Source organism: Aythya marila, assembly GCF_965140915.1.
Source record: "Aythya marila genome assembly, chromosome: 3".
Classification (NCBI taxonomy): Eukaryota; Metazoa; Chordata; class Aves; order Anseriformes; family Anatidae; genus Aythya; species Aythya marila.
In genome coordinates this window covers 66,103,692-66,247,870 of record NC_139044.1, presented here as the reverse complement: position 1 = coordinate 66,247,870, position 144,179 = coordinate 66,103,692, and the positions used below count along the sequence as shown (strand labels likewise).

The 144,179-nt window shown below is 42.4% G+C and overlaps 2 protein-coding genes across 6 annotated transcripts; one reads left to right on the top strand and one right to left on the bottom strand.

Annotated features, from left to right (window-relative positions):
- The first annotated feature begins 47,395 nt into the window (after window positions 1-47,395).
- Window positions 47,396-109,500, top strand: FBXL4 (F-box and leucine rich repeat protein 4). Of its 5 annotated transcripts, none has more exons than XR_014317075.1 (10): window positions 47,396-47,454; window positions 52,249-52,420; window positions 53,224-53,813; window positions 64,691-65,036; window positions 72,101-72,345; window positions 78,727-78,940; window positions 95,413-95,484; window positions 96,622-96,934; window positions 104,532-104,820; window positions 105,316-109,497. XR_014317075.1 is itself a non-coding variant. In XM_082755597.1 (9 exons), exons 3-9 carry the CDS (start codon window positions 53,305-53,307, stop codon window positions 104,623-104,625), a joined length of 1,704 nt encoding a protein of 567 aa, XP_082611723.1. In that variant the 5' UTR covers window positions 47,396-47,454; window positions 52,249-52,420; window positions 53,224-53,304; the 3' UTR covers window positions 104,626-109,500. The 5 variants fall into 5 exon arrangements, 3 of the variants coding, with proteins under 3 accessions (XP_082611723.1, XP_082611721.1, XP_082611722.1); XR_014317076.1 differs by having other exon boundaries at window positions 104,532-105,449; window positions 105,772-105,785; XM_082755597.1 differs by having other exon boundaries at window positions 104,621-109,500.
- Window positions 109,501-127,994: 18,494 nt separating this feature from the next.
- POU3F2 (POU class 3 homeobox 2) lies at window positions 127,995-129,830 on the bottom strand. The gene has a single exon (XM_082755964.1). It carries the CDS (start codon window positions 129,813-129,815, stop codon window positions 128,436-128,438), a length of 1,380 nt encoding a protein of 459 aa, XP_082612090.1. The 5' UTR covers window positions 129,816-129,830; the 3' UTR covers window positions 127,995-128,435.
- Between the last annotated feature and the right edge of the window lie 14,349 nt (window positions 129,831-144,179).

The window sequence follows — 144,179 nt, the reverse complement described above, 5'->3', positions numbered from 1 at the left end:
TGTGGGGGTGCAATAGACCCAGTGAAATAAGGATGATTTTCAACAAATAAATAATCAGAGGTACCACAGGACTGCTCTTGCCTTTCATGCAGGCAATGAGTCTTGAATGAAGTCCCCTGCAGAAGCCAAAGCAAGAGCTGATGGATATAATTGACCCTATCACAATTCAAATTTCCTGGCTGATTTGATGTAGAAGGTTTGGATCAAAAGTATTGAAGCAGGATAACAGGTTTGGATCAATGCTTCTTAATATTACTGTAACAGGAGAGCATCAAAATTCCTGTAAATATTTCTCATGCAGTTGCCAGTAATTATCCATATAAACCACAAACAAATAGCTTTAAAACTCACTATAATTTAAAACATGAAATCAAGTACCTTGCCTATGTTTCTCACTTGTCCCGAGCTTTTATCTTTCTCTCTTTTCCCTACTGCAGTCTATTTTAGTATTTCCTGCATCTCTTTTCCTTTGGTCTTTATCTGATTGCACATTTGTTTTTGAATGCCAGTCATTCCTCAGGTCTGTGGTCTCCTTAGGGCCTTCCATTTAAGTGACAAATGGGGTGCAATGCATGGAAATGGGACTGTAGCTAGTGGATCTATAAAGTAATTGCAAAACATGTCTTGTTGCTTCTTTGAAGAAGGCTGGGATATACAGCAATGACTAGTAAAGTGAGGCCCTTGTTTTTGGAAAGGCAATATTTTGCCTGTGTGGGAGAGCCACCCAACCTGGTTGTGTGATAAAGGGCAGCCCAGCTTTCCTTCAAAAGTGTCACAGATTGCTTGTTCAGCACCCAGGTGCATGGGCTGTGCAGGAGAACACATGCACATGAAGGTCTGCAACTGTCCTAGCCCAAGGATCGTCACAGTGAAAACCTTCAGAGGATGTTAAACATGTCCAAAAAGTTGTGTCTGTTCCCCACAGGTATTACGTCCCATGCCTTTGTGCATTGGCTTTGTAGGTCAGCAGAACTAACTGCAGCTCACTGATTTCTCACTTCTATAAAGAAACAAGGGATTTTTCCTTGTTACCTAAGTGCTTAAATAATCAGAGTACTCCTTAGTGTTATGCAGTATGACCAGAAATGCCTTGTTGGACGTAGATGAAGTACTTTTGAGTTTTGGTTATTAATAAGTCTCCACAGCCAGTTGTTTCTTATATTCTAGTATATATACTCACCTAAAGGCTGCCAGAAAGGGCAGAAAGCAGCAACCAGCTTTCTGAAAAGTCCTAAGCTACAAAGTCTGTTCTGCCATGGGAATATCATATTTCTGGTGAGTTGTATTTGTTGTACATCCAGTGAGTCAAATGTCATGTTTCCAGGGAGTGTGCTCTGTTACTGGAGACCTGGGGATTGTTTGTGTCATCCAGCCCTTCCCAAAACCAGCCATGGGAGGAGCCTGAAGGTGAACCAGGTACAAGGGGCTTTTTGTCACCTGTGCAAATTTTAACTCATCAAGATGCAAAAGAGGAGGTGAACAAATTCCACCTTCTAGATGGAGGGTTTTCTCCATCTGACACAGATGCCTAAAGAATCCCAACACAAATCTGCAAACTGCACAGATAAGTATTTCTCTAATTGGGGAAATATTATAACATATTTAACTTGGAAAATGAATTGCTGGTAATGAAAAATACAAATATTTTGAAGAGCAGAAAAAAAAAAAAACAACAAAAAACAAGAAGTAACTAAACAGAACTATCAGTAATAGTAAAAAGCTAATTAGCTATGAAATTGAGAAAAAATATCTACAGAATTTGAAAAGGAAAAATTCCATTTCAAGAATTTGAAAGAGCAGCACCTTATTAAACAAAAAGGCCCTCTCAGAAGGATTTTGGTACAGACATAATTCAGGAAAAAATGAATTCATTTAAGGCACTTCCTTAATCATAAGATTCTGTCTTACAGGAGAAACGAGACCTACAAAAATAATTAGGGGCATGGAGTGAATTCATTTACAAGGCGAAAGATAACTAGTTATCTTTGGTAGGTGATGATTAAGAGTGGGAGAGGGATGCATAATAAGAATTTACAAATATTAGAAGCATAAATATACAAAAAGCATATTATGAATATGCAGTGAAGTATTTTTAAATCCAAGGACCAGTGTTTGGGCTGTAGGTGACATACTTTCTAAGGGAAAAAATACACAATATAAAGCCTTTCTCTAGGTAGGTTAACAGTTCAAATCTGTCCCTGGCATGACATGACTTTATTATCTAAAGGCTACTTACGACCGTGCTTGAAATAAATTTACTTCCGTTTCATCAGAAAGTGTCTTCATTACAAAGCCTGAAGGCTGGACCAGTGCTGCTGCTCACTGCCTCAGCAGTTCCCACTGCTTCGGCAAGGCACCAATGAAGCACACTTCCCCTGACCACTGGGGACATGGGGTTGTTGGTGTGAGAGGGGCTGGGAGCCTTGCACCACCCCCTGTGCTTGCACATTTACTGTGCACAAAGCAGTTTGTCCCCAGCCAGCATCAGGATACTATGTGTGATGCACTGGGCAGGTAAATAGTGACCCACACAGTGATTATATGGACCCAGATTTCTGCAAATATTAAATATTCATGAAAGGCAATGGGTAAGTCTTTTCAGAAACAGATTTTCATTAATTGCATTGACATGTAGAGTGATGGATATGAAATTTCAGACAGATGAAAAAATGTACTATGATCCTCTCTCATATAATCCTAAAATTTCAGCATAACAGGAGTTCTGTGCACCTCACTGACTCCCAGACCAGCATGAGGATTTATTGAAAGCATCTCTGCTCAAGGACTGATCCGTCTGCTGTACTGGGCAATGCCAGCATGACAAAGAAGTACCACAAGCTGGTGCTCTCCTTGCTCGCTTGGCTCACCACCAAACCAGAGGTTTCCAGCTGTAGCAACTGTTGAGGTGTGTAATCACAGCTGAACTCCTTGTGCAGCCGGGATGTTTCACAATGGCTACAGGCTGCATCATTGGTATGGCCATCCAGAAGAAGGGCTAAGAAAACAATAAAACAATAATGAACAGCACTGTGAGGTAGTTTGGATGCTGCTAGCAACATCTGTAAGTGAATTCATGTGTTCTGTTACAGCAGACTGGTAAGCATTCCCTGCAGCAGAAATAAAAGCTGTTTTTTGAGCTGCCTCATCTCTGATAAAGAAAATCTGCTGTGTATACCCATACTAAACCCAGTGACATGAAACATTCTTCTCAGAAGTGTTGCACATCAATTTTATTTAGAATGGGGAGAGCAACTAACTCGTCTGCTGAATGTGGGAGAGCTTTGTGGCTTTTCCTTCTGCTGCACAATAACACAAATTCAATGTCTTCGAACTCTTCAGGTAGATATTGTTTCACTGTGAAAGGTTACTGAAACTTGGAGTTTCTGAGAAAATGTGTTTGATGATAATTAAATACATCCGAGTAGGAATAAGCTTATCTCCTCCAAGAAATAAGCAGTACATTTAATTTCCCAGTCCTCAGGTTCCTTTCCAGACCATAACATGTATGCTCCTTTTAAGCATAAGTCTCCACTGATTTGGGCTTTACTGTCTTTAATCAAGCAAATCCACCCCTGCCTCAATTAAGACCTGAAGAATTAGCACTTAATGTCAGAAAAGTGTATATTTTAATTTCATCTACAGTGCATAAATTGATTACATAAGGCAGCCTGTTCCCCCAGTCTCCAGCCCTTCTCCTGCTTCCTCCATCCTCCCATTTGAGGAATATGGCTTGGAGCAGGAAAGGTTAGGATTTTGATACCTGTGTCAATGAACTCTTTTGAAATATGACACAAGACACAAGGTCTCTTTTTTTCTTATAGTTTTAAAAATCAGAATACATATATATATATATATTTAATTTCTCTTCCTTCTTTTAAAAGGAAGGTGTAAGAATACAGGGATCTTTGACTGCTACTGGTGTGTCAAACACAGATTTTCTGGAATTTCCCCTAAAATGTCAGAGTTTGTTTGTTTGTTTTGTTTTATTTTGTTTTGTTTTACTCTTTCCAGAATGCTGTGGTTCAGGAAATGGGGAGAGATTGTTCTCTGTCCCACCTGTGAATGAATGCCAATATCTACTGGCTGTGTGTGTTAAAGCAAAGATAAGTTGTTATGGTTTGCAGACTCTCTTTTGTTGCCAGATGCAGTCCTAATACTTACTGTACTAGCTGTTTTTCCTCTGCAAAGGTGGTGGTAAGCATGTGGAGATGATTTAAAACGGCATACCTGTCTTGACTTGAAAATACTTCATCTAGTTCCTTTACACCATATGAAGATTTTCTGAAGAACTGCTTCTCTGGTTTTGGGCAAGCTGGATGTTTGATAACAATGGGAAAAAGAAAAGGTTCTTACCCATTTCACTCAGTTTTATCACATATAGCATATTAATGCTTGTACTGCTGAAGCCTTCTCTTTCAGTTCTTTGCTGTCAATACATTTAAAACCCAGCATCTAGTGGTAAAAGCCAATTAAATACCAAATTCACTTGTCAGAGCATTCCCTCTATGTGTCTGCTATGTTCTGGAGCCAAGTTCTTCAGTTTCTTGGTTTCAGTCCAAGAGGAAACATTAACAATAAATAACTATGTAGATCTGTATGCTGGGAATTAAAACAGTATCTATTAAGGGCACTCCATGAAAATGATCTTGAAATACATTATGTGAAAATTAAATAAAACCTGTAAGAACATTAAAGCTCCCAAGAAATAAAAGGAATGACTCCTGAGAAGAACTGTAAATGAGGTGCCCGGTGTTTTTAAACTGTTCAGATTTTTTGGCAGCTTACACAGTAAGTCAGTGCTATAAATCAGAGATTTCCAAACAACTTTCAATTGCCTTTAAGCACATTTTGGACTTGGTTCTCACTGTGGACAAATGTCATGGAGGAGGAGAAATCTGGCTCAAAACTAGTGAAGTATGAGCATTGAAAACGCTTAAATATGCACAATATGTGACTTTCTATTATATTTCTAACAACATTTCAAGGTTGGATACATAATTCATGGCATTTCTGATGTCTTGAGAGAAAGTAGATTGGTGTAAAATTTCTGGATCAGCATATTTTGGCTTGGGAATATACCCATACCTCTGAAACTTTTTCAGTTCCCTTAAAACTATTATGAATATAACACTCCAGTGCTACGATCCAAAGCCCACTGAAAAACCATTCCACTTATTCCAAAATGTCATCCGAATCTGCCTGCACTGTTCAACAGAAGGGATCCATTCCTCATGTTGAGTGGGCCGTGTAGAAATGTAAGGCAGTGCAGCAGCATCCATTTCAGTGATCTGCTTCTCCAGAAAGAAACAACATCTCCTTTGAATGAGGACCTCACTCTTTGGGGGTTTTATTGTTGCATTATTCACTGCTGTTGTAGCTCAAGACACTGTGGCAGGCCCCATACTGGGCACGCACTCTTGGTTGGCCACCACACAAGCCCTGTTTTTAAGGTGACATGTGGACAACATTGCTCGTGCCTTCAGCCCACAGGCTGCTGGCATGTGGCTGGCAGAGCATCCTCTGTTCTTGTCCTGCAGCCAGACTACTGGACTCGCAGAAAAGTTTCTTGAAGAAAGAAAATCTCAGTGTCAGCAAACCTCTCTGATTATTTTTTTTCTCTTGGGTGCTTTGAATCTGTTCATTTTTTTGTTGTAGGAGAAGAAGAGCGAGCGTGTAGCTGTATACATCTCCGACTTGCTCAGTGCAGAGGTCAGCCTGAGCTGAAGCATGACCCCAGCACACAATCAATTCCCTAGCACCCAGCCGAAAGCGAAGACCCATGCAAACACTAGAGCTGCAGCCCCTTTTATCAGGCTCTCAGCGCCGTGTCAGCCAGGTCTGCTGCTGCACCGGGCTGACTGACTGCTGGGGGCATGTCCCCATCCCCTGTCTCCTGTCCCCATTGCTCTCCATCATGCTGTGCTCGGCTGGAGATACTCGGGGAGGCCCTCCAAGGCAGGCCTGGCTGCGGTGGGGAGACCACGTGGCAAGGAGCTGCTGTTGTTCTTGGCTCTCCACACACAGGGTTTGAGGCAGAAAAGAAAAGAAGAAAGGAAGAGGGAGTGCTGTGACAGTCAGTAGTGTGCTGCGTGCTCGAGGCTTGGAAAAAAAAAGGAAAATAAGGAATAGGTAATGTCCTTAGCCTCGGGAATGAAATATTCCTTTAATAACTGTTTTCCTCTGCTACTCTTACAGCAGTTTCAGAGTCTTGTGATTTTCTACTCATCGCTGGTGGACTAGGGCAAAACAGGGCCAGTCAAGTGCCCGTTCCCTCTCCCACATAACCTTGGAAGAGTCGGGTTCTCAGAGGACTTCCGGGCCCCCACGTCCCTCTGCTGGTACTCCCTCTTCTTCCTCTCCTCAACAGACTGACTTACAACCATGTAACTTTATAAATATACACCCTAGGGATTCATTAATCCAAATCCTCAACATCGTGCCTTATTTCTTGCCTGTATGGTGATGGTAAATAACAGCAGGGCCCAGTCCTGCAAGTTCTCCCCTTGCAAGGGAGGTGTCTGGGAGAACAAGGCTATCTGTATCAGCACAGGGAGTGCTCATATGAGCATGGCATGCATGAGTCTGTTCTAAATAACCCTCCTCTATAAGTACTATTAGCACTCAGGAGTGCCAAATTAAGAGCAATGTGAAATCTTTGCAAATAGTGACTAAATGATGGAGACAATAACGATATAAATAACTTGGTAATTTAAATAGCGGGTTTATAAATAAACCAGAGTCAATATATATTCCTGCTGGTCTCTAAAGAAATTAGACCAGTAAATTCCTGTGAATCACGATAAGGAACATATTTTGTGCATTTAAAATAAATCTCAAAGCTGCATGATGAAGTACTTTTAATTATTGTAGAGTGGTACAAGCAGCAGCTTTATATATTATATCTCTCAAATCAATAACAAAAGAAGTGCTTTGCAGGAACTGATGCTGTACTTTTGCAAAAAAAAAAAAAAAGAAGTTGTACTTCAAAAGAAAGAGTTGAATGCTAACCTTAATTTGTCCTTGCCAGCCATTTTATCTGCCACATATCTTAAAACATAGTTATCTTGTGAAGATATCACTATACTTAGAAGAATCTAGCACATTTTAAACTGGGTAAAAGTGTGGTGGGGTTTGCATTTTAGTTTTAAATTAAAGGGAAAAAAAAAAAAAAAACAGAAATACTGTAACTTTATAAGCAACATACATGGACGCAGAGATAATTTCTCTAAACACATTTTATTTAAAATATATGAAAGGGACTCTGCAAGGTGGGCACATGAGAACAGTATTTTATTTTAAAAGAAGCTAAAAACTGCTCACAGTAGGCAAAATCCCCAAATGGAGCCTTTAGCCCGTTGCATTCAGCAGGTAGCCTGGATTGTTAGCATAATAGTACAGCTCCGACAGTGACACTTGAAGCAAAACTTTATGCAATTTTAAAGACAGCTAAAAAAAAATAAATTTGATTCTTGCATTCCTGTTTTCAGACATGCCACTGGAAAAAACATGCCAATGTGTAGTCTTAGCAAACTGAGATCAGCAATCCAGAGTAATCTCTGAATGACTTTTATTCATGCAGCATGAACACTTGGATGATATTGGTCGTCTCCAAGGTCACCATAGATCCATTTTTCAGAAAATCTGTCTTGCCCTTGGCTTCATGTTCAGATGACCCTATCTGTCCCTCCATGGTGCCCCTTGCCCAGCCTGAGCTGCAGGAAGGGCAGGACGATCTATACATTTTTGAGTAGATCTTGTGGCTAACATTATCGTGTGAGTAAGTTCTTGATAATTTTAATGACTGTAACAATTTAGGAAAAAGCCTCTGTTAGATCTCATTCCAATTTAGCATATTCTCAAGACTGCACCAAATAGCAAATGCCTGTGAAAAGGTGCCCTCTGACCAGCCTGTCCCACCCAGCCCAGGAGCCTTGTGCCCCTCTCCTCCTATAGGAGGTACAGCATTAAGGCAGCACCTTCCCTGAGAGGGGCTTGTGCTTTGGCCATGGGAGGGAAGGGCATTGATTTCAGCAGGCACACGGGGACAGCCACAGGAACACCATCACAGCCTGGTGCATCGATCCTCACCTTCTGATAGAGACGGATGCACTGCTTCAGAGTGGAAGAGTTACCTGCTGAACAGCAGCTCTCTCTGCAGCTGCATCCCTTGCTCTGTTCAGCTGACAAGAGTTAGTGTGATCGCAGCAGCACGAGGTGACGTGCTTGCTGTTTGCAGAAAGCCGTGGGTTAAAGTATAGCTGACCTTCAAACCCCGGCAGCATTCACAGTGCTCTGCTGAAGCTAAATGCAAGGCTAATTTATGAATGGGGCAACTCATCAGCAGAATTTTAATGAATAAGCGATGTGCCCATTCATTATCTTTCCATTTCCAAGTGTTAATAAACAGCCCAGTGATAATTAACTGAAATCCTACCTTTATAGAAAAGTGGCGCTTCATAAATACCAAATTGTGCTATTATAGTACATGTGTGCTGGGTTTCCATGAATATATAAATTCCACAATTACCTCCGGAAAAGCAGTTTAATAAAGAAGGGGCAAGTCATACAATAATTAAAATCTGAGAAACAAACAAAACGTCCTCCTGATTCAAAAATTCAATGACAGTAAACAGGGCAATGTAATCAGGAAAGAAAGCCCTGCCCTAATCAGCAGTGGTGATTTTTCACATAGCTCGAGAAGTGGCTGAGTGAGGGATGGTTAAACCCGTCTGCAATCAGCCGAGGGAGGGTTTAAGACACTAAGTGTCAGAAATTTATGCCTGAGGAAGCAGAGCCTCAAGTCACACGATTATATCAGAAGGTCAGCTCTCTTTTGCAGAACAAACAGAAACCCCCAAATTTTCTAGCCTTCCTAGAAAATTACCCTGCAAAAGATGAACTGACCTTTACTGGTGCGGGGCTTTGCATACAGCTGAGAGAGAGGTGTGAGCTGCTTCTTTCATCTCAATAAGATGTTAATTCTAGTTTCCCATTTCCCAGAGGAAATGCCGGGTCCCAACAGAGCAGCCGGCTGTGGAAATGGGGTGGGCAGGGAGCAGGATGCTCCTGCAGCATGCAGGGTACCCCTGTGGTGGGAGAAGGGAGGAGGAGGATGCTGCCACAAAGGCCAGTTGTCCTCCAAATTGTGAGCTCCTTCCCTGGCCCCGGTGCTCCCTGGGCTATTCCAGCTGGAAGCACGCCTGCTAGCAGGGCACAAAGCCATGCCCAGGTGCTTGATGCGGCCGTCCCAGTATCTCCATCACCACATGGGGTGGTGGGGGACACCTACAAAGCTGGCCTGTGACAGTGGGGCGAAGGGGTGGCAATGTGTTTTGGGCTCCTTCCCATCACAAGGAGGTGCCGTGCTCTCCTGGGGACAGCACTCCTTTACCAAAGGGAAATCCAGACTTCCCACTCCCAGGTGAGCAGAGGTGCCCGACAGACAAGGAACAGCACTGGGACAGGAAAAGGGTGGAAAAGATTTTTTTTTTTTTTCTCTTTATCCTGCCCACAGCAGGTGCCAGTGTTGATTCACAGCTCAGCCAGCCACGGTTGCTTAGCTATGCAGCTGCCGTCCCCCTGCTCCCCACACCTCCGTGCGGTTCCTGAAGCGAGGACTTCTCCAGCGAGGGAGCGCACTGGGCCTAGGAAGGCAACTTCCTTTGATGAGGACCTTTCAAACCTCTTTGACCTGACCTCACTGACAAAAGGGCCCTTCAAAGAAGATGAACTGTTTCATGTGGCAGCAATTTCTCATGTCAATCAAAAAGATTTTTTTTTTTTTTCCATACAGCAACAACTCTCTATCCTTTCCCCACAAAATTATTCATTTTAATACAGCTATCCTCCTCTCTACAGTGAACACCCTTGGGTAGCATCTTCCAGTGTCTCACAGACATACTCTTCAGTTCCTATTTCCATATTTTATTTTCCTTAAAAGTGGGGAGGGGAGGAAGGAAATGAATTGAGTTTACTTTGATTAATATTCTTCTTTTGCATTTTTAAAACACACATTTTCTGAAGAGCAAGCTCCTTCATGAGCTCTGGTGGTCTTCTGGATATCTTTTGAGGAATAGATGCTCAACTTTCTCTCTCTCTCTCTCTTAATGGTAGAATATTTGACCTGTTGGCCTCAAAATTTTAACTCGGTTTTCTGCCTTAAAATATTGCTGCAGCAGTATTTGAACTTTCATGACATTGGGAGATAGAAGTCAGATAAATATTTCTGATGTTGAAGGAACTATTAAACTGCAACTTGGATCCATAAGCTTGAACGATATTTTAGCCAAGAAGGAAATACTATGGCTGCACAATTCAGAAGAAACCATAAAAGCCACTTAAAATGGCCTACAACAGATTTTCAGCACATGAAATTCTGAAATTGAAAGTCCATCCTCTTACATTCCTTCTGGGCTCAGAGGGACCCCTAGCCTACTCTCCAAGTCTGGAAACCTGTGCATCTTTGGGATGGAGAGATTTCCTTCCCAGTGATATAAAGCATCTGTCCTGATTCTTGAGCAGGAAATACAAAAGAAAGAAGGAGAAAAGAAATGCTCTAGTAGGTTAGTTTGGAAGAAAATAGTGTGTGCTCTTTAATCTGTTTAGGGATTTGGAACACCTCAAGAGCTTCAGCAGAGGTGGATGGATGGTCAGGAAGTCAATGAGGTGGTCAACTACACATCCACAGTTCAGTCACGTTGTCATTGTTCCAGGAATTTCCTTGCATTTCCACCTTCCACCATATGGCTGCCATTACCCCAAATGTGCAATACACATATGTCTTGGAGATGTTCATAAATAAAACTCCATGTGATGTCAGTAGTTAAAGCTATACAGCCATGTCCACCTTTTCAGATGCTTCTAATTTCATTATGCTTTGCCTCCTCCTTTTTTTCAGTGTTTTGACAAGTTGCTAAGTAATAATTTTATCTATTTATTCAGAAAATGAGTTGGGTTAGGTATTCTTTAAGATTAAGAAAATAAAACTTCCACTTTGTAAAATGAGAGCAAACTTGTAAATCCTAGTAGCTGGACATTTTTGAGAAAGGGAATGTGCAGGAGAACAAAATGTGCTACCTGTGAGCTGGTGTAAATGAGTTATGATTTGAAAAAAAAAGGATAAGGCTTTTTTAAAAAATGTCCTTTTTTTTTGCATGCTCACTGTGTTTAATAGTAACAGGATGTGATCACATCTTGTGGTCCTGAGGGAATGTCTAGTGTAGAAGCGTGTAAATCATACTATGCCTTTCTCAGTGATCACTGGAGTTGTATGGAAAGCTTTCCACTACGCTGCCAGAAAGAAGCTTGTCACTGCCAGTGTCAAAGCCTGATCCACATAACTCAGGAAATTTTACACAAAATGAAGCAGAAATTTCAATTGCAGGTTGTACCTCTTGAACACCCCAAGATGTCCTTTAACTCACGTGGCAGAATAGGTCTATTTCTGCCATTTTAAACGAATAAAAAAAAATCCATAGGAATTCTCTTAGATTATTAATGTTGCAAAATCAAAGGTTCAAAGGTTGAACAAAAGGGGTAAGGAAGGCAGCTCAAATTTAATTTTGGTCCCCAAACTAGGCTTTTCATTCCAGCGTGAAGCAGTTCAGCCTGAATCCCGGGTTGCTCTGAACTGTGCTGATGGGTTATTGCAAGGTGTCTGCTGTCCTCAAACCCTGCAGGGCTCCACAGGTCACAGCTGAAGCAGGGAGTCCTGCTTCTACCCAGGGCTTGGGCAGAGCGATGCACAGCACTGAAGTTTTCACAGAGGGCAGCATTACTTCTTCCACTGCATTATCAATGCCTGAAGGAAACTGAGGATGGGCTTCAGTTGTTGAAGCTGATTTATGCACAGGCAAAAGCAACCTATTTGTGCCATAATGGGCTAACCTAAAAACTTCTTTAAAGGGAAAACAGGCATTTGAAAGAGGCTGTAGCTCAGACCTTTTGTCAGAGCTTTTTGTTGCAGCTCTTCTTTGGAAAAGGAGGTATAGGACAGGAGTCAGATCTATAGTTTCCCCAGAAAAAAAGACTCAAACCTGCACTATCTTAGCTTTCACCCATCCCATCCCTAATATATATATTTTTAATCCAATGAAGATTGCCCGGCAGCAGCTATCGCACGTGGTATCTGGTCACCAGCTGGCCCAGCTGGGGCTGCTTGCTGACCACGCTGGGGACACAGCTACCCCCGAAAGGCGGGGAGATGACAGCACCGGGGCGGAGGGCGAGGGGATTAAGGGGCCAGAGGTTGCTGTGGGAGGGTACTGAGGCTGTAGGGAACACAGTGAGGATCTGGAGTTGTCGCAGGCAGGCAGAGGAGGAGGGGAATGGGAATATAGGACACAGTTTCATAGTAAACTAGGCTTCGCTAATGATGTGGCTCTCAGAACTGCTTGTTTTCCAACTTGCAAGGAGTCTGTCAAGTGCTGCCTCTTTTTCTCTCTTAGGCTTTTCTCCTCATTACTGTGTTCTTTTCTTTATTGCCGTCCCATGCTGTGACTTTGATTCTCTGCTCTGAGTCACAACGCATCCACTGCTTTTTCATATTTTGAAACACATTTACATCAGTGTTAATACAAAAGTGTATTTTGGCATAATAATTGTATCCACTTATTGACCACATAATCAATAGTGCAGAGTTGGTAGAGCCTTTGTTGCTAGCTCAACCAAGTCATCAAAGAAAGCAACAAAAGCCTAAATGTACAGCCCTGTAAATGGCCCTAATAGTTGCTTTATTCTAAAGGGCAAAAAGGGACATGAGCTTTTTTTTTTTTTTTTTTTTTCCAGATCAGCCTGAACGTTGGTGTCTTGAATACTATTTTCAGACAGTGTTAATGCTCAGCTTTATGAAAACTGAGAGCCTTTTTAGAACCTTATGCCAGGCATCCAGAACCTAAGGAGCCTTGACTCCTTGGTCACTTTGGAAACTCCCAGCCTGAATTCCTGTCTGGCTTGCTGTCTCCTGTTCCTGTAGGACACATCCTTATCATATGTAAGAATTTCTCACTGCTGGACTTTATCCAACAGCCTGACTCAGCTTGCTCCAGTTTAGAGGAGAATTACATGAATTAAGAGTAAATAAGTTTGATCAATATAAAGCTTCAGTGCCAGTGCACATGAGATGAGAAGCGGACAGTCAGAGTTTCAGAGGTCAAGCAGAAATCACATGGGTGCCAGTAGTAACCTCCCTGCACCAGCTGTCAGGCTGATGACATGGCAGCGCCGTGCTGTTTTGCACTCCTTGCGGGGTGTACTGGCTATGATGGACGTGTGTGCATCCTTAAAACACCTCAGTGCTTCTGAGGCTACTTGTTTGTGTGGAGTGCTGCAGGAAGGCTCTGTTTTTAAAAGGCTGGTTAGAGATATTTGCAAAAAGAGAACACGATGCATTGCTTTTGTTCCTTTAAGTCTTTTTATACAATGGGGACAATGTTGTTTCTGCATGCCAAGGCCAGTTTTGCACTGTGAGCGTGGCACCCATGGCTCAGGCTTTGTGGTCTCATGCCTTCCACTGAGATCTCTTCCTCTTGATGGGGTCTCCCTTCTCCTCTCCTCCATTCCCAGATCTAGGGTGATCTGAGCAAGAGTTACACCACAGCCGAGAAAGAAGGAAGGGAAGGGGAAGAAGTCCGCAGAGACAGGCTCCACTGGTAGCTTGCCCCCGGGTAGGGGAGCTCCCACCTCCCACACTCAGGCGTCTCTCTCACCTCTTATTTTGTGGCCTCCACCCTGGGGCCACACCAGTGTCTGATGGTGCACCTGGGACTTCTACAGCCTGAACATCAGGGTCAAACCTATAATGCAGATGTGAATTTAATGTACAAAGAGAGGCTCAAAAGTTTGGACTTGGATCTGAAACATTTTTTATACGTACTTTTAAAACTGTGAGCAGACCGTAAGCAGTCCTCCGCTACCAGCTTACAGATCTTTCTTAAATCTGACTGCAGCATCTGCTGGCAATGTTGTGAACATATATGTAAGTTCTGCTTTTCATGAATATTCACGTGGTAGGTCATTTATACACAGCATAAACAATAACAGACCAAGGACTATGTCTGACGGACCCCAACAGAACTAGTCTGAAAAGAAGATTTAGTGCTCCTAGTAACAATATTTTGTTGGCAATTTGACAGCTTTGACCTAAGCCAAGTGACAGCGTTAGGTGATACACAGTATGCTGACAACTTATTACATAAAGTATCATGGTTGGCTGTCAAAAGCTTTCTTGGAATCCAGAAATATAGCTCTGGCCAATTTTTATGGCAGCGAAAATGTGTTCAGTAATTTCTACCAAGGCAGTTGTTGAGTGGGGAGGCTGAAAGACAGGGCTGATGGAGAGTTATTCGATAGCAGCAACAACAAGTTGGCCACCTGCAATCGGACAGGTTTATCCACAAGGCATTGCAGCCCTCTTGGCAGTGACTCAGACGTTATGATAGAGTCTGGGCAATTCTCTTTTCCCTCAGGGGGGAAAAACATAATCCCAGAAAAAATAGCGTGCCACCTATTGCCTTCTTAATCTAAAAGTGCACTGGGCAGGAGTAGCAATGGATGTGAATGATGAAGCAATGCCAGCTGGAGTCTGAGGTTTGGAAACACGGGGCCCAGGGGTCAGGCCATGGAGCTGCAGAGCGCTGCAAGGGCCGGTGGGCTCTGCTCACATTGTGGGGGCTTAAGGGTAAGAGCATTGACAAGCCCAGAATTTGTCCCCATAAGTCTGCCATTTCAGTAATGAAAGAAAATTCCTGCTACAGGAAGGGATCAGCACATGTGCAAGCAGCTGGAAGGACATGAAGAGCACAGGGAGGGGTAGATAACCATGCTGCAGGAGCACAAGGCAGCAGGCACACGGCTTGCATGCTCATCAGCTGAGGTATCCTACAAAATTTGTCCAGGTCAGGCCTTTTTGATGCAGTGCCTTCCAACCACAAGCATTCAGAGATCCTATGAAGACCCACTGTCCATTGATGCACCTCCCTTGGCTCCTTGGCCACGGTTTGGTAGCTCTGCTGGCGCCTGGCTGATGGGATGTGATGGGGGAGCAAAGCTGGAGACAAGGCACAAGGTGATGGCCTCTCCTTCCTGGGTAGCATGATAGAGGCAGTCACAGGGAAACGTTTCTGACTCCCTGCACGTGATCAGACACACAGACCCATTCTCCTGGCACGTCTAGCACAGCCTTAATTAAGGAAGTTGGGAGCTGGAGATGGAACTGCAGTATCACATTGCACGTAATGTGCGAATTGATGGTTTCCTACAGTCAGCGCTGACAGAAATCTTTCCGTCCTCCGAGTTCAAGGCAACTGTTGAACATGCAGATGGGCTGTATCTACACCTTTCCCCTCGCAGCGAAAAGTGCTTTAGATGATTAAGAACTTAAACTGCTTTGTGAGTAAGGATCCCTGCAGTTTTGAGGAATAAGGGTTTCCTTAGAAACCGGGGAATGTAGTTTAGGAGCAGACGTTTATGAGGGCGAATATGTACACCATCAATTAACACCTTGTTTCGTTCACAAGTTCAGTTATATTTACAACACTGCTATGAATCAGTGAAAGCAGACAGTTTTGTGTGTGCATCAGGGCTGCGAAAGATGTACTCCGTGCTACCAGACAAACAGGGATTTGCACCATATGGCTGGTTCGGGAGTTTTGACCGATTTAGAGCAAACGCATAGTAATTTCCCCCTGGGCTGGGTTAGAATGAATATTAATAAAGATCAGAAATGACAAACAGAGGAATGGACAAAGATTGTCCCCAAGTTGCATCCCCCCCAAACCTCATGCTAGCTTTTAAAGCTGTTTTCTTGGCAAAGCCAATGTTTTGCACCTGATTTCTGTGGTACTTATGGCAGGTATCAGTAAAATCCCACCGACTGTTCCCAGGTCCAAGTGGCAGATGATTGGCTGCAGTCCGATGTCCAAACGAGTTCCAAACGCATCCAAACAAGCCAAGGGGAGACTGTGGACTGATGGACACTGCCGTCACTCCTGCCCCTGATGCTGGTTTCACCAAAGCCAGTTCTGTATCAATCACGGTGCTAGAGCACCCGTACCTCACATCCACGTCCTGAGGTACAGGCATTACAAATAGCACGGCTGTTCAGCTGACAAGAGGAAGAGTAAACGATTGTGGACCCAGCTGGCATAAAATTAACCCTGGTTTTATCTCACTTTCACTGAAGGAGATTTATTCCCCTCCTTTGCAAGCAGATAATTTAGAAGATAGTTTATAATTGCCTATGAGAGTCTCCTCAATTCAATTTCCGATCAGCGTCTGTAGTGGAAATAATGAATAATGAGTTCTGAGCCAAAACTTGAATTCCATATTTGGGGCTAAAATTGTCATTTTGAGGGTTTCCCCCGGCACTGACCTGGGGTGTGTGAGCTGCTGCTGCCGAGGCCAGCCCCAAGCAGAGCACCCCTGGCTGCAGGAGCACCTCCGGCTGTACGTGGGGAAGGCTGATCCCCAGGGGGTTCAGCTGACAGAGGGTGTGAGCTGAAATTTTTCATTCGGCAGCTTATTTCAGGATGGGTGACTTGAAGGAATCCAGTTAGAAATGGCTCGGCTAATTCTGAGAGAAGGTTAATAGAATGGATGTTTTCCTATGTTAAAAAATTCATCTATCTGAGGAGCTCTCTCACAGAGATGCTCTGGAGTAGTGCCTTCATACTTGGCAGGATGCATGACTTCCCTGTGAGATTTTTATTTTTATTTTTTTCAGCTATTCTGAATATTCTGTATCAGTCTGTTAAAGCTGCAATTAATACGTGGCCTCTGATGTAAGAGTTGGTTTTCTTAAACTGAATGATTAAGTATGTTGATAGTACACTGGGAATTTCTTTTTGTGACTTCTTCATTATCTTTTTTATTCATTCCCTAGTTGGATCTTAGGTGCCACTGAGCTAGTGTGTTCATGTTGTACGTATTTTACTTCCATAGAGAATATATGAGGGAACATTAAGTTACAAATTTAAATCTTAGATAATACCCAGACAAACTTGATTTTCCCTTGCCCACTCAGTGTACATACCAAACTGTGAGAAGAACAACTATTTCATCAACTATGTGCAGTTTTATTTTCCTTGTTTTGTATGCTCTTTTTTTTTATTTTATTTTTTTTTCTTTCTATATGTTGTCCAAATTCTGGTCCAAAAGCAGATTTTCTGATTTTCTCATGGCTTGCAAGGTGCTCCCTATGGGAATATCTTAATGTTCTAAACACAGTCTTATGTTCTGAAACACTATTGACACCAGAGAGCACTGACTACCACAGCCTGAAAAACATCTCCTTTCTTCTGGAGATCCATTGACTCATCATTACCTGCTACCCCTATGGCAGAAGAGGCCTCCAGAGACTGGAGGTTGCTGTCCACAGGTTGCTGAACACTTTTTTTTTTTTTTTTCCAAAATCTTCTCAGTGGTTGTAGGCCTCATTCTTGTAGTAAAAAATACAGGTATGTAAGTAATGCCAAATGCAGATAATTACAAGGAGTTCAATGTTAAGGTTTTTCATACCAGCTCAGCTGTTCCACAACCTATTTTTTAAGGTCTGATTTCCCCACTTTTGCAATATTCTTATTCAATGGCTATGTAACAAATAGTTTGTCTATCCATCAAAAAAAGAAGAAAATATAACAGACATCATAATCCACATCTTCAGGAAAAAATGTCTGCACCAGCTTTGGACAAGGAGCTGCCAAAATGGAAGGCAATTTTGAGAGACTTATAATTGCCATAGCATATGGGAAAGAAAAATAAAACACACATGGCTAGGCTATGGTGTCTTTGGAGCTGCTGCAAAATTGTTCTCTGGGAACAAACACAAGTAAAGGGCCCCGTCCCAAATGGGATCTATCCGACTTCTGACCTCTTGCAAACGTGACACCTCGGTCTGTGAAAATACATCAGGCTTAAAAGTTTGAGCAGCCCATGGCAATTGGGCTGAAACTGAATTTTTAAGCCAAAGGAGTGGCTTTTCATTGGGGAGGCTGATGCTCACCTTGTGAACGTTTCAATCAGGCTGCTGGCAGATGTGCTCGCGTGCGTGCTGCCTGCTCAGTCCTGCCGCGGCTCCCAGTGCCGTTTGGCAGCATCATGACAAAGATAAATGGAGGTGTGAAAGCCATATTTACACAGCTTTTAAACATACTGTATACTGAAGATTTAAGGGCTTGCTGAGAGGTGATACTAGAGGCTTCGACAGGGAGCACGTTCAGCAGAGCCCTGTTGCCTCATTCAGGTCATGCCGCTCCTATGACTTCTCCTAAGAGTTTTTGGTTTGCATTTCAATTCGCTCAGATCACAAAGAGATACAGGGTAGTGTTTGGATGTATGAAAAACAGATTTTTATTTTTTTTTTGTGGGTAAAATCCAGACAATAATAAATTTTGATCCCTGATCTCAATAAAGCAGGAACATTGCTTTCCCAGAAAAGTTCTTAAACTATTCAAAGATCCTTCAAATCTCCTAGATAGCAAATAGACCATATATGAAAAGGAACATGCAGGTAACAGAAATCCAATGAAGAGTTACTTTAAAAATATGTTGATTCTGCTTCATAGCTCCCCCCCTCAAAAAAAAAAAAAAAAAATTAACAAGGACAGAAGTGTTACTTTAATTTTGCATTGTTTGCCATTCAAGTACCATAATTTGGCATACCTTTACACATTAGTCTTAAACTTCATAGACTCAATATTAAATCTGGAAAACATAAAGCTGCAAAAAATATTTGTAACGTTGTATATTTTCACTGAGATAAGCCTGTTTTCAAATTCACATAATACCGACAAAGCTGTAGTAAATTGAAGATACATTTCAAAGACTGTCAATCTATTTTTACCGTAGGATGACTTTGGAATTTTATGCTGAAGAGTGGCATAAAGGAGATATCAAGAGATATTACACAAACATGCCTTTAATGAACAATACTTTACTACATAGATATAAAGAAATCAACACTCTTACCACGTACCCTTTCAAGAAATCCTTTTTGATTATGTTCTGCGTCACTGATGGAGAATACAGGGTATGAATGGCAATAAACACAGTGACGTAAAATAATAAATACATTTTTCATTGTAAAAACATATTTAGCCAGGTCTTGGCTGGTGAATAGAATATTTATGCACCAAGGCAGTCAAAATCTTGATGTTACTACTCTGCAAGTGCAAGGGATGAAGGGCTGTTGATGTTACTAGCATTTCTGTCAGATATTAAATACAGAAAGGGATGTGGGTCATGCATGCAATAGTACAGGTGGTGTGTAAGCACCCTGAAGATGTGTACCAATTGTTACACCACAGCAAGTGAGGTGGGATTTAACTATCTGGATGTTCTCTTCAGACAGATCTGCAGAAGTTCATGAGAGCTCTAGCCACAGTTGTGGGAGGTTATTTTTCTCTAAAGCTGATCCTGATCCTCAGAGGGTGCAGTCCTGGTGAGGCTGCATTCCTGGAGAGAGGGGAGAAATGACTAGGGAGAGAGAGGTCTGGCTGTTCCCTCCATCGTATGCTGGAGTTACAGCCCTTTCAGCTACTGCTCTTCCTCCCTGCCCATGAAGTTGTAAATAGTATAGTTAGAGTATAAAATTGTGATTTGTGAAGCAAAACTGCTGAATGAGTAAAAGAAAAAAAAGCATGAAAGATTTCATATCAGTTTTTCCATTCAAACAGACTCACCTGTAGAGTGACCCACCCAGCATTCTTCAGGCTTTAATTAATTAAAAGCAGGGAGAAAGTTAGGATTTTGGCGCAGGATAAATATTCCAGACTTCAACAGAAGATGTTGCTTTAATGACCTGGACAGTATCCAGGAAGTATGCAAAGGCTAGCAGGCACTTCTGACAGCTAATATATCTGATAAAAAAGCATTTTGGCCAATTAAAGAACTGGGGTAGAAATAATGGTTTGTCACCAAGTGTGTAGCTGAGGCCAATTGGTCCAGATTAACCAATGGGTTATCCTTTGTAAGGGAATTTAAAGGTCACAATGAGCTGTCTTGGTGGGTAAAAGATAAAAATGTTAAATTAATATGGTGGCAAAAGATTTTCAAATGTGAGACATGGAGATAAAAATTAGATTTGCAAATCATGCAAAATCACCTGGAGTGGACTAAGCAAATTGCTCTTATGGCAGAAGGTCACTAAGAAAAAAGCATGAATAAAAGTATGAATTCCATCCACTGAAGAAAGCAAAAGCTTTCTTTATGTATTCATAGGCAAATCTTCTCCTGAAGGACTTTATTATAAACTAGCAACTAACAGAATATCCTTGGGGGAGCAAGGTGAGCTGTTTTAGAGCTATCTAGTTTTCTCCTACAATAAAACACATTGTTATGTTATTGTCCTATGCAACACTACTTGACCATGAAGGGATCATCTCTAACCTTTCTGTATGCATTGCCCTTTCAGTGTGGACTGGCCTGGGGACAAATCCAGCTGAGGAGAACTTTTCCAGCATGTTTTTCTATACAATCTGCCACTGCACAGGGAGGTAAAATTTGACACTCACTCTGGACAAAGAAGACTCCAGGGTGTTCACAACACCTATTGGGAGCTCTAGGATGTCCATGGGAACACAGCTTTTGTGTCCCTTTTTTGGCTGTGGCGGCATGTAGCCTAGCGCTAGGTCAACATGGTCAGTAAAGCTGCATTGCCTAAGTATCTTGAGCTAAAACAAGACACCTTGGAAAAGAAAACCAAACCCAAATGTTTGCTCTCCATGATGGGGGTGTGCTACTTGGTCCTCCTCTCTCCCCACAGACTGATATAGGTGGAGATGTGAGTGGCCACTAATGGAATGAAGGGATGCTTTATGTTGTAAATAATGCCTGCCCAGCCCACAAAATCCAAGAGACATCAAGAAAATTCTAGATATCAAGAGAATGATGTCTAGATAAGAAGCAAAGTCTCTCCAAATATGATTCTCCCTTCAGGGTCATGGTAGGAGAGCCTGTTCTCATAACCACCTTGTGCATGAGGGATGCGAAGACAACCTCATGGCTCAGTCCCTGGTGGCACCAGGGGCTCTCATTGGAGTGACCAGTTAGATAGCTGCTACTCACCAAAGGCCAGCCAGCCACTCCTCATGAGCACCTGTGCCCCTTCCCTCTCCAGAAAGTCCTGTTGTGCTATTAACATTAGGAAAAGCCTGTCCATGAATCACTTCTGATTTCAAGTGCATCACCATCAGCAAATGTATTCAAATGGCTCTGTTTGCTACTAATTGAGAGAGAAGATTGCCAAAATAAGGCAAGTATACACAGTAGATGTTCATAGAATCATAGAATGGATTGGGTTAGAAAAGACCATCTAATTCCAGCTCCCCTACCATGGGCAGGGACACCTCCCACCAGACCAGGTTTCCCAAAGCCCCATCCATCCTGGCCTTGAACACCTCCAGGGATGGGGTATCCACAGCTCCTCTGGGCAGCCTATGCCAGGGCCTCACCACCCTCTGGGGGTTATATCTAGTCTAAACCTCCACTCTTTTAGTTTAAAGCCATTCCCCCTTGTCCTATCCCTACACTCCCTGACAGAGTCCCTCCCCAGCTTTCCTGTAGGCCCCCTTTGGGCACTGGACAGCCACTGTAAGGTCTCCCTGGAGCCTTCTCTTCTTCAGGCTGAACATCCCCAACTCCCTCAGCCTGTCTTCATAGGAGAGGTGCTCCAGCCTTCTGATCATCCTCATGGCCCTCCCCTGGACTTGCTTTAATATGTCCATGTCCTTTTAGTGCTGGGGGACCCAGAGCTGAACGCAGTGCTCCAGGTGGAGTCTCACAAGAGCAGAGCACAGGGGGAGAATCACCTGACTCACCCCGCCAGCCATACTTCTTTTGGTACAGCCCAGGACACGGTTTGCTTTCTGAGCTGCAGGCACACATTGTCAGCTCATGTTGAGCTTTTCATCAATCAGCACCCCAAAGTCCTTCTCCTCAGAGATGTTCTCAATCCATTCTCCACCCAGCCTGTATTTGTGCTTGGGATTCCTCTGGTCCAGATACAGAACCTTGCACTTGGCCTCGTTGAACGTCATGAGGTTCACACAGCCCCACCTCTCAAGCATGTCCTTCTGGATGGCATCCAGAAGTGTCGACTATACCATGCAGCTTGGTGTCATCAGCAAACGTGCTAAGAATGCACTTGATCCCACAGTCCATGTCACCGACAAAGATGTTGAACAGCACCAGTCCCAATACCAATCCCTGAGGAACACCAGTCATTACTCATCTCCACTTGGACTTTGATCCATTGACCACAACTCTTTGAGTGCAAACATCCAGACATTTCCTTACCCAATGAGTGGTCCACCCATCAAATCCATGTCTTGCCAATTTAAAGACAAGGCTATCATGCGGTGTCAAGGATATCAAGGATATCATGTTGCATATTTTTACAAGCATATACAACGTGGAGGCCTCACATCTTCACTGCAGTGCATAAAAATGTAGATGAAGCTCCATTCAAGAGTCTTCTGCCCACTGCCTGGTGTCTGCTGCCTCTAAGGGTCCCATGTTAAGCATATGAATAGCCTGGGGAAGGGCTTAGATGCTGGGAACAGGCAGGTGGGCACTTCCCTTGTCTTCCTGGGCTACTGGTGAGAAGACCAGCAGCGACAGCCTGAGTGCACAACCCAAGGTCTGGACCAAGGAGAGGTTGCAGCTGGCCGATCTTTCCCTCCTGGTGCTGTTTTGTGTGAATATTTGTATTTTAGCACCCTTCTTTGATCCCCAGCTCTGACTGTGTGTGTAAACTGCTGTTGTGGCAGGATTTGGGTGGTTTTGAAACCCCAGAAAGCAGATGGTTTGAGCTGAGAAGGCTCAAACGGTGTAAAAGCATTGAGTTCCACTCCTGCATTGAAATACTGATGCTGGGCTTAGAGATTTCAGAAATTTAGCAATGGGTTATTACAAGCATATAATCCAGTGATCATAAAATTTATTTATTTTACTTTATGTGAGTGCCTAAAATACCCAAAACACACATAAAACAGCTATTTATTTCTCTGAGGAACATTTAAAATGCTTGTTCTTCCATGGATTACCCATGTGAGTGAATGAACTTAAATGACTAAACAGCTGATTCTGAGCCAAATTTTCAATGGATATTAAAAAAAAAAAGGCATACTTACAAAACTGTGCATTGCCACATGAGGTAAATGCATGCAAATGAAGATATCCAAGCACAATGGCCGTAAAGCGTTGATGAAAGGTACATTATTGACACTGAAGTCACCTTGTTGAATTGCAAATTTTGGCTTCATTTCCTTTTCTGTAACCAGTGCAAAAGCAAAGAAAGGATCTGATTTCCTGGAAGCAGGTTTGTCTTATCTGTTAATATATAGTCCCACCTTTTACATTGGATTAATATATTTATATGTCCTTGCTTGGCATAACTCAGGACAAAAAGGAGGAGATATCTTGATTTTCCAGTCAGAAGCAGCTATTACAAGAATGAATTCTAGGGAAATATTCTAACATTTCTTTAAAGAAAATGTGTAAACAAATCATGTCTAGCCAGGGCATTAGGAAATTGCCCTTCCAGTAGATGGAATTACTGTACCAAAGCTTTTAGTACATGGCTTCCTACAAGGGAATATATACCGTCGTATAAGGTTTTGTAGGAAGTGAGGCAGCTATGTTAAAGTTAGTTAAAATTGTGTATTGGATTCCTTAGGTTGGGAATTTCAGACATAGTGAGTGATACATGAACTTAATTTCTGTTTTTGAAAGTGACTGAGGAACTTGGGCCAAGGCTGAGCTTAGAGAGTGCACAAGAGCACAGGCTGGTGATGGTGCTGAGGATCCTGACAGCTGAACCAGTTCTGATGTGGCTGCCCCCTCCTAGAGCACTGCGTTCAGCTCTGGGTCTCCTGATATAAGGACATGGACCTATTAGATTGAGTCCAGAGGAAAACCACAAGGATGATCAGAGGATTGGAGCACCTGTGGGGTGGGCATAGGCTGAGGGACTTGGGATTGTTCAGCCTGAAGAAGAGAAGGCTCCGGGGAGACCTTATAGCAGCCTTCCAGTACCTAAAGAGGGCTACAGGAAAGCTGGGGAGGGTCTCTTTGTTAGGGTGTGGTGATAGGACAAGGGGTAACAATTTTAAACTAAAAGAGGGGAGATTTAGAATAGATATTCAGAAGAAATTCTTCACTCAGAGGGTGGTGAGGCACTGGCACAGAGAAGTTGCCCAGAGAAGCTGTGGATACTCCATCCCTGGAGGTGTTCAAGGCCAGGCTAGATGAGGCTGTGAGCAACCTGGGCTGGTGGGAGGTGTCCCTGCCCATGGCAGGGGGTTGGGACCGGATGGTCTGTAACGTCCCTTCCGACCCGAACCATTCCATGATTCTATGATTCTACAGATCTATGATTCCATGATCCACATCAGGCTGCCTGTTCCTTGTTCTGGCTGCAGGGCTGTAGAGGAGTTAAAAATCACATGCGATACCTGATTCCTGGTATAGCTTTCAAGACAGTGCACAGGATGTGTCATTTCAGGGATTTCTGCACTAGCTTATTTGTACCAAGGTCCCACTGATTCTCAATTCAGTCCAGCCTCTTAAATCCCTTACTTACTTTTGAAGGATCACTTGGGATGCTTCTGAAACTTTTACCCTAAGTCTTCTTGCTGGCACCCTCAGAAAGTGAGGGAGTGGATGTGATATGAAATAAATAAATATCCCTATTTAATATTTGAAATTTCAATGGAACCACTGTTCTGCTTAAAGATAGCACAGTCCATTCAAGTGCTAGAGTGAGAAGAATCTCACCTTAAACCCACAAAGATGACAAAAACTCCTTTTGAAATCATTATATTTCTTTCATGAGATGCAAAACATAGGGAAATAAAGCCCAGTTGAACTTTTCTTCCACTCTTGGTAAGTAAAATGTAAAATAGAAAACAAACAAACAAGCAATAAGCACAGCCAAACAACAAGAAGCACAGCCCTCTTGACCCAGCTGACTTCGCTAGTTGGTGCAGTGTTTTCTCCCCTTTCCTTAGCTGTCACTGCATCTCGCCTCCTGTAAGCAGCTCAGTCTCATTAAAAGCAATGTGGTGAAACTAGCCACATCATTATACTCACTTAGACTGAGCTCTCGTAGGCAGCACTTACTGCTCGTAATAACTGCCACTTAGGATTTGTGAACCCCTATTGGCACTTTCATGGTGTTTTTTGTTGTTGTTGTTGTTGTGTGTGTGCTTTTTTTTTGTCTTAGAAATTTACATGTCTTCAGAACAACTAAAATTCACAAGAACAAACTAATTAATGGATTCCAGTTTTGACAGCTACAAGAAGACAGATGAGAAAGTAACATGCTTCTGGCAGCGTGTTATCAATTGGGAGGCACCAGTGCATCGCCTCTATGTGGTACACTGAGCTGGAACCGACACTGACAGATGACACAGCCCTTGACAGTGAAGCCTGTACAAGCTGACAGCTCCACTTGCACTCAGGCAGGTCCACATTCGGCACTGGAACTGAACCAGCCTGATTTGCAGAATGTGCTTGCTTTTATCTTCCCCCTGGATGTGCGGTGGGCAGGCGGAATAACACCGTCAGGCTCTTTGCAACCAGCACTGGATCCTAGGACCTACATTAGAGAATTACAGCTGTAACCAGTGCTAAGACTCTACTGTCTGAGCATGAAAATAAACAATTAACAAGTATAATTACCTCCTGACTGGTGCTTTGCTCTTTTTTTGGAAGCACGATGCTCTCTGATGGGTGTCACAAGGCATCCTGGCTTCCCACGGACAGGTTGGTGTCTCCTGGCTGGACTCTACACCATCTGCTAAGGGGCCTGCTCCAAGTGAGCCTCGGCTGCAGCTGGGCACCCTGCATCTCCCTTTGTTATGTGGATTCTCCCATGTCGAGGAAGGGGTGAACACACATGCTTGCCTTTATTTCAGGTGGATATTAACTGGGTTTCTTCTCTCTGGGCCTGTTTTCACAGAACTTGTAGGAACTTTGGGCCTATAACCCCTCTGTCAAATTTGGTTGAAATTGGCCAAAGGTTTAAGAACTTAAGATGATGCTGCAGGTTGGGGAGAGGATGTGGATGCACACATAACGACAGAGCATAACAGCATAGACCTAATTTCCTTGAAAACAAGGCTAATACGGCAAAACTAGAGTTTCTTTACTCCCTACTTTCAAGAGATATATATATTAGCTTAAAGTAAATTTAGTCAGAGTGCAAAGGCCCTGGCAGCCCTATCTAACTCTTCTGTAAGGGGACAGGGATGCTAGAGGTACCTGCATAAGCGCTCCATGCTGTGGTGAATTACAACCCTACAGCAAGAATCTCCTCACAGATTAACATGATAGATCTTTGTTCCAGTCCTCCTCTCCTGGTGTACACATGTGAGCTCAAGCAGAGAGCATAGATGTTTAAAAGGAACAGAATACTAGAGTCAGTATTCTCTCGTGGGTTTAAGAGAGCTTTGTCTTAATGAAGAAACAGTCTAGTCAAATTAGTTTTAATCAGCTTAGATTTTCAAGAAGCTGTTTATCCTTCATCTCTAATGCTATATATATATATATATATTTTTTTTTTTTTTTCAGATCACATTACAGAGGAACTGAGAGCCCTATTAAAGGGAAAATCCAAGTTTTATGGCTCCAGTGAGGGGATTTATTGCAGCCAACACATCTCCCTCCCTTGCTCCTTACAGCTCCACATGGCCCCTCTGCCCGCTTCCATCCTGTTCATTATCGTCTCCTTTGGCCCCTCAGAGCAGCTGCCAGTGCTCCCCTGGCCTCGTGCGGGGGTGACAGGGGCAATAACACCAGCAGAAGCCAGAACGGCATCGGGTGTGCTTGGCCACATTCAGCATCTGTCAGCTGGAGCTATTTGGAAGATTGATGGGGGGTTATATAGCTTTGTTTGTGCACATGTGCCTCGGAATAAGGCGCGTAACTGGAGAGAACATAATTCCGCTGGCTTCAGTGGGACCATTCACGTCCCTAATATTATGCTCATGTTTTAGGGACTTTGCCGATTCGAGACCTAAATGTGAAATTTGTGTTGTAGGTACATTTGCCTGGCTTTCTCTGTGCTGAGGCTACCCATGCGTGCTGCTGTTCCATCTACTCAGGGTTTGGTAGTACTGTGTAACAGGAGGTATATTTCACACAGTCTGTTTTTGACTCTTTTGAAGTGTAAGGGGTGGGAAAAAAAGAAAGTTCATTAAAAATTGTTCTATAAAAAAGACAGCTGCTTAATTTTTTGGAGTACTTTTCTGAGTGAAGCTCTAAGAGGACAAAATTAAGTGTTTTTTTCAGATATGGATATTTTTCCTTACTGTTATGCTTCCAGGTGATACATAAATAAAACATCTGTTGAAGTCTTCAGGAAAAGCTGTTCAATGAGGATCAAAATTATCAGGATTTCCCTTAAAGTTAACAAAAAGGAATCTATATTCCTTCATCCAGGTAGCCTTTGTGCATCACATTCCCTCTCCTTAGAAACTAAGCAAATTCCACAGCCTCAGTGGCTTTCACAGTGTATCAGTTTGCTTTCACATTGCATCAGTGCGCTGTAATTAAGTTGGAGGAGACAGTCATCACCAAATTCTTACTTTTAGAATCTTACACCAATCTGAGAAGTTACCTTCTAGAAAGAAATTTCAAATCTCTCTCTCTTCTTAGCCTAAAACAGTCAATCAATAAGACATGGAAAAACAGCAGTTTTCACCATAGAATTATTTTCATGTGCAAAAACATTGCATTTCCTGGATCCTGGTCCTTGAACACACATGTTGAACCAGGTAATCTTCTAAAGAGAAAACAGAAAAGATGAGCTAAGGATATGTGATCAGAGTTCTTTCTCTCTTATTTCACACAGATGAAAACTTGTTTTAGATAAGCAAATATAAAAACATCAGTGTTGTCCTTAATTTGTAGGTATTTAAAGTAGCACACCTATTTGGGGTAAAAATACCTTGTGAATACTGCTCCTGATTTAGGAAAAGTCTTCCCAAGCACAGAACAAACATGCTATGGGAGGTGCTTGGCAGCATTATAACCGAGTGCCCTAAATAGTCTTCTGCAAATGTCAATAGAAATAGCTATTTAGAAACCAGGCCCTCACTTCAGTCCTTCTAATATAAAATTGAGAAGTGAATTGACTACCTTTTGTAATGTACCTTGCAGCAAGAAGCTTGGGTGTTTGACTATTCACAACTGAAATTATTGTCATTCAGTTTTTGGTTTTTGTTTTTCTTTTTCTTTGAGATTTTTTTGCTCCTGTATTGGTTGTGATAGTCATATCCTTACATACTTACAAAACAAAGCAAGATCACTGAACAGGCAATTTGTGAACCCTGCCTATCTAGGTTAGGAGCTGAATCCAAATTCAAACTAGATACAGATGAAATATTTATGAGTATGCACAGATAGATATTTGCACAGAGGGACACGGATATAGACAAATTCAGATTATCTGTTTTTCTCCCCCATGATCAGACTGTTCCTGGATGGCTCACTTAGATATATTTTAAATGGCTTTTATTTATATTCATGGTGCTGTACATATCTGTGCTTTTGCTGGTTTAGATAGATTTTAAAATACCATACTGAAATTTCATGTAGACTGATAAAGCTGGATAGCAAACTTTTAAACAGGATGAAATTGTACTAACATCATCCAAGGCTATCCAAGATACTCTTTAACTTTAAATGCAACACTGAGCATGTAGTTCTTTTCCTTTGACATTTTTTTGATCAAGTTCTCTTCAGAAACCTCCATCATTTATATCTGCAACCCAAGAATACATGCAATATTTCTTTACAGCCTTGTTTATCAAGAGACTCTCAAGCAGAGGAAGCTGGGTGAGCCAAATCTTCTGGTGGTGTAAGTGGGGAAGCTCGTTGACCTCATGAAGGCTCTGGCAATTCAGACCAGTAGAGTCTGACTTCTCTGGGGTGTCCAGATTATGAAGATCAACAAAACATGCACTTAACATTTCAGGTGAGTACGAACTGTGATACTGTCAGCATGAAAAAAAAGTGCATTATACATACACAAGAAAAAAAACAGCTTTGCTTTTTTTCTTGACATTTTCACACTGTTGCTTCCAACCAGCATTCAGACAGGTACATGTGGTGTCTGTGACTGTGTCTTGCTTCTACTTTGGAGTCACCCATGGAGGAGAAATCCACCAAGGGCTGTTAAAAACAAAGCACCATCTCTGGTTCAGAAAGACCCCGAGATGCAAATCTGTGGTTGCTAGGAGAGTGTTTGGGGGAAATATCACTATGTGCTTTCCCTATTCTCTTACTTTTCTGTAGACATCTGCCCTTGGACGCTGCTGAAAACAGGGTATTGGTCTAGATGGCCCTTACATTCTTTAGAATCAAAAAAGCTAGGAGCAGATGTAAGCCCACACCAGTTTCCATTCACAAAGTTATTCTGTAAGTAGAAATGTTAACTGATACTCAGAGTGCATTAGATTCTGATAATAGCATTTTGCTCTTTTCTAGAGCACATACTCCTCAGGAGCATATGTTTGCATTTCTCAGAATTTATGATGAATAATCAGTCATCTACTTGGAATATCCTCACAAGGCCCCTTGTTCCTGTCTCTTTTGTCTGGGAAAGGCCTAGTGTGTTGCTTTTTTTTGTGGTTAAATCACACCTGGCATATGGCAAATGGGATTTGATGTTCCATGCATGGACTCTCTGCTGAAACTCTGGAAGACAGAAATGGGCAGTTGAAAGTGGTGAGAGCAGCAAGGAGGGAAAAGTTTACTCCTCTGTGAGCATTAAACACTAAACAAGAAATTGAAACAGTCAATACAGCCAGTATATTTATATGATATATAAATATAATGCATTTATATATTAAATATATGAATATATTTATAATTAATATAAAAATTAATATTTATATATTATATATAATGGATTCAAGTTTCTGCCTTACCCCAGCAACTCATGCACATTTATACTACTAAAGGAACAAAAACCAAAGAAGAAGCTTCCACTCTGGACCCCAGTTATCATCCTTGCAGTTGCTTTTCCACTGCTGGCTTGGGTTTGGATCCCAGCAGACAGCTCATTCAAAGACAAGGCACAGGTACCTTCCATGTTGATCTCATTCCCTGAAGGGCAGCATGGAAGAGACGACATTAGGTTGGCTTCCTCTGCCCTGCACCACTTCCCAGCACTATCTCACCCACTTCTCACCTCCCACAACATGCAACGTGTGGCCACGAGTTTCATAAAAACACTGCTCTGGGACGTCGCAGCACATGGTTCCCATTATACCAGCAGATCAGACTGAAGGAGGGATTCATAACTACATTTAAAGTCTCCAAAGGCACCACTTGGCCTAGAAGAGACCCAGGACTGAGACTTGTGTAGTGCGGATGAACTGGAGAGCGCTGGCCCTGGCCACTGCAGACCCTGAGCTGAGCATTGCTACTTGGACCAGTTCCTGGCACAGATGTGTCTTCTTAATGTCTGCAAAATGGAAGAAATAGCTCCTTCTGCTGTCCTTTCTGAGGTCTGAGTCAGGAGCTGTCTTTAACAACAGCTTTTAAGCATCTAGATTAACAATGCCATGATCCCAGCTAGAAACTCTAAGCACTGATCCAAGCTTACTAAATAATAAAAACGTAGCCAGTTTTAGTAGGAAATAACAAGATTTTCCTGTACCCATCCTGAATGTGATGCTTTTGAAAGATGCAATGGAGGACTGGTTGGAAATGTGTATAGGAATCCTGTTTCAAGGCATTCTCAATGATTTCCTTAATTAGCCATCCATGTTTACTGTACTTGTCCCTTATAATATGTGCTGTGTTACATTTGCTATCTGTAATCTCTTTGTTGATTTTGATTCTCCTGAAAAGCATTTTTCCCTCCAGTGAGAAGTAACCAAAAGGCCTTTCATTCGAGAAAATATGCCCGGCATCTGAAAGTTTGGGATATGTAGGAGTTGTATCCTTTCTGTGCAGTTTCATCTAGCACAGTTTAACTCCTTGCTGTCTCCTGTAAAATGAGGCCAGGCTTATGGACGTTGCAGTGTAGGTGCTCAGAGGGAGGAGAAGAAAAGGCTTCAAGAGAAAGCTTGTTTTTGTTAAGGATTAAGCATAATATCTCTTGATTTCCAGTGCAGTTCTGACTTCAGAGTCAGGTTAAAAGTTGTGGAAGTTGATCAGAAACTATCAAGTGGAAACTGGAAAGAAAATAAACAGTATTTTGATTTTGCCACCTTCTTAATTCTGGATGATCTGTGGCTCACCAGGGCTCCTCCACTCCCTGCTGTTCTGCTTTGACAACCTCGCACACCATTTCTGGTCTATACCACTGTGCACACTTTGCACATCAAATACCTTTTCTCCCACCCATGATCCACCATCTCCCTCCCTTGGCTACATTGGTGTAAGTGAGGCTGTACGGAATAGGCATAGGAAATGTCGAGACTGCAGCACTGGAGGGTGCTCGCCAGCTCCTGACCTGGCTTAGCATCGGTCCCAGGAGTGGGCTGCGAGGAGGCAGGGAGATACAGCATGCTGTACGGGGCCCCTGAGGGCACCTGCCCCGTGGCATGGGGCTGATCGACCCTCTGTACCTGGGGAATTGCCAGAGATCGTTACAGGCTTTTTCACTCTGTGAGAGGAATATAAAAGAAGAGGAGGCAGGAACCAGTATCTGGCTCACCGACAAAAAGGTTTCAAGCCAAATGACTCACTTCTGGAAGAGTCAGACAGAGCTCTTCAGAGGACATGACTTACAAGAGAATTCAATAGCTGAGATTTATTTATTTTTCAGGGCTTGTTGAGCTTTTTTTTTCTGCCTTTTTTTTTTTTTGTTTTGTTTTGTTTTTTTGTTTAGATCTTAAACAGTAAATCAGCATACAGAAAGAACATAGACTTCAGACTCATGTCATTTTAAGAAAGACTTCATAAATGGTCACTTGTGATGTACTCATGGTAGAAGAAAAGGCAAGTTTTTAAAATCATATTGTTTCCCAGACCTTAAAATCCTGATGTTTGCTTATCTAAAGATGGCAAACAGCATTTGCCTGTGGTTGTGAACACATCATTTGTGAAGTCATTTGTGTTTCTTTTCCCTCTGTTCTTCAGCTGAAGCTTTTCCAAAGAGGTCATGGAGACAGTGGCCTCACAAAACTGAGAGTCACCTCATGTACTCATAACTCTGACTGTTACTAAATATATTGCTAGAGTAAAACCAGAGTGGTCAGGAAGAGGCTAAACGAATTTGAACATTCATTAGAAATAGCTAGACACAAAGTACGGTCATAGAATTACAGAATCATTTAGGTTGGAAAAGACCTGTAAGATCATCAAGTCCAACCATCACGTAACAAGATGTAATACAACGGATTACTTTAAGCATAATTCGAGTTGCATTACCTTAAAATTCTTCACATTCTCTGCAACAGCTTATACCTTAAGTCCTTCAAGTGTTTGCTGCAGTGCAAACTACATATGTCAGAATAAATCCACAACTTACTCTGGATATCACTGAAAATTAACTGGGGTGTTGGCCAGAAATCAAGGATATTAACCTATGTGGTAATCCTCAAGTGTTTACTTTTGTCATAATAACCAGAAGTAATTATATTATATGGTCTTCAGGAAAAACCACCCCACTGAATTAAGAGGATAGAAAATTGCTTAACATATATTGATATTTCTTCCCTTCAAGTAGTCATACAAAGGAATTTTGGGGTAGTTTGTTCTATAAGACATCACAGCTTCCCCAAAACCCCTTCCACATGGGACAGGGACTGATTTGATATCTGCTTGTGATAAAATTACAGGCTGCACATCATTGTTGCTTCACTGCAATGTGACTTGAAAGAGTCTGAATTAAACTCTGAAAACAGCAGTTCCAGCATGGCAGTTTTGGGGTACTTTGCAAGTCTATTTTTAATTAACTGTTTTGTTATAGATACTATAACTGAAAACAAAACATTTGAGTTTAGAATTTTAAATCTACTGTAAAAACCTTGCTGGAGCACTGGCTAAGGAAAAAAAAAAAAAAAAAAGTTGCAGTTTTCTGTTCTGTGAGTGTTAATTGGGCTTTTCTTGTCACTATGAAGAGTAAGGAGCAGAAGGTGATCTAAAGTAACTTCTTATCCAACGTACTAGTACTTGCAGATGGCACTTTTACTACTACCACTGGCCCGATTTACTCATTTCATGAGGTTTACACAGTATTTCCAAGTTTATCTGTTGTAGCAGTGAAGAACAGTCACAAATAATGCTTGAAGTCTCCTAATTATAAAGAAAAACATACCTAAGGAATTTAAAAAATATTAATAAATGGACTACTGCTGCATTTTACAATCACAAGAAAACATAATGGTTTGATGAACTAAATAATGTAGTTTGACTAAGCACAACAAAATGAGATGGATGAATAAAACAAAACTTCTTTCTGTAAACAGCTCTTGTTCTGGGAGCACAACTCACATTCTGTTGCAAGGTAGAGGTAGTATCACAAATACCTGCCTTTTTGCACCTACCCAGTCAGAACAAAAGAAAGCAAAATTGCTATATGAATAAGAAGTTTTATCTCCCTACTTCTGGAAATCACATCCAGGAAAATAAAAATATTTTTAAGGTTTCATCCTGGTGTTCAGGAGCTGATCACAAACAAAATGTGATCTGAAACTGTTGGCTGTGTTTGCTGCTAGGAAAGGAGCAAGCGGAAGGACTGCAGTGGTGTGGTGCCCTGCTGGGTGGATCCCAACATGAGGCTCTGCAAATTCCTCCCTCCAAAACACCATGGGTTTCCTCCTTCCTGAATGATGGGTCCTCCAGGGATCCTGTCTCTTTGGTTGGAGCCCTCATCTTCACAGCCACTACAGCTGGGTAGGAAAGGGAGTGTCAGCAATGTCATCCTGATCAGCACACAAAAATGCTACTGTTTTCTTGCTCCTTGCCCCAGCAGGAGAAAAGGATGAGTGGGGAGATGCAAGGAAGGTGCTAGATGCCCAAGAGGCTGAGCTATATGTGCAAGGTCATTATCACGCTCTGTTCTAGCCAACAAGCAGTGAGCTGCATTAGGCAGACACCTACTCTGCCTACATCTAAAGCCAGCTCTGCCCAGGGTCCTCATGTTTTGGTGGAGCTGGGATTTTCAACATGTTTGGGTTTGGACACCTGAGGAAGGATCTAGATCCATAGCAAAATACCTTCATTTAGGTTTGGCACTCAGCTCACAAAGCTAAGTGGCATCTTGCTTGCACTAAGCCTCCAGCTGCTGGACCAGAGGAATGTAAGTTGCTCATAGGTGCCAGGACACATCTGCCACAAGTGATAACATCTTATGTACCACAGAACATCCCAAATAACACCAAGTGTCTATAATTAGATAACAAAACTGAGTCTCTGGAGATGTCTTCAGGTGATCAATTTATATAAGCTTCCTTTGTAACCTGTGGAGATCTACTCTCTAGTGGGGACTCGAGTTCCTTCTCCATGGTCCACCAACAGCATTGACAGGGTGTCTATTTACTGAGACAAGAGCTTACGTGCCTGCTGTGGAGACATCTAAACACCTGCATCTGTATCTGGAGCCAAATACCATTCCAAATCCTGGTTTATACGCTGATTTGTTTTGTTTCCATTGTAACAGGCCATTTTTAAACTTTGTCGAAATTGAGGTGATGTATAAGTTGTATACGGTTCGCAATTCAATAATTTGTTAAGGAAGTCAGCTCTAAAATCTGTCTTGCTGGTGGCAGAAACAGCACATTCATCTGTAGCATGCTGGCTACATGGCAACAGTATGATCTACTTAGTGCAGAAGACTACAGAGAGCAAACTGTGAATTTAGTGTTGGTGTACAGGTTCTCCTGCTGACACATAAAATGGTCTGCTCTGGAAAGCAGTATTTCTTTTAACTGAGCTTTTATTGCTCTTCTTTGCAAGATAACTAGCTTCTTTCAGTCTGCCAGAACACGGGGCTACCATGTAGAAAAAGTTTTTTGCACCTGGTCAGCTGTACATGGATCCAAATAATTCTGTTTGTTCCTTAGCTCTGTCAACACCAAATCAGATTAGAAAATTTCAAAATGCATCTTCCAAAAATGAATTACAATGGATTTCTTAATTTCCTTCCTTGAGAAGGCAAAAATAAAAATGAGAAATAGTCTATTTCATCTAGGTACTGATTACACTTTAAAGAAACAGCAGGAGGAAATAAAAACAACATTGGACTGGGCCAGACTTGAAAAGTGTTAGCTGGGTGAGGAAGAAATGCCAGTGGACAAACTTGGAAAGCTGAAAGAAAGTGTGGAATTTATCTAAGGAACTTTGTTCACTTGGACTCAGTTCACAAAGCTTGGCACTTAAATAGGATATATAGTCCCAAATTTGTGTGTTGTAATGGGCAATTATCTCTGGTTGAATAAAAATGAAGCAGAATTTGTGCCTCCTATTGCAAATACCTAGGTATGAAAAGCTGAGTTCTAAATATTTGCTTTCCTGGCTCAGAACAATTATCAGGCATTATATTTTAAGGAGTATACTTTATAGCTTGTAAACAACAGTCATGTGTTTTAATGTATTTAATTTTACTGGCTTGCTTTTCATATATTTTAAGAGCTCTCTACCTCACATTGGCAGCATAAGGAATTCATCTTGCCAGAGGGGTATAAAGGGTCTATAAATGAAAATCAGGGCTCAGTTATTCTATTTCCAAACATCAAGGTTTTCGGTATTAGGTTGTTTAGGTATTAGGCTGTTCAAGATTATTGTTACCTACCCTACCTCAATATGAAAGTGAAATAATGCAGCGAAGGATGTGCTAGGATGAGTGAAATATTTCCCCTTTCTGTGGTTGTGTTTTGTCTCCTTGCAGTTAAAAGCAGCATAAAATGTGCAACTGAATCCTGTTCGGTTGATATTAAGATAATAATTTCACACACATACCCATACAAACAAGGTTGCAATGAAAACTGAATACATTCCTGCAGCCTATGAACACTCAGAGTAAATAGCCCTGCTCTAAATTAAATAATAAAACTTTTCTAATTAGGCATGGTAGAAAGGCTAAAGGAGAGTGATGGCAGGAAATACCTTTTGCCTCGTGCTATGGGTTTGGAAACACAGTGACATCATTCCTACTGCCAGGCACTAGAGGAGATCATAATAGGATATAATTGTTGCTTGCTCATTTGATTGAACTCCAAAACTATATCAAATAACACTTAATTATACACATAGAATATCATTACAGAAGAGAACTCAGAACTGAGAGTTCAGTGTAAGCAGAAGCATTTAATAATTATACAACTCCTGTAGATGCAAATAGATATCTTGCTGCTAATTAGTCTGGAGTTTTATGCTTGCAATATCGTAAGTAAATGTAGTGAAAATTAGTTGGAAGTCTGAACATACAGTTTTACTATAGCTCCATCTGGTACGTGCCCTCCGATTACCCAGCACGTTGGCTAGCTGCTTGAGGGACACATTTGATATCTGGCCAAGTTTAAAGGTCTACTGGAGGTAAAACAATGCCCACCCTTTTACAAGGGGATCATTGTTGCCTAACAATAAAGCTCTCTGGCTTATTTGAATGTCAACAATTCAGAAAAGTTGATGTTTGGAGCCATCAAATAAAATGTTTTTGTGAAACAGTTTATTATTTCAGTGGTAATTATTTGAATCATTCATGGTAAAGGATGTTTGCTAATGAGAGCTTGGCTGCTGTAAATTCCAGGGAGACTGAATGCTCTTTGTGCTGACAAAAAGGCCCAAATCACTGGAGAGCGACTGACTGGACAAATCATTCATCTATGCAAATGCCAGCTGAAATGGTCAGATGCATTTATTACCCTCCTCATTATAGTAAACAAGGCAGAAATCGTGACTGGCAGTTATCAACTTGCCCTGAAGTGTGATTTGTTCTCCTACCACTATTTAAATGAGAGGAAGAAAGGCATGCCGCCAGGGACTTTGTCGGTTTATAAAAGAGTAAATGTCACATAGCCCAGTGCTTAAAGACTTTTGATTGACAAATGTTTTATTTGACATATCAAACAATAATGGTTTTCATATCAAATAGTCCATATTTGTTAGCAGAAATTTAACCCTTGAAAGAGTGAGAACTGATTTTTCAGAAGGCTCCACTTCCAGATGGGAAGTTACAAGTGAAAAGAAACTCTCTGACTGGGTGGACTGGGAAGACTCACACAGTGCTGTAGAAAGATGCTTTTAATGGAGGCTTCAAATGAACTGCTGTCATAAGAAAGTAGCTCACATCAGGAAGGCTAAGTGGCATACAACAGAAGGAAATAAAAGAGTGGCTTTTTTTTTTTTTTCCTAAAGGAAATAGAGTTTAGAGTTTGAAGAGCTCTAAAGAGGATCTGTCTCGTCCTCAAACTACATTGCCAGGACATTTATGCTTGTACCAGGACAGGCTATAGCCCACCTTGTTTGAGGAACGTGTGAGCTTTGATGAATAGAAATCCTAGTGACAAAAGTAAAAACAACAAGAAGAAGCAGATAAGTACACAAAACAGAATGTTTATTTGCATTAGTAGTGTACATTTGTTGCTACATTCCATTTTAACATGAACTCGCTTTTGTGTTGGTGATCTGCCATTATTGAATATGATTCTATTTTTATATAGGTGGCTCTAAGACCCCATAGAAATATTTACAAAATCATACGTCCTCTGGTATTAAACAGAAAAGAAATTATGTGTGACTAAATGATGTGTTTCACATCATTTGCTGATGACGGCTTTTCACCCCTGTTAGCTGGTACAAGGACCAGATGGAAAAAGCATGCGTGCTCTATTGAAATCTGAGTGTATGGTTTTATTATTTGGGAATTATCTCTTTCAGCTTTATAGCAGTGGGAGGACAAACTTTGAGTCAGGTCCTTTAAGACTTTTTCATCCAGAACAGTAAACATTCTCAACAATGAAATCCTGAAGCTGAGGAAAAAATTAGAGATCATTAGATATTGTAAGAGGAGAATAAACCTCTTTGATCGTGACTTTCTGGAGGAAACAGACAAACAAACAAACAAAACCAGATCCTACCTGCCCATATCTTCTAACACAAGCATACTGCAGAACTGATATTCTGCACATCAGGTAGCCTGGCAGAGAAATACTAAATGGAAAAGAAGCATGAAAAAACATACCAGAAAGATGCTTTGGGTTAGCTCAGAAATATAATGTGATTTTAATAATGGTATGAATATGAATAATACAGCTTATTAGCTAGCATGATAGAGCAACAAATTAAAAGCAAACACTGTCTATATAATGCTTTATGGCTCTTGTGAATCAAACATTAACTGATCCATTTTCTCATTAGCTCTGTGAAGCAGCACTATTAATCCTCCTTTGTGATGGGAGAACATCTGCATACATATATAAGTGATAGATACTTAAGGTCACTTAGCTGGCTGCAGCAGAGCCAGGTGTTACTACCTAGAGCATCTGATTGCCACTTGTGTGTATGGCCACTACAGCATGCTAGGACTCCGTACAGAGACATTTCCTATGTGCTGAAAATAGATCACCACAGCACTTGCACTGCACACCTCTGCTAGCAGCACTTACAGGTCCCTACCTGTTAATGTAATAAGAAAAGCACTTCTCGTCATTGTAACTATTGCTATTGTCATTAGAAGTACAGGATTTTCCATTTCAACCTGAATTAATGATTCCTAATTCCAGTATTCAGTATGTGGAGGCAGGCCGGCATAGCACTTCAGAGCAATATCCTCAGCCAGCTGTGCTGTTCTGCCTTGTATATGGAAGGAAAAATCTCTACAGATATCCCAGAACCACAAAGACATCTGGTGAAATATACATTAAGACAGAGGACTACAGACATCCTTGATGATCACAAAATAATGCAACACTAGTATTTGATTTTGTTACTTCACCCAAAGGTGACTGTCAAAAGGTAATTATTGCAAATACAGGGCAGAAAATATCCCATTTTTTTTTTCTAGCTTATCTTCTATTATTGCATTTAATCACCCCCTTGCATTCTGTTCCTAATGTAGTCTGAATACACCTATAAAAAGTCATTTGTTACCAGCATCCTCTTTATAGGCATTTTGAGATTACCCTTCTGGCCTGGGATCCAGCCAGCTCTTTATTTATGGGAGTTCTGGCTTCTCCTCCCTCTGTCACCCCTGTATTCCCCTTTTATCACCCTCACGCTCCTAACTCCTTCCTCTGTCTCCCAGAAGCTGGCGTGTTTAAGCTCTTCCACTGGCCACCACTCTGGTGGCCACCAACCTCCTTCAGACCTGCTGCCTCATTCCAGAGCTGTCGCCTCTGCATGTCTTGAGGGTGCTGTCACCAGGGGCTGATTCACCATGGTGAGCAGACAAATGGTTAGCTGCAGAGATGGGACAGGCCACTGCAGCCCTGTAAAAGCTATAAATAGTGTTCTTGGTTCTGTGATTTTGCTACCGAAGAAGAAAGGCAAGGTGCTAATGAGGCAGGGAGGAGCACCTGCTCTTTGATGACATTGCTGGCCTCCACCTTCTCTAGTGCAGGACAAGTTAAAGGAGTTGACTAATATAGTTCAGGAAGGTTTCAGGATTAATTTTCAAGAATGTGAAGTAATCAACATTTTCTCAAGCAGTTAGTACATTCAGTCAATAACAATGCCACCTTCAGGACTAAGTATGTGCTCAGAATAAGTGATTGTCAGAAAGCCAGGTACGGGACAGCAGTCCAAAGGATTATATGAGGAGAGGGAAAAATCTCACTAGCAATGCTGAATATCTTTCATGAATGCACGCTGGAAGCTATCAGCAGGCAGCAAAACACTGGTTCATTTCAGCAGTTATTCTAAGTAACTCGGTGTCCCCTGTGTGGAGGTGAGAGGGCTGCACAGACAGAAGCATCTTTCTGTGCATCCCAAGCCTCCCTAACTCACACAGGAACTGCAGATGTCACTGCAGCTTCAGGCTTGGACTGATGATCCCTAGCTATGTCCTCCAAACATCAAGAAAAGTGTTTGGTGCCAGGAAGCAGAGAAATCAATAGACAAAAAAACAGAACTGAACCAAAGCCTGCACTTTTGGTGAATTTGCTGCATTTAAAAGCTAAGAATGAAACAGCTCTGCCATGAAAAGACATTCCAGTGCTCTTAGCAACTGCACCTTGTTACCTTGTTTTTGGATGAACTAATTAATTACAGCACCAGTTACTCACTGGTAAATCTCAGGCATGACATGTTGGAGGAAAAAGCTCCAGGAAGAACTGACCTACCTACGATCTTCCTTAAGTGACTTCATAATGGGGTAATTCCAGTCACTTCAAAGGACTTACCCTCAGTCAGAAGTGTATAAATCAGTACGGAAGTAGGCCAAACATTTATATATTTTTGTAGTCAAAAAATATTTAACTGTCATAATTATGGGAAATCATTGCAGATGTGCTGAGTAGCCTGAACCCAAAGGGAGAAAGGAACAAATAAAACAAACTGTGAAGACAGTTTTACATGAAAAAAAATGGTTTCTTGCTCAGCCTGATCTGTATCCAATACAAAGATATTAATGCATCTTTTCATTATTCAGAACTCTTTCTGCAACTGCATCCAAATTAACATAACCATCTATTTCCATGTGAGCAGGAATTCATGCTAATTGTACATTAATTCCCAGGATGAATAATTGAGGTATCGGATGCAACAGCTCAAAAGCCTAAATCTTGTTTAGTACTGAAGTAACAAGTTCTAAGCCTTAAATTAATCAAGAAAACTATACATAGGTCTTCATTAACATACCAGGAATCAATCCACAGCTGATAAAATCACAGACCATGCTGGCTTAGCAGTGTGCGACTCTGTCATACTTAACTCTGAACACATCTGCGTGTTTAAAGTTTCACAGCACCGATAACATTATAGCTTGGAACTGCTGCCACCCATTATGCTATGAGCCCTCTTTCCAAAGTGACACTGATGTGTGGAGCTGGAAAATGAATTAATTTAAAATGATGCCTATTTTTTCTTGTTTGGGATCAGCTAACATTTCCTTCCACTTCCCTGAATTTCTCCCTAGCAATGCTGCACAAAGAACTTACATGTAGATGTCCTGTCCTATGTGATTTCCCTATGTACAAATAGGACATTATGTTGCTTGATATTGCTGCTTATTCACCCTCTCTCTATAAATATTACCTGGATGACAAACCTACTTCATCAGCTATGGAAACCAGCCAAATTCCTTCAAGAAAATGTGATGATTTAAAAAGCTCTAAATATACATAATAGAAGGCAGCTAGCTAAATAAACTAAGACACAAGGGCTGGAGAACTACTTTTAACCATCAGCTACCTTGTTTACGACTAGCCGTAAGATGGAAATAGAGAATTTAGTTCATTAAGGTAGAAAATACCCATGTAATCAGTAGATAAGAATGAAAAAATCAGATTCTTGCCTTCTGTGTTCTGCCTGTTCGAATACCGAAGTGGTATCCATGCTTAATGCACAAACGACAGCCCAGTTGTTTCTATTGCTGTAGTAAATTCATTCCTAAACAGAGAGTGTTTGGGTCAGACAACTAGCTGTATTATTTTGTATTTGCACCACATCAGTAACTTGTGTGGCATTCACAAATTAAACAAATCAAAAGTATTTCCTGCAACCATATGTGTGTGTGTGCATATACACATTACAAGCATGCTTGCACAGTGGGACTTGCAGCTGTTGCCATTGAAGGAAAGGGGATGTGGCTACAAGCTTCTCATTAGAAGCAGAAGCTCATTAAGTCTTTCCTGAAATTGTCTGCTACAAGCTTATATATTTAGGGAAGTGTCAGCCTCTTTTCTTACACGTTATCTGCTGGAAACAAAGAGCAGAAAGAACAAAACTAGAGACTTCTTACCAGTTATACGCACACACCCTAGCAATACGAGTCCTCTTTCTCAATTCATTCTTCTAGTTTGCTCTATATTCTGGAAAAATACTTCAATGACAAACTGGGCCAGATGACCTGAAGCCATTTATCCTCAATTCTGGGAGGACTGAACTTCTGCTGATGAATAGACCTTATCTCTTTGAGAAGATATGTTCCTTTTTTTTTTTTTTTTTTTTTTTTTTTTTTTTGTGCCCTTGCTTGCTGAAGAGGACTCATTAGATTAACCACGAGGTCATTAGGTCATTAACTGCCCACATTGTGGTAGATTTCCCATAACTTCTCAAGGCTGGTAAACCATGTTTAGACTAGAGCTCCCAGACTTTCCTTTGCTGAAGTTTAGGAATCATTTTGCTTTAGAACAAGGCAATATAATAAGACGCTGAATTCTATTACATATTCTGAGCAGTTCCATCACAAAATAAGCTTTGCAATATGTTTTGTATATTTCCCCTCCTTTTTTTTTTTTTTTTTTTTTATTGCTATTATTAAAACTGAGCAAGCAATAAAGCTTCCTTAAATTTTTGTGGATAAATTTTCTTATACTGTCTTTTAATATATTACTTTTGGTTTTATACTTGTGTGACATCTTTAACAGTGGAGAATGGTCCTGGATAAGCATATGGCTTTACTATTAGTGTATTTATATGGCTGAAAGCAGCTTTTCTGCATGTAGTGGATGCACACATTATTTCTGAAAGAAAACTTTAGCACATCTGATCCTTCGTCTTGGAAGTCTAAGACATTGGTTGCAAAGCACCAACAATTCTCCATTCATTGACATTGGTAACAATGCTCCCATTGATCGGACTGGAGCAGTGATATGAACTTCACAGTACTTTTCATAGTTTTCCAGGTTTCTAACCCTTGGGTGGAATCAGCTCACTGTTTAGTTCTGTAAGTCTTCAGCTCTGCTGAGTTCTGCTTTGACTGATCATGCCATTGTGAAATGTGGCAGCAGTTGGATGAGCCACAGACAGCTCTGTAGCTATGGAACACAACTGACCTATAAAAATGTCTCTGGTCACATGAACATATTTAAAAGGGTTTAAAATAGTTATGTGATGCTTGATGAGAGGCTAACAATGTCTTTTTGTGAGGCTAAATGACATATCTCTACTGAAATCAATATGGCTCAGATCTGCAAGCACTGAAGTACTGCACTGCAGCTGTATATATATTCCCTTGGCTTTTGTTCTAAAAACACGCACAGTGTGGCCATTACATACTTCTATTTCAAAACTACCAGTCATCTGCTCCTTGATGCCAGTCAGGCTCATGCAGCCATTATGCAAGAAAATATGAAATGGCTGATATACATGTATTTACAAAGAAAAAGTACTGGAGTGACAAAGGAGACTTGAGCTGATTAACAGTCACTACCGATCAATATCATAAGCTCGATAAAATACAGAGTCCCACTAATTATAAGAACATTCCTTTCATCATGAAATTACAGCAAGACCTTGTTCATATGTACCTTGCAGCTCTCCAGTTGTAATGAAGAGAGAATCAATTGTCCCTGTTCCTTGAGCATACATTCCTGTGATACTCTCCTGCACTCCTAGCAGGCTGTAAGGAAAGCCTGGAGACTAGAAGCAGCCGGCGGTGCAGCAGAAGCACTTTGCTTTAGAAATGTGACATTCAGAAGGTTAAAGCAACGGGTCCGGTTTGAAGAATGTAGGTGCTTTGCCAGAATTGCCTCTGGGAAAGTTTTTATGGCATAGACACCTAGAGCATTTACTTGTCTGCTGGAACAGAAAAACGGCGGTAGCCCAAGGGCTAAGAGAATTCCCTACTTATTCTTCCAATTGTTATGCAGGTTTCAGTGTTACTGTATATCTTACTAAAATGTTATACAGGTTTTCCATTCCCACTCTTAAATTTCAGTTGAATGCAGTAACAAGCTGTGCAGTGTCAACACAAAAGCTTAATAAGATTGTATCTATCTCTGTCTCTTTAGATCCCTATATGAAGCCTATTGCTAGTTAAAAATTAGCATATTATCCTTACTGGATCCCACTGCTGCTGACAAAGGATTCTGATTTAAAACTTGTCTGAAGATTCTCACACAACAACCTCCTTGTACACAGTAGTTTTAATCATCTCAGATTCCCTAATCCTCATTAAAAACCTCATGAAGATTTTAGTTAACACATCGCTTCCAAGCTTTAGGATTACTGCTCATGAGTGTATTTCTGCAAAAAGATAAAAAGGAAAGATTTTTAACCATAATAAGTCCAAGTAATACTGTATTTTGATAAATTATTTTCTTCTCATTCTTTTTGCTTTTCCCTTAAAGTTTAATTACATAGCATGCAGAGTGCTTCCATAAGAACTGCAGTCTTTAGTTATTCAAAAGCTAAAACTGTTTTTATTAAATAATTTGACAATATGTATTCACATACTTCACAGAAGACATAGCAAGGCATTGCCCTTGCCCCAGTGAGTACATAGTCTACAGTCTGTGATCTACCAGGAACCAGTGCCAAGCAGCAGACAGACAGTCAGATGAAATACTGCAGCAGTTTAATTGTGCATAACAATTAAGCACATACTTGTACTGTGGCATTTTCTTCTCTTTATCATTTAATAAAAATACATGAAAAAAAGGAAGATAAAATGCAGCCAATATGATTAACTATACAATTTGCTGTTGTCAGAGAGCATAGCAGAGGATGCTATGCAAAATATTGTGACATGGGAAAAAGCAAAACACACGGAATAAAAAATTTCCAGAGGAATTGAAGAGAATATTTTCTTTCTTCAGTTTAAACTGACACTGAAAGCAAGGCCTTGTTAGTCCTGGTTCATGAGAACACCTACAAACATTTAAATTTACTGAGTGAAAAGTCTCATTGACTTAGCGTACTTTCTCTTCCACTTCAAAGAATATATGTAATTTCACAAATCAAAAAGCAGTAATGCTGGCCCAAGAGACAGCAAGTTGTTTCCCATGGTGGGTTAATATCCTGGGATGCAGACGAAGCCAGAGAGAACAACTCACACCAATGGTAACAGTGCTGTGCGTATGCGCTCAGTGCAGCTTAGCAGTTAACGCTTGGCTAAGTCTGTTCTATTAAAAATAACCCACTGATTAAAATGATTTCATTATGTTCAGGGTTCAGTTTAACACTTAAAATACAAGCTTTACAATGGGATAATAAAATTCAGATCAGTTTCCAACTGAAAGCAGAAACTGGTGATTTACAAGTCAAGTATTTTTTTCACAATTTGTTTACAAATGTTTTCTCAACTGGTGTGTTAGAAATCGCAACACAGGCCTCCTTTTTGTCAAATCTCAGTGTTACCTGTGTTAGCCTGCTTTCAGGAAGACTTGTATTGTGACTCTTTAGGCCACACTTAGGTAAGCTTCATTGCTTGATAACCTAGAAGAGTGGATCTGCACATCTTCTGTGGGTGTAGAGCATAACCTTGTAGCTTCAACTGCTGCACACTGCTGACCGCATGGGATCTCCACCTCCTGTCCTACGGAGATTTTTACCCTGGATATTCAGCACAATGGCAGCTTGCAACTTAGTTGAAGTATCTGACTGTGATTCAAGACCTACTCGCTTGCCTTGGATGATAGCTAGAATTTGAGACAGCAACATAGACAAAAAGGACCCTGTCACCTGTGCCCCAGTACATCACTCAATGTTGTTTATTCCCACTGAAAAACACCAGCCTCTCTTTAGTTTCAAAATGTCACCTGCCCTTGGGCAACCTTTGTGAATCAGTGAAGTTGGTTCTGTAATCGGTCTTTCCTGGTAATTGTGTGTTCACAAACAGCACATCGTATTTGCTGTTGGAAAGCCTGGGGATGGTCTGTGCTAAGTGCATGCAGCTCCCGGCAGTGGTGGTATCTTCCCTATCTCCTAGGCATCTATTGTAGGAGTGAATGAACAGGCTGAAACACTTGGAGGTTTTGCTGTCTCCCCATGGATCACAGAGAATGTGCCTAGCAGACCAGATCAAACACGTAACTTTTAGAAAGCTAAATTTAAATAAGATGTATCTGCCTGGGATGAACAAGATGAATCTTTCAGTCGTGAGGATGTGAGCTGGAGGACGGTGAGTGGAATGAGAGAAAAAACTTTTCATATTCTTCTATCCTCTTCAGTAACAGAGAGCTCAGTATCAATGCAGCCTTAAAATAATCACTGGATATGAACAATTTGGTCAAACATAGACCTTTGACCAGGTATTCAAACTAGTTGTGTGCTTTTTCATTATAGCCAGGAATTGAGACTTTTAGGTTCCTGTTCCTTAGTGATACATTTTGTGCCAAAGTAGAAGTCTTGAATGGATCAGATAAATTGTGCCCTTGAACCTGAACAGCGTGCCCTTCTCTTTCATAGAAGAAATGCCCTAAAAGTTGGGGTTAAGATGTTATTTTAAAATGACCATATACGGTACAGCAGCATCTTATGCATACAACATATTTATGCAGAATCCAGAATCATTTAGGTTGGAAGAGACCTCTAAGATCATCTAGTACAACCTCTGACCTAACACTAACAAGTCCTGCATTAAACCATATCACTAAGCTCTAAATCTAAACATCTTTTATATATCTGCATGTGCACACGTATATGAGGGTATATGAGAGGCCTATACACAAGTCACCCTGGCAGGTCTGTCTGTGGAAAGCAGGGTTATGTGGTGGCCTGTTTGCCACTTAGCAGTAGGGAAGCTTCCTATTATAAATTTCTAGGTGTGGAAATTTTTGTAAGGTTATAGAATTTGTGTTAAAGCATTATATATAAAGTACCTTAGATAGCAAACTTTTTTTTTTTTTTTTTTTTTTTTTTTTTTTTTTTTTGTATTTTTAGAGGTTTCTGAACACCTGGTCAAAGTCAGCATCAATATTTTCTGCTGTAAGTGAAAGGTATCAGGGCAGTGCATACACTGACACGACTTTAGGTTATATTTGTGTAAGTTTGATGTCACACTGTTAATGCTTCTATACAGTAGTACTGCTGAAGGAGTAGTAGTAAATGAAGAAAACGTGCTTCTGAGGTTTTGCAGGTTTCTGTTAGTCACTGTTTGTCAAAGATTAAACAAGGGCTGCCAAGGAGGTTCCTTGTGGCGAGGCACACCCTTACCACAGCTCGCCAGGCGTTTTGCCTGGTACCACGTTTAGTGGAGTGGCGCTGGGGTCTGAGGAGCCTGGAGGGACTGACAGCGGCTTGGGCGATCGCCACAGGACCTGGAGAGGAAACAGCTTTTGGGGCAGGAGGCACGAGCGCCCGGGCATGCGTGCCGAACGAGGCAGCGCGGAAGCCGCCCGTGACGCTCATTTCGCAACACACCCGAGCTGGAGGGTGCACTCATTAACAATTATCAATTAAAGCCAGGCCCGTGCTCTCAGGCCGCCTACGGCAACCCCTTGTGTATGTCTGTGTGTGTTGCGGGGTGCTCCCGCCGCTCCCCTCAGCGCCCCGCCCGTTAACGGCCATAACGGCGCGGGCACGCGCAGCCGGCGGCCCCGCCCCTCCCGCCGGCCCGCCCTCCGCGGCCGTGCGGGGCTTCCGGCGGCGGCGGCGGCTTCGCCCTGCGGAGCGGTACGGGGCAGGGGCCGGGGCCGGGCTGGGCCGGGCTGGGGGCGGCTGCCGGGGCTCGGGGGCTCCGTGGGCTCCGGGCGGGCGCCTCGCGTCTGCGGCCGGCAGGGCCGGGAGGGGCGGGCTGGGGTCCCGCTGGGGTCCCGCGGGGCTCCGGGGGGCGGCTGGAGGGAGGCAGGGGCAGGAGGGGGGTCCATGGGGTGCTCCCTGAGCGCCTGTCCGCGGGGCGCTGCCCGGGCGGGGTGCCGGGCTCGTGCCCGCTTACACCTGAGGGAGGCCACGGGGCTGGCCCAGGGTTGATTTTATTTCTTACCTCTGCGGCGTGGCTGGGAGGGCAGTTGGTAAGGAAGTGGCTCTGCGCCGGGTGCGGGGGCTGTGCCTGGTGGTCGGCACCCCGCGGGGCGCGGTGCCCTGGGCAGGCTGCGGGAGGCGGTGGTCGCCCCGAGCTGCCCGCACAGCTGGGGTTTGTCTGACGGGTACCGGGGTGCCAAGCCGCCACCTGAGGTCTGGTCCTCGCCAGAAGGCGGAGGCGGTCACTGGAGTCATTTGGAAAGCGTGGATTTGGGATGGTCTGATGCTCATGACAACAAGACAAACAAGGCTTTAAATAGTTCAAATTGCTTAACATCCAGTTGCGTCCCAAGGTGTGAGTTTAGAAGTTTCCCCTGTGTAAAATGGCTCAGTGTCACAGCCAGGACATCTTCCACGAAGCAGCACAGCAAGTGGGGCCTAAGTGTTGTAAGAGCTTACTCACTTTTAACTGATGTTAGCTCCTCACTTCAACAAGCTGAATGTAGGCATTGGCATAATGTACAAAATTAACAGCGAGAGATGCTAACACGTGGTAAAAATACTGTTTTAGCCTCTAATGTAAGGTTCCAGTATTTCCTCTGTGCATTAACATGCAAAGATAATTAACATTCCCCTTGACCATCTTTTACATGAGATGTAGTTATTAATTGCATTAATCTTTCTTCAGAGATAATATGATCTATTAGTTTTGCTTTTTGCAACTTATCAATGTTGCTGTTTCTTCTATAGTCAAACGAAAGGAAACTCTACGTGGTATTCCCAAGCATGGGATCAGCAAAACTGGTGTAAAGAGGAACTGCTACTCCTCTGGCTTTAAAACTCAACCTGTTGCATGAGTGACTTTTAGATACAGCATTTGCTTCTCTTGAAATAGTACGAACTCTTCTCTAACATGTGTATTGTCAGGGATGGCTCAGGGATGAAATATGCCATCTTTCATTTTTTTATTCCTATGTATAATATGTTACCTTATTATGTCTCTTACACACATCCTTCGCTCAGCAGCCCCTCGACCCCCCACTATTTTTCTGTGTATTTCCCACATCTTTGTAGCATTCTGATTGGCGAGTAACTACGTATTGCTCATGTTTCTGCACTTATGGGAGAAAACTGAATGCTGGGGAGTTGAATTTGCAAAAATAAACAAACTGAATGGTACAATAATTATGAACAGGATGGGTTACTTGGAAGCTGGGCAATGGATTTGCGTACGTATACACCCTGTAAAAAAGAGCAAAGTGGTACAAAGAGATCTAGTACCCTTGAATACTTTTGTTTAGTTACTTCCTGTTCCAATTAAATATGTAGAGAAGCCATAAGATATATTCCTTTATCAAGGAGTGTTTGAAGAAAGGAAGTAATGAATTACAGTCTCAGAAGGCTTTCTGCATGTGTAGCAAGAAGGGAGGAAGAGTTCATCATGTAGAAGAAGGGAATTTCCTCACATCGTTGAAATGGTTGTCAATTAAGTGACGATTGGGTAAGAGAGGCTGTAAGTGCCAATAAAACATGTGGATTGTGATGTGTTTTGAAAGAAGGTAGCTCTGAGCCAGCGCTGGCTTCACCCAAAGTGGCAGTGAGCCGAGCCAAGCTGAGCTGGTTCAGGGTGCTGAGCTGCTCATCCGGCTGCAGTGGCTTCTGCAGTGGCTGCTGGTGGTCCTGGTACGCAGTAGCACCGTGCCAGCCTGTTTAATGGTGTCTTGAAAAAGAATATGATGTGAAAAAGAGCAAATAAAAGTATAGAGTGCTGCTGCCTGGGAGGAGGATAAAAAAGGTACATTTAAATGAAACCTTTATTAAGCTTCAGTTTGGCATAATTATGCCTGTAGAAAAGAACAATATGGAACAGGAGTGCTACAGATAGGAAGGTATAGCTGCATAGGCCCAAATGGGTTTCTTAAAAATAATCAGTTTGAAGGAAGAAAGAAAAAGTTTTCTATGTAAGCTTTGCACTGCTCTGGAGGTGTTTATTGTGATGCATTGCATAGGCCTGAGCCTGCATCTTTACATTTGCAAAGGTGGGTCCCTTTAACTGGAAGTCACGTTGACCTGTGGTAGTTCTGAACAAACCTCTCCACCACCTGGCCCTACTGATCTATATTTAGCGTAATTCTTTCACCAGCTTGTTGTCTTTCAACCTCTTCAGTGGTTTTTCATTGGTCTTTTAACTCCATACAAGTGTTAATGCTTCTTTTAAAATGCCAGAAAAAAGGGTTTCTATTTGTATTGCAGTCCTAATGTTTATCCTTCTTTCCTGCTTTTATAAGCTACTAAATCCTATGTTACTTTTAACTCTTTAGAAATAATTTTCTTCCACTTGTATTGTTCAGACTAACATGGTTTTATGACAGCTGTATGCTCTTCCCTGTTAGTTCCCACTTCTCAACTTGAGCCTGTTGGCTGATGACAGCCAAGGCTGACAAAGCCGTGTCTGTCTCGAGGTTGTAAGTCTGATAAGAATTTGATGGAAATCATTCAGGTTGGTGGGGAAGAATAACCCAAAGAAAGTGGTGCTCCTGATCATGGAGAACTTTGCGCATGGTTGCCATTTACCCATTGTGTCACACCTGGCATCTGGCTCCTCAGTTGCCTCGAGGCAGCGGGTGGTCACCCTGCTCTGAGCTGGGGCGATGGGAATGTGGCTTAGTTGTAAGCTGGGCTCTGAGGGCGCTGGGCAGGGGTTGGAGCAAGTTCTGAGTCTTCACTGCAGGTGTGAAGTTACGTAGGGCACATGTGGTATGAGGTTGGCGATTCATGCCCACTCATGCAGCCCAGCCAAGTGGCTCTGCAAGCGGAGCTCTGTGAAGCCCTGAGTCGTGTGGAGTGGGCTCCAAGCTGTCTGAATCGGTGCAGGTTTGAGTTTGGGGCTTGTGGCTGCACTGGGCTCCGCGTGATGCCAGGGCTTGATGACAAGAAGCTTGATGTCTGCTGGCACACTCTATAAAGAGATTTCACTTAAGAGGGGGAAAAAGCCAGAAGAAGAAGATACTTGTAATCTTCACATACATCTTATGGCAGTTCCGTGCTGAAAAGCTATCTGTTTTTTGTCATTATAGAATTATCTGAGTTGGGACCCCTCTGCCATGGCCAGGGGACCTGTTATTTTCATTTAAAGGAAAAAGGTTGGAGAGTTTGCTGCTATTTTTCCAGTGCTTTTTCTAAAAGATGGTTCAACAGGATGTTTGGGGGAAATGTGACATTATTTGGTTTTGGCATTCCAGCAGAGCTTAAAATGAATCCCGAATACCATCTCTGCGCATTTCCTCCTGCACTGAATGTCAGGAGCAATTCATGTTGCTGACAGCTATGTCAACATGTGAAACTGAATGAAGGGCAGGAACTAAACAAAAAGCTAATAATAGAGGAGGCAAGAAAGTGAGAAGTGAACACTTCATTAGGAAACTTTCTTGCTGTCATGCGTAAGAGGATGGCATAGTGCAGCCTGCCTTATCTGTTACTGCATGCGCCGTGTTGACAGCGTTCAAACGGAGAGAGCGGTTTGTATGCCCATTTTGTGAGTATGGGAGACGAGCAAGTTACCCAAGAAATATGCACAGTGGACTTGCATTGAAGCATACAAATGCCACTTTGATTCCTCTCCATCTTGCTTATTTATTTACCATAGTTTCAATTTATGCTTTCAAAAGATCTGCAAGGTACAGCCCCACGTGTACCCATTTTGAATGGTAAATAAGGTGATTTGTCTCCCAGGCAATGAGAGGCATCGTGTTAATTGCTGTGTGATGCATCTTCTGCTATTAGAGAGTCATTGCTGATGGCTCAGCTGTTACCACAGGATACGCACTGTGGTATGTAAGTGTATGCTGGTTAGTGTAAACTAACCGGCAGCTCCATAAGGGCTGTTGGAGACGTGTTTATTCTATTCTGAGATATGCTTCGTCATCCCTGTTCTGGCCTGTAGCAGGTTACAGGCGCTGCTCCTTGTTTTTCCTGGTAGAGCTGGCAAACAAGCTAATCTGGAGGCCAGCAGAGAAACAGTCTGCGTACTGGAGAGGATGATCCAGGAGTGCTGTGTTACTGCCCGGGTGCCTTGTGTACCGCTAGCAGGAATCAGGGAACGCGGTCTCAGTTCTGCTGTGTGTGGGTAAATCCGACTGTTTGCATCATGCAGGTATGGAGTGGCTGCTAAATATGGGGCAAGCATATGTAAGAGGATCTCTATTAGTAGGGAATATGATACAGCACTTCTCTGTCCTGAAAAAAAAATGTTCAGCTATAAATATTTCTTTACCACTGTAAACAGAAAACTTTACTGAAGAGGCTCATACATAATTAGCCTTTTTCTAGTAGTTAAACCTACTTGTTTGTCTTTTACTTGTGATTCAGTCTAGGCCACGTAAAACAGGTTGATGTCTTTAATTATTAGTACATTTTGTGCTGATTTTTTTCAGGGTGCATGTCTGTGCAGATCTAGTACATCTTGTGTATAACTGAATTGTTACATAAATCATTTTCTCTTACCAGAATTAAAATGCTTTCTATGGGGACTTCTGCTTCTGATGCCAGGACTCTTCAGAAGACTTACTTTGTTGTGTGGCTTAAAGGAAGATGATAGTGTTAATGAACTGTGAGCATCCTTCAGGAGGCTGGTGACCCTTCAGTCATTGGTTAATGCTGTCATGGACAACTTCAAAGGGTAATGAAAATATTTTTGTGAAACCATTCATGCTAGTGCACTGGTATGGGAAAGACTGTGGGATTTTTTTTAGGTTTAGGTTAATGCCCAAAGCTCTTTTTGTTTCACTCTAAAAGCCATTCAAAGTATGGGAACAAATTAGAGGAAACAGTTCACAGGAGTAGCTGTCCAACTTCCTATGTAAGTTGTCTTTGAAGAGTGTATTTACTCTCCAGATGATAGTCTAGATATAGTTGAGCTAACTTTAAATGAAATGATTTGGTTGCTGGGAGCAGTCTTGCTGCAGAATACAAGCAGTGAAGTAACTTAGGTTTTGTTGAGCTGTGTATGGTTGCAGCCTGCCCATGTACCCGAGTACTTTCTTTAGAACTTTTCTTTTAATTGTTTTAAAACTATGCTGCAGATTATCATCATTAAAATTAGCTATAGTTAATCACGAACCCTACAAGAGTTGTTTACTGCAAGGGCCAGATGTCATTTTATACTTGACTTCATTTTCATGAGTCAGTGCAAGATGTTTTTTGTTCTCAGTAAGTCCCGGAAAACAATACTTATTTTAACTATTAGTCTTACTGTTACTTGAGGGTTAGTTTTAGTTAATGTTTCTTCATAGTGTTCTCTTTTAAATGCAATAAATGGGAAGCCATGCTTAGTAGCCTACAAAGAAATAATTGTCATAAAATATGATAGTTTATTAATGTTTTAGTAGCAGTACATTGTTTAAGAGGATATTCAAAAGAGTAAAATCATGTTTTAAGATATATTTAATCTGCTCACTCTGTTTATTCATTCTGTTTTGTCAGCTGTTTTGCAAAACACCACAAGCAGTTAATGCACCTTATAAAGGACTCCTGACCTTTTGCAGCTTCGTAAGTCGTATCTAGATGTCACCAGTGTTTCCCATGTTAACAGTGCTGAGCATGTTTTACTATATGTGCCTTCGGCGCCGAGCTAGGACAGCTACGAGAGGAGAGATGAATAGCCGGAGGGCTATTGAATCGAACACCCGGGCCTTACCTATCAATGTTGAAATAGTTCAGTATGCCAAAGAAGTGTTGGATTTCAGCTCCCATTATGGTAGTGAAAACAGCATGTCATATACCATGTGGAATTTAGCAGGTATACCAAATGTGTACCCTAGCTCTGGTGACTTTACTCAGACGGCTGTGTTTCGAACTTATGGGACCTGGTGGGATCACTGTCCTAGTGCTCGACTGCCCTTCAAGAGGACGCCCACCTCCTTCTGCAGCCAGGACTATGTGGAACTCGCTTTTGAGGAGCAAGTTTATCCTACCGCAGTGCACATTCTGGAAACATATCATCCCGGAGCTGTAGTTCGGATTTTGGCATGCTCTGCAAATCCTTACTCACAAAACCCACCAGCTGAAGTAAGGTAAATTTTCCTTTTCTCTGTACTTCAGAGCACTCCTCTATTCTCTAAAATGTTAAATACTACAAATAATGCTGTTTAGCAAACTTTGCTTCTTAGTATTTCTCTATTTCATTTCTGACCCACTGAGATTTTCTTTATTTCTGTGTAAGTTTAAGACTGGTGACATGTTTTGGTAGCAACTTGAAGAGATCTGGATTTTTCTTTTGTAGCATGAGTTAATGCAGATCCTTATATCAGATTTAATTTGAGTAAGGAGAGTTTTTTTTTTTGTTGTTGTTGTTGGAATTCATACGAGCAGTAATTATGTATATCCAAAATCACTTGTGAAATGGCAGTTCTGAGTCCTTTCTGTAGTAAGAAAGGAAAATTGTCTGGAAGACTGAGGATTTGTGGCTGCAATATTGTCCTGCTTCAAGTAGCCATGAACTTCTCTCTGCATGCTCTAGGTTGCATGTGTGTGTATATATATATATTAGAACTGGGCACTATACCTATTCATTTGGAAATGAGGCCAAAAGCAGGAGTATAGAATGGTCAGACAAAAGGTGATGCCATTTATCTGATCTTTATTTTTGGTTGAATCAAAGGGCGTGAGTAGCACTTGATTTTTTTTTATTTGCTCCACGGGTGAAAAGCAGCCCCCTTGGTCCTGTTGTTTTTTTTTGATAGTGAGAACTCCTGATCACATTTTGGGTAGGGGGTGAGGGATCAGGAAGAGGGGGACCTGGAGAGTAGTAAAAGGATGAAGAAAAATGCTGTAAGCAAGGTGGGAAGCTCAAGGTGAGGAGGTGTGGAAATAAAAACAGAAAGAACACGTGAAAACACAGAGTTGGGGAAAAAAACACTAGGAAAATTATTGGTATATGCAATAAAAGTATACCTAAAACATGTTTCAGCATACTAGGCAACTGATGTTTTTTTTTTGTAAACCTTAGAAAATCAGGTGTTGTATATGTAATAAGAACTCTCAATGAATCTGTTCAGTGTGTTTGTGTCATCTACTGTTTAGTAAGTTTGTTTTCCAGCTCTCTAATGAATAGATACTGTGTAGCTCTAAAGTAAACATCTGAATTCGAGGAGCAGTGATAGGTCAAGCTAGTAAGGACAGGCGTATGTTAAGAAGTAGGAATGCGTTTGGCACTAATACAGAAGTTATTTATAGGGTTGTGTGGGTGCAGATAGCTTTTAAGACTCTTGAACTTAGAACCTAATGTGAAATGACTTCTGGTCAGTTGTTCTGTGAACTTTAATTTTACTTGTTTAATAATGTAGCGATTATTCATGTAACTTCATAATATAAGAAGATAGTATGCTGCAGTGCAATGCAAGGATATAATTCTGAAAAATGCTGTCTTAAAAATGCTTAACTAGTTGTTGGTTCATAAAATACAACTCTTCCCAATTCTGTGTAAAGACCAATAAATTAAAAAAAAAAAAAAAGCTTAAATGTTAAATGAAGGAGCTGTTTAGTAAGGTGCACTAAAAAATGTTCAGAGAGCTAAAAGAAAATAGAAGAGAAAATACTCATTAAAAACTTTGGGATGTTCTTTATCCTCTTGAAATGTGGTTAGACTACGAGTCCGGACTTCCCCTTTTTTCATAATAACATAATCACAGAATTTCTAGGTTGGAAGAGACCTCAAGATCATTGAGTCCAACCTCTAACCTAACGCTAGCAGTCCCCACTAAACCATATCCCTAAGCTCTACATCTAAACGTCTTTTAAAGACTTCCAGGGATGGTGACTCCACCACTTCCCTGGGCAGCCTGTTCCAATGCCTCACAACCCTTTCAGTGAAGAAGTTCTTCCTAACATCTAACCTAAAACTCCCCTGGCTCAACTTAAGCCCATTCCCCCTCGTCCTGTCACCAGGCACGTGGGAGAACAGACCAACCCCCACCTCGCTACAGCCTCCCTTAAGGTACCTATAGAGAGCGATAAGGTCGCCCCTGAGCCTCCTCTTCTCCAGGCTGAACAAGCCCAGCTCCCTCAGCCGCTCCTCGTAGGACTTGTTCTCCAGGCCCCTCACCAGTTTTGTTGCTCTTCTCTGGACCCGCTCAAGCACCTCGATGTCCTTCTTGTAGCGAGGGGCCCAAAACTGAACACAGTACTCGAGGTGCGGCCTCACCAGAGCTGAGTACAGGGGGACGATCACCTCCCTGGCCCTGCTGATCACACTGTTCCTGATACAAGCCAGGATGCCGTTGGCCTTCTTGGCCACCTGAGCACACTGCTGGCTCATATTCAGCCGACTATCCACCATCACTCCCAGGTCCTTCTCTGCCTGGCAGCTTTCCAACCATTCCTCTCCCAGCCTGTAGCTCTGCTTGGGGTTATTGCGCCCCAGGTGCAGGACCCGGCACTTGGCCTTGTTAAACTTCATACAGTTGACCTCAGCCCATCAGTGCAGCCTATCCAGATCCTCCTGCAGAGCTTTCCTACCCTCAAGCAGATCGACACACGCACCTACCTTGGTGTCATCTGCGAACTTACTGGGGGTGCACTCGATGCCCTCGTCCAGATCATTGATAAAGATATTAAAGAGGACCGGCCCCAGCACCGAGCCCTGGGGGACGCCACTAGTGACTGGCCTCCAACTGGACTTGACTCCATGCACCACGACTCTTTGGGCCCAGCTATCCAGCCAGTTTCTAACCCAACGAAGCGTGCGCCAGTCCAAGCCAAGAGCAGCCAGTTTCTTGAGGAGAATGTTGTGGGAAACGGTGTCAAAAGCCTTGCTGAAGTCAAGGTAGACCACATCCACAGCCTTTCCCTCGTCCATGCAGTGCGTCACTTTGTCATAGAAGGAGATCAGGTTCGTCAGGCATGACCTGCCTTTCATAAAGCCATGCTGACTGGGCCTGATCGCCTGCTTCCCCTTCAAGTGCTGCATGATGACTCTCAGGAGGATCTGCTCCATGAGCTTCCCTGGCACTGAGGTCAAACTGACAGGCCTGTAGTTTCCCGGGTCTGCCCTCCGGCCCTTCTTGTAGATGGGCGTCATGTTTGCTAGCCGCCAGTCAACTGGGACCTCCCCCGATCGCCAGGACTGCTGATAAATGATGGACAGTGGCTTGGCCAGCTCCTCTGCCAGTTCTCTCAGTACCCTTGGGTGGATCCCATCTGGCCCCATCAACTTGTGCACATCTAAGTGCCGTAGCAGGTCACCAACCAGTTCTTTGTGGATAGTGAAGGCCACATCCTGCTCCCCATCCCCTTCCACCAGCTCAGGGTACTGGGTATCCAGAGAACAACCGGTACTGCCGCTAAAGACTGAGGCAAAGAAGGCATTGAGCACCTCCACCTTTTCCTCATCTTTTGTAACTAAGTTTCCCCCCACATCCAGTAAAGGATGGAGATTCTCCTTAGTCCTCCTTTTTGTGTTGATGTATTTATAGAAACGTTTTTTGTTATCTTTAAGGGCAGTAGCCAGATTGAGCTCCAGATGAGCTTTGGCCTTCCTAATTTTGTCCCTGCACAGCCTCGCTACATCCTTAAAGTCCTCCGTAGTGGCCTGCCCACTTTTCCAAAGATTATAAACCCTCTTTTTTCTCCTAAGCTCAAGCCACAATTCTCTGTTGAGCCAGGCTGGTCTTCTTCCCCGCCAGCTCGTCTTTGGGCACGTGGGGACAGACCGTTCCTGCGCCATTAAGATTTCCCTCTTGAAGAGCGCCCAGCCTTCCTGGACCCCTCTGCCCTTCAGAACCGCCTCCCAAGGGGACACCAACCAGTGTCCTGAGCAGGTCAAAGTCAGCCCTCCAGAAGTCCAATACAGCAGTTTTACTGGTCCCCTTCCTGGCCTCGCCAAGAATAGTGAACTCCACCATTTCGTGGTAACTCTGCCCAAGACAGCTCCCGACAATCACATCTCCCACCAGTCCTTCTCTGTTTGTGAAGAGAAGGTCTAGTGGGGCACCACCCGTGGTAGGTTCACTAACCAGCTGCGTCAGGAAGCTATCTTCCACGCTCTCCAGAAACCTCCTAGACTGCTTTCTCTGGGCTGTGTTGTGCTTCCAGGATATGTCAGGGAAGTTGAAGTCCCCCACGAGAACAAGCGCTGAACGGATGGAATTTCTGTAGGACCCTGTTTTTCTTTGTAGGCAGAAGTATTTCCTGTTCTGCTTACGTAGGTTAGTGTTATTTTTGTTTAGAAGGCTAGCAGTCTCAGCGAGCCTTGGGACCAGTTGTCCGTTCTATATTTTCAGTAACTTCTGGTCTTGATGCTAGAGCAGCGCTAGAGGGATTTGTACTTTTCCTCAGTAGGAGTTGGCTGTTCAGAGATGTACCTTTTGGTTTGTCTCCTACTTATGAAAGATACAAATGTCTTATGCATAATGTGAAGGAACCCTTTTTTCACATGATGTATGCAGGATTTTTTCTCCTTCCTTTCCCTCACCTGTGGGAGGGGAATATAAAGAGTTACAAGAATGTCTTCTGCTTAATTTCCCTTATTTTCCCTTTCAAAAATTGAGATGCCAACTAAGAATAACATTCTGGAAGTAGGAATGCTGTTGATAATCTCAGGTGATTCAGTGCTTGACAGACGTGTTGAACTTGAACTACCACAGCATTTTTTTTCCTTAGGAGGCTGTGTCTCAGTTACTCAGAGAGCTTTCAGAGCTTTGTGTTCTTCTTTCTGACTGTTGTAATGCTTTTAAATCACCTGATTTAAAAACAAACCAGCACTTACAGGTTTTTATTTGCTGGCTATTGGTTTGTTTCTTTCTGAACACCACTGCAGAAAGGGCAGGTTATTAGAAAAAGTCCTTTTCAGCAGCTTCTGCTTTGAAATAGAAAGGAGGCCAAATTCTGGAATCAAACCTGTTGTGAGAGTAAGAAGTCTGAGACTTGTTTAAATGTTATGCTTAGTGGAAATGTTCTGCTTAGTGGATTATCCTAAGCCAGCTGGATAATATTTTTTTATTTGCTCAGTATTTAAAACATCAGCACATGCAAGACTTTGCTGTGTTCAAAAGCTCCTAAACCACAAGAGGCTCTGTGAAGGCTTGGTGTACCACAGTTCTTGCTTAAGAGGTATTTTACATATCCTTGTAGGAAAATGCCTATAGCCCACATAGTTGGCTCACAGGTTGCTCTGTTGCTTGTTCTGTGCTTCAGTCACACCAAAGAATGACTTATGCATGTGTTCAGAAAAGGGTCTTTAGTGGTGTTCCTCTGGTGGTGGTAAATTGGATATTACTGTCAATCACAGCTTTTTTATTTTTTAAGTCTTTTTATGGGTGGGATCAACTCTTCATTGAGTAGGAGAAAGCATTAAATTATTTTTCAGGTTTGAATGTAATTCTGCCTAACTAATGCTTAAACTCATTTTAACCACAGTTTCCAGTGAATTGAGTATTGTCATCTCATCTTGTGCTGCTTTAAAAAAAGAAAACATTATATCACTCACCTCTGCATAAAACAACTTTTGAAAATCATAAATGTCAGAGAAGCATGCGTCTTTACACATGGAGACGTTTTTGTGCTTTTCATTAGTGCTACTCATACTTCTGCTGGTGAGAAGTATTCTTAATTTTGGTAACTTGTTAAACTGTACAACCATATGTTAGTATCCATGTGCAAATTTCTTAAATGAATTAGCTGAGTGCAGAAAGTCCAAGCAAAAATTACCGAAGTGAGATTAAGAGACTATTATAGTGAAGAAGTGTCGTCCCCCCCCCTTTTTTTTTTTTTGACACTGCAATGGTTATACTGATGTGAGCATGTAGGTTTTGTCCTGTGATACATGCAAGTGCTTGGTCTGGGGTTGGTGACAAAGGTGGGTCCCTCTTCAGCCTGCAGAAGAGGCAGCTCCACACAGCTGTACTGGGAGCACTGCAGCTGATAGAGGTGTGAGCTGAGCCCAAGCAAGGAGGAGACCCTCATGTTTTGTTTCTCATCGTGTGTTAGATTGATGGATAGGATATAACTAGCTTCTGTGATGAGGGCAGTGTCTGCTTTTTTGTTCCTTTTTCTTCATCTACCCAGAAGGTTTATTCGTGACAATTCCCTAACGGCTTCTTCAGTATCAACCCTTTTGAAACACTCTGATGCTCCTAATACTTTGTTAGCTGCTGTCAAGCAGTAAGAGCTTTTGTGTGTTTAAACGGGAGCTTTCAAGTCAGAAGTAATTTTTTCTGAAGTTTTTCAACTTTTTCCTTTTACAAAAATAACTTTGATTTTTAAATTTGGAATATAAAAGAAAAAATGGTCCCCATTCTTTTGTCATGGTCTTTTTCTAACTTAATTTGACAGTTTCTCTTATCTAGTATACCTTTATAATGATACCACATTCATGTGTTTTCATAGAAGCTCCAAAAACAGTTTCTTAACTCATCTGGGATGTGTGGCAGTACTTGGGGTGATGTTTCACAGTATGTCTTTACTGTTATGCAATGATTGCTTCTTTAGTAGATTGGGATTTTTTTTTGTTGTTGTTTGCTTGTTTTGAACCACCTCCCCTCCCCCAACTTGTTTTCCACAGATACTAAATAGGTTGTTTCTCAAAGGTGAGATGGTAATTATTTTACTGGCTGGGAGCAGTTCCAGAACGACCAGTGGCACCATTTTGTCTTCTGTAGTCTTGCCATTTACGTCTTTTTAACTTATTTTTTCATGTTGTTTAGAATATTGCTAGATGTTCTTTTGAACAAAATTTCAAGTTTGATTTTGTAGATGAACAGCCTGGCTCAGTATTTTCAGGCTTAGCTGTGTTAGCTGCGTGTGAGGTCTCTTCTTTCTGAAGGTGTTGAAGCCTGTAAAGCTGCTGCAACCAGAAGAGCAGACTAAGGAAGAGAGATGAGCTTCCTCTCCATCCTTTAGGAATTTCCTTGTATATAGTCAATGGGCTCTGTCTCTGGAAGCCAAATCCAGATATGAATGTTGCAGATTTCTTTGCTGGCAGATGTCTTTGATTTAACAAATAAATAAGTCTCACATTCTGATAAAGGGAGTAAAACTGGAAATGTAGTGTGGTCTTATGGGTGTTTTGCTTGTAGACAGCAGCATTCAGATGCTTCTTCCTGCTCTGCCTTTTGTTCCCTGTGAATCCTGGAGGAATGCACCCAAAGCACTGCTAATACTATCAACACATTACAGTGTGGTAAGGGACCTTCAGGGCTGTATCTCATCTATGTCTAACACACAACTTAAATTTTAGCCATTTGCATCCTTATTCTTGTTCTGACATCTTCAGGGAAAACAGACCTTTCTCTTGTCCAGATGACCATCACAGGTAAGTGATAGTCGGTAGCCTTCTGAGTTGTGAATTTCTTGGGAAAGGGCACTTCTTGTGCTTGAGGGTCATGTACTGCTTCCTTCACTTTCTACCCCAATCTAAATTTTACTATGCAAGAAATCTTCTCAGTAGATTGCAGACAAAGTTTAATCTTGTCTCATGATTTACTTGTCCTAGAAGCCACTTTTCCAAAAGATCTTTCTTATGTATTTCCTAAGGAAGTAACCAGGTCTACTCAGACATAATCATAGCTATTTCCTTTCTGCATAAAAGCTTTCAAACAGGAGAAAAAAAAAGGCAGTAAATGCATGCTGTTGCTTGACACAAACCTTGCCAGTCTGTTTCTCAACTTGACAATCATTAGGCTGTATTTTTCCTTCATGCAGGGAAGGAGGGAGATTTTTTTTTTTTTGTTATGTCTCTCATCCCCCATGGAAGTGTATGGAGTCTTTGGCTTCAGAAATTTGAGCAGGACAAGTTCCTACCTATTTTCATGAAGTAGAGAAAAACCTATAATGGACTTCATTAAAGCTGAATGGAAAAACTTGGCTAAAGTCCTCATTTTCTCTACTCACTAGAGAAAACAGTACAGATATGACTGCCTCTCAGACTTTGCATGGCAGTGTAAAGGACTTCAGCACATTGGTGGTTAAAAGCTTATTATCAAAGCACTCTCATTGCAACTTCTTTTGATCAGCCATTACTGTACATCTGCAAGACTTGAGGACAAACAGTGTCCTATCTTCAGTCATTTGATTCAGCTTGAGTTTTGAGAGCTCAGAGAACCTAATTAACTCAAAGAGGGAGAAATGGGAAATTTCCTTTGACTACTATTCAGGTGTTTGTTGAGATTCAATTTCTTTTTGTCTAGGGTTAAATAGATTCTGGAGGATCTTAAGTTTAGAACAAATGCAGGCAGCCTGATTAGTGAAGCTAGTAAGATATACATCCTCAGACCAGAACTTGACTGTCAAAATGCCTTTCTTCCAAAGGGTTTTGAAGCAGATGGTTTTAATGAAAAATGCTCTGGAACAGCAGAAATGCGGTTCTTACTGAAGCCTCTTGCACATAGCCTGTTGAAGTGTCAAGGTTCATTGATCCTAGAGGAAGAGGCCACTTCCAGTTACAGCAATGGATATATTAAGAGATTGCTTACACTAGGAAAGAATATACCAACCCTGACTCGGAGCAATTACTATGGCCTGTTTTTCTGTGTGATGCCACCAAGGGAGAGAATAATGTCAAAAGCAACCTTGCGGACTTGAGGTTTTCTAGTTAAACCAGCGGCTGACTCCTTTAAAGATGGGTTAGTAGGCTGCTGATGAAAAAGAAAGCAGTGTGACGAGGACAGTGGAAAAATAGTCATTGGCCTTGTTCACCAGGTTTGTAATGTGGAGTTTCACAAGACTGTAAAAAGTTCTGCTATGTGTTTCATTTACTGTTCTCTAGTTTATTATAAAGGCTGGGAGCTGAAGGCAGTACTTGCTGAAGGAGGTTGTTGCTTTGCAATTTGAATGTAGGCCTGCAGATGCATTTTTTTTTTCCAGTGCTACTGCTAGTTAATCCTTTCTTAAGGGCACCAAAGGAGAAGTCAGTAACTAAGATGTGTTCAGTTAAAAGTTGGTAGTACAGTGTGTGTTAATTAATGAAAATACAGTCTTGAGTTTCCCTCAGGATAGTTTGGGTATAAGAAAGTGTCTAAGAAAAATATCAGGTGGTCATCTGGGTATGTTCAAGAAAGGTCATGTGCAATGCCAACATTAGGTATTTGCTTAGGGCATCGACCTATGGAAGAGGGTGTGACAGTGGGACTATGTCTGTTGTATTTTTCCATGAGTTGACATTCATCTACTAAACTAATGAAATTTTCATTCATAGTGTAAGTTTCAGAAAAAAAACAAACAAAAAAACCACCAAACCTCTTAATTTTATGGCAGAGGTGTCCACTCTAGTGTGTTGGTACTTGCTGATGTTCCATATGTTCTCCAATCCTGCATGTTTGGTTTTAGTTCATTATATTTTTTTTCCTTTGACAGAAGACTTCTTCAGGCCTCCTATTCTTCTGTAAGGTATTCATGGAGAGTGGCATGATGTAGGATAGGAAAATTTATCTGTGCATACCTGAAAATGTCCATTGTGAAATGGAAGTTTCAGCCATTATGGAATAATTTTCCTATCCTTGAAATGTGAGCAAATATCAAGCTTCTAAGGCTTATTTATACTGTGTTATGTTTAATGGAAGTCCTTTTACATGTTTTACTTTATGATGGCCAGAGTTTAGGCATTTGGATCTGGAAAGCAAAGCATGTTTGATTTTTTTTCCTGTGTGTTCTGCAGTACATGTCAGTGTTGAACAGCACTTGTGAGCTCAGAGTAGTGGCGTCTGTTAGGGGGAGCAGAGGTGCTGAGGTACTAGGAAGCAGACCCAGTGTCTCTGAGACCTGTGGGATAAGACAGTCTGAGACACGTCTTTGAAGCTGGGACCAGGATGATACGAAAGGTGGAAGAGATGAGGAAGTGTCTGGGTTTTGCATGGGGAGTGTATGGAGATTGCTGTAAGTGTAATGTCAAAGGGCCAGTGGCTGCTGGAGGTTTTCTTTTTTACTAGTCAGCTAGACTTAAGGATGAGGAACAGGGGAGGAAAAGATGGGCATTAGTGACCGAAGGACCTCCAAAATCCTCTCACTGGATGAGGACCCATGCATAAAGAGCGTGTTTCTGTTTTCAGGCCTTTTGACAAGCTTGGGAGCACTCAAGACCTAATGAATATAAGACTTGATTCTCCAGATTACTCAGTTGGCAGCAGGGTTCGCTGTCATTTACTGGAGGAGATTTGAGGTCTGTGTGTACAAGTGAGGATGTATGTTTGGAAGCTCTGTGCATGCCCTGAACCTTCTTCTGTCACCGGAACAGAGAGCATTAAAATATTTTAGTTGATCAGTTTTGAAATTTTAATATTCTTTGCAAAAGGCCCTTTTAAAGATGACCTGAAGATCCTATTTTCTCTGATATTTAACTGTAACATTGTACTAGTGAGATAATTTGACAATGAAATGCTTCTAAAAATGGTATTTTGCTTACCTGGTTAGATAAAGGGCAGGTGATTTTTTTTTTTTTAAATGATTTGTTAATGCTGCAATTTGGACCACTGTGATGTGAATGAGTGAGAGCTGTGTGTTTTTTTTTTTTTTTTTTCCCTTTTGTGTTTTTGTGAAAACTGTGAGGTTGGCTGACTGTAGTTGAGTTGCTTGACAAGACTGTTCCCTGCATACTAACATACGATCATTGTCGAGACATCTTCAGTCCATTTGTTGCAATAACCTCACCTGTGAGATGGTGGAACGTGTATAGCAGTAGTCTAACACAAGTGCATGGCAATGAATGTACCATTCATTTTGTTAATTAGCAATACAGAGAAAATAGGCTACAGTTATGAACTAGTGTGACCTGATAAATTCATTCTTTGGATGTTTACCAAGGCTAGGGAAAAATGTAACAATTTTCATTTGCCTTTCACCCATGTTTCTTGCTTTCTGAATGCTTCTGACAAAAGCACTCTTCTGTGTTCAGAAATTGGTTTAGTTACACTTATCTCAATTCCTTACTTGTGCCCATTATTATTATTTTTTTTTTCCACAGATGGGAAATCCTTTGGTCTGAGGCACCTACAAAAGTGAATGGTCCCCAGGCTCGGCAATTCACACCTTGTATCAAACAAATAAACTTCCCCACGAACTTAATTCGACTGGAAGTGAACAGTTCTCTTCTAGACTATTACACTGAATTAGATGCAGTAGTACTACATGGTGTGAAAGAGAAACCCGTGCTTTCACTGAAGACTTCAATGATTGATATGACTGATATTGATGAAGATGAGGATGAAGAGAAGTATGGCTGTGGAATGGATGCTCTTAACAAACAGTTCAGCGTTGTTACCCTCAGGGAATGGCCGACTAATGGGTATTTTGACAAACTGCCTTATGAGGTAAGAAAAGCATGTTTATGCTCCAATACAGTTGTTTTAATAATTGAGTGCGAAAGTGCTCTATATAAGGTACTAACCAAGACTGTTTTTTCCAGTTATAGTTCCTTGCATTCTTTTGTGAGTCTCCTGCAGTTATAGAATAGTTATGCCTGAGTTATGATAGTCTACTTCAGTGGGTGGATATTGACAAGTCAGTTTGCTGGTGTTTACATTGTTACAACACTTATTTCTCAGGAATCCCTCCACTGATGTACTTTTTTTTTTTTTTTTGCCAGTTATTCTAGCCTTAAACTTCTAGCTCTTGAATTTAGAATCTTCCACTAGTTTTTCCAGTAGTACAGACACATAATTTTTAGTCCTTATATTTGACAAAGATGATACAGGAAAAAAATGGAAAAAGAATGTATTAATTTTTTCTGTTTCCAAATCTTTTATTGGCTTAAAGTTTCTTTTCCTGATCTCTTACAAAAACCTAGAACTGCTGGAAATATGATTGCTGAATATTGTGTGCTGACCTGGAAGCTCTTACTGGAGTGTAGCCATTCACAGAGACTGGTATCATAGAGCAGGAAGAGAGAGATGGTCACCTTCACCTCCTCAGAAACAAACTGGGTTTGCATGTAGGGGAGAGGAGTCTTTACTTGCTGGTCAGACCTCGGGTCCTGTTCCTACCCTTTAGGCTGCTGCAGTCTGGCAAAAGACGCCAGGTTTTGTTTTCTGAGGTAACTTATCAAATGCTCAGGGTGCTTCTGTCTTGAATCAGTTTCAGTTGTGAAAGTGAAGGAGGGTGGTGAGAGATACTGTCACTGATTGCAGGGCATTTTCAGAAATGTGTGATCTAACAAAACAGTATTTTGTTTTTATTATATCTTTTGTTTCTAAGCTCCCTAGTTCAGCATCTGAAGGCCATGTTGGATGCCTGTGTGCTCTAGTAATCTGCAGGACTTCTGTTCTGCTTGTAAAGAGGAAAGAGGACGAGAATATGATGATTCTCTCCACCTTTCTCCTGTGTATTTGTCTTCTTTTAAAAGCTTATTTCAGTTCTTGAGGGCTTATTTGTTGTTGCTACAGTGGAATAACAGATGAGGATACTATCCTCATCGTGAGTTAGCACTACTGTTTTCTTCCTCCACAGAATCCATATAGCAGTCAATATATTTCACTGTTGCTGCTTGTATATCTGTACTGGAGTAAAGAAAGTAGTTTTCTGCATGTGCAAGGGCGTAGTTGAGTCTAGAACATCTTAAAATGTTTAAATGTGTTTGAAATCTTTGTCATTCCAACAATATTAATTGTAGGGAAAACTTGATTTAAATCTGGGCAGTCTTGTTTGAAAAGACTGGATAAACTGCTTTATAATAGTTGCCTATCTGAGATTAATCTCATTTTTGTTCTGCATAATTATACAGATTGTCAAGATTATAGTGTAAGTAATTATAATGTGTAGTCCTGTTACTCCTTCGAACTCCTGCCTCCATGTGCCTTATTGTGCTTTTCTGCTTTCCTTTTTGTGTACCAGCTACCTTTTTAATCAATTTTTTTAACATGTTTGGTTTCATGAATGCATTTATATGGTATATCAATACTGAGCACATTTTTTTTATTTTGCTTTGATTTAAAGAACCTGAATGGCTAGAATAGTTACCAGAAAACTACAAAGGGGTATTTCTGGACTGGTTTTGTACAGCAGCAGTACCAGTTTTCTGCTTTCTTGATCCAGCTGGAATGCTTGGGTATTGAAGCAACAAAAATGTTGTGCTTTGTAGTATGACAGTGTTTTATCCCATCTGATATGGGAGCAGTACTCTACATGCTGTCTTCAAGAATGACAAGTGTCAGATTTTTCTGGAAGTGTTTGAATTCTGTAATGAAGTAAGGAAACCACCGACTCCTTCCAATTTTGATTATGACACATTACATGAAAAATTTTTCTTCTTGTAGGCTCGTGCTGATTATGAATGTGCAACTGTCTTTAGTCTTCATGCATGGCTGTTTCTTATTTGAGCTGTTTCAGGCGTCTTCATTCTACCCAACATAATTCACAAAATATGTAAGCCGAATGGTCTTCTATGCTAATCTTGAAGTAGACGACAGTTCTTCCAGTCTTTGTTTTGCCTTCAGTGTCTTTCTGAAACTTCTGTAGTCTATGAAAGCATAATCTATGTTGCTCTTCAGGATTGATTGCTGCAGTGTGTGCTCTAAAAACGTTGTTATAGTACAGTTAGCTTCTGCCAACAAGAGAATAATGCTCAGCTCCTGGGGTGTAGAATTCCTTAGAAGAAAGTGATGAACTGGATGAGAGAATATTTCTTCCCTGCTCATGGGCAGTGTTGACAGATCCTTAGTAGCTGTAGCGTACTTGTGCTCTCATCATCTGTTCTCCAAAATTATCTTAAATTTGAGTAAGGATTTTCCAGGAGCCTCTTCATGTCTCTTTCTCCCCATTATCTTTGATCAACTTGCATTGCTTGTAAAGTGGAATGAGTAAGGCCTTAGTCTTAGTCATCTTTGTAGACATGCTTGAGACCTGAAGTCCTGAAGCAGGGCTTCAAGAAATTGGAGAAATACCTGCCGCAGCATACCTGTTGTGCAGTGTGAGACTCACTTAGATGCTCCAGGTACCAAGAACTTCCTTCCTCTGGAGGAAGGGCAGGAGAAATCTTGCATGCTGCAGTCCAAAATACATTTTTGATGTAAATTTTCAATACAAAATGGTATAAACGATGTTTTCATCATTCCTTGAAGCCAGTTTTTCCTGAATCTGCCTAAAAGATTTATGAGCTGTTTTTGTCTACTGGGAAGTGAATTTTGTCACTAGATATGGATTTGGCACTTACATTCCGGGAAAATTGGTCTTAAATGTAAGACATACATCCCTGAAGTGATACTTAAAAGAACTGAAGCAATAAGAAGGAGCATTTTATCACAAAATTCTTGCATCTTTCCAGAACAAATATTTGTAGGCTTTCAGAAAATTGGTAAGATTTCATGCCTCTCTTTGAATTGAGAATCGCACAAGGGTCTTAAAAGCTGCTTTAACAGCTGATAACCATATGGCACAAGATTCCCTTCAGTCAATGGCTAATGCACTGCCAGTTGCCATAGCAGACTAGGCTCTGAGCAACGGCACATGGAGAAGACAGCTCTACAGCCCTGGTCTTCTGGAGACTTGATAATTTGTGCAGGCTGTCAGTGTGATGCTTTTCTGTTCTTGGAATCAAGAAGGGGGTTAAAACCTTCACAGCCTTTCATTGCTGAGAAGATCAGAGCCTGTGCTTTTGTGTTGCATTTTATGCAACACCAAAGCATTTTATGTGGGTAGAATGAAGAAAAGGGAGACTTAAAAGGAATGTTGCAAAATAGTTGCAAGGCCCACTTTTCATGTATTCATATAAGCTATTAAGTGTGTATGTGTTTGCTGGTGCAAGCTATGGGATCATGGAACTAGGGACTACATTTTTTTTAAACCATGCTGAGGAATATCAAAAGCCACAGAATGTTTATTATCTACTCCTGCCTTCTTTCTTTTCCTTTTTGTGTATGTACCCTTCATCCTTTATCTAAGCATGTCATAAGAGCAGTTCTAATTATTTAGAGCCTAAGCTGTGGCAGATCTAGTTGCAGAACAAAAAATTACAAATAATTTAAGTCTTTCTGAATTATAGTTTGTTTAGGCCAGTGTGTTTTCATATTGGAAGAGCTCAAATAGAAGAATTGATGGAGGAAATTGTCAGGAAGTGTGGAAATGTTAGTTTTGACTAGTATTTGAGGGCTGTCTTCTGACCATGTCAAGTTCTGCATTATCATACTATAGCCAAAGAAAGAATATTATTGGATATAAGTGATTGCTTGCTACAATTCTTAATAAAAACAAACAAACCTGAAGAACTTCTTGGTTGGTAAGTACTACTAGAAGCTGCACCCCTGGTTAATTTTTACCCTGTGTGTTGAAGTGTGTGATTGGGATTTTGCCTGAGCTTACAAGCAAACTTGGATGCAATAGGTGAGATTTATTTGGTTTTTCAAAGATGTTGTGTTTTTGAATTTATAATTCAAAATATATGTAAATGTTTAAGGTGCTACAGTGAAGGACTATGATGATTTAAAAAAAAAAAAGGCAGATAAGACTCAGGATCCTTTTGGTGTGCAGATAGTGCAGTGAATTTGTACATTGTAATTCCCTACAACTCAGCAAATGGCGATTTGGAAACCTCCAGTTTTTAGATATCTCCAACATCTATTGATCTCCTGAGATCTCTAAAACTGGGTATGTGCAGTGTTTTACCTGGAAATGGAAGAAAGTACTTTTTATTTGATTTTTGCTGTTGATAGATCAATCAGTGTTGAATTAGCTATATTTTGTTTTCCTCTGTTTTGCAGTATCATTGTTTTGACTGATTTATAAGAAAGTGAAACAATAGTTGCAGTAATTTTTCATAAATGCAGAGTAAAAGCAGTTGTTTGCAAGAAGCAGTGTTATACGATCAACTTTCAAAGCACATAATTTTGTGATGTTCATAGAATCACTGTGACCACAGCATAGCGCAATGCAGCACATCATGTCGCATACTTAATGTTATCAAATTGTACGTTATGCTAGGATACACCTACGTAAATTTCTGACAGTCCAGACTAACAGTGATTACTGGTTATTAGCCTGTAGATTTGGGACCTGTTATATTTGTTTAATCAAAATCAAGAAAACTTTATTTTCAGTGATACTTCTTTCTTTTTTTTTTTTTTCATTCTAGATATTTCATCTTGGGTCGAGTAGGGTTGCAATGTCCTCTATGTTACAAAAGACCCATTGCAGTCATCAGTTAGCATAAAGGAACATTGGTGAGGCATTTATAGTTCCATTCACCATTATCTTTACTGCTCAGAAATCACAAAGTAACTTTTTTCCACTGAACAGAATTTGTGTTGCTTTGTATGAGACATTTATTACACCGCATTAATTGTAGACATAAATCTAGCTAACTGTGCAGCCTTCATTGCTGAGCTGTTTGTTTTAGAAAACCTAATAAATATTGGACAAATCTGAGGGAGAAAATGCAAGATATTTAGTTGGTTTACAGAATGCAGGATATCTGAAGGTTGCAAAACAGTTGGAAAGTGTCTTTCAGAATACTGAAAAATTGTTTAAAGCTGGTCTATTGTTTAAAGGTGGTCTAAGAAAAATGTGTATGTGTTTAGGTATATCCTACTGCAAAGCCAAAATGGTGTTAGTGTTTTAAGATGAGGCAAAACAGAAGTCTGAGCAAAGGAAAAATCAAAATATTAACTTAGGATCATATCTACATTAGCTCCTAGTTTGATGTGTCTCCTACTGAAATGCTAACAACCTAAATGTCAGCTGGGAGCAGACTTTGATTATAATTTATTAACTGTGCTGTGTATATGCAGTTCATTGCTATTACATTGAAATGTCTGCTCTGATCCACAGTATCAAGCTGAGGCAGAGGTAAAAAAAAAAAAAAAAAAAAAAAAAAAAAAAAAAAACAGGAGTATTTTTAGGGGCAAGGAAAATGGAGGAGAAGGGAAGAAGAAAGTCTTGAAATCAAGCTTGAGAGAAACTTGAGTATATGCAAGCACAATGTTTTGGCATTGGATTTTATGTTAAATTTCTGAAAAGTATGTAGATATGTGGAGTGTTTTATATCCAAATACTAAATCTGGAGCTGAGTAGGAAGTAACACTTTTCACTTTTCAGGAAATTGAATTGTTTACTTATTTTTTTCCTCTCCCAAAAGTAGAGGGGAAGAGGGAAGGTGGAAGCTAGCTGCATAAATTGTTACTGTAGATGTACAGTCTGCTTGGAAAAAGGCTTCACTTTGGTTTTATGTCAGGCATTTTATTACAATTTTTGATGGTTTTGTCTTACGAGTCTTTAAATTAAAATGAAACATGGTATTTTGAAAGGGCCACAGGACTCTCCTTGGTTTAAACTATTTTTTTGTTTGAATGAAATCAGTGAATCAATGTAGATGTTTTTTTTCCCCACTCTGCTTGAAAGTGCTTGTTCACTTCTAATTACATAACCTGAGTGCAGGGGCTTACAGCTGTTAAAGGCAGCCACAGTAAAGTAAACATTACTTCTCATATTTCATTTTTCAGGTGTGTTTTCTCTCAGCTATCTAAGCTAGGGCAGGGTGGTTTTTTTGTTGAAGGTTTTTGCTATTTTCAAAAGTGAGTATTTGTATGTATTTCTGTATTTGTTAATCTTGCTCTAGAAGGAAAACCAGAGCATGATAGGAGACGGGATATTTCTTCTTAGTGTGAGATAACTCATTAAAAAATGCATATAGTGGTGCTAGTGAGAAGGGCTGGTGGTTATTCTGAAGCTGAGGTGATTCAATTTGATAAAGGTAAAAAGGGGTTTTGCATTTCAAATTCGAGTCTGGCATAGAACAAAAATGCTCTCAAAATATTACAGCAAGAGATTACTTCATAAAGGAAGATCTGAATGTGTTGAAATTTTTATCTAGTTGCATAGCCCAGCATGGATGGGGAGGAAATATAAGGTAGAAATCAAAACACTTTTTTTTTTTTTTTTTTTTTTTTTTTTAGAGCAGAGGAATAAATCCTAAATTAGCTCAAGTTGTGGGGAAACTGGGACGTGGTATGATTTTCATGTACTCTGCAGATATGCTACCATCTTAACTGAATCCAGAGAAGAAAGAGGATGCCAATTCAGTGTTCTGATCAATGGAAGTGCAGACATTGTGAAGGGAAATATGTAAACATAGTGTTTACATATATATCGCTGTTTAAATTAGCATGGGTAAAAAAAAAAAAAACTTCTAATTTGAAAGCTTCCTGTCACTTTTATATGCTGATCTGCTTTTTCCTTTCTTGTTTAGTATGTTGTCAAATTGAGAAGGCAGTGCAATCCTATTTAATAGCTAATCAGTGATTTATTTGAGAAGTTACTTTTAAGTTTAAAAAAAAAAACAAAAACAACTTTGAAGGTAGAACACTTCTTATTCTGTTGCAGTTTTGCCTTAGCATTTCAAGTGCTGTATGACCATCTGCCTCTTTTTTTCTTTCTGTTTTTAATATAGCTCATCCAGTTGATTTTGAGTCACCTTACAGTACCAGACCTGTGTAGACTAGCACAAACTTGTAAGCTACTGTATCAACATTGCTGCGATCCTCTGCAGTACATTCATCTCAGTTTACAACCTTACTGGGCGAGAATTAATGACATGTCTCTGGAATACCTACAGTCTCGCTGCACTCTCATCCAGTGGCTGAATTTATCTTGGACTGGAAACAGGGGAGCCATTTCTGTTTCTGGATTTAGCAGGTCAGTGGGAAATGTACAAAGTATTTTGACAAGCTCTCTTTGTGGAGTTGCTGCACAGGTTTGTCACTAAGTGATTGAAAAGTGATTGAAACCTTATTAAAAGACAAAAAATGTCTTTGATTTGCTGTGAAGTTTGTAACTGTTCTTATGTAGAGTAAAACAAAACCAAAAAAAAAACCACACCAAACAGCTAAAACAGCAAGAAGTTTTACCTAGATATGGAAGCAGAAGTTGTTTCAGCATATAGTTTGCATGCCTCAAACTGCCAGTGACTGAGAGGCATCTTCCAGTGGTGAGCGGTGTTTTGCTTTCTTCTGGAATTCTGAAAGACTCCATGAGAGCTAAGCTGCAGAAAGTCCATCTTACAAAGAAAATCTTTGCAGTTGTTCCATGCACAGATTGAGTCATCAGTAGGACTGCAGTAATAAACAGATTACAGTGCATGCTTACAAGGTATGGGTCCTAAGTAATCACTGGAGTGCAATGTAAATGCAAATATTTTCATAAAAATGATTTAAAACATTAGTCCCATTGGGAAATGGGGGCTTTGTGTGTGCATCTTCACACTGAGTTGAAAATATGACTATGCTGTAGGTTATTAAAGCGGCAAATATGCAGAGATTCTTCTCTGTATAATAGCCATGTTCTCTGCTTCCTTAACATATAATTTCTTGCTTTTTTGGTTGTTTGCATCAGTTAAACAGCATCCATCAGTGCACTTCATTTATACAAAAATTGCTGCTCCAACTAAGATAATCAGCACTGGCAGGTGAACTTGACTGATAAAAACCAGAAATGTTTAATATATCTAAAACATAAATTGTCTTAGTTTTCATTTGTTTTTGAATGAAAAGGCTGAAAAGTATTCAAATGTTGTCTTTCTTTTGGTGCCTGGGTGCCTTCCCTGGGGTAGTAAAATGATGTGAAGAAATACTTTTACTTCCTTTTTCCAGAGTTTACAGTATAATCCAAGAGCGCTATGCTGTGGTCTTCTGTGCTTGTTGGTAGAAAAAGGAGATAAACATCAATTAATTGAACGGGATACAAATGTTTCTCCTAATTTCCCTAAATCTGGATTTCTTATTAGATACATTATGTGGAAAACAAATATGTAACCTTAACTGAGAATTTGATGTCATAAAGTTTGTTTTCTGATGTGTAGCTATTAAATGTGTTTTTGAAAACTTAGTGTGACCTTTTTCCATTTTCATGACTCTTTTTTTTAAATGTGCAGTGATGTTAAAAATTTTGTGCAGTATTAAAAGAAATGAATGTCTAAGCTCAGAACTACAAATTTTGCAATTCTGGCATATCTGGCTTCCTGTTAGTTTAAACAGTTATCTCTTAACTAAATTGTGTGTGTGTTTTAACTTCACTACTGACGTAATAGCAGCACTGACTTGAAGTCAGCTGTTCTAAAATAATTATATCACCATTATGTGGGTATTGAAGAATCCAGGAAATGTGAGTCATGACTTCCCACAGTTTCTCCTTTTGAACTTTTAGACGTTTCTCATCTGGCCTGAGTTTGGAGAGTTATTAGCTAAACAAGAGTTTCGAAAGACTGGGGGTACTTTGAATTTCCTAGGAATTCTGTCTTACAATTAAATTTTCTTTTTAATGTACTCCTCAGAATATGAGCATTGTAGAAGTTACCAGTTGTTTGGGGAGATTGTATTGCTTGTTTTATCAGTTAATTGCTTACATCTTCCAAAAAACTTGCTCACACTTTCAGATTGTAGTTGTCCTTTGAAGATATGAAATATTTATATATTTCTCTCTCTATGTGTAATAGTAGAGGACATGTATGACTACATTTATTAGTATAAAATCTTCTCTTGCTGCCTACTGCATGAATGTTTCTGAATCAGTTGGATGGTTTCTCTTCATCCTTCTTTTTGGCTCTTACCTGATATTGAACCTGGCATTGATGTTCATCTCTCTTTCTGCAAAGCAAGTTTTCAGTAAGGCAGCGAGGTGTCCTGTGGAGTAACAAGCTGTGTCTTTTATTTTGGATTTACTTGATAAAAAGTTGTTTTGTGACTAGGTTGAGTTCAAACTGGCCTAAATTGCTTGTTCGGATACTTCAGATTGATCCATTTTGTGGTAAGCTGCTGTATAAACAACCATGAATGGCTGTCAAGTCACTTAAATAGAAATGTAGAAGTTGTTTTGAAGAGCTCCATTATGTTATTTTTAAGGCTAGCCTGTGTTCATCCATTTGAGGAGAAGTGGGGAGAAAAAGTTATTTTCTAAATTAAATTTATAAATACTTCATAAACACTGTAAATTGCTGCAGTATAAAATCAGGAAAATGCTAAAACCAGAGTAACTTATCTTCAATAGATAACAGGCATTTGACTTTTGCAGAACCTCTTTTTATTTTGTTTTATATATTTTTGCACTTTTTTCTCAGCACTTAGTGTTAAAATTGTCACTGTTGAATTGAAAACCAGTGGAGTTAGATTAATTCTCACAACTATACTGTTTAGCTTATAATTCCTGCTAGTAGATGTTTGTTTAAATGATACTCTTGCTTGAGATTTATTTTGGAAAATATCTTCCAAAATGTTTATATTTGTTTTCTTCTGACACCTAAAAGAGGTAACTTGTACTTACATCTTTTAAAGTGACACACAAATAACTGTAAAAAGAAAAAATCATTTTTTCTTGCAGAAATATATTAAAGTAGAAACTTTTTAAAGAGTAATTTAAGAAGTGACTGAAACAAATACTGTGTTATCATGAGAAGATAGAATGCTTCAGGCATATGAACATCCTGAGGCAAAGCTGAAGGTATTTTTACTTATTGATAATATCTACTCCTTAGGGCTAAAAATGACTATCATAAATTTTTCAGATCAACGTATAATATAAATTAACTGAACTTTATGATTTAGAGTGAACTAAAAGTACGCAGAGAAGTAAAAGACAAATGAAATGAAATATTTGAGCAGTATCAAGTGTCAGGAGTGCGAAGTGACAGGGAATAAACAAAGATTTCACAGAAAGCATTACATATTACATAATCAACACTGTTTCTCATGGCAGTAGAGGTGTGGTGAATTTGTCAATGCAATGGGAATATCAGCATGAGAGGATAAGACCTGTATAGGAGAAGTGGAGCAAGTTGATTAGAGGCAGTAAATACCAAGATGCTGAATAGATGCTCAGGCGTTTAAACACCTAAATGGTGATGGCAGCTTTAAAAACAGAATTCTGCATGCAGGTTTCTTTATATCTTTTGTAATGTGGCTTATTTAAGCTGTTTTGCTTGAAAAACCTAAGGTGATAGGATTTTTACTTGCTTCTAACATTTTATACTGAGAGAATGAATTCGCAGAATTTCCCTATTGTGATGCAATGTTTACATTTCAAGCACATCTAGAAACATTTCTTTAACAATTGTTGTCATTACAATTTGAAATCTTTAGTTGATGTTTATTACAGGTATGCTTTGACAGCATTTAACTTGGTGATGGCTTGCTATGAATCAAACTAGCAGGAAGGTTAGGTAGCTACTGCAACATGCATTTAATAGTCACGAAAAATATGAGTATTGTACAACTTGACAAGGATTCTCATTTTAAAACTCCTACCTGTTTTTTAATTTTGACAGTTTTAGTAAACCCTAGGGTTGCTGTAACTGAAGCAAAGATTAAATAATGTTTATTTTGCATGCTTTTATTGAAGTTGCTTAATTTGTGTTCAGAAAAGCACAAGATCAGATACTTAAGCTCCACACTTGAATGCAGTGTTTTAAGATCTGATGACAAAGTTCAATACATGTTGGATTTGAAGACAACATTTTAACGATTAGAATAGTTTAGAGGGAGGCAATGTGACTTCATTTAAAAGAAAAACAAAAAAGTCTTGGCCTTGGGAGACAACGAACAACAGTTCTTGAGAGTAAGCAGAATGATGGAAAGAGATTTCTTATTTAAAACAAACAAAAGACTGAAATACTGTAGTCTAGAATGAGGATGAACTAAAAGGTAGAGGTCTGTTTCAGTGCCTAGCAAAATTAAAGTAAGTGTTCAGATTCCAGTAGGTTGTTTAACTGATCATATTTCATAACAATCACAAAGGGAGCGAAGGGAAATCACTTTGGAAATTGCATGTATAAAGCACTGTTAGTAAAAGAAAGACTAAAGGGATGGATGACTATGCAGAAAGGAGGAGATACTATAAATAGTATCCAGTCAATCTTCAGTGAGTAAAGGGAGAGGTGTGTGAAGAAGAGAAATACTGCTTTGGATAGAAGGGGTTGACTGTTTTCAAATGAGCCCAGTCACAGCCAGACATCCAGTATCTGTTAAGTCTGAGAAGTATGAAGGCAATGCCACTTTTGTTGGGAAGCCTGAGACCCCATGTTCTACCTTGCCTTATGGCTTTGGAGATCTGCATGGAACGAAGTTTGCAAAAACCTCTGCCCTGAGCAGCCTATGAAGTGCAAACAACAATGGGAGAACTCTGCAGTTCGTACTAATGTGCTCTGCCCTGTTCTGGTTGGTGACTTCTTCAAATTTCTTCTCCCGTTTCTGTTCATTTCTTCGCTTCGTGCCTGTCAGCTTGTTCGTGTACCCTGCTGTGTGTCCCTTATTGCCCTTGCCTTTCTTTCTATTTAATATCTCCTGAAGAACCTTTTCCAGGAAGACAGCAAAGCTGTGAAGAACAAGTGGTGTGCTCATTGCTATTGCTCTGTTTGCACTGTCTGTGTGTTTTAAATGTAATGAAATTAAATAAAATGTTACAAGGATAATAACTCTCCAAGTTGGTGAGCTTCGAGTTCTTTTCCAAGTGTAGGAGGTTAATATTGTGTTTCTCTGACCTGGTAATGTTAACTTCTTATAGTGACAGGAGGAGAAGTGTTGATCTGTACCAATATTTATAATGGCCAAGCCCTGTCAAATAATGTGGCACTTAACCTTACATCTATTATTGCAATGGAATAGTTCATAAAATATTTATCTGTTAGCAAATTAGAAGCTAGAGGTATAATAAATGGCAATTGACAAGGTTTTATGGAAAATATCACCATTCAAACAAACCTGATAATTTGTTGATGAAAGAAGCTGTGTGAATGTGTTGTTAAAGCACTCATTAAAGAGAGGAATCGGCTAATTGGCAATCAGCAATGAATCCATATGTCTGCACTCTGATTTCCAGGGAATTTCCATCCTGTGTTTTTCCACAACAGTGTTGAACTCTGTTGCTGGTCTAAAATAGCAGTCTGATGTTTAGATTTTTGGTGTTAATTGTCACGAAATGTCGTGTCATTTTAGCTGTGACATTCCTGTAAGAGCTCACCAGTCTAGCTTACAGGTGAATTCACTGTATCTGGTATGAAAACAACAGACAGGTGCTTGGTGTTTGATAAGCTCTGATTCTTACAAGCTAAAATAGATTCTGAAGACAGCGGAGTTGCACTAAAAATACTGAAGAATTGATTTGAAGGGCATACTTAAGAAAACCCCCATGGGTATGGGGCTTCTGTCTTTCCTCAGTGTCTTTGTTTCTCCTTGTGAAAGCTCATAAGTTTTAGGGGCTTCTGAAGGTTGTCTTCTTCAAGCTCCCACTTGAAGTGCTGCTGTTCCCTGTGCTAGGTCAGGTCAGTCAAGGTCTCGGGAGACTCTCGGAAACCTTTGGGGTGGAGGTTTCCCCCTGGAACCTACTTTCCTTTCCCCGTTGCAGAGGATTTGCATAATGAAAGTAAGGCCTAGGAGCTGGGTAATGTGCAAGATGAAAGGAATCAGGAAGGGTGATGACAAATGGCAAGTAAGATTTGAGTGAGTAATGAAAAATAAGGAAAAGGGAAGGTTTGAAAGCTTGGATCTTCAAAGAGATATCAAGTCCTCCATTATTCTTTAGTGTCACTGACAAATACCTCCCTAAACAAACCTTTATTTTTTCCCCTTGAGATGATGCTTTTGCAACTTGTTTTCAAGGTACAATTGCTCCTTTAAGGCTGCTTTAGTGACATCAGTGTCGTTCTGTCATGCATAGCATTATGTAGCTTTTTGTTTCTTAAGATTTATGTGGTCAAAAAGAATAATATCTAGGATGCATAAGTAAACGTTGATGAAACAGCCTTAACTGTCAGACCACCATTTTTGAATATTGATCTCAGTTCATTAATTTGGTCTTCTGAGTTTGTACAAATTTGATTCACAAGTAATTTCTTCAGAGTGGTTACGAATAATTTACTTTAACCTAATCACGTTTTCTGTTAATTAATTGATGTGGCATAATTACTGTGGTCTGTAGGATTCTTATTGCTGAAAAAAGTATTTCCCGTTTTTCATGGTTAAAGTTGTGACAGGATTCAAAGATTTTCATTAGAAAGCACATTTATTTTTTACTTAATGTGATTTATTGCAGGTTCTTAAAAGTTTGTGGCTCTGAACTCGTTCGTCTTGAGTTGTCTTGTGGCCATTTCCTGAATGAAACATGTTTGGAGGTCATTACTGAAACATGTCCAAATCTTCAGGAATTAAATCTTGCATCATGTGATAAAATACCACCTCAGGCTTTCAACCACATAGCCAAAGTGGGCAGCCTAAAGCGTCTCATTCTTTACCGAACAAAAGTGGAGGTAGGAACAAGTATTTTTTAACTTTTCGATAAGTCTGTTTAGTCCTGATAAAATTACTACTTTTTTATTGCTGAAGAAGTGAATTAGAATTTTGTATGTGAATTCAAAGGTAAATTAAAAAAAAAAAAAGAAAAGAAAAGAAAAAAGGTAGACTCAAAGACCTAAGTATTTAAAAAAAAAAAACAAAACAAAACAAAACTTCTGAATTTAACAAACCAAAAAATCAGCTTGTTTTAGCTTGCATGCAGCATGAGTGACCTCTCACAGGCTGTCTGAAGAAAATCATAAAATAATAAATGTGAGTTGTTTTTTTTCTGGTTCTTTGAAGTGTACTCCACACAGACTGTATTTGGCCATGTAATCAGAGAAATTGTCGTGTAACTTACATTACGTTGTAATGTAACTTCCGGTAATTATCAACATCCTGTGCTTTAGAACAGGTAGTGGATTGCTAGATTCCTACTGTCTTTGAGTATTAGCAGTATTTGTGACATGGAACACACTTTTTTGTACTTGGAAAATACTTTCCAAGTACAGTTTAAAGATTACTTCCTTACATAATTACTTAACTTCCCAAATCAGCATTATAATCATTTGCAGCATGTTTCCTGTCTAGGATGGAATGTTGTACATGTTAGTTGTAAACACTGCTGTAGTTTACTCAATTCAATGAACGTTGTAACCTACTAAATTCAGCAATTGCGATCCAAAGCAATTCCGTTGCTTCTCACTAACAGCATTACTCATGTCCCATAACCTTACTACTACACGGAAGCTCTCATACTCATTGTGCGCTTTTTTTCTGCAAAAGCTACTGCTTAGCTCCAACATGAAGGGAAAAAAAAAAAAACACAAAATACATCTCTGCAGGTTCTAGGTTAAAGATTTTCAGAAGGGTTAACTTGTGTTTACTACTGTTTGTTTTCATTACACAAAAGTGAGATTTTGACAGTGGATTGTGTTGGGGTGTTCAAATCAGAGCAGCTGAACTAAAGGTCATGCCTCATTTTCAGGATCTCTAAGGGGGTGTCTGAAGTTACAGTTTATCTTGCTTCACTTAAAAGTGGTTAACAGTTAACACAAGTTACAAGGTCACAAGTTACAAGGTTAGTTGTTTTATGCTGTCCTTTTTTCGGGGGAAACTGGATGTACTTTTACATCCAAAGTCTAGATAACTGTCTGTAGTGGTGATATGGTTAAAGCAAGGTAGTTAAAGGGTCAGCTACCTTGAACTGTTGGCATTTGCTGTGGGGTATGTAGGCAATTACCATGAAGCCAATGTCCCTCAATAACACATTACTTTAATATTTGTTCCATGTATTGAAATCTTACATACTTAATAATTATTGTTTAATTCAACCTAAAAAATTGGTAAGCCCTACTTCGAAGTGCCTTGAATAAAACTCTGAATTGCTGTACTCTGGGTGTATCTATTCTGTTTCTAGCTCTCTAGTCTCTCTGTCAATCTTTAGTAAATCTCCTAATGCCACTTTGTGTGGGAGCTCTGTAATAGAGATAATTCACACAGCCTTTTCAGATCTGCGAGTTTGAGAAGTACTTTATCAGAGAAAAGAGAGCATCTTCAGTGATCTGAGATTATTGTATTAAAAGTAAAGATTATTCAATCAACAGTAGAAACAAAATTATACCATCTTCTTGATTTTACTCAGGTAACTTTAAAAAAAAAATCACATTTGTAATAGTGCAACAGCTGCACTCTATTCTGAAAATGCTTGGTAACTCTCATTTCTCAGGTACTGCTTTGCTGAGCAGAACTTGAAATTGGATTGGATGTAGATGGCAATGATTTCCTGACTTTGAAAACTTTAAATTGTGAAGATTCATTTGTCTTTCACGTGTGTATGGACACAAATCTGCTTGTAGTTGACAAGAAAACTCATTCATAATGAAACTTATTCAGGGTAGTGCTTTGATTTTTTTTTTTTTAACATAAATATAAACAAAAGCCAACCATGTAAAATAAATTTTAGAGAGAGAGGTAGAGAACTTGGGTAGGATGCTTTTGTGATACTTGTTAATCTGAAGGAATTGTAATCTTGTAATTAATCTCCTTGATACAAAATTGGGGTGATGTGTTTCCGGAGATTCTGAGGTATGTTTGAAAATGTGAAGAGGGAATTAATATGGAGAGAGAGAAAAGTAGGTAAAAGGTTGACTGAAATGAGATGTCTGAGGGATCATAATTTTCTTTAATTGTGCATTAAGATACACAAAAAGTCAGTCACTGAAATTGAAACATAGTGAAATGAGGTGAAATGGGAAGAGGAATACCTTTTATGGTTGTTATCAGTCTGATGAATTTATTGTCATAGCTGATCAACACATAAGTTGAATTATTTAATGGAAATGATTGTATTTTTGTGTGCCAAAATAGCAATAATAAAGAGAAAAAGAAAAGGAAAAATAGGAATTAAAGCTCTAATTGATTTTTAATGAAGAACCCCTCTCTGCATGTTATTTGTGATGCCAGTGAAAAAGGGGCATTCTCCGTAGTCATCAGTCTCGGTGTAAAATGCAGTACTGTGCTAAAGCACATCTGCATAAATAGGACAACTTGTTCTTCTAGTTGTGAATTTGGGTGTGTGATTAAGTAACATAAGATATGGAATGGATATTCCATCCTTGTCAGTATAGTCATAAAGCTGTTTGTATTCCTGTGTGATGCTTTATACAAAGTACAACATGAACATTAACATAAAAGAAATGGTATTTTTTTCAAATATAGACAAACTTCCATGTTCCTGTCCAGGTGTAGGATCTCCTTAATCAAACTACATCTTGCTTTCTCTTTCCTTTTATTTTTTAAATGAAGGGGAAAAAAAGTAATTTATTTGAACATTGATACTTAAGGTATTTGTCGTACTTTTCTGTTTATGATTGTGACACTATTGTATAAGTTAGAATCATAGAATCATAGAATATCCTGAGTTGGAAGGGACCCTTAAGGATCATCAAGTCCAACTCTTGACACTGCACAGGTCTACCCAAAAGTTCAGACCATGTGCCTAAGTGCACAGTCCAATCTCTTCTTAAATTCAGACAGGCTCGGTGCAGTGACCACTTCCCTGGGGAGCCTGTTCCAGTGTGCAACCACCCTCTCTGTGAAGAACCCCCTCCTGATGTCAAGCCTAAATTTCCCCTGCCTCAGCTTAACCCCGTTCCCGCGGGTCCTGTCACTAGTGTTTATGGAGAAAAGGTCTCCTGCCTCTTGACAACCCCTTACGAGGAAGTTGTAGACTGTGATGAGGTCCCCCCTCAGCCTCCTCTTCTCCAGGCTGAACAGGCCCAGTGACCTCAGCCGTTCCTCGTACGTCTTCCCCTCAAGGCCTTTCACCATCTTCGTAGCCCTCCTCTGGACACTTTCCAACAGTTTCATGTCCTTTTTATACTGTGGTGCCCAGAACTGCACACAGTACTCGAGGTGAGGCTGCACCAGCGCAGAGTAGAGCGGGACAATCACCTCCCTTGACCTACTAGCGATGCCGTGCTTGATGCACCCCAGGACACGGTTGGCCCTCCTGGCTGCCAGGGCACACTGCTGGCTCATATTCAACTTGCTGTCTACCACGACCCCCAGATCCCTCTCTTCTAGGCTGCTCTCCAGCGTCTCATCGCCCAGTCTGTACGTGCAGCCAGGGTTTCCCCGTCCCAGGTGCAGGACCCGGCACTTGCTCTTATTGAACTTCATGCGGTTGGTGATCGCCCAGCTCTCCAACCTGTCCAGATCCCTCTGCAAGGCCTTTCCACCCTCATTCGAGTCCACAACTCATCCAAGTTTGGTGTCATCAGCAAACTTGCTCAAAATACATTCTATTCCTACATCCAGATCGTTTATAAAAATATTGAAAAGTACTGGCCCTAAAATGGAGCCTTGAGGGACCCCACTGGTGACCGCCCGCCAGCCTGACACAGCCCCATTTACCATAACCCTTTGGGCCCTGCCCGTTAGCCAATTGCTCACCCATCGTATGATGTTTTTATTTAGCTGTATGGTGGACATTTTGTCCAGTAGGATCCTATGGGAAACCGTGTCAAAAGCTTTGCTGAAGTCCAAAAAAATCACATCAGCTGGTTTCCCTTGGTCCACCATACGGGTGATCTTATCATAAAAGGAAATCAGGTTAGTTAGGCAGGACCTTCCCTTCACAAACCCATGCTGGCTGGGACCAATGACTGCTTTGTCCCCCAGGTGCGCCTCAATAAGTTCGAGAACCATCTTCTCCATGATTTTACCAGGCACTGACGTGAGACTGACAGGCCTGTAATTGCTAGGGTCTTCTTTCTGACCCTTCTTGAAAATCGGCACAACATTTGCCAGCTTCCAGTCTACCGGGACCTCTCCAAATTCCCAGGATCGTTGAAAAATAATTGAGAGAGGTTCTGCAATGACATCCGCCGGCTCTTTCAGCACCCGGGGATGAATCCCATCCGGACCCATGGACTTGTAGGGATCCAGGTGGAGTAGCAAATCCCGCACACGTTCAGGGTCGGTTGGGAGTTTGTCATCCCCACCGTCCCGGTCCTCCAGCTCAGGGCACCCTGGGTCCCGAAGCCCATCATCGGCATTGAAGACAGAGGCAAAGAAGGCGTTAAGCGTCTCTGCTTTGCCTATGTCATTGTCTGTGAGGAGACCTTCCCCATCAAGGAGCGACCCTATGTATTCTTTAGTTCTCCTTTTTCCGTTCACATATCTTAAAAAAAACCTTTTTATTTTCTCTCACAGACACAGCCAGCTTCAACTCTAGGTGTGCTTTGGCCACACGAACTTTCTCCCTACAAACACGAACAGCATCCCTGTATTCTTTCCATGACGCCTGGCCCTCCTTCCAGTAGCGAAACACTCTCTGTTTCCGCCTAATCTCCATTAGAACGTTCCTGGTCAGCCACGCCGGCCTCCTGCCCCGCCTGCCTGACTTGCGATATTTTGGAATTGCCTTATCTTGTGCTTCTAGGAGGCATCGCTTAAAGAGTGACCAGCACTGGTGGACATCGAGGCCTTCAAGAGCAGTTTCCCAGGGGACCTTGCTGACTAGTTCCCTGAGCAGCCTGAAGTCCGCTTTCCCCATATCTAGGGATGAGGTTTTGGTGGCACTTTTCCTTCTGTCACCGTAAATTTTGAACTCAACCACTTCATGGTCGCTATGACCAAGGCGGCCACCAATCACCACATCTCCCACCAGACTCTCTCTGTTTTCTAGCAACAGGTCTAGGAAGGCACCTTTCCTAGTTGGCTCCGTTAGCACCTGCACCAAGAAGTTATCATCTAGGTGCTTCATGAACCTTCTGGACTTGCTCGTGTCAGCCGTGTGGCACTCCCAGTTAACGTCCGGCAAGTTAAAGTCCCCCATAAGGACAAGGGGAGTCGATCTCGAGGCCTCTCTTAGTTCTGTAAAGAATAATTTATCGGCGCTATCGTCCTGGCCAGGCGGTCTGTAATAGACTCCCACGACGACATCCCCTTTATTCGTTCGTCCCTTGATCCTTACCCAGAGGCTCTCAACTTTGCCATTGCCGACCTGAAGTTCCACACAGTCCAGCCCCTGCTTCACATACATCGCCACCCCACCACCTCGCCTACCCTGCCTGTCCCTCCTGAAGAGCCTGTAACCATCTATCGCAACACCCCAGTCACAGGACTCATCCCAGTTCTCAGAAGATACTCTACAGAAAAATTAGCGATTGATTTTTTACATATCAGGAATAGAAAAGCAGATTTTGAGGAAAACAATATAATATTGACAGTGTTACATAATCACCTGAACAATTCTTATGACAGTTTCTTGTTGTCTTAGCTGTTTCCTTTGAATAGATTTTGTCTTTTAAAAGCACATTGTTGTCGACGGAAGGAAGACACAGACGCTCAATATGAGTGAACAATGAACTTCAACTTTAATGGATAGCTCAGTCGCCTTTTATCTAGTTCGAACATAATCAACTCATACATATTGCAAAAACTAAGCTCAGGATTGGCTAACATTTCCCGCTCTTTTCAGTTAGTTCCTCCTTCTTTTAGCCACCGTCCCGCCTTAGGGACTTTCCCCATCGCTCAAGGGCATCGTGTCCTTGAGCCTGATTGGCTCTCAGCCAGCTGCGTACGTGCCAGACTCATGTGAGTTGAGTACGGTACTTCACTAGCCCATTGCCTCCTAACTGCCCAACATCCGCATGTCCTATTTCATTTAACCATTCCTCCACAGCACGTTCCCATTGTCTCTGTAATCAAAACTCCAAATGTTAACTGTATGCTTCCAGCAAAATGGTCAATTGTGGTCTACCTTCTCTCTCTAGCCTGAAAAGTACTGTTAATGTTTTGGAAGACAGCTGTACCATCTTGAAGAGTTTATGATCTTTGGTCCTAACCCTCCTGATTCTTGATTAAGCCCATGTACAACGTTATTTCCTGAGTTACCGGGTGCAAGCTCCTGTGTATAAAGTTAGTTTCAAACTTCTAAAGTGTGAAGCTTCCAGCACCCTTGAAGTATTCTACCCTCTCTGTTGCAACAAGTGTCCGGTGACTTTCAGTAACTTGTTTAGGCCTTACAAGAAAAAAAATCTTATATCACCGTGCTCCTCCCTACTAAAACAGCTGATGCTTTCAGTGCTTCTAATTCAATTCTGTATCTGCTTGAAATAACTTGTAACTTGCTTTGAGAAACTAAACCCAATGCTTTGTAAATGCAAGTCCTTCTAGCTCAAGACCACTATTATCCTTGTGAGATTTTTGTGCTGGTGGTTTTGGTATTTGCTGATACATGACTCCTTAATGTTTATTCATTGAGAGTGTACTCACAGCATAATTTAAGCACTTGTTGGCATTGATACATTTAACAAACACAATGAACAAAGATGCTATTATTGTATATAGTAATGGGCAATGCACGTCTTCATGGTTTGAGTATGAATGTTATCTTGATTTAATGCTTGAAGTATTCCATCCATATAGACAACGCTCCCAAAATTGTATTTTAAGAGACCAAAACCACAATTACAGTAGAAAAACTTGAGTCTCCTTATTGCTGATTGTAAATTTTAATCTATTACACATGTAATATACAATCTTGTGCATTCTTTATAACGTGTGAAGAAAAATTTTAAGGTTTTTATTATAAATATAATTGAAGTAAGAAATGAACTGAATTAAAATCAAATTGTATTGGACAAAAATTTTTTGTACACATTTTAAAGCACGCATTTTATTTACAAGTTATATCACAGATATCTCTGACCAAGAGAAAATTTGGAACTTGATCATCTGTTTGGAAACTCAGCACTGGAGGATTTTAGATACCAAGAAGATAAGTAAGAATCTTAGAGGTAGATGTAACAGCCCTTATTTTCTTATGTCATGAGCAATGAGAGAGTTAATGTTGCCATAAATACATTCTACAGACTTTTCAGAAGTAACCTGTTATGGGTAATGATATACTTCTTAGAGCTATTGTTTGAGGCTTTTCAGCATGGATAAAACTTCATTGGCTTGGGAACAGATCTTTAGGATTAAGAGTTACGAACGCGTGGTGAAAATAGTGAAAGCCCCTATCTAACCAGTTCTCAGAAGGAGGTTGAGCCAGTGACAAATGGTTAGGCAATGCAGGGCCTTAATGATGCCTGCTGATCCCATGTCAAACTCAGAGGGCTGAATTCATTTATTTGAGTCTGTAAAGTGAAGGGCGAGAGGGAAGGATGAAGGTGTAAAACAGATCTGCAGACATAAGTGAGGGCATAATTTGACCAAATGAAGTGAAATCAAAATACGGTAATTGAATCAGCTACAGAGACTATTACTTTCCCTGACCTAATTCAGTAATTGCAGTGTTACTGTGTCCCTGGCACTAACAAATAGCTGTAGAGAACAGAAAGATGCCCCTGTACATCCTGAATCCTATCTCACAAATAATGTTATGCGTATTTTTAAGGAGACAAGTGGTTTGACTTTTGAAAGGCTTTATCTGCACTCAACAATAAAATTAATTCCAATTTCATTTCCATATACTCCCTCTCTTCTCTTAACTGATGCTCATATGGTGTTCATATTATGTCTGTATAAAACCATCAAAGTTTTGGAGACAAGTTGTATTGCTGACAAGTTACTTCATGATCTCAAAAACAGTCCAGTAGTTCAAAGTACAGAGTAAGCTTAAAAAAAAAGACGGGGGAGGTAGGGAGGTAGGACAGCTACCCTAAGCTGATTTTTAACAAATGTTTTCCTGTTCTCACTCTTATGTTCTTCTTCATGCTGTATCTTCCAAGAAGATAGCTGATGGATGCTTCAGGCTTTCAGTTCTAATGCCAGCTTATATTGTAGAGGAAAATGTTTTTGAATCTGTAAATGGAAATTGTCTGTTGGTGTCTCTATCCAGAAGATATTAGTACACCAGTGATGGTGATAATAAGCGGTGGGCTGGATGGTTATCTCCTTCTGCAGACATCAGTTAAGGCCTTGAAGAGACTGTCAGCAAGTGTAGAAGCCAATTCTTTCAGTCTGTTTGGAGAAGCTATCTGATGCGGGTCACCAGAAATCCCTTCCAATGTTCACCATACTGTGGTTTGGTGACTTGGTGCTGTTGGGTCTAGCTGTGGACTTAATACATGAGCTTCGGTCTCCTGATCTGTGACTGGGGTAATGGCCCACTGCAAGATGCACAGTTTCTGTATGCCACACAATTCCCATCTTTAGAACTTATGTAATAGTGCTTTGTCTGTGGTAAGGAGATACACATACTGAAGACTGAGGTTCTCTGGTATGTGTGGTACACATGGGGCACTCTACACAGGCAGTCTACTTGCAGTACTGTAACTTTTCTGTGCTTCAGGAAGGTCAGTTAGTTATAAAGTTTAACCTTTTTATCTGGGAAAAAAGGATTGCCAAGAAAAGGTTGCTTAAGAGTTTCCAGTGTTTTTGTGAGCTAAATGACTAGAGATTTTCAGTGTACTTACTCTGTTTGGGACCATATGAGAATCTTGTTCTTCCCAAAGGCCAGAGGAACTACCTTGTAAAAGAGGTCACCTCCTCCTTTCCTTGTTTGGTCGCAAAATGAGACAAGTTAGCTTATGCTTAAGCCATTCAGTTCCCTAAAACAAATCTGGCTATCATTTCATTCTGATTTGGCTATGACTCCTTGCTGTTTTCAGCTTGTACCATGAGTAATTGAAAAGCAACATTTAGGAAAGTGAAAATAAATGAAACCAAAAGAAAGCGAACAACTTGAATAGTTTCACTAGGCTTCTAGATCCAGTTTTATTTAGAGAAACAGTACGTTGTCTTTAGCGTGCTCTTGACTGTTCATGTACTGACCCAAGATTCTTCCTTTCTGTCAAAAAGAAGATGCTGAGGGTTATTGATAGAACACAAAATCATAGATATAGTCTGCAAATGAGTGCTTTCTGGGAATCCAGCAGGTGTAAAAACTTCCTGAAAACCAAAGCTAACACTGTATAACTGTCTAATTATTCTTTTTCTTTTCCTAACTGGTTAAACCAATGCCTGACCTGTGGTTATGAACACACACATTGTCTCTCTAAACCTTTCGTTCCTTCTTGCGGGATCTTTGTTTTTGTTTGTCTTGTGAGGAGTCTTATTAGAATTGCCTTTAATCCAATTTCACATACGGAAATAAATTGCTATTCCAAAGATACTGTAGTCATCTGTAGTAGTAGCTGTAGTTTAAAATGTGAACTCAGCGATATGCTGCCATTGAGATTATTTTTCTCCATTTTATGCAGGAACACACAGCAGTTACTATATTCACTAAGATGTTTCTAGAAGTCCCAAAACTGAGTTAACATTTCATTAAGTGTCTTGATTAGTTTTCACTGCAGTTAGAAGTAATTATGTTCATTTTCTGAAACATTTTGGCAAGAGTTATATATGACAGCTTGTAGAAAGGAGAGAAAGCTGCCATATGAAGGAGGACAGTTCAGGACATTCCTTTTAGGAAGAGAGTTACTGGTCCTGTCTGTGTCAGGTCTTTATCTCAGTGGCAGGAGCTGCTCATTTCCCCAGCACTGGATGAAGGAGATACGTGCTGCCAGCCCGGCCTTTGGGCTGCCCCCAGGTAAAGCGTGTTCCTTCTCTGCCTTTGGGCTTTGCACAGGGTGCACCACAGGACTGCCTTCCCAGCACAATTTACAAAGGATTTTCTTCATTTCCTTAGCTTTGAGGTTTTTACTCTTGGAACTTTTGAAATCTTAAAACATCAAGCACCAAAACCTGAAGCCTTTGGCTTTCTGAGGACAGCCCGTGATGGCAGGAAAGCTCCACCTGCCAGCCATGTGCGAGAGCACTGGTCCCACAGGAGGAGAGAGGCCTTCCAGATGCTGCACCATGCATTGTGTTTCTAGCCATCGCTTGAGGTCTGATGCTTTGCTCTAATAGCCATCTTCCTTATTCTGTTTTTCTGTCCTTCACCTCTGAATAGTTTGACTTGTAATCTGAGGATAGTAACAATGATGGAAATGTAACTGCCCAGAAAGAGGCACTTAGGATGTTCACATTAAAAGGTAATGTTGGATGTTCGTTCTTGTAGATGAAACAGGTAAATTTGGTTGGTAACAAACCAATATGTCTCATTTTTGTTGCTTTTCTTGAGGTTTGGGGTGGTGCATGTATGTAAACTTAAACCTTTGGGGAACATGAGGAAAGCTCCTGCCTAGATCATGACTAAAGGAACCTTCTTGTGCAGTTCTGACAATGTTTTGAAGGATTGACTTCTGAGAATACGGATGCAACTGAAGGGCTGAGACACATGGTAGATTCCACTGGCCTCACCTTAGTCTGTAGGTCTCCAGTTCTCCTTTTCATCTGTTTCTCAGATCCTAAAATTTTAAGGAACAGAACGTTGACTTTGATTTTTTATTAGGAAGACACGATGGTTAAGAGTACTCTGCAGAGTTACCTCTTCCTTGTCCGCTTGAGGCACTTACCCTCCTCATTCAGGCAGGGTTGGGTTTTCTGTCTTGGATTTTCACTCAGGTTATTAATTCTTATTAAATAGAATAATGTTGTCAGGTGTTCTCAGATAAATAGCCTTCCAAAATATAACTGCTTAGTATCCCATGTATGATGTCTGTTTGATGTCCTATAGTAAACATCTAATTGCTGTATCAACTTTCCCAGCTAAATGTGTTGAGAAATGTGAATTTGAACTGTACGCAAACAGCATGTGACAGCTGTTGCTTGGGTACTGGGTATTTGGGGTTCCATAATTCTTTACTAGTTACCTGAAGAAATCTTTTGATGATTTTCTGTTTGCCTTATGAAAAAGTGACTGCAGAATAAAGTTGTCTAAATGTTAGCTGGTACAACTGGCTAATACAGTCCTAAATACCCTAATTTTACCCTAAAAGCAAATGTTTTGAACAGTACTTTCCTCATCCTCTGCTCATCTATGTTAAAATGCTACCTAGAAACATGGGAAAACACTGTGATAGAACCTGTTATTAAATATAACAACCTCATAAATTTATATGCAAAGGCAACTCACTGCAAGGACTCTTCAAGATCCATTTTTAAAAGAGAGATAAGTAACTGAAATATGAGAGACGAAATCGTGGTCTTTAGGAATGCTGTTATATTAATTCTATGCTGCTGTGGAAAAATGCAATATTCTCGTTGTGGTGAGCTTGCAAATACAGGCATGTTATCTGATACCTGCCTGCAACTAATGTTATATAACTACTGGAACGTAAGTGAGGGCATCAGGGTTGGGGGCATGGGGCTGGGGAGTGCTAGAGATGAGATCATCACTTGGGAACAATAAGGAAAAAATAATACAACTTTGTCCTTTCATACAATACAATTATGGAGGGGTGGAATTAGTCTTTTTTCTACCCCAAGCTGAATTTTTAATGTTAAAAATGTCTTGCCTAATTTGAAGTTTTTCTAGGACAGGTAGTTAGCTGGAGAATCAGTAATTCTGTGATTAAAAACATAGGAAGCAAGGGAAGCCTAGTTTAAAGAATGGAGGATGCATTCCTTGTAGTAAGGAGAGAAAGCTGCGATATGAAGGAGGACAGAGCTTGGGGTTTCTTTCTGTCATCATTCACCTCATGGAGGAAAAAAAAAAAAAAAAAAAGAGGAAACTGCAGGAGAATAAAATTCCTGTGAAAGATTTAAGCTTTCAAATTGTTGTGGTCCCTCCATTGAGGGATTGCAAGAATTCCCAACCTATGTCGGACACAGTTCTTTTGAGCAGGCTGTGGTGAAAAAGTCTATTTTTTTATTCCCATCACAAAAAAAAAAAAAAAAAAAAAATTAAAAGTAGCCTAAGACTTTTTTCCATAGTTTATACGTAGTTTATAAAAAAGGTGCAGGCTTTACTTAAAAGTGAAACTTGATTGTTTTTCTATAGTTCTTATATTAACCTACCAGAAGCACATTGTATTATACTTGTCTTCACACTTTCTGTTATAGTACAACCATTCTATGATACCCATCGCTTGTATTTTTAAAAATCTTATGTATTTTGTCTTGGACTACTTGTCAATAAAATTGCAATGAAGAAATGGTCTGATACTTGATGTGTCTTTCACAGCTGAGCCAAGTTACCACAGACAGAAGAGGGAGAGGGTTCAGATTGAAAGGATATTAAATTCAAGCTCTCTGTTGGATGCTTTCCTTATCATACTGACATCAGAAATAATTTTCACTTCTGGCAGGCTAATGAATGCAGAAAATGCTGAAAAAGTTCACTCAGGATTCAGTCTTGCCAAGTGTATTACTCTGACACCAGTATTCACTTTCTCCATTGATGGGTTGTTTGTTCAAACCAACTTGCAGGTCAGAACATACATGTGATGTCTGAGGTCTTTACAAAGACAAGTAGGATGCAAGTTAATCCATTGTCAGCTATCCAATTGATGTATACGTAGCACATAAATGTCTTCCAGGCTAGCCTGTATTACAAAGTGGAAGACTTCACGTTTGGGCAGAACTCTCACCTTTCTCACATGGAATAAGTTAGGATTTCAAAAGGTAATCTCCTCTCTCCCCTTGTCAAAGGCATTACGAACTCTGTTGATGTCCTTTCTGACAGATGTTTGTTCTTAAAGAGTTTAGAGACTCTTCAGGCAGTCTGCTTCCATTTTCTGGGGTTTAGAACCAACTGTCAAGCCCTAAAATATTTCTGTAATCTGTTCTGTAAGTCTGTGTTTAGCAGCAGTATCATATCCTTCTGTGCAGCTTGATGTCAGTTGTCTCTCATAAAGCAAATTGTGCAGTCTCAGCTGTGTATGTTTCTATCATCTGAAAGCACCTCCATTCCTGGGAATGGATGATAGGATAGGGCATCATACTGTATCTGCTTTGAGCCCCTTTTCCTGCTGTTTGCACCATCATCTCATTTATTCAGTAGTTACTGCTTTGGCCTGTGTGGTAGAAGAAATTCCTACCACTGAGGGTAGGATGAAAATTACTCCAAAAATAAAAAGTAATTCTTAGATTTTTTACATGTCCATGCTTTTCTTTCCATAGTTTGAGCGTGCATGAAGGGGAGCAGGCACAAAGGCAAGCCTTACCTTCTCTCCAGGGAAAACTTAAGTCTCCCGACTATACATGTCTTGGCTACTAGGCTTGAGTATGAAGTGTTACATGGGGACTCTTTGACTGCCAGTGCTTGGCTGAGAAAGTGAAATTGGATTTTCTCCAGTTGAAACTTGCTGATCTAGAGTTTAGGTACCTCTCTGCTCCTCTTAGAAAGCACTCTGACATCTGGGGTTTGGCCTGCATTGCAGCTTCAAGGTCAGATTGCTTTGCTCTTCTCCTTTGCGTACATACGAGTGTTACCACTCAGCTTGTATTGAAGGCAAATTGGAGGGATGAATTTTATGGACAGGTGGCTTGAAACAGGCACAGGTTATTACCATGGTATAGTTGTCTCACATGCAGTGCATGTAGATTCTGTGAGTTGCCATCCTCTCCTGTTATTTTGATGTCCTTTACCATCTGGATTCTCGATTGCATCTTGGCTAGGCGTACTCAAAGAGAGGTGTTTTTTTTCTTGACATATGCAAAAAACCACCTCAGTTACAAAAGAATAGACATGGCTTCTGAAGGAAGTCTGATTTCTTGTGTGGGGGCATGTATGCATCCCAGAAGAGGAATTAATGTACCTAGTATAGTTAATGTGGAGTTAACAGTTGTTTACTATTTGGCTAGACTTGGCATGCTGTGTGGCAGTATGCCTTGGTATTCCACCAAGCTTTCTTCTTGCCCACATTCCTAGTGCTTGTTTAAATACTGGTCTCTGTTTATTTTAAATGTCTGTTCAAAAAATAATGCTTTTAGGTATAAGTTGTGAAAAGACTTTTGCAAATGTGAACTCAGTGTGTATCAAAAGAACCCTCTCATACTAGAGGAACTAAAAAAGCTATTCCGAGAGAGACACCAAATTTGTGTTCAAATTAGCACGTCAGCTCAGTTGTCTGATCAAGACAACTATGAATACCAATCTTCCTATTTTTTTCACCCTTCTCTGAAGGAGAGGAATTATGGAGTTGATCTTACATACTACAGACTGCTCAGTGTCTATTCACTTCTGAGCTGTTTGTGTCAGTTAAGGAAAGGTATTGCTGCTTCCTATCCTTTCAGGCCAATGTTTAAATTCCACTGTAGAAACCATTGCTGAAAAATGTGGAATACCATCAAGGTGTTCAGTTTTCCTCTGGAGTCACCAGAATTCCTGCAGAAGTCCTGTTTAGAATTGGGTGTGCAGTCGGACTGATTTATCTAGCTCTGATATTTCAGGTTTGTAGAGATGGGCGTGGGGATTTCATTTTCAATTTGAGCATCTGAGTCGGTTCTGAAGCTGATAGCTTTCACTGAGGTAAAGGGTATGTCTCCTCTTATTGGAGTCTCTCATTTACTCAGGTTTAATGCTCCAAATAAAGCACTTGCTTAATAAGTACTTAAAATGTTTTGGATATTTACACATTTTCTAGCTTTAAAGTGTTATCTCTTTTATAATGACTTTTAAATGCTTTTATGTTTAATTCCCTAGTCTACCTTTTTCTTTAAAAACAAATGAAAGTCGAGCGAGCAGGCAGACAATGGTTTGTAAGACCTTTGCAAAGATGTTTGTGAGGAAGGCTTATTCATACCCTCTACTTTTAGGCTGCCTTTGGGAAATCAAATCTCAGAAGGCCAAGCTGGAAGCTGAGGTTCCATACAAGTTAAGTGTTGGGTGTTTCTAATTGGTCCCTGGAGGTGCCTAAATTAGATGTCTGAAATGATCTCCAGGAGTACTCCACACCGTGTCCCTGTCTGCCAGCCTTTCAGTGGAAGACATCAGATAGCTCCTTATGGTGCCATGACAAAAGGTCCCATTTGTGATGAGTTTCGTTAGAATATAACTTAGAACTAAGTATTTTACTTAAAATTTCTGAAAACAAGCAAGCTTAAACATAAATATAAGCTATACTACACATGCGTACAAGTATTGTTGACTAGTGTTCCTGTAGGAATTCTGCTTATTAGCAGTTATTTTGTCCTATGTATTCTGTTTTGTTTTGTTTTTTTTTTTTCCTGTGAGGAACTACTGTGTATCCTGAAAGTATCCACAGACTTAAATCATTGATGTGTTGTGAAACTTGTTGCAGTTTTCAAGCTCACGAAATCTTATGATGCACAGTTATTTGTGATATGAATCCCAGGCTGTGTTCTTTTTTGCACTGGAGTATGTTTCACACTACAAAACAAAATATGGCTACAGACAACGCAGAGGAATCTTTTCTCTTAGAAACACAAATAAAAAAACCTGTGAAGTTTCTCTTGTCATGGAACAGAATAGCCATGTATTTAACATCTTGTAAGATGCATCTGGCATTCCAGTATAATTTCAGGCTGAGTAATGTGCAATACTTTCTGAAAAGAATGGCCACGTTAAATGGCAGAAACATGACTGTAAAGTACACATTATATCTGTTTCAGCCTGCATGCTGGTAGTGACAGGTGCTCAATGGTTGTCAGCGTCCTTGTCAGCACGGAGACTCCTTTGACATTAAAGTCACCAGCTCCGTCCTGATGCTGCACAGCTCTATTGGCAGTTCCATCAGGCTGCGGCCCATCAGCGAATGTCAGAGGCTCTGCTGTTCTGCTGGCATGTCACCAGCCCTCTCTGGTTTGGGTCTGGCCTCGCCTGTTATTTGAACTTGCCACACTTCTTCAGCAGCTTCCCTGTGGGAAATGAATGGATAGGTCAGGGGTGTGTAGGTATCTTTAGGGCAATGCAAAACCACATCCAAAGTGACTCGCGTAAAGGTTTGTAATGATTACCATTACTTTAAGCCAATCAATGGGTAGAGTACCTAGGGACTCATTAAGTGGCATTTGTGGTGTCTGTAACAGAGTTTTGAGCTGTATTTCAGGAAATGCAGTGACAGCCTTTAATGCCTAATTGACCTCTTCTCTTTGTTTCGCTTTCCATATTTCCTTCTGATGTGTTCCCCTGTGGCAGCAAACAGCCCTGCTTAGTATCCTGAACTTCTGCTCGGAGCTTCAGCACCTCAGCCTGGGCAGCTGCGTCATGGTGAGTAGTTAGACCTCTCTGTGGGCGTGTATGTGTGCACACACTGGCTTTGAAACTCGACCTGGATTTATGCCTCACAAAGATAGGTTAAATGCTGGGCTGATGTTATGTCAGTTTTCAAACTTCTGAAAGGTCCAAGATGAACATGACTTAGTTGTATATCTAAAGATTGTGTGTCAGTTTAGTAGGCCTAAAGTCTAGCTTGTTAGGTTTTTTCCGTTGTTCTTTAGCCTCTTTATAAACTTTGGGGCATTTTTTATATGTTTATATACATTTACATATACTTTTCCTTTCCAAAAAACAATAATTAAGTTATCTTTTACATTCAGACTAAATCATCATTTCTGACAGGTCCACTCTGGTGTGTGATACTACAGTTGTAAACACAAGAAATGATTTCAACAGAAGTTATTTAAGTTATAGACTTGGCTAGGTGCACGTTTTTCTTTTAAGAAAGAACACAGCAATTACTGTAGGGGAATCATCTGAGCTGTATCACACGTGCATGCCAGAACTGTGTGCAGTGGAATTTAACTTGCTGCTGTCTCTGTGATAAGCACATCTGATAACTCATCAGGGAAACTTTGTGGACCTTCCTTGTAGTTGAGAAGCAAACGACAGAGCAGAATTGGCAAACCTTCCAAGCTTTGACTTGTGGACAGAGGAATAAGGCAGCATGACTAAATTGTGTTTTCTGATAGTAGATTTCATTCCTTCTGCATGTAGAACTTTGCTTCCATAAGGAGCTGCAGCAAATGATCAACTTAGAATGGAAATAGAGTACTTTAATGCATGTGTCCTTATGGTTGCAATGCCTATGATCATAAAGACAATTTTAATCATTTTTGAAGGAAAAAAAAAAAAAGGTGCCTTCAAAGGAAATGAACTTGTAACTGCATTTTCACTGTTCCTTAGTATCAAGTGAATTTAAAAGCATGTATGTCTGGGGGTTGATAGAAAATTTATTTTTGTCTTATATAAAAGTAGACCTCACTGTACAATGAATAATTTTCCGAGCTCTTTAGAAATGTCAAATGCTTAAGACAGATCTGTAGGTGTGTTAGCAAGCAAGTCTTGAAACACCTATGTATGTCTGGAAGGATGGTATATATGACAAAGTGTTTGTTTTCCTTGCAGATTGAAGACTATGATCTTATAGCAAGCATGATGGGAGCAAAATGTAAAAAACTTCGCAGTCTGGATCTGTGGAGATGTAAAAACATAACTGAAAGTGGAATAGCAGAACTGGCTTCAGGCTGCCAGCTTTTGGAAGAACTTGATCTTGGCTGGTGCCCTACATTACAGAGCAGTACAGGCTGTTTTGCAAACCTTGCACGTAAACTCCCGAACTTACAAAAGCTCTTTCTTACGGCCAACAGGTCTGTGTGTGACACAGACATTGAAGAGCTTGCAGCTAACTGTACTCATTTACGGCAGCTAGATATATTGGGTAAGAAAATGTAGGAATATTGGTATAAATTTCACTGTCTCTCAAAAGCCTTAGAGTTAAAAAGGAGTCCATATGACAAAATTGCCTTCTAGACATTTTAAAATAAATCTTTCTTAAAAATTTGGCTTATCATATGAAAATAAAGGGATGGAAGTATTACTGAAGTGAGCTTCTGACACAAAATCCAACGGATTTATACCAACTGTGTAATTTGATTGTTTAGCGTTAATTGCTTACACTGAAAATGTCGTGGACTTCTTTCAACAACTTCTAGTTTCACATTCACCAGTATATTTAACTGAGATCTTTTGACTTTTGACTCTCAGAAGTTCTTCAATTTCTTCTTGTTTCTGCTTTTGTTGTTTTATTTTATTCCTGTGAAGTGTGACAAAGTATATTTATAGTGGGAGTCTGTGACTAATAAACAGATTTCTGCTTTTGCATAAGACAGATATACTGAGCAGTGTTAAGAGTGTTTGTCACTTTTTACCAGGGAAGGAGTTTGTCTTATTGAAGAGGAAAAGAAGTAATTAATAACAAAACTTAAAATGGACTTTTCTGTAGGGTGGGAAAGAAGTGATGAGGGGCAAAAAACACAGTGAATCTTAATTTTCTCATTTTCTGCAGATTCTATAGCTAAAAATATTTTGGTAAATCCAAATATTCTTGGTATTCCTGAGTAAGGACTTTGAGAATTATATTTTTTTCGTGATACTGAATTTATTCTGTCTGTGGTGGAATTTTAAAATAGTGTAGGATAGCAGTGGTAGAAAATTTATTCATCCTTTTACTGACTTACTTTCACAGGGTTAGTTGAAAAACAAAGATGTAAAATATTAACGGGAAGAAAGTAACCACACTGCATATTTTTAATAATAGTTGTAATGTGGAAGTATTATGTTTAGGTTGAGAGTGATGCTGTGGAGAAACAGAGCCCTCAACTCAATGTTCCAAGCAAGTTTAAGGCTATCACTATTTCTCATTAAAAAAAAAAAAAAAGGCTTCATATTGTTCCCACAATATAGATAGTAAACACTTACTATGAAATGCAATTTTACTTATCTCTAAATGAGACTCACCTTCTGAACAACAGAAAAGGAGAAGGCAAAGGAGAATGAACGGATAAAAATATAACTCCACCTGGTGCTACATACTGTTCTGGCTTAATGCATAGGTTTGCAGGTGGCAATGTGTTTTTGCTTGTATTTAAGGGAATCTACTTTGTAGCTAGATTATCAAGGGTACCTTTCCCTAGTCAGACACGAAAAGTTTCCAGAAGGCATAGTGAATACGGTCTTTCATAAACATGTATGTTCTCCTGACCACCCACTTACATGCATTTCTGTTACAATGGTGTTGTCTGCCCACAAATCGGTCTGACCTTTTCACTACACCAGAGGCTGCCGAATGAATAGATCAGTTGTGTTAAGCCTGCAGATAGGCTGCTGGTTCTGCTGCTTCTCTGCCAGTACTGAAGGTTTGTTGCCACGCTTCTCCTTTAACATTTGAGTTCACATTTGAATTCACTTTAATGCCTCGTTGATGTTTTTGTAGAAAAATGTGTGAACATGGAAAAGGAATTTTGTTCCATTCCCTGAGTGTTTACCAGCATTTACTGAGTCAGGTTAACTACAAATCCACTTTTCCTGGTGAGACTGCGTGTTGGGTTAAGAAGGGTGCTCTGCAAAGGACATCCAGTTGAATCGTCTACAACGTTACCAAAAACCTCAAAATCCATTCCCAGAACACTTCTTTTAGAAGTGTTCTTCCTTTAGAGCAATACTTAGTAGAGAAGAAAGACTCTTCTGCTATAAATAAGTCAGTACAAGGTGATACAGTATATGTGGAGTGACCCAGCTATGTTGGCAACAGTAAGGAAACCATCTTTACGTCTTTGAATATGGGACCCATTACAGTCTGTGGTTCAAAGGAGTTGCCACGTAGAATCACAACCTTGCTTGGGTCATCTGGAAGTAGAATTCCCAGCTGTTCAAATACAAATGCAGAAGTCTCTGTCTGAACTAAAGACCTAGCCTCTTAGAGCGCAAGAGTACTGAGAAAATAAATCTCTGTACTCTAACTTTTGGCTGCTGATGTCAGACAAGCCTTCTTTAAAAGGACAAAATCATATGAAGCATTTATATAGCTTATAATAGAAGTGTGACAACAGGTCTTAAGCCGTTAGAGGCCTGAGGTCAGTTCTCAACTTTGCAAGACTAACCTTGAACAGCAGGTCTTCTCTATGATGTGAAAGAACGTGCGGTACTCTTTTATATCCTTTGTCATTCCCAAGTAAAGAAATGGCTGGCTTATACCTGCATTGTGAGGGGCATAGAACTATTGCTGCTAGGTTAGCAGTGCATGTGGTGAGGGAGCTTATTTTTTTTCTCAGTAACACTGTGTAAAACAGGGACTTAGATAAGTAAGGATCAAAATGTCTTACCTTTATAGTATAGTCACCGTCACAGTCGATACTTTGTTGGTATTTCTCTGCAGTTGGTAGAACTACAAACTTGGCAGGGAAAATTTCTTGTTTCAGTTACACAATATTTACAACCACAATATTTTCAGGACTGAAGGAAATCTAAGGCTCTGAAAGAAAGCTTGTTGAATTGTATATCTTACATTTTAGTATTACAAAATCAATGTTGCATGTGCACTGGATGCTGTTTTCAGGTGGCAGGTCCTGCAGCTTGCTAACTATCTGTCCTTTCCTTAGTCTTTCCATTATTGCTTGGTAATTCCCTTGTTCCTAAATCAGTGGACTTCATAGAAGATGGAAGTTTCCAGTTTCTAAGGGCTGCATAAAATCATTGGCCTGTATGAAGTGTTATTTGATGGGTAGTTGTGTTTAAATGGTGTAATGGTGTGTAAATCATGCTTGAGAAAGTAAACTTCTGTTAAAAATCATGGTTTGGATCCATATCTGCAGTATTTATAGTACAGCTTGGAAGAGCAAGTATGATATTAAGTGTGTCACTAAGTACATGAGGGTGTGCCTTCTTCAGTTTTTAAGTTCTGAGGTGGTTTTTTTTTTTTTTTACCCATTACATACTGAGCTGCCTGCTTACAAATATTCTATGCCCGTATCTTTTCCATGAACTGACACAGTGGGTTATACAGGGAATATTCTCCTATTCTTTGTTTGCTTGAGGATGTCCACCCAGCAGTAGAATGTTCCATCTGTGATCATCTGACTGCTTTGTAGTGATGCAGTATGTTGTCCAGTGCTATGGATCTTCAAGTGGGAACCTCATGACAAGACAGGAGACAACCTGGCAATGCTGAAAGCTTTTATTGTATGCTGTGTTAGCTGCTCAGTTAGTTATGTTGCTGTGGGGCTACAGGCTGCTGTCAAGGATGGAGAATAAGTCATGCTAACCTTGCTCCCCAGCAATCTTAACTGTCTGTCCTGCACAAAAAGAGTAATAAAAAGTAGACACCCTTGTTACCGCAGAATTCATGTACTCCTGTCTACATACCAACACCTCCCACACCTTCCTGAGCAACAGAAAACCCAACTGCCCCCTTGCCAGCTGTCAAAATCTTCAGCTTTCTCTTGAGAGCATCAACACATAGTTAGTCAATTCAAACATGAAAATGTGCAGCGTGTTGAAGTTTAGAATTCAAAGGGTGTGCAATAAATTGAATAAAACGTAAAGAATAAAAGGCTAATCTGGCTGGTCTAGGGGAGAAAATACGTGTTTTTTTTGGGGGGGGAATAGTGCTAGTTATTTCCATGATCTCTACTTCTTTAGCCAAGAAACATATATGCATTCTTTTTCAATAACAGTTGGAAGTTTTTTCACATGTATCCTGTTGAAAGCTTATTATGAGTGTATTTTTAAATGAAATTACTCAAGGCACGTCTTTTTTTACTTAATATTCATCTTTATTGTAATTTGTGTAGCAGTACCCTTTGCCCCGGAAACTAGGGCTCTGACAGTTTCCAGAGGTGGTACTTCTATAGCTTTATATATGATAGATATAAATTAAATAACTCTTCTAGCAAACAAATCATCAGTCAGTGCCTTTAATGAAGAGGATACCGGAGAACTTTTTTCTTGAGAATAAACTGAACAACAAAATTAAATAGTGGATTTTAATACACTGATTATGTATTTACTTTGAGAAATAGGTAATTAGTTCATGTAGGAAATATTTTAGTAAATAGCAAAGGTCTAAAAGCCTCCAAACTAAACCAGAATGTGTTATGTAGGTAACTAGCATTATATGTTGTCAATTTCTGAAAGACAAAAAAAAGTGTCATATTATTCACACTTCTGCCATGCTTTTGGATGTGCTTTAGAGAAACGTATGTATCACTAATTGTACATTGTATAATCAGAGTAATACTGTGGACGATGTTTGCTAATCCTGTGCTGTGAATATACAAACACCAACCGGGTTGGCCTTTTTAGCTTTGGAAAAGGTCTTTCCTAACACATTTTTTTTTTTTTTTGAAGTCTGAGGAGGGTAAAAGGAAGAGGTGCAGTAAAGCATGTAATTTAAATGACCTATTTCAGTTACAAATACATTAAAAAGTCTTTGTCTTAAATGAAACCACAGGACAACTGTCAAAGTTCAGATAATTGCAGTATCAATTTTGAGGGTTGGTGGAAAGATGAGTAGCATAATGCTCGTAGAGTTTCAGTTGGAATGGTAGAGCTGGCCCTTCTGGTAGGGCTGTGGTACTATGGTAAAATTATGGTCAGGTAAATATGTAACTGAAGCATATCACAGAATTTGCGTGTGGCAATAGGGATTGTTACATCAGCCAGTTGACCATTGTGGTGACAGATTGTGTAATAACAAGAGAGTTAAAAATTACAATAATAATAAGTTTTGATACCTCTGTATCAAAATAAGGTAATGTATATAATATATATATATATATATAATAATGTAGATAAGGTAAAATACAGGGGCATGATAGCAAAACCCGTTTACAGATAACATCAAGTGATGTCCCAAAACTTCTAATCTGAGAACCTATCATAAAAGAAGTGAAAAGCACAATTAGACACCCCCTTGTTTATGCGGAGGAGTACAGGAGATCACTAAAAAATGAGGCATCTTTCTGGAAATGAGACCTGTTCAAAGAAGGAAAACAGGGAAATGAATTCTAGGAAGTAAAAAATCATCACAGTAAGGCAGAAATGAGATATTAAGGAACCGATGGCGAAAGGTAAATGCTGAAAATGTATTTCACATGTGTTACAAGAAGTTTATGGGAAAATTGCGGAGACTGGTAGATGATCAAGATTTGATCTGGCCACTTAGATAGGAGAAGGCCTTTCCAGGAAAACTGTTGTTGCCTCCAGTCACTGCAAGGGGGATCAAGTTGGCTGCCATCAAACTCTTTCTTTCCAGGAGATTAGCCTGGAAAACTGTCTTAAATTGGAATGCCAATAGAGGAGGCTTTTGAACAAATCAATACATTGAACAATAATAAATTGTTAGGACTAGATCGTATTTATGCAGCAGTTGTAAAGGAGCTCAAACACAAGACTGTTGAGATCTTTCTTATGGTGCGTGATTTGTCACATTAATCAGCCTCTTCACTAAAGTCTTCGCTAGAGGAGTGAAGGTTTACAAACATGGCACTATCTTTTGCATAGGTTAGAAGCTATGAAACAGTAGGATTATCTTTTGTGTAAACTGGTTGCAACCACACTAAAGAATCAGTGGATATGAGGAATGTTACAGTATTTTGAAGGAGAGCTCCATCCATATGAGGATGGTTATGTCTTTCAAACCTAGAATTCATTGGAGGTTGTGGTGAATGCTGATCCAGCCCATAGAGGACTGGACTTTTAAAAGCCTTCACCTAGCTTATTCTGCTTTTATAACTTACCAGTCTTTTGTCTTAGAGTCTGTGCTTCAGAGAAAGGACAGCAGAGGCCAAGAATGCTTTGTCTTTTTGCTCATCGAAGTTCAGTCACTGCTGTGTTCACCCAGTGTCCGTACTGTGACAGGTGCTGTCTGATCTGTTTGAGTAGTCCAGGCAAAGGGATGAATAATGCTGTACCACAGCTTGCCGATAACACACAGGCATACAAGACAGAAAAACCTAAAGCTGAAGAATTTAAGACTGAAGGCTTGCAAAATGGGGCTATGATACTTGGTAAACTAATAACAAAGGAAGAGGAAAACAGTTCCATCAAGCTTATGAATGGTTTTGAAAAAGTGAAAAGTGAATGCTGTCACTGCTTCTTTATTTTATTGCCCCTTAATTATTGTAATTCACACACAGTGGGTTTAAAGCTGATTTCCTTTTTTCAACACCAAATACAGTTGAGCTGTAGAACTAGTGGAGGGGCCATAAATATACATGAGTTCAGAAAAGTAATAGTAGCATTCATGAAAGGTAAGGTAGCTTCAGAAATCTCTAAATCAATAATTTGTCAGTTAAGAGTATCTACCAGTGAACAGCTACTTTAAAAATCTGTTGTTGCATCTATTTTTGTTGGTTTTGCTATAAGCATTATTGGTCCTGCCAAAGACAAGATACTAGACTGGACGGCTTTGTGGGGTGAAATTCAGTTCAAGACAGAGCTGTGTAGATTGATTTATCTACCAATAGATGTCTACAGTCATGTTGGATGACCTTGATGAGCAGTGTAGCCCACTATAGACATCTAGGCTAGATTCACTTGCCCAGAGTAACCTTCCTGGCTGCTAGCTGTTTGAGTAAGACATGGATCTCCTGTCGGTCCTGTGACCTGTCTGCCAGCTGTGTGTGGACATCCTGCATGGTCTAAGGAATCCCAGGTGGCACCAGGCACTTCACAGGCAACTGAGTCATACCCCAGTCAAATGAATTGTGTGCTGCATTAACTATGCTGACTAGATTTCCATCAACTGCAGAGGTTCCAGGCTTATGTGTTTTTCTATATAATATATTTATTTCTGACTGAATCCAGTGCTTGACCTGACCCAATGTGAAACTTAATAGTTCAGTCACTATGGTCATGTTTTTAGTGTGTTTTCTGTTACAGGTATCCTATACATATCCTATATACAGGAAAGACAGATAGTACTTGAATTGCTCTTGCATGCTTCTGGGTATAATACTCAATCTAGAGTCCTAAAAGCCTTGCTAATTTATTTATAATGGGAATAGCCCATAATAGTGTGTACTGTGCCAGTCGTTGGAGTCACCAGAACATGAACGGTTGATGATGAATCAAGGACATGATTGTAGCATACAATTTTGCTTGTGGCCAAAGCCTAGCATCTAGATCCTGGATCTTGTGGGTTTGGATACTTTTGGTCAGCTTCTGTAGTTAGGAACTGCTCTTGAAGTTGCAACATCTCTCCTAAGGAGAAAGTAGTGGACTTGAGCAGCTGAGTTAAGAAAACGTAACAGGCTTCTTAAAAGCAAAACAAACAAACAAAAAACAAAACAAACAAAAAATAAAACTTGCAAAGACAGGCTCTGAGAAGTTTTTAATTTGAAATCTAATTGGACAAAAAAAACAAACGTAACACAGTGTTAATTTTTTTTTTTTCATGATGTAGTATTAGCAGCTTTAAAAAAAAAAAAAAAGATTAACTTTCCTATTTGTTTTCTTTCTTTTTTGTTTTCAAACAGGGACAAGGATGGTAAGCCCTGCATCTTTAAGAAAATTGCTGGAGTCTTGTAAAGATCTTTCTTTACTTGATGTGTCCTTCTGTTCACAGATTGATAATAGAGTTGTCCTAGAACTGAATGCCAACTTCCCTAACGTGTTCATAAAAAAGAGTTTCACCCAGTGACTCACTACATATGCTGCTATGGAATTCGTTTGACAGTTATTTCCTGTGAATTTGTGCTGACTTTTTTAAGAAGAGTATAAATTCCCTATGAAATAGTGGAGAGTATTAAATATCTGCACAAATGGGTAAAATACGTTTAAGTATATTATGCATTTCTTAGAGTTGATATTGTACCTAATAATTGTTTATCCTGTTAATTTATGGCATTGCATGTTTTTAAATACTTGCCATGTATGTGGTTTTAATGACAAGAAAATGAAAAACATCTTAAATATCCCTTTATAGGGCGTTATAGACAGTAGACTGTGTTAATATCTAGATAAAAGAAAATGTTGAATATTTAGCAGTAAGAAAAATATGGGTGCTTCCTTTTATGTGTATATATATATGTACATGTGTGTATGTATATATAAATGTTTACAGATATACATACGCACATACTGTAGCATTTTAGTTTGTTCTGCAGCATAAGATCTTATGATCAGGCCTAGAAATTTTTTTATTTGAAAAACTGCTTAAGCTTCTGTAAGAATGGATTGAAGAGACACTTTGTCTTCTTCCTTTTTTTTGGCAATGAACTGTATCTGATACATTTTTCTCCCTTCCTCCATCTGAAATAGATGTAGTGATGTTTTACAGTCCAGCCTAAACGACACAACAGATAAAAGCAAGAACCTTCCACCTGAACTTATAGCAGAAACGAGAGAGAAAATTGCGAGCTGCTTCTTGATATTGGATATAAAGTTTGAGCCAGGTACTTAGTGTCATAACTGATGGTGTGTAGAAAACTCCACAGCAATTTTCTTTTCAAATTTCTGTCATGGTGAAGACTGTTGGTTTGTGATACATCTGTTTATCATGTCAAGTACCATTTTAAAAAACATATTAATACTTGAGATAATGTATTAGCAACTGTCTCTTGCGCTGAAATCAAATCTGCTATCAAGTATAAGAACAAGCATCTTTGTTCAGTAAAACAGCAATGAAAATACAGTGGTTCTGAAACAAGGGCAAATATGATTTAGTGACTTACTAATATAAGGTATTGTATTTGTTTTGTTTGTTTGTTTTCCAAGAGGTGATAGCTCCAAGTACTGTTGCGCTCTCTCTTTAATACTGTTTAGCTGCTGAAGAAGGAAAACTGTGTTGATGGACAAATTATAAAGATTTTTTTTTACTTTTTGTACTTACTTGGATGAAGCTTTTCTCTTTCTTCTTTAATACCATGGCTAGAGTATGTTGCTATGTACAGAGAGAGTTTAGTGTTTTACCTTTTCTAGCAATTGTTGATGAATATGGACCATGACATGCAGCCTGTCATTTGATATTGGCTCCACCATTACTGTCACGATGGCACTTATTACCTACTGGAAGAAGAGGGAAAATATTTTGTCTGGCAGAAATGCGTTATTGCACTGAAGATCCCTGGCAAAGAATACTTCAATTTATGCGGTAAAAACCCATGCACTAGTAGAGGACTGCTACGAAATGTTACAGATTCGACAATCTCTGACTCCTGAATGAACACTATGAACTCTTTGTGCAGGTGCCAATACTTTATAAACCATGTCATGAAACAGCTACAAAACATCTATCTGATTTTATAGGAAGACCTTTTTCTTCTGATTTTTTTTTTTTTTTAATTTTACAGAATCTTTTGGGAATTCTAGATCTGAAGATGGACATATACAGTTGGCTTTCTGATTTTTTTTTTCCTCTACACAGATGGCACTATGGGATTTCCAGCTATATTATGCCATTCCATTTTTATTAAACTGGACATTGTTAGAGATCTTTAAATTCAGATATTTTTTTCCCCACTGACAGATGTCAGCTTTGGCATGATTCTGTGTTGAGACTTCATTTGTTTCCATCAGGTTTGGATTGATTTATTTTTCTGGGAACTTAACTTTTGATGTTTTTTTTTATCTACAAGTAATATTTTTCATTGTAACTGAATATTAAGCATTATTAAGCATTGTAGGAAAACACAGGTTCAGATAACAGGAGTTTACAAAGAACAGTATTTTAAAACAAATGTTTTTGTTGAGAAATTTTACTTCTCAGGGTGCATCTGTTTTATCTCCTTCTTTCTTAGAGATCTTCCTTGTTTTCCAATGTAAATAGAATGGGATGTGGATGAAGTTATATCCGTTGTGCCTTCATACTGGTAAACTAGGTAAATAGTAGAGTGTCCCTACTATTCAGCATCAGTGAATCAAGTTAAGTGTTTTTGTAATCATGTATGTGTAAAGGATTTTGTTCTCTGTTGCTTTTTAGGTAGTATAAAGGAGGTTTAAATTGACGTTTTGTTCATACTATTTTTTTCTTTATGTTGTGTCTTCTTTTTGAAGTTGGTTTTGTCAGAAATGTTCTATTTTATCTTGAAAGATAAATTGAAGTCTGTTCTTTATTTGGACCATTTAAAACTTAGCTATTGATAATGTAATAAAGTCATATAGTTGAGAAATAATTGGGGAATACTTTCATCTGTACTTGTACACCTTAACCTTCAATCAGTGAGTTAAAAGCTCTTTTAGCTAAGGCTTTATACCGGCAAGAAGTCTTTCAGCAAAGCAAGGAAAGACCAGATTTTACATTTCTGATATCTCTAATAAAAAAAAAATAAAATAGTTTTAGACCTTCCTTATATGTTACAATGAAGCAAGAATAGGTCACTGTATTTTTAGTTATTTTATACTTAGATGTGCATATATATCATTTATACATACATGTATGTATATACACGTTGTGTGTATATATACTCTATGTATAAATCTCAAAGGTTTTCATGTATCAGTTACTTTTGTGAAGTAATCATAATAGCAAAGGTGTTTTGTAGCAGTTGTGTTTTTAAAACATTGTTGTACTGTACACAGAAACTGAGTCCCTCTCCATCTGTGCAACAGGAAAAGCCTGGCCATTAGGTGCCTGGTATTTCCTGTGTTGCTTTGCCACAGTGCCTTTTGTTTGTCTGCACGTGGAAGATATTACAGGGTATGGTAGAGTGCGAATGCAAAGTCCGATAACTACTGTGGAGACTCTCCATGTGAAGCAGTCATATAGAGGGAAACTTGTTCTAGTTTCACTTAATCCAAAATGAATGATGCCAAATCAGTCAGAGGAGTTTAATTATTTTGGAATTGGGTCATCTTCTCCAACAGTCGACCATCCCTCTGTCACATTATCTAAATCCTGCTTTTAAGGATATTCCATTTTTCTTACCTTGTCCTTTGATCTCATCTATCTTTCTGAAGCATGGTAAAAGATGTGCTTTGGTGAATGTTAAAAAATAAAAATAAAAAATTGCTAAAATGCCTGGGGGAAAAAAAAAGTGTCTTGTTCTGAAGTTCTCCTGTTCTTCAACTTAAGGGGGATTTCTGTACTATATATATGAAGTTGGCATGGGCTGTCACATCAGGAGATACGGCATTCATTATTCTGGTCATTTAAAAAGTTAATACAAAAATTTTAGCAGTTAAAATCTTCCTAACTCTCAAAGGTTTTAATTCAATAGTGCACATAATCCAGAATTGTCTGACTAGTCTAGATATCTCTCTGGATATGGATGGGCTTCTTTTGTTTAAATTATGCACTCAATTAAGTACGTTACTGAGCTTGACTTTAGAAGAACAGTTCACATAGGAGTTTGAACCTTATGATACCCATGTACTTAGATATCCAAATTTCAGAAAAAACAAACAAACAAACAACAACAAACATTCTATTTGTTGCCTGATCGTTTCCTTACGGCTCTCATGCCAACTTTTCCAAATGTAAGATGTCCAGCAATCATGGTACACTGAGTGGAATTCATCTTGCTGAGTGCTGGCTGTCTGAGAGACGTTTGGTTTATGGGAGGAATCTGGGCACCTCAAGAGAGCTATTAATCTTCTTCTAAGATAGATATTTAAGGAAAGTAGAATGAATGATTTTCTGGAGAGCCCCTGTGGAGACTGCAGAAGCTGTGATTTTAGCTCAGGTTAGATACTTTTCTTTGGAATACCAGACGGAGATTAATTCCATCCAGTGTTGTACTCCCTGCCTTGGAATAGTGAAAAACAAGACTGGAACAACATCCATCCCCGAATGTCAAAACCTTCTAAAATCTATCCAGAAAGAAATAAATCAGAGATGTTGACAACTTAAAAAGTATTTTCTTGTTTAATTCCAGGATCTGCTTCTGCCCCAAGTCCCTTGCCAATGCCTGTAGTGTCTTTTTTGTCTTTTTTTTTTTTTTTTTTTTTTATTAAATTGAAATGCATCTCCTTTCTCTATTTTAAAATTTCATGTATCTAACCGGCTATATGTATAATTCTATGAATGCATGGAATTAAGTGGAAAACAGAATTAATGTATTGCATTTATTTTGATAATCTTTCATATTGCTATAATTAAACCTATGACTACTTTAACTGTTCTCCTGTCATCAGCAATGATACCCACTGTGCATTTGAAAAAATTGTGTGTTTGGTCCTGGTTCTTACTGTGTGTACTTATTGCATCTTATGGGATATATTTCCCATATTGCATCTGCAGGACTACTAAATTTACAAAAACTAGATAAAATGTAGCATTTTATTATATGGAGCTTGGGGGTGGCTTTATGTATTGATTTACATGTTCATTATTACTCTCTTGCAATGATTCCGTAAGTTGTAGCTTTTGATATTACTAAGCGAAAGATTCCTGGTTTAATGCATTTGTACATGCTATGTTAGACATGGTCAACATTTTTCCAAAATAAAAGTTTGTCTTTCACTGCTTTCACTGAGATGTTAATTTCTGTCATTTCAGATTTCTTAGTTGGCAATGAAGTCCAAGAAGGGCTTTTAATTAAATACTACCACACATGGGACAAGTTGTGATAGCTGACATCAGGAGGGATTGAGTCATAAGTCTTGTGTGTGAAGGGCCTTATGATCTTCAAAGAAGGGCCTTGGCAAGATGTGGCTCTTTTTAAGAAGATTCAGCCTCAATAGTAGCAGACGGTAGTATTTATCTTTTTAGCTAATGGATAAAGTATTATTTTTGTTTGATTTGTGTAGCTCTAGTTTGATTTAAGAATGATGCCTGTCATAAGACATCCTAAGTTGGAGAGGATCCTTTGTGAGGAATGAAGTTTTTCTCTTGCATGTTTTGTTCCCTTTTTAGCAAAACAAGCAAATAATGCAAATAATAAAAAACAAACAAAAACACCACACTTTTCCTCAGATACTAAAGAAATGCCAAATGCCAAGAAAGTTGAGAAAAAGAAGCAAATGGGACTTTTGAGGCAGTTGGTATGGAAATTTGTGGAAACATGACCAGACCTATTTATGGACAATGAAGAAGGTGCATTCATTGTTCTAGATCAGCAGTTACCTTTCCCAGGAATTTAGTTTCCTGTAAAATGTCACATACTTACATTTCTAGGTCAAGATTCAGTATTAAGACACTGATATTACTGTTTTGTATACATGCTTGTGCCATAGTGCCTAATGTCTACCTAGCTACCTAAAACTATTCTTCATCTACCACTGCCCAACTGCATTTTTTCCTAGAAAACATACACAGATGTATGCAAGATTTAGTTCACTTTTTTTGCAGTTTGTCCTTTCTGAGGACATGAACTGTACTTTTGAAGTAAAAACAAAGATAAAAAGAAGACTCTGGGGAAGAGAAGGCTTGTGTGATAGGAGAATCTGATAGAGGGGAATAAGTCAAGGGAGTTAGGCTCTTTCCAGGGGTTCTCAGTGCCAGGACAAGAGGCAGTGGGCACAAACTGACATGCAGGAGGTTCTGTTGAAGCATCAGGAACTACTTTGCTGTGCAGTTGACTGAGTGCTGGCGCAAAGCAGTTGTGGAGTCTCCCTCTTCAAAGATCTTGAGATCCCTGGCCCTGGGCAAGTAGATGGCCCTGCTTGAGCAGGGGTTCAGGGGTTGCACCTGGTGGCCTCCAGAGGTCCATTTCTACCTCACCCCTCAGTGACTTTGTCATCTGAGACTTGCACTATGGTGGTTCTGTTTGTGTCAGTGTACTGATTGGTGAAAGTGGTGGAAGGGGGAGAAAAGGAAGAAATCACAGAATCATAGGCTCATTTAGGTTGGAAAAGGCCTCTAAGGTCATCTAGTCCAACCTTTAATCTAGCACTGTGAAGTCTACCATTAAACTGTGTCACTAAGCACTACACCTACACGTTTTCTGAAGACCTCCAGGGATGGTGATTCAACCACTTCCCTGGGCGGCAGGGCAGTACTTTCCTGGGCAGTACTGTGATCCAGTGTTTCACACCCCTTTCAGTGAAGATTTTTTTCCTAATATCCAGGCTAAGTGCAATCCTGGTGCAACTCAAGATCGCTTCCTCTTATCCCTTGGTGCTTGGGAGAAGAGTCCAATCCTAACCTTGCTACAGGCTACAGCCTCCTTTCATGTAGTTGTAGAGAGCAATAAGGCTCCCCCTACCCCCAGCCTACTTTTCTCCAGGTTAAACAACCCCAGCTCCCTCAGCTGCTCTTTGTAAGACTCATTCTCTAGATCCTTCACCAGCTTTGTTGCCCGTCTTTGGACACACTCCAGCACCTCAGCGTCCTTCTTGTTACAAGGGCCGAAAACTGAATGCAGTACTCATGGCGTGGCCTCACCAGAGCTGAGTACAGGTGGACAATCACTTCCCTAGTCCTGCTGGCCACACAAGTGTCTTAAAAAATATGTAATGTCACAAGTAGGCACAGGAGTCTCGTTCTTTTGCCTTTTTTTTTTTTTTTTTTTTTTTTTTAAGAGAAGTGCTATTTTTGTTTACATTAGTGGGAAAATGTAACAAAAAATTTTGGTGACATTTTCAATGTACAGTTCTGTAACGTAAAAACCACACCCAACTAATTTATTATTAGTATTACTATAGTATATTATTTATTAGCATTATAGTATATTTATTATCTATTAGTATTATTCTGACTCTGAAGTCTGGAAGTTACACCAAGGACTAAGATAAATGCCTCTGTTGTGGGGTACTGACAAAATTTAGTTTCTAAACAGAAGCTAGCCTATAATACTTTAGGAACTTTGGTTTGTGTCTTCTTATTTTTAGTATTTATTTACATAGATCTTAGGATAAATTTGGCTTACTGTGCTTTGGGTGCCATTTTTTTCCTGCTTACTCTGTTGGAAACTGAATATGGTGGTTAAATATTCATAGTGTCAAAATGTGAAAATTTGAATTCAGATGAAAAAGATGACGGTTTATGAAACACTGAACTGTCAGAATATTTCAGGGAGATACTGAGTATAATGTGATGAACTTAACATCCCTTGCGTGGTTATTTATCGTTGTACCGTGGTGAAGAGCTGTTGGCTAAGGACAGTTTTACTGTCAGTCCGGTCCTCTGCTCACTCTCAGGAGACGGGTTCCCTCTACTGAAAGTTGGTCTGTTTAGACTGACTTTCCTCATGGCTGTACCAAAGACTTCTGCATGATACACACTGCTCTGCATTGAACAGAGGGAAATTAATAAACAGCTGTTTGGTTGTGGTTTGGAAACTAATGGCTAGTCTATGCTTGGAGTCATTTTGGAATAGTTACCAAAAATGAATTTAAATATTCAGGAATTAGTGTGTTTGCAGGGGGACCTTGCACTTTCTCATTTAACTTTCACTTACAGACAAGTCCTAATTACCAGCTGTCCCTTGAGCCATCTTAGTGAAATTGATTTGATGGTCTCATTCTAGCTCTTCCTAGTGAGCATAAAACCACTACAACTCTTTAGCATCTTGTGGCTTTTTGTGTTTGTCTTCTCAACAGGCTTATAGTGCAGCTAGGGTGTGTTGAGGCTGGCCTGATCTCCACAAGTGGTGTGTGTGAATTGCCTGGGGACATTTTCTGCCCATGTTTATTTGTGTGAGTGAGAAGGAATGGCATTTCCAGGCCTTCGAACTTAAATACCCAAACACGACACCTGAATTTATTTAAAAAGGATTTCTCTCTCCTCGTTGCCCCTCAAGTAACTAGCAACAACATACTTGCATGGTGTTTGACTTAATATTTTTATCTTATTATATTATTACTATTTTTATTAATATTTTTACCCACTTTCTGCTGCCACAATAGGATTTTGACAAACAACAACCTGCTACCGTGTTACCTTTTAAAGGGACTAATTTATGTAATAGGGAGAAGAGCAGCAATAGAGGGAAGAGTCCTGGACAGTATCTGTAAATAGGTCTGCTATACGTGCAAGCACCAAAACACCACAAGCAAGTTACTATTTTTTTTTCTTATTTTTTTTTTTAATTTTATTTTTTAATGACAAATCAGAAGGAAAAGGGATAATTGCCTCTAAGTATATTTTCTAAAGTTGGAGGCTATTTGTATCATCTAATTTTAAATATCTAGGGTAGGTACCAAAGTCAGGAAATTACTCTCTTATTAGCCCTTTGCTCTGGATAGGTATGTTCCTCCATGGGGCAATTCAGATCAGGAGATCAGCCTTGAATTGAGAAGCAAAGCCCACATAAACCACATGAAACTAGCTGTAATTGGAGTCTATCTCCCTGAACTACATAGTCTGTCCTAGCATGTGTGGGTTCAGGGTAAGAGGCTGCTTATCCCTTAATGCTCCCTATTAACTGCCAAAGGCCACTGCTTTCTTTGCTCTGATGATTGAACTGTATGTGATGCCTTCCTACAACACATCTCGGCTAAAACTAAAAAAACTTTTGTTTTCTACTATTTAAACACTTAAATAGTAGAAAACAATTTTTAGCCTCCCAACTTGAGTAGTAAAATGAGGCAAACAAAATAAAAACAGGCAATAAACTTCAGTGTGAGTGTAACAAGAAGCAGGTGAGAGCATGTTGGTTGTGCAAATGTCTTGTTTTGACTTAGCATAAATGAGGATAGCCACTTTTGGTTGTGTTTTAAGACTCTATAATTTTACATACTTCCTCTCACTACTACATCCAAAGCGTCCAAACTGAGGTTGTTTGCTTTTCCCTCATAAGAGTGGTTCAAGCCCTAATGCTGCTGTCAGCCTATGAGAACATACGCACGTCCTACTCGGCTTCAGTAACCTTCCTAGCTAAAGTCTCGAGAAGCAGACACTGGAAAGTTTAGTTTACAAAAGCTAGTGAGGACATATTTAAGGCGTGTGGAAGACTGGTTTGCAAGACCAAAAGCAGGAGGTGGGGGGAGCAGTACGTGGATGTGTTTTTCATGGCTGTTCCCCGGTGTTGAGCTCCATGGGCCCATGGAGCTAACATCCACTTATTTTGCACAGCTGCAGTCCTAAGCATAGTGAGTATTCCCAGAGCTGTGTCTGGATGTACAGTGTTAGATACCAAATTTGTTCTCTGAGCTGTCATTCCATAAGTCGTACACACCCAACGTTCACCCCATTTTTTGCTTTGTGCCCCTGTTAGTTTGTACCAGCGGTGTTTACCTCAGAGTCATCTCTATATTTCCTCTTAGTATTCTCCTCCGAGGCTTTTTTGGTTTTACTTGATTATATTTCAAAATGGTGTTTTTTCTCTTCTCAGTATTCTGCTTGGTGAACTGAAGGTATGTTATTAATGTATAATTTTTGTAGAGATTTGACTACCGCATCTTCTCTATGTAAAACTCAAAGGTCTCTGTGTGTATGCAGGCACAGATACCTCGTGCCTCCTTGTTTGAATACCTTTGGCACATATCACTTGACATATATTTGTGATATAAGGTGTCGTGTGATGAAGGGGCTTTACCTACATGCCTATACAAAACAGAGAAGTTAGCTCTGTATTTGTAAGTGATTGAATTTATTAGGGAGAAGTCTAATGCCTTATATTACTTGTTCAAAGATATTTTCTTTTTATTTTAAAAATTAGATTACATATTTACATGTCAATGAGTACTATTTAGTAAATTGGGCCTGTTTTATTCTGATACGCTGGATCATTTAAAATGTTGTAACAGTGTTGTGCAGCTTTATTCTGTTACTGCCAGTGTAAAGGAGTTGGAATCGACGTCCCCTCTGAGTTGTCGGTGTCTGCTAATTCCAAGATGACAGAAACGTGAATATATATCCAACCTATATATATTTATCTTGCTTTGCAAACTTAATTTGTATCCCCTTGACTGTGTTGCCAAATACCAAATGTACATAAAATAATGAATAAATAAAACAAAAATAAAATTTTGTCTACATTCATTGTCCTTTTGTGCACTCATTTGAAAGAAAAAATGGTAAAATAACAAAATACGATGTATTAGAAGAACAGGTTGAACATATTTGTATCTCTGTTCATTTTTAAATGTTATTCCTGAGTGTTTTTAGATACAAAGTTGTGAGATTTTTTTAAGTGTATTATCGTTTAATTTTTAGATTACTGTAGCCCTATTAAAGCATATAGACCTCATTAAACAAACAGCAAATGTTTCACTGCCTGAAACAGCTTCTGATTTAGGTACAGAGCAAGAGGCAACAGACAGATATAGACAGATGGGATATAAAGCAAAATGAGGAGATTACAATGTATCAAAAGAGGCCTCCAAGAAAAAAAAAAAAAAAAGTTGAATTTCTTTCAAGAATAATTTCCTACTCAAACACAAATGGTGTTACCATAAAGTATTTTTAATCCTTTTAGTTGGGTAGTTAGGTAGTTATGTAGTTGTGTATAAGTGCTGTGGAACTCCAGAAAGTTGATAATAGCTCAGCAAAGCTTTCGCAGACTTCTGTAGGTTTTCAAATGGGAAGCAGACGGTGACAGGTTATCAGCTGGACTTGATTTGTCCAGGACAACTGAGTGCTGAACTGGAAGTAACTGCTAGGATAGATTTTTTCCCCCGTCTTGTCTAGAAAGTTTGTTTACTGATCTAGAATTACCTGCCAAATTGGTGTTAGTCTAATCAGTGACCATTTTCTTCTAGACAAAGTTTATATTAAGAGTGTTTGCTGAATTTGCCTGCTACTGTTAATTGTTCAAGGCAACTCTCCAGCAAAAACTGCTAAAACAAATAGTAGCTTTGAGTTGTGTTCTTGTGTCTCTAAGGAAACTTTACTTAAGGCTCCTTTTAATCTCCAGCACCTGCAGAAGTGTCCAGCTTCACTTGTGTGCTTTTGTATCACAGCTTTGCCTCAGGCCAGCAGCGCCTCGAATGTGCTGAAGCTGTATTTGAGCACCAGCATTCAGCTGCTGTTGCTTCTGATTACCAAGAAGAGAAAGGACAAGGCTGGACCCTAGTTCTGTGCATCATGGACAAAGCACAACTGGCTTCTGACACACACAGTTTCAGACCTGGTGTCTGTCTGTCCCATTTTTGGCAGATACCAGTTTCTCAGTGCTGCTTCTGCAAGTTTTGAAAGCACGCACACATGTAAGTGGGGATATCAGGTGGCTTTTTATTTCTCTGTGTGGCACTTCTGTTAAAGCAAACTGTTAAAAAATAAATTAAAACAAAACAAAACAAAACAAAAAGTAAATCCAGATTTTAAAATATATCAGGTTTCCCAGGCTTTAATGCCTGAGAGGCTGTAGTACACTTTATCACATTGTTGTTTGTCAGAAGTGCATTATTATTTGGGGAAGCGAAAGCAATTACATGTTCTCAATACTTACATAGTTTTACATGTTATCAGTCCACAGGGACTGAGGAATGTTTAATGTTCTGTGAAAATGTTCAAAAAGTGTCACTGCGTCTCTGTTACCTTAAGATGCAATTGGCAATCTTAATTGAATATAAGTAAAACAATGTAGGTCTGATACCATGCATGCTGCAAATGTTTATTTGCTGGTAGTATCAAGTGTTGTCACATACAATGCAGACATTTATTATGATAAGCAGATTTTAATGTAACATTTTCCATCGTGGCTTTGAAGAGGTAGAAATCAAAATTCTCTGACACGGTGGCCATGAGGTTTTGAGCTGCCAGATTTCTGTAGGAGCTAAAAAAAGTGCAACCGCATTTTTGCAACAAGGACGTATCCCTCTCCTTCATACACATTTTTATATTTCACTGGGGAGGTTATTTTTCTTTAAAAAAAAATCAGGAGCCATAGCAAGGGTTTGCAGACCCTTCAGTCATATTGAGGGAATATGGTGTGAGATACCCACGGTGTTGAAGTGCTGGGAGGAAAGAGAAGAACCCGCGTTTAGGTGTGCACAAGTGGGATCAGGAGTTGCTCTCCACCAGGAGAAGAACTGGCATACCTAAACACTTCCAGGTCTCCGAGACCTGTTTGGGACCAGTGATGGTCTGCATGGTTCCTTAGTAAGAAGGATAAATTGTGTTTAGAATTAGCTTCGTTCACTGGCTGCAACCAAAGTCTACCACAGACCAAAAAAAAAAAAAAAAAAAAAAAAGATGATAAACATTAAATAGTCCAAAAATTACACAGCATGCAATAGAAAAATGTGATTTAGGTTTAAACCACTTAGTTTTTTGTTTCTGATACTTGTACCCAATAGTAAACATAACAACTTTATTTTAACATGGGAGGCCTTGCATAGAACAATCGAGGGAACCTTGCCTAAATTAGTCTTATTAACAGTTGCTAAAAATTATCAAAGGCAGCTCTGAGCTAATGAAAACTGGAATGGGAATAAAAAGAAAGTGGTGTTACATCTAAGAAGGTGTGATTGATGTAAGCAATTCTCATTCTCGCTTCAAGATGCTGTTGAAAATGGTTTAGTCTGGTGTCTGCTATCGCTTTCCAACACCTGCTCTTGGGGATCTCTTGCTGGAAGCAGCTGTTTCTGAGCAGGGACAGCAGCAAAGAGTCAGTGCTAAAGAGCTTCACTGGGCACTTTGAAAATATCTGACACAATAGCATTTTGAGATGAACTTTGGAGAACTTCCTATATATACAACATCTGTTTGGACGTTTTCATTGCATTTCTGCAATCACTTCTGTGTAGGAATTGCAAGATGTTTGCGTGCACAATTACCTGACCATACAGAGGTTCTCTGAAGGTGACAGCACGTTATTTCAGTATTTGTATTTTTTTTCCCATACAAAGGACCTGGTAGGGTGATTCAGAGCAACTTTTCTTTCCTGTAGACCTTTTCTTTAAGGTCTGCAGCCATCACCTCGTACTGAACAGGAGGCACTCATTTCCAGGCAATGGGTGAGGGTTAAAGCCAGTGGGTGGACGCAGAGATGTGAGACGGAAGCCCTGGGCTGCGCTGCTGGCTGTGCAGTGCCTGCCGACTGACCTGGGAACAAGTGACTAAACTTGCAATTCCCTTTCCACCTCTGTGATCGCTTACTGCCTTGCATGCTAATGGCATTCACCTAGAGCTGGAGTATTATGCAAGACTCAATATTTATCTTTGAATTAGCTAAAAGATGGGATTTCAAAGAGCAAAATAGAGTGGGTACTGATCCAACCTCGAGATCTACAGTGCAGCTCTGATTATTTTATTTTATTTTATTTTTTTTACTTCTAAATAATTCAGTCTCTTCAGAGAATGACAGCAGCTTTCAAGTTAAGGTATTGATCCATTGGTGTTCTGCTGCTCTCCAGAAGGTGCAGAGGCTCTCACATCTGCATCTCCGCTGCCCAAGATGGCACATCTTCAGAAAGAAGCCATAGATCAGGATTAATGATCTACAGCTAACGACCAGGTGCTGCCTGTCACCGGTAACAAGGGGTCGGTTGCAGGGGGTGGGAATAACAACCCACCTTTTTGTGTTTCCCTTAGGCACTTTTTATGTCTTCTGGCTGGCAGGAACTGAGCCTGAGCACTGGCCCTTGGAGCTGCAACATCAAACCCTGGCTCCAGAGCGGGGCTGCATGCCAGTAACAGCCTGGCCGTGAGCACAATGCTGACCTGTGGCAAATGTCATCCTGTCCCTCCTGTGTTACCCCAATTTACCATCTAAAATTGCAGAATGACATGTCATTGATAAAAACACTTCTTTCCTTAAGCGCTCTAAGAGACTAAGAGACGAAAATGTGCGCTCTGCCCTTTGCAAGAAAGCCGGTGTACTACCTCGCTCCTTGGCACATTTTTTTTCTCTTCAGAAAAACTCTCTTATAAAAAACATTTTTTCCTCCCCCCCCAGAGGTCTCCTGTGCATGGTGGATTTAAATTTGTGAGAGTAAGGGGACTCCAGCTCCTCCTTGCATCCTTCAGTCTCCCAGGTGGTCAGTACCTGCTGCAGCCTCCCCCTTGCAGACCAGCAGCATGCATCACAAAGGCAGAAAGGCCATGCCTTTTAGTCGGGAAATGCTAGATTTTGTCTTGAAACTGCTAACAGAAATGAGAAAGCAGGCCATGTCCACCAGGGATACTCCTCTGTATAGGCTGGCAGGTTGGGATGCTGGAGTGGGACTGTTACTTGTGTTTTACAATGCTCCCTGCTGTCCCAGCCGCTGCCTGCACTGCCTCCTAGCAATTCCACCAAGCGGCTTCATCGCCTGAACACTTCTGATCTCCAACAGAAAGCATTTGGGACACCTCAGTGCAAGCACTTTTCCCTGCATGTGGTAGTCCCTGGCAGGATGCTCAGGCTGGGTGTTTGGGACCTGCACATTGATGCTGAGCACCTGTGAACCGGGGGCACTTGTTGGAACAGCAGTCCGAGCCCTTTGTACAGGGCCCCAGCCACGGAAGCTGCAGAGAAGTGCTTTGCTAAATCTCACTGTAATTTTGCAGTTTGATAGCTCACTGCGATTGCTCAGGTAGCTGGTAGGATGTAGGCAGATACATGCCTTGCTAAGCCAGAGTGTAAGCTGACAAACTACCTCTGCGAAAGAGAATTATTTCACGTTTTCCCCGGGTGCTTTGACTGGCTTCTGACAGGTACTGGCCCGGGACAACCTCCCAGAGATGTGCAGGTGTTGTGGGGCTGGGGCAGACGGGAAGCTTGGCAGGGAGAGAAGTGAGATCTAGCCCCTTGCCACAGGACATAGCTCAAAGCGTCCCAGCCCATGGTACAGGGATGCCTTCGGCTAAAGGACAGGCATTTGGGATCTTAGTGAGGTGAGCACCCCGATTCTGCCCTGATCTATTGCTGCTGGGTTCGGGATGGGAGTTACACATCGAGGGTGCTCAGTGAAACTGGTGCACAAGAGGATGGCGTTATCCAGTTCCCCAAACCCATGGATGAGCAACCCAAGCCTCGCTTATCTTCCAGTTTCCAAAGGGTCCCCAAAACAAAGGCAGCTTCTCCGGCTTTCTGCCTGCCCTGAGCTGGGCTCCCTGCAGCCGGGACGGCTCAGGCCGAGCTGTCAGGGGCTGCAGCTGCCTCTTACCTCCTCTGGAGCAGCCGTGGGCACGGGGCCTTGCTCCTCTCCCCCCGACGGGTCCTCGGCTGGCGCTCAGCAGGGAAACGGGCGATCTCCCCACGCCTTCTCGGTGCCGCAGTGCTTGCTGCCCGTGGCGTGACGGCCTCTGTCCTCCGAAACTTAATCTTCCTTGGCGTTGGTCCGGCTTCTTTCAGCTCCGTTTGCCTGCCGAGCTATCGGGACGCTCTGCTGTCGCGACATGTCGCTCACCCGCCCTCAACACCCCTCGGGCGGGCCCCTGCCCCCTGCTCCTCACGGGGGGGACCCGGGGCCGAGCCGGGCAGGGGGAGAGGCAGCGGGGGGGGCACAGGACGCCCACCGCCCCCGACCCCCGACCCCGGCCCGGGGCTCCCGGCGGCCGCTGGGGGGAGCCCGAGCTCCACGCCCGGCTCCGGGCGCTGCCCCCGCGGGGACCGGGACCGGGACCGGGACGGGGCTGGGGGCTGCGGGGGGCTGCGGGGGGCTGCACACGATCAGGGCAATGCACGGCTCCTGCCCGGCCCGCCCCATGTGCGGCGGGGCTCTGCGGCAAGGGGAAGAGCCGGGAGACTTCACCCCGCACGCACCCCCGCCCCACAACACCGGCACCCCCCCGCCGGGACCCCCGGGCAGTGCGGGGAAAACGGGATCCCGGGGGGCGAGCTGCGGGGCAGGGGGAGCCCCCGCCGAGCCCCCACCCGCCTCGGCTCCTGACAAAGGCGGCCCCGAGGCCGCTCCAGCACGACCCCGGTCCTGGCCCCAAAATCAGTCCCGGTCCCGTTTTGGGTCCCGGTGCCGGGCTGCGCAGGGCCGGGGGGGGCTCCTGCAGCAGCAGCGGCGGCTCGGAGCCCCTCGGCAGCGGCAATTGGCAGCCGCCTCTCCCCTTTGTGCATCTTGCGGGATTTCTTCTGCATAGGCAATTGGCAAAGGTTAGGAACACGTCTTCAGATCCCGGATAATCCCAGGTTAAATATTAAAAGTATAAGCAGCCTAGGCCGAGTATTTACCTATGTAACTCCATAGATTTCCCTCCAGACCTGGACTTCTAAGAATTTTACGGGACTTTTTTTTTTTTCCCCTTGCTTTTTTTTTCTTTTTTTTTTTTTTTTTTCTTCCCGTATTTTTTTCCCACCCCTTCCTATTTATTTAACAAAACAGCGGGAAGGGGAGGGGGAGGCAGCAACAACAAAAGCAGTGTCTGTATGACCGAGCAGCAGCCGCTCTCCCCGGCTGTAACGTGAGAGGGAGGCGAGATTCCCTCCCCACCGCCGGCTTTGTACCCGTCTCGTTTTAAGTGCCTCGCACATCGACACAAAAGGCAAAACGGCGCGCACACACACACCAAAACCCGACACAAAACCTCTATTGGCCCAATAGTGCCGATGCTTGCCCCGATAACCGGGTGGCCTCCCTGCCCCGCCGGGGTCCGGCCGCTCCGGGACCGGCACCGGGCACGGCAACAAAAACCCCTCCGGAAAGGGTTTGGGAAAGGAGAAGTCTCAAACGGGATTAAGGCTTTAATTACAATTCCCTACCGAAGGAACGTGTTTGAGGAACTGATCTTATCAATTAATAGCGGCATTAATTTAAATTTTGTCAAAGAGGGCTCGCGTGAAATACACCTCCGATTCCCTTTTTGGGGGAAAAAAAAATAAAATTAATTTTTTTAAAAAAAAGGAAAGTAAAAAGGGGATGCTCCAAGCAGAACGTGTCCGAGCATTGGCAGAAGAAAATGCGAGGAGAAACACGCTGCTTTGGCTAGAAATAATTATTCGCCATCGCCTGGGAAAAAAAAATAATAAAAAAATAAAATAAAATACATGTGCATATCTGCTGGGGAAACTATAAAAAATTGAAGCTCTTTTAATGGGGATAATAGATGAAAGTTTCTGCCCGCCAACGCTATTATTTCATCATATTTTTGGCCCGCACGATATTAAAGAGAAAAATAAGGTAATTGGAACATGCATCAACAGTTTTCCATGAAATAAGAGTTAAAAGAAGTAATAGAACTAATCACTGTCTCCTCAAATCAAGTAGAAAACATTTCAATGCACTAATTAGAGTAATTAGAATAATAAGACTGCCTATATGTGGTAAGACAATGTGTACAAACAACTTTATTTAATGTATACTGGTAATCAGCGATGCGTGCGTGCTTGAATGCTTAGTGCAATAAAATTCACCCCCGTCCGCCCAAACAATCAAATACAAATTAGTTTAATGATTGTGCCTGCTTGAATGTCTTGGAAATCCACAGGCAGAGGGAAATAAATAGCACCATCCTTGTTTGTGCGTCTCCCCTACTGACCAAGGAGCTGATGCCTCCATGGACTTGGCAATGAATGACTGCAGACATGAATGAATCAAGGAGGGAAAAGGGAATTAATGAATGAGGCGGGCGGGCTGAAAACAGCCCCGAACTTTTAGACGAGCGCCTCTTACAGCTCCCGGGACGGCTCCGGGTGGCCGGGACGGGGTAAAGAGGGGGGGAAGCGGCTCCTCCGCCCGCATCTCCGTGCCCGGAGGAAGAGGAGAAAGAGAAACTCCGGGCGAGGAGCGGTGCGGCCCGGGGCCCTGTTCACGCTGCCCCGACCCGCTGGGAGATGCTCCCTGGGACGGGCGGCGGAGAACGGGGCAGGGGGGCAGGATCCGGCCCCCGGCCGTGGAGCGCTGCTTGGGGACCCGGGCCCGGCTACGAGCCGGGGCTGTGTCGGGGGAGAGCGGGGCTGCCCCCGGACAGGGCCCTTTTTGGGGCTGGGGACAAGGCTGGGAGCGTGGGAAGCCGCGCACGGCCGGGCGGCCTGGTGCTCGTCCCGCACCCCGCTGGGAAGGCGCCTCGGGGAAGTTCTCGGGTTTATTTCAGCCGCTCCGCCGAAGCACGCTTGTTTTAGGCTTTAAGGCATTTACCCCAAAATGTTCGCACCCTTGGCAGTGCAGCCGAGAGCCTCCGGCCGGGGCAGGCTTGCAGCCGCCCTCAGCGGAGCACCGCAGCCCCGACGGCAAAACCTCGCCGCAAGGCACCGGGGGAGCGCCCGCAGCTCCCCAAAAACCCATTTCCCTTTGCGGATTAAGGCCGGAGAGGCACCAACACCCCCGCACTCACCCTCCTGTCCCCTCCCGAAATACACGCTAAACAAGAAGCCCCCGACGGCGGGGAGGGCACGGCAGAGCCCAGCTTTCCTACAACTTTCCCCCCTTCGCTCCCGCCGCCTTTTCCCACGCGTGGGGACCAAAAGCCTCGGGTAAAACCCCTCTCCCGACGTCCTCGCCCCCTGGGGGGCTTTCTCCTCTCCTTTCCTCTCCTCCCTCCCGCAGGAGGAGCAGCCCCGCGCAGAAAGCACCAGAACAAAGAGCCGCAGCAGCCCCACCGACGTGGCTCGGGCAGACCTCGGGGGGCTTCGTGCCCCACAGGGAGGCCGGAGGAGGGATGGGGACGGCGACAGGCTGGGGCTGGGGGCTGCGGGAGCAGCCAGACCCCATCCCAGGCCGAGAGCCGGGGGGAGGTCACACAGCCCCCGAGCATCCTCCAGCAAAACCCGAAGGCGAGGGAAAGGCGGCGGGGGGCGACCGGGGCCGCTTTTTCCCCCATCGGGGCTCTGCAAAGTTTAACCTGGGGAGGCAGCAGCCCTTGTGGGGGGGGTTGTTGGTTATGTACAGCCCCCCCGTCCCCGCTCTGCTGTGCCGAGCCGGAGCCGCGATGCACGGCCCTGGGGACACGCAGCCGCCTCCCGGCTTCGGCCTCCGTCGGAGGGAGCGAGCCGAGGGCGCCGGGCTTTTGTTGTCGGCAGCGGAGCTGCAGCAAGAAGGGAGCTCAGGGAGGCTCTGCCAGGAGCGGCCGTGCCCGAGCCCAGCTCGCTGCCGCGCACCCCGACATCCACCTGCAGAAAGTGCGCCCTGCGGCCGCTCCTTTTATTTCCCCCCCCCCTCCCCCCCGTTTCTCTTAAAAAGAAGGGGAAAAAAATAATACAAAGAGAGGAGACAAAAGCATCTCCCGCACACACAGCCCGGCCGGCCTACCCTCCCGGGCAGCGCACCCGAGCCAGCCGCTGCCCTCCGCTCCCCGGGGCAGGAGCATCCCTGCGGGCGCTGCCCCGAGCCCTCCCCGGCGCCCATCCCCGCGGCCTCGGGCCTGCCCCCGGCTCCTGAAAGGGGCTATCCCGCTGGGAGAGGCTCTTCCCGTCCCGGCCAGCCCCTGCTCGCAGCCAGCAGGGCCCTGCTGTCACAGGCGCAAGGCTCCCTCCGGGCCCCCCGAAGTGTCCTGCAGAGGGCAGAGGCTGCTCGCGTTCCGCAGGCAATCCGGCGGGATATTGACCGAGGGCTTCAAATCCATAGCCAGCTTAAACATTTTACCCGTCAGCACGTCTGCGGTCGCAAAACACTTCTTCTTTCTGTCACTTCTCCTCGAAACTATTGATAAGATCATTTAGCTGAATCTGTTCGGGATGAGCGTGATATTGACTAGGAGTTAGGAAAGATGATTAAATCTAACAAGCCTCGAAACTATCGCGGAAACCGCCGGGGTGGGGGCAGCGGGACCCCGTCCTCCTCGCACCGAGCGAGCCCCGGAGGTCTCAGCACCCCGCCTGGCCCCGCTCAGGACCCCGCTCCGCTCCCCGGCGCGCCCGCCCCGACGCCGGCACCCCCGCGGCGCAACGCCCGGCTCCGGCCGCTCGCAGCCGGCCCTGCACGGCCCGGCACGGCATGGCACGGCTCGGCAAGGCACTGCAAGGCTCGGCGAGGCTCGGCCCGGCAGCACAGTTATCCCTAGGTACAGCCACAGCACCGCCCGCCTGCCGCAGCCTGGGCCGCCGGCCCCGCTCCCCGGCTTTCGACAGTGCTCCCCCGTAGGGAAGCTCCGCCTTTCCCCTCTTTTCTTCCCTTCTTTTTATTTTTTTTTTTTCCATTTTTTAGGAGCCCGATCTTAAATTGTCAAACGGCAAGGAGCAGAGGAGAGCGGCTCTCTCCTGGGCCGAGCCTCCAGGCAGAGCACAGCGCTGCGACCAAGCCGAGGAGCGGGTCTCGGTGCCAGCACCAGGGGCAGGGCCCCCCTGCGCGCCCCAAAAACCAAACGCTTGGAGCCCCGCTGCTGCGGTCATCCGCGGGGACACGCAGCGAGCACAGCCCCCGCTGCCCTCCGCCAAAGCCCGGGAAGTCAGGGACGTGGAACCTCTCGGTATAGGCATAAAATTTATTCCAAAATTCCATGAGATATAAAGGAACGGCGGCGCTTTACACAGAACTCAGCTCAGTGTATAAGTACTGGGGCGTTCTCCCTCCAAATTTTAAGAGCTTTGCAAATCTGTGCTATCTTTAAAAATAAAATAAAGATATTTCAATAATTAGAACAAACTATGAAGGTATTGTGCATTTCTGTTTTATGTAGATAATAAAATATTACTTTAACATAAATATATAAGGATCTCTGCGTTTTTATTTTTCCCCACAAGCACATCCAAATGTACCAAAACAAAGTATTTTTTTTAAAGAGACTGAACCAAAAAAAATTACATCCCATATAGATTTTGTTCACCTACTCATTTAAAGCTACAGAAAAACAGTTTCCAGAACCTGTTTGCTTTGAAAGAAATAAATATACATTGAGGCAGGCCACTTAAAAATGATATGAAAATATTTCCCTGGGTAGCATTTAAAAAAAAAAAAAAAAAAAAAAGGAAAAGAAAAATAGACAAAGAAAACATTGAAACTATTTCTGCATTTCAAAGGACAAATATTAAACATATATACATAGTGGTAAGGTTTGCGTGGTAACTTTTTTTTTTTTTTTTTTTTTTTTTTTTTAGTAAACCTATTTGGAGTTTGAGGCTTTTCTCAAACCTTCTCTAGACTCCGTTTTCTGACCTTACACACATATTAATAAGCGTCTGAAAGTTCATTTCCTCCCTTTACCACTGGATCTGCCCTGATCTGATTCACTTCACTAGGCGCTAGTCCTCAACGCTTTAAATAACAAGCAGCTCAATACACCCAAAAAAAAAAAAAAAAAAGAAAGAAAAAAGAAAAGAGAAAAGCTCGGTGCCCGTATCTTTGTAACGATTGTTGGAAAACTAGGAAAAAGGCTACTGCATGTGCCTCTTAGAAATCATCATCTGTCTTGCCAAGAAGAAAAGAAAGAAAGAAAGAAAGAAAGAAAGAAAGAAAGAAAGAAAGAAAGAAAGAAAGAAAGAAAGAAAGAAAGAAAGAAAGAAAGAAAACCAAATGTCACAGGCGCTTTAAAAGACAATGAGAAACGTAGTCTAAAGCCTTAGCTACTGAATGCAATATTTATATGATTCTCTGCAAGAGAACGCTTCCGTGTTTTTTCTCCATAATTGTCCAACACTCACCTAAGTAAACTTTTAGCTTATAAAAATGTTTTGCCTATATAGCACCCATTCGTGCTGACTAAATGATCCCTTTATGAATTTATAACTATCATAGTTTAAAGTTCCTCTAATGTATATGTATGGCTGTGCGTGTGCATAAGTACATAAACACAGAGGCACACGCGCACACATACATAGGCTGCTCCGAGTTCCCACTCCTATGCTTCTCTTCAGAGCTTTTTGTTTTGTTTGTTTTGTTTTGCTTTCCCCGTGGGTTTCCCTCTCTCTCTCTCTCTCTCTCCCTCTCTCTCTCTCTCTTTTTTTTTTTTTTTTCTTTTTTCCTTTTTTTCTTTCTGGAAAGTTAACCGTTTCCCATCAGGGTAATGCCACGAAATGCACTTTAAAACTGTTAACGGGGAGGGGAGTGGGTGGGGAGGGTTGGGGGGGGGGGGGAAGACGAATTGAAAATGGCATTTCTTTCCACTTCACTTCATTCCCCAGTGAAAGACACGAGGCTGCCCGAGTTAAACTGGTCTTTTCGTCCAATAAATTACTCCGCAACCCGACCGGAGGAGGTGGCGGTGGTGGAGGTGGAGGGGGGGGGTTGGTGGCTGGGGATGAACAGAAAAATAAAGAAGGGGCAGCGCAGCAAAAAGACGGGCGAGGGGCCGAGGGGACAGGGCCGTGTTCCCCCGCGGGTGGGACCCAGACACGCTGCGTGGGCCCCCCCAGCACCGCACCCCCATTGCGGGGGCAAGTCTGGGGGGCTGGCGGCACCCTGCCACCGGGGGAGGCCTAAAGGACCCCCCCCCTTCCCTCTCCAGGGAGCGCCACTTTCTCCGGGAAAACTCTGGAAATGAACTGTGTGGTTTCACCTCCCGGAGCTCCTCCACAATGGGCCCTGCTCTCCCCTGCCGCAACAAGCTGGGAGGGCCGAGCAGCTCTTCCCCCCCGCCTCGACCCCCGCAAACACTGCCTGAAAATGAAGTTTACTTTGTCGGCTCCCTTCTCCCTTCTCCCAAGTCGCCTCTGAGCGAGCGTCTGGGAGAGCCAAGCCCCTGGAGAGAGGGAGCTGGCGGTGCGCAGATATAGATATATATATATATACGTATCTTATATATATATTATATATTGCACATATATGTGTCTGCATGTACGTACAGGCAGGCGTGCGTACGTAGGCATACATACAGATATATGCGCTCTTCCTGCTGCAGCAAAAGGAGAAAATAAGCATTACACATATTTAAGAAGACTGGTTTATAACAAAAGTTCACATATACACATAAAGCAAAGGCTAGAACACAGTAACACATCGTGGACCGGTCACTGGTCGACTAACGCTCAGCGTGGAAAATGCAAGTCATTTTCAAAACTAAGGTGGGAAAGGAAGAAAACAAAATGAATCTGTTTATGTAAACTTCGATTTCCTTGCAGTGCAAATCGGTACGGTTAAATACTGCCTACATCAAAAGGGATAGCTTCGCTTTTTCTCTTCCTTTTCACATACTCATTCCTACAGGGGATCCACAGAAAATAAACACAGCAGCATGTGCCAACCCCGAGCGACGGTCCGCGATGCCACCTGCCTTTTGTGTCGGGGGAGGGGGGGGGGCTCCGGGGGACCCGCGAGGTTGCTGCGCACCCCCCCCCCCCCACCGTGTTCTCCCCACCCCACCCCCGTCCTCGCCACCCCCAGGGCCACCCCCAGGGCCAGGGCAGGGCGCAAATTTTGGGCCGGCGTGGAGCGGAGCCCCCTGCTCGCCCCTGCCCTGCCGGCCTGGGCGCGATACTCACTGCGCTGCAGCGCACGGGAAGGTCAAAACACCGCCCCGCACCTGCTGCCGTCTAAGGGACAGTCCGGTGCAGGTGCTTTGTCTGCTTTGATTCTCTCTCTCTCTCTCTCTCTCTCTCTCTCTTTCTCTCTTTCTCTCTCGCTTATTTTTTTTTGTTTTGCTTCGTTTTGTTATTTTTTTTTCTTATTTTTTTTTTGCGCGTTTTTTTTTTTTTTGAAAGACGGGAGGAAAATTAAAAAAAAAATAATAATAAGATAAGGAGGACGATCAAAAGTTGGGGGGAGGATGGAGAGGAGGAGGAGAGGAAGAGGAGGAGGAGGAGAGGAGGAGGAGGAGGAGAGGAGGAGAGGAGGAGGAGGAGCAGGAGGGGCCGGGCGCCCCCGCCGCGAGTTCACTGCACGGGGGTCTGCACCCCGTGGTGCGGCGGCGTGTCCCTGCTGGCCCCGTACACGTCCTCGGCGCCCGGCAGCGTCCCTCCCGGGGGCGTCATGCGCTTCTCTTTCTGTCTCCTGTTACAAAACCACACTCTCACCACCTCCTTCTCCAGCTGTAGGCTGTCCGCCAGCGAGGTGATCTCCTGGGCCGAGGGCTTGGGGCACTTGAGGAAGTGGCTCTCCAGCGCGCCCTTGACGCTCACCTCGATGGAGGTGCGCTTTTTCCGCTTGCGGCCCTGCGCCGCGATCTTGTCTATGCTGGTGGGGCTGCCCGAGGAGGAGTCCGCCTCCTCCAACCACTTGTTCAACAAAGGCTTCAGCTTGCACATGTTCTTGAAGCTCAGCTGCAGGGCCTCGAAGCGGCAGATGGTGGTCTGCGAGAAGACGTTGCCGTACAGCGTGCCCAGCGCCAGCCCCACGTCCGCTTGGGTAAATCCCAGCTTTATCCGCCGCTGCTTGAACTGCTTGGCGAACTGCTCCAGGTCGTCCGACGTCGGCGTGTCCTCGTCCGAGTGCGCCTCGTGGTGCGGCGCCCCGGGGGGCGCGGCGGGCGGCGGCGGCGGCCCGGCCGCGCCCGGGTGCGGGCCGTGGGGCGGCGGCGGCGGCGGCGGCGGCCCCCCGTGCTCGGCGCCGTGGTGCGGCGGCCCGGGGGGCCCGGGGGGCGGCCCGGGGGGCTCGTCGTGCGCGTCGCGCAGGCCGTGGTGGTGCAGGGCGGGCTGCGCGGCGCCCAGCATGCCGTTGACGGTGAAGCCGGGCGGCTGCGAGTACAGCAGCCCCGCCGCCTGCCCGCCGTTGGCCGCGGCCATGCCGGGCGGCAGGTGCGCCGCGCCGCCCGCCCGCCACGCCGCCGCCGCCGCCGCCGCCGCCGCCGCCGCCGCGGCCGCCGCGTGGTGCCCGGCGCCGCCGCCGCCGCCGCCGCCGCCGTGGTGCACCAGGTGCGGCGCCCGGCCCGGCGGCGGGTGCTGCGGCGGCGGCGGCGGCAGCTCGTCGCCGCGCCCGCCCGGCTGCACCACGGCCGGCTTGATGTCGGGCTGGCCCAGCGCGCCCGCCGCCCACGGCGCCTCGCCGCCGCCGCCGCCGCCTCCCCCGCCGCCGCCGCCGCCGCCGCCGCCGCCCCCGCCGCCGGGCCCGCCGGGGCCGCCGTGGGACAGCGCGGCGATCCACTGGTGAGCGTGGCTCAGCGGGTGCCCGTTGCTCTGCAGCGCGTAGTCCGCCTGCACCAGCGCGCCCGCGTCGCGGTAGCCGCCGCCGGGCTGCATGCCGCCGGGCGGCTCGGCGTGCACCATGGGCGAGCCGGAGGCGAGCAGGCTGTAGTGGTTGGAGGCTGCGGTCGCCATGACTCGCCGCGCCGCACTGAGCGCGCCGGGGAAAGGCGCCGCGCATTTGACAGCTACTTTTGCGCCTCGGGCGCCGCGCGGCGCCCGCGCCCCCCCGGCCCGCGCGGCGGCGGGGCCCACTGCGAAGGCACGCGCGGCCGCCCCGCCCCGCCGCCGACGCCCATTGGACGCGCGCCGCCTGACGGACGCGGGCGCCCCTGGCAACCGCCGCCGCCGCGCCCGCCCATTGGCCCGGCCGCGCCGGGAGGGCCCGCCCCCGACACGCCCCCCGCCCGCCCGCCCGGCGCTGAGGGGGAACGGGGGCGGCGGCGGGGCCGGGCCCGGAGCTGGGGAGGGAGGGGGGGGGGGGGGAGAGGGGCGAGGGGTGAGGAGCTCCGCGCCCCCGCCCCGCCCCGCCCCGCCCCGCCCCGGGCCCGCCCGTTAACGGCTCCTGTTGCGCGGCCCGGCGCGGGCAGCCCCTGACGAGGCGGAGCGGGGGCAGCGGGTCCCGGTCCCGCTCCCGCTCCCGGTGCCGGTCCCGGTCCCGGTCCCGGTCCCGCTCCCGGTGCGTGGCCGGGACCCGCCGGGTGCCGGCGGTGTGAGGGAGGCAGCCGTGAGCCCCCCCCCGCCCCCCGCCCGCCGCGCGGGGCTGACCCGCGGCTCTATCCCCGGGGCTGTATCCCCGTGTGCTGCGCTGCGCTGCGGCCGGGCCGTGGGAAGCGGCTTGGAGCTGCCAGCCCTCCTCGGTGGCTCCTTCACCGCCGCTCCTCCTCCTCCGCTACCGCCGCCGGCCTCGCTGCGCAGCACCTCGCGGGGGTCCCCGGACACCCCCCGGGGCCCGGAGAGGGGAAAAAGGAGGGGGGGGGGGAGCGGCCGAGCCCCTCCGGAGCCGGGCTCCCGGCGCTGCCCGCGGGGGGCGGCTCGGCGGCTCGGCGCTCCTCGCCCGGGCGCGTTTAATGCACCTTTTGTGAGCCGGGGGCGTTTTGATCCCTGCCTCCCTTTTAACCTTGCCCTGTGAAGTCCGCGGGCCCGCGCTCTCCGTGTGGCTCTCGCCAGCCTGCTCCGCCGAGGAGGGCCGGTTCGGCGGGCAGACCCAAGGCATGAATGAAACTTCAACTTTAAGGGCCTGCGGAGAGACAAAACTGAGGCCGGGGCTTGTGCACAAGTGATTGCTTTTTTTTTTTTTTTTTTTTTTTTTTTAAATCCAATCTACACAAAGAGGCAGCTGGCTGCTTTAATGAAAACTGCTTAAAGCTGCAAGAACCGCAGCCTCAGGGATGTATTTATAAGATGACTCAAAAGCTACACTTTCAAGTTGCTTCTCCTCGGGGTAGATATAACAAACACATTTAACTAAGGAATCTAAACAAAAAGGACAGAAATTGATAACTTTGATTGCACGAGCTCACATTACCCATTGAAATTAAAATCCGCCGTCCAAATAGATTTCCCCACCTATCTCGAGACGGAGGAAAATCTCCCCGCACGTATAATATATATATATGTATATATACACATATATCTGCACGCTCACATACGGAATATCAGCTGTGTTTTTTGCCCCGCTAGAATACCGGTTATCCCAGAAGATAGAAAGGTGTGGAATTAAAAAAAAAAAAAAAAAAAAGAAAGAAAAGAAAAGAAAAAGTTCCCGCAAAGTTTGCACGAAGGCTCATTTCCAGCATTCCCCGCAACTCTATTCTTCTGGCCACTTCATTCACCCGAGACTCTTCTATTTTATCTGCATCGCTGTTTAAACTGGTAGGGTATAATGCTCTAAGTTCGGCATTTGAAATTAAATTATTTGAATTCACGGATATTAATCTTTTCCCTTCATCCTCCAGTTCTGAATCTTGTCATTAAAAATGATCCACCCTTTGTAGTCCGCAAGTGAATATTTTATAGACAGACACCGCTATGAAGACTTCTAACACAACGTCAACCAGTCAGACTTGGCTGGCGCAGGGATTACTTTGAGTAATTTATCAAAGGAAGGCTGCGAAATTTTGAGTGGAGAATATGAGGCCTTGGGGGGAAAAAGAAGCAGAAGAAGCAGGAGGGGAGGAAAAAAAAAAAAAAAAAAAAAAAAAAAAGGCAAATTCCATCAGTCTACGAGATAAATTCTGGCTGGAGTTAATGCGGCTTGTTTATTGAATCCTCGGAGCCAGAGCCGGGCGCTATTGGAGTTCGCCTTTTACTTTCCCAGCGCCTGGCCGCTAAAGGAGCGCCCCACGACGGGGCTTTTGGGGCTGGCCCAGGAGCAGGTGGAGAGGAGCAAGGGGAGGCGGCCGAGCCCCTCCGGCAGGCAAAGGGGATTGCAGCGGGCACTTCCCAAAGCCCGCACCGGGGAGCTGTGCGGGACAACACGTAGAAAATAGAAATAAAAGCGAGAGCAAGCTCCCCGTCCCTGGGCGATGCAGCTAACGGCTGTTTTCTTCTTTCCTGCAGCGATCGCGGCCGGTGGAGGCGAGCAGCGCCCCGGGAAGGGCTCAGCCGAAGCGCCCGGGGGCACGGCCCTCTGGCCCCCTCCGGCCCCCTCCAGTTTTTGGGGTCGAGCTGGGCTGGCGGCAGGAGGAAGGTGGCTCCTCTCCTTCCCCAAACACCCCCCGGGCTCTCCAGCGCCGTGCTCGCCTCCAGGCCGAAGGGATGCCCAGCCTGGGGGTGCCACCGGGCTTTCCCTCACCACCCAGCACGGGACACGGCTGGGGACACCCTGGGGGGACCGGGGACCGCAGCAGCCCCCCAGAGCATCCTCAGCCCGGTGCAATGGGGGCAGCCCCCCCCAAAGCACCCGCAGCCCGGCTGGGGACCCCCCTCCTGCCTTCCCCGGGCCCGGCCCGGTGCCGGTGGGGCTGCTCTCGGAGCCTGCCCCGGGGGAGATGCAGGAGGGGCCGGGGGGGGTGGGTCTGGAAAGTTTCTTTGGCTCGGGGAGGAAGAAGAGGAGCGAGGCGAGCAGGAAGGCCGGGCCATTGTCCACAGAGGGTGCATTTTTGCCAGCCTGGCGTTGGTTGCTATAGTGAGGAGAGAGAGAGAGAGGGGAGGGGGGGAGGAAAAAAAAATCAAAAAAAAAAAAAAAAAGGAAGAAAAAAAAAAAAAAAAGCCCAACCAACCCGAAACCGAACAGAGGAGCACAGTTCGCCTCCCTCCGCGCTCCAGCCGGGGCCGCGCCGCCCGCTCCCAACCAAAATAAGAGCGTGGCCGGGGCTGCCCCGGCGGGTCCCGCTCCTGCCCGCCCCGCGGCCGTCCCGCAGCCGTCCCGCAGCGCTGCGGGGCGCCCCGGCTCCCGCAGCCCGGCCCTGCTGCACGCCCCGCAGAGCATCCGTGGCACCGCTCCCGACACCAGCTGCTGGGGGGGCCTTTGCTTTTTTTTAATCTTTTTTTTTTAAATCTTTTTTTTTTTTTTTTTTTTTTTGGTGCCTAAATAATCTGCAGAGGGGGGGCCGGCTTGTCCCGATGCAAATGAACGGCTCTTAAATTCGGAGAGAGACTCTTATTTTGCAGCAGTGTTTTTTTTTTTTTTTTTTTTTTTCCTCGCTATTGAACTTTGAAAACAGTGCGGCGGGGGGAAGGCGATAATGAAGGCTCTCGGAGGCTTAAGATTTAGTTAAGTGAGTGACTCAAGATGGCAAGAAGAAAGTTAGTTACTTAGTTAATTGGGAATTATTCACCTTCCGAGATCGGCGCCGCAGTTTGTTCAAATGACAGCGCGCACTTGGGGCGGGGGGAAGGAGGCAGGCAGGGCGGGGAGGACGCAGATTTCACTTGTTGTTTTTTTTTTTTTTTTTTCTTTTTTTTTTTTTTTTTTTTTTTTTCAGGACAAGTTAAATTGCAGCTGAAGGAGAGAGGTCAGTATCTTTTCAAATCAATCTCTCTGTCTGTCTGCCTCTGTCCCCATCTATTCCCTGCAAAAGGAAAAGCTCCAACTTTGTTCCTCCATCTGTTCTGTATCGTCTGCAATCGGCAGTTCTTTAGATTGCATGCACTTTTGCTCCCGATGGAGTGAAACTTTAAAGGTGTACAGTCACTTATCTGAAATAGGGAAAAATAAAAGTCGTCCTTTCCAATCACATAGCACAACTGTTCTCTTCCCGTTCAATTGTTAAGTTTCTTTTTTCTTTCTTTCCTTTTTTTTTTTTTTTTTTTTTTTTTTTTCTTTTCCTTTTTTCTTTCGGTCTCATTTTCGAATTGCGGTTGACAAGTTTTATTTAAAAAAAAAAACACTTTACAAGCCACCACTTAATGCATTATTCACATTTTTAAAAATGCTTGAAAGAAATCACGTTAATGAAGAGAACATTTGTAGTAATTTGGTGATAATTATCAGAATCACCAAATATTCGCAAAGGCTTTAACATTACGTGTTGGAAGAAAAGCAAAACACATTATTTTAATAGTCTGATATGCAAACTATGGACCATTCAATTACATGGCTTAATAATGCATACATGATGTGATCTTGTTATTGGGATAGGAAGGGCTGCAGTAATTCACTCCAAAGACCAAGTGTGCTCTTACATCCAGTAAAATCCATTGCCATGGATCAGGGGGCCCTGCCAAACTACATTTAAGAGAATAAAAATTAATGACTGAGAATTTGAGCGTTAAATTAACATTAATTATATGACCTGCCTGCTGGAAAGATTAAATTTCTTACGCCCTAATTAGATAACGTCTCCTCATACATCAAACAATTTCCACTTCCAGATTTCGGTATTAAAATGCAGAACGGGGCGGCCGGGGCCGTTTGGGCTCCAGAGCCCGGGGCTCCCCGGGGCTGGGGGCGACCCTGCCTCGGGATCGGGGGGTGGGCTCGGGGGGGGGGTGTCAGGGGAATTTGGGGGGGCGCCGAGGGGATGCTCGGACCCGGGTTGAGGCTCCCACGCCGGAGATGCCGCGGGTGGACGGGGCGAGCATCCCTCGGCGCGGGCGAGGCGGATCCGCGTTTCTTTGCCTCTCTCGCGAAGGGCAGCCTCAGCGGCTCCCCGGGGAGGGGAGGAAATCCCTGGGACGCCCCCCTCGTCCCCGTCCCCTGCTCCTGATCGCCCTGGGCTCGGCCGTCACCGTCGCTTCTGGGCGGCCGGAGCGCAGCCGGCGTCCGTCGGGGCCCCCCGACGGCGGCCGGGGCCGGACACGGGTGGGAGCGGCGGGGACACGCGGCTCGGTTTCAGGGCTTCGGGTTTCAGGGCTTTAACCTGGCGTGGCTGCCGCTTCCCCAGGGAGAGAAATAGAGAAATAAATAAATAAACGGCAGGGAGAGCGAGAGAGAGAAGAGAGAGGGGGGGAGCCGCGGGGGGTGCGTGGGAGAGGGCGGCGGCAGCGGGGCGTTGTACCGGGGCCGGGGGCGTTTTACCGGGGGCTTCAGGAAAGCTTCTGTGACCGACAGAGGAGAGCCCTTGTTGGGGGGCTGCCGGGGGAGGCAGGGGACGGGCAGAGCCAAGGGTGGGCTGTCGGAGCCCGTGGGTTTCCCCGTGCCCACCCGTGTGACAGGTGGAGGCAGGGGGCACCACAGCCCCCTCCCCAGCTCGAAGGAACGGGGAGGAAGGGGAGCCGTGGCATTGTAAAATGTTACCTCGTTCTCCTTCATGTTGTGGGACTAGGTAGTTGCTTTTTCAACTCAACTGAAACTCGGCTGGTGTTGGCGCTGCGTTGCTGCTCCTCCACGAGCTTCAGCATTTGTCTAAAATGCCCCTGTCTTGTTTGTTAGCATCTCTCCCTCACTCTCTGGACTGTTTTGATACCAAATACCAAATAAAATCCAGTGCTAAGTTAAGTTGCAGCTTCCAGAAAGCACATAGGTGAGGAGGAAGTGATGGAGGAGGTAAGAGGACACGGCCTTGTTCCCGTGTTGTTCCCAGAGCTGCAGCAGCACCTCTCTCTCCTTCAGGCATGAAGCTCTAGGCCGTGCACCCGACCCCTCCTCCTTCACCAGGCCGGGGCTAAAAACGAGCACTATTCTCGGGAGAGTGAGTCTTTCTGGTAAACAGCAGATACACTTTATGCTAAATTTGATGGCAAATAAAGTCTGGCTGACAGCGGGCAAGAGCGCCAAGGGCAGCAGGAGTTAGCAGCACTCAAGAAGTCTGTGGGCTTGAGCAGCATCTCCAGCATCGCATCCACACTCCAGAAACAACCACCTCCTCCCGGAAAGCAGCTTCAAAACACGTGTAAAGGAAGCAGATCCAGAAAAAGTACAAAAGTGTGCTGTGGCATGCAGAAAAAAACCTTCAGCCTTTGGAGCCCCCCCCCTGCTTGCCACTCCTTCCAGGTCGGCAGTAGCTGCTCCTGTAGCAGGTCACTTTCATCCCTGGTCAAACCTTCTGCCATCTGCTCCCACTGGCTTCAGTGGCCAAACTGAAGGGGCTGGAAAATGTATAGATGAGGGCAGAGTGATGCTGTGAAGCTGTGGTCCTCAGCTGAAACACACCTGCACTTGTCTCATTCCCCTGGTCATTGCACTGTGAGTGTCATAGCCTACTTGTTACAATAACTTAACAATCAGTCTAATAATTTTATATTCACAGGTGGCTACAGGTGACATAACTGCTTTTTCCCTGAAATTGCACACGTGGATATGGTGGGATGCCCTCTTCTCCTCACTCTTGTGATACCTAGCTCGGAGTTTAAGGGTAACTTTAAATATTTGCAGGCCTGCTCACGTTCTCCCATTCTTCTTAACCCAATGGTTTTAAATAAGCTAAATCACTCTCGTGTTTGGAGAGCAGGACGGGCAGAGGCTTTGGCTCTAGCGCCGCTACAGACAAAGTGATAGTTGCACTTGTGCAGCTGCACTTGGCTGTCTGGGGGTGCTGACTCTGGAATAGCAGGGATTTCTCTGCCTCTCCCACACACAGCCTGTGAAAGGCAATCAGTCTTCATAGGGAACAGCTCAAATAATTCATGTACCATAATAATTGTATATTCCTGCTAAAGTGACACTGAACAGTCAATTCTTCAAGAAAAAAGATGTGCCCATCACCCTAAATAATTGCTAGTGATACATATCTAAAAAAAATATCCCTAAACACCACGATGTACGGGCAAATTAGCGATGATTCCTGAACCTAAAGCTCCCTGAGAGGAATGGGAAGCTCTTTGTGTGTGAGCTGGGTCAAGGGAACAAGCCTGGACCCCTCTCCTTTGCCTGCTAGCCCCTTCACATGGTGAGGGCTTGGTTGTGCAGAACTCCCAGTCGTCTGCTGTGCAAACATATGGCCGGTGTTTCCTCAGCAGGGAGCCCCCAGCTGAGATTGCACCTGTGGTATAGTGATTTGCAAGCACAGCTAAGCAGAGGTAACCCACCTACGTGCACGACGTGAGGCGAGTTTGCCCGCTTCCATTCACTGCTGCGCCGCTGGACTGACTGCGCCTCGGCATAAATTGGTTCAAGGTGCCTTGCTTCAGCAGCCGCGCAGGGGACTGGCTTCTTAGTTATTCTGTAACTCAAAGGTGTGCAAAATAGCTGCCTAACTGGGAATAAAATTATCATAAGCGCAATTATGCCTGTGCTGAAAGGACAAGGTCATAAGAGAGAATCCAAAATGTCAACAGGACCAGTTCATGATGGATTGTCCCAGACAAAGCTGTCCAATGCTATACATCACAAAAAGTTAAAAGACGATGTAATTTATATGTTAGACTCATTGTCAATTCACACCAGAACCTGAGGAGCGGCAGACTCATTCGTAGTCCTTTTGGCCATATGGCACATTTGGGGATGTGTGGTGAGGGTGGTTGGCAAAGCACCATTTTTACCTTTGGCGTGTCAGCTCTTCTGAGCTGACAGTAGCTTTTGCATTTGGCACAGACAGTCCTGGGGCACCCTGTGTTGGTCTACTTTCCCTGCCCTGGCTCCACAGCAACTCGCTATAGGATGGGAAGATCTTCGTGCAGCCAAGAGGGTCCTTGAGCCAGCCCTTTGCTCCAGAGTCCTGGCAGTGCTGGTTTGCACCCGTGGACTGGTGTATTGCAGTTAGGCTGGGCTGCTCAGAGGTAACTCAGGGCTTTATTGGGTTCTGCCAGCCCCCAGATGTTTCCTCCATGGCATCTTGTGCTCCTCCCCTGTTACTTTATTTCTTCCTTTTTCTTACAGTCATCTCTTACACTAAACTTATATATTTATCCAATAAATTTATTTAAAAAAAAAAAAACAAAACTGGTCAACAACTACTCTTTATATATTATGTTGTAAGAGCTCCATATCCATTGCTGCTGAAAAATAAATAAATTTTTAATTCCACTTGTTTTGTTTTTTAAGGCCAGGAAATGAAGACGTCACTCTTCTTTGCCTCCTATCTGGATGTATCCTGTTCATTTTAGGTGGGAATGGTGGAGCTGCCTCTTATACACACCGATACTCCCAGTTAAAAAATCTTGGTTATAATGTTGTTATATTGTAGGCCAAGATTTCCTGCTGTCAACCAGAATTCCAGCAATGAGAACAAAGGGCATGGCATCAGAGATCTTTGATTCAAAGAAAAGCTGTTACACCAATTTGATAGGACTGGGAAATAGTGGGAAAGTAGACGTGGGCAGAGTTTTGATCTATGGTAGAGCAGAGTGGTGGAGTCCATGGAGTAGAAAACAGAGTGAGAGGTACTGCTTTCAGACTGAGAAGATATCATGGTGATGGTTCTTGGCTGACTGAAGCAGCAGGACTAGCTCACCAGGCATAGCTGGGGTCTTCAGCAGGACACCATATGTCCTGTAGACACAGCGAGGGTGTAAATTGAGTCAATTTGGAAATTATATGCCTTTGGATTGTAAGCACATTCTCAACACAATGAATATGAATGGCTGTTCCACTTCTAGAAAGGTAGCTCTCCTGGACCTTGCACTGGGACATTCTTATTGTCTTTCGCCAGACTACAAAAGAAAAAAAAAACAACAAACAAAAACATAGGTAGTGCTCTTTGATTTTACTCAAAGATCTTCCCTTCCCTTCCCTTCCCTTCCCTTCCCTTCCCTTCCCTTCCCTTCCCTTCCCTTCCCTTCCCTTCCCTTCCCTTCCCTTCCCTTCCCTTCCCTTCCCTTCCCTTCCCTTCCCTTCCCTTCCCTTCCCTTCCCTTCCCTTCCCTTCCCTTCCCTTCCCTTCCCTTCCCTTCCCTTCCCTTCCCTTCCCTTCCCTTCCCTTCCCTTCCCTTCCCTTCCCTTCCCTTCCCTTCCCTTCCCTTCCCTTCCCTTCCCTTCCCTTCCCTTCCCTTCCCTTCCCTTCCCTTCCCTTCCCTTCCCTTCCCTTCATTAACGTGACGCCCTAGTTAAAAAGCCAGTCATTGCCTGTGAAAAACAACAAGCTTTGTGGATCTAAATTTTGAATGCAGTCCCTCCAGAGACAATTCAGCACTAACCACATGTACGCAGAAATGTGAGGCAGTTGGTTTTCCTTCGTATCTATTTCTGTTTGCATAGAAGATCAGAGCTCCTGTTTGTGTTTTCGTTGTGTTTCTGCATTTGCGTCAGGGGCTCTCCCATGTTCTGCTCTTTGCAAGGCTGGAAGCAGAAGCGAGCACGGTTACTTTGGAGTTGCAGCACCTGAAATAAGTTGCAGCTTTCTACCTGTTCATCTTTGGTGAGACAGGAAGAAAGTACCTACCTCCACTGCCATTAACTTATTTCAATGGGATCCTGCAAAATGTCTAATGAAAGACAACCTTCACACGACTGGGATAGTTAAAGTGGGTTTTGATGAGAAGTAAATGAAGGAATATGTATGCATATACATAGGAATACGTCTCTCCCACACCTGAGATATTTTTTCTCTGCTAGTTATGGGTGATATGTCTTTTCTGCTTGACATTGCTGCCACTTCAGAACATTTTTGGGCAATGGGTCTGTGAGGCAAACAGATCAAAAAAAAAAAAAAAAAGAAAGAAAAAAAAAGCGCCTTTTACAGCTAAATTAAGTGTTGGCATCTCTCACAGGACTTTATCACAATTTTTTTTTCTCCTAAAATCTCCTACTCCTGGATTTATGTAATTAAATGACAATCTCAGCTCTTGTGAGAAATAAAAAATATGGTTTCTATACATCATGATTCTAGAGGGATGCTTTAAAAAGTGATTTGAAGGTACCCTAAATGTGCAGCAACCAACAGAGAAATAAAATGAAAACCACATTTATTATTAGGAAAAATCTTGAAACTTTTAACCATGCTTGTCATTTTTAAAGTTGACTTATGATTTAGATTAGACATTAAGAACAGCTTTCTAACTTTTCAGCTAGAAAGCACAAGAATAGATTGCCTGGAGTGGCAGTGGGAGGATTTTGAAAATAGATTGGACAAGTGCCTGCCAGGCATGCTCTAGCTGCAGCCCACCCAGCCCGGAGCAGTGGGGTGCACGGGTGACCCCTCATCCTTCCCAATTTGTCTCCCAATTTGCAGGGTGCTGCACGGGGCCGGGTTGAGCCCTGGTGCTGTGGTCAGTGCAGGTGGGTGAGCACGGTGCTGTCCTGCCCAGGCTGTGTGTGCCTATGCTGGCAGGGGGCTGTCACGCCTGGGTTTTGCTCTCCACTCAGCACCACCTTGCTGCTTGACTTCCCTGGGCATATTTTTGGCTATAAGCAGCTCCTCTGGGCAGCCAGAAGCGAGGTAGGGAGTCACCTTCTCTGCAAATGTTATCCATGAATAAACACCTTCCTAGGATTACTTAACCCGAGTCCGCAGCGTGTCTGTTTCCCTGCTGACACACCATTAGCATCTGAAGCATCTATATTTCCTGAATCGCAACAGAGATAACTTATCATTCCAGCTGCTTATCTCAGACCTGCCCTGTGGATCCAGTGGAAAGATTTCCCCTTTAGCACGTAACAACAGGTGCCCGATACTTGCTTTGAAACCTTCCCCCTCTTTTAAAAAAGAAGATTTGGCATTCTTGCCCTGGATGCTTTGCATCTCTCTTTCCATCTCCATGCCCATATAGCTGGGCTTATTATTATCGGCCCACCAGCCCATATCTCCCTGGCAGTGCTATCAGTTCCACGTGACGTTTGCCCTGGGAACTTCTGGATCTGTTAGGAGGATGTCTGCATTGCAGTTGCCAAAGTTGGTGTGAAATTAAGAAATCGGTCTGGAAGCTAAGTGTTCAGGAAACTCCTTGGGAAGCTGCTGGAATGTAGAGGTAAAGGAACAAGCCTGTCTAATTGCCTTTTGTGCCTCTTTTTTCTCTCAGCAGCTCCTCTGGATATCAAGTCAGCACATATTATCTTGCGCAGAGGTTCGCGTTCTGCAGAGGGAGTCAGCAGGCAAAAGTGCCTGTAACAATTAGCGTGACAGCCCCTGCGAGCAGGAGAGTGGGAACAGAGATGGGCGCACACAGGAGACATCTGTCTGCAGCCCCTCTTCCACCGAGGGCAATTCAGATACTGGCCTGGTTCAAGAGCATCCAGGCTCAGCCAGATTCAGCATTATTTCATGGGCAGGTGCTGGGAAAATGCTCTTCTGCTCCTCCTTGCTCCCTCCTGCCCTGGATAGTTTTGCTGTGGATGAAGGCATGGGGAGGGGAATTGTCTGCAGCTCCCGTCTTCTGAGCTGCAATAACACCAGGTGTCCCACGACCACAGCTGCCACCACCATGATCCTTACCGCAGCTTTAGGTATGAAAATAGACAAGTTTCAATGCAGGAGGTAGATCAGGGTAAGAAGCAGAGCTTTATTCTTACTATCCTGAGTACTGGTATTCCTAAATCACGTGCTTCTTCTTGCCATGAAATCTTATCAGAAGCAGTGGAAAGGTGCACATAACTAACCACCGAGCCTAGACTCATTGGCTGGAACTTTATTATAAGAGATACCAGAAGCATGAAAGACACGCTGGTGCTATCACCTATAGATAAATTCCTTGATGTTTTTCATCATAGGATCCTGCTTCCTCCTGCTTATGTAGTTTTGCCATCTGTCTTGATTTGACTGTTTCAGTGCTCGATGTTTTCATCCAGATCAAGATCCAGGAGACAAGCAAAAATATATAAGCAGCCCATCTTTCATTTCAAAGGAAAAGCTTCTAAAGTTTGCAAAGTTGCAGAGTTTGCAAGGAAAGATGCAATGAGAAACCTAAACCACCTCAAAAAGCAAAAGCAGGCACCAGCTTTTACTGTTATTTGAAAAAATCATGGTTTTACAGCTAATCTATGAGGCTTTTTGTGCATGGACTGATTTGTAGTTTCTTAATGATTGGAACTGGCAGTATTGTTTAAAGCTTTGCCAGACTTTCAACAATGAAACAGTGCTTTTTTTTTTTTTTTTCCCTGATAGTGTCTGTCTCAAATCAAACTATCATGGAAGGACTCAGTTTGGTGGTTCAGTCCTTTCAGTGAATGAAATTAAGGGAAAATGATATATTTGCATGTCCTAAAAATTGTGGTTATTTTTTAGGGAAGATCTAGCACTGCATTCTCTGGTAAACTCAGAACTCTTCTGGAAACTCAGAATTTTGCAGGGCAGGGAGGTTCCTTAAACAAAATTGTAATATTTTTGAAAATGTTAGTTTACAGTTGCTTGTTTAGTCTTTTCAGATACAGTCCTCACAGACTCGACATGCAATTAACGTACTTCAGCCTCTCCCTTCAGCAGGTCAAGACTAGATCATGGATGGAGAAAGAGATCCCAAGCCAGTGGGCTGGGGGAGGTTTTCCCTGAAATGTCTGTTTGTGCTTACTCTATATTTCTGTGTTTCTAAGAAGGGAACTGTCCATAAGGATCACTCTCTTGTGGTCTTGTATGTTTCATTCTATGGGATATTTTCTCCATATTCTATGGAGAGGCGGAAACTACCAAACTAATTACAGCTGACTAATATTGGGCAGCCAAAGTTGAGTGACCGCTTGTGAAAAGTTTGATTAAATGGCCAAATGTTTTTTAAAAGGTTTTAATTGTGTATAGCAATGGTGAATAATAGCTATGTGTTTGCGTGCATTATTCTCATCCCAGTTTCCCTTGTAAAATGGGTGAAATTCTTCATTCATGGTTGAAGATTGCCTCTCATGCAGAGTTTTTTTTGTTTTTTTTTTTTTTTGTTTTTTTTTTTTTGTTTTTTTTTTTTTTTTTTGGCCTGGAAGAGAAAGAAGCCATCACCTTCATACTTCTTGGAGTAGAAGACAGAACAGCGCTGTGCAATGCAGTGTTGAGCTGTCCTCACTGCTGGATGCCCCAAAACTTCTAAGCATAGGAGAGCCACAGACACCAGTTAATGCTCCGTTGTTTCCTGTCATGACCACAGGAGCTCACCCTGACCTTTCTGGCCCTCCGAGACATGAGGCTGCCAGAACAGCCTGGAGAAGCTTCTGATGGCCCAAGGAGTCCATGGGTACAGAACAGGTTTGACTGTTTTTTCCCTACTGCTCCTCAATCCCATTTCAAACAAGCTCCAAAATGACAATTTGAGGTGGTTAGAATGAGACTAAGTCTTGGGAATGGAGACTTTTTTCCTTGCCTTATATGCTTAATAATTTCTAGTGAGGGCACAGCAAAGGCAGAAGTCCTGGTTGCACACTGAATATTGATCAGGCTGTTCTACATCTACTAACTCTGAAATAGAGATGAGCCATTGCTGCACTGAGGAAAATTAGGTATGTTGGTGGATTCACTTTTTAAAAAAAATCTTACAAAACCACATTTTGCCCACACTACCTGCAACCCCTCTACCTCCATCCTTACACATCACAACTCACAAGCCACCTGGGTTCCTACAGTACCTGCAGAACAAGTGGCAGTCTCTTCAGTTTTGACAAAGAGCACTTCCAAAATTAATTGTCTAGAAACAAACATTAAATGACCATTCTATGTAAGTAGAAAAAAAAAAGAATTATTGTGGAGGAATGAAAAATGTTGTGAATGTTCCTGTTGTGCTTTGTAGTGCAGCCTGCACATCCTCCTCCAGCCTCCTGCGCAAATGAAAATGTAATAGAAGGGAAAGCGACGCTCCTGTAAAGATTTAGATATGTGCCTAATTTCCAGCAGGTGCATAACGCTGGTGATCCAATGTGCCCTGAATTAAGCACTCCTGCAAGTTTTTGCTGAATTGAGACCTAGGGGTGTGTTTTACTGTGCCTGGCAGCGACTTCAATTAGCTCTGGATGTGACTGTCGGACCCAGATCTTCGGGGCTGCCTGGCCTTGCGCCCCTCTGCAGAGCTGCTGCCTGGCTCTGGTTTCTCTTGCATACTGGAAGGGCGCTCGTTCCCCTCCAGTAATCCCTCAGCACGCTGTTTGGGATTTGGAGCTATAAAAAGCTAAATAGTAAGTCAGTGTTAAACATAACATTTTAACTGTTCCCGACGTTTTTTTTCTTTTAGTAAAAAGATACCCCCGTAAAAGAAAAAACAGTTCACTTTAAAATGCTTATGCAGGCAAAACAAGTTTACAGTCTTTTACCCTGATGTTTTATACATCAGT

Coding starts and splice junctions, on each gene's coding strand:
- FBXL4 (XM_082755595.1), top strand. CDS start 53,305: ATGTCACCAGTGTTTCCCATGTTAACAGTGCTGAGCATGTTTTACTAT. Junction 53,814..64,690: donor AACCCACCAGCTGAAGTAAG/GTAAATTTTCCT, acceptor TTTTTTCCACAG/ATGGGAAATCCTTTGGTCTG. Junction 95,485..96,621: donor GCCTGGGCAGCTGCGTCATG/GTGAGTAGTTAG, acceptor TTTTCCTTGCAG/ATTGAAGACTATGATCTTAT.
- POU3F2 (XM_082755964.1), bottom strand. CDS start 129,815: ATGGCGACCGCAGCCTCCAACCACTACAGCCTGCTCGCCTCCGGCTCG.